We start from the raw sequence: 144,179 nt of genomic DNA on the forward strand, positions 1-144,179 counted from the left end.
AGCTAGTCTGTAATGGAGTCATTCTGCCTTAGTAGGGATCAGTGCTCACGATTATCTTAAATCCCACGTGCCTATGTTTTGGCTTAGAAGAATTATAAAGAGCCCAAGATGCAAACAAACTTCATTGAAAGAAGAAGAAAAAAGGCAATGGAGAAAACACTGAGTTTGATACCAGTGGCCAGGAGAATGGTAAAAAAAGACCGAGGTTCTGCAGATATAAAGATCCACAAATCCGATGTGATCAAGAGCATGCTGAAATGTAGTTCATCAGTTTCAGTGAGAGAGAGTGAGACAGATGTAGCTGGTCAAAAACAGCCATAAAATTCAGTCCAATGTACAGAAGAGCAATTGTGTGCTGATCACTGTTTATTATTATGAGCCTCTGTTTAATGAAGAACAGGGGATGTGATCTAATGATGATGTTAAATGGGGGCAGATAGCAGCCATCAGAGCAAACACCAGAGTAAAAATCTGTAGAAGGGTGCCAAGAACTTCTCTTATATACAGCCTTTTCAGCTCACCTTGCCAAAATTGACAGAGTTGGTCTAAAGAGCAAGAGGTAGGAAATGCTGGGGACAGGTGCACTTGGGAAACTGGCCCTGGGAAACTGACCTCTGATTTGCCCGCTGAGCAAGCACTCAGGAATAAGCTGGCAGGAAAGAAGCTGGAATCTACAGAATCGTCAAGAGGATTTTTAAAACAAAGAAAAAACCTGAAAGGCAGTGAGTGCTGTTCAAGGGACCAGACAAGATTCCCACTCTAACTGATGGTATCATTATCAGCACCTTTGTGGAGACCCTGAGGCCAGTGACGGTATCCTTCTGCCTATAATTGTTGCCATGTTTCCTACTCTATGTAGCACCTGCATGTTCTAAAATATCTTCTACCTACATTAAAGGAACTTGTATCCTTTACCAATACCTCTTGTTCATTCCCTAAGGCTGCCGTAACAAACTACCCCAAAGTGAGTGGCTTAAATCAGAAATTGACTGCTTCACAGTTCTGGAGGTTAAAAGTTCAAAATGAAGGTGTTGGCAGGGTTGGCTCCTTCTGGAGGCTCTGTGGGCGATCTGTTCTATGCTTCTCCCCTAGCTTCTGGTGACAGCCAGTGATCCTCGGCATGTTTTGTCTTGCGGCTGTATTACTTGAATTTCTCCTTCACGAGGCCGTCTTCCCTTTGTTTCTCTGTGTCTCTCTTCTCTTTTATAAGGACACCACTAATACTGGATTATTCCCACCTTATTCCCACCCTATCCCAGCACACAGTTGCCCTTCTGTACATTGGACTGAATTTAATGACTGTTATTGACCAGCTACATCTGTTAATCGATGAACTACATTTCAGCATGCTCTTGAAAACATTGGATTTGTGGATCTTTATATCTGCAGAACCTTGGTCTTTTTTATCATTCTCCTGGCCACTGGTATCAAACTCAGTGTTTTCTCCATTGCCTTTTTTCTTCTTCTTTCAGTGAAGTTTGTTTGCATCTTGGGCTCTTTATAATTCTTCTAAGCCAAAATGTAGGCACGTGGGATTTAAGATAATCGTGAGCACTGATCCCTACTAAGGCAGAATGACTCCATTACAGACTAGCTGCTGATCTTGACGGAAACCAATAAAGCTGGCTTGGTGTTTGTTGCAGGATCAGTATGGAGTATGGAAACAGCATTTGGATTTGACATTGAACATGCCTGGTGGATTATTCCCACCCTATTCCAGTATGATTATGTAAATGGAACTGATAACATCTTTGAAGACCCTAGTTCCAAACAATGTTACATCACAGGTTCCAGAAGTTAGGACTTCAACATATCTTTTTTGTGTGTCTGTGTGTGTGGGGGGGGGGGGCACAATTCAATCCATAATAGAATTTTTCCATGATCACAATCTTATTATGACAACAACATAGGAGAGGAAGACTGTAAAACCTCAAAGCCACACATTTATTAGGTTTTGACAAACAGTACTCACAGATATGTAAGCTTCTAGTGCTCCTCATCTATGTCACTTTATTAAAGCATCAAGTGTGTATTAGAAAAAAATAGCTATGATAAAACAGAAGGTTTTGGACCATTTATGGACCACCATCTGTGTCAATTCTAACCCCTACAGTAAATCATTTTATAGAGAACAAAACCATGTAATGGACTTTATATAAAGAACTTGGCGAGAAGTTGCTAGTTGCTTACCACAGCATCTATTCCCCGTTTTCCTCAAATGGATACTCAGTTTTCAGTGTTACCATGCAAGTGGTTAAAAGACTATATTTTGCAGCTAACTGTGGCCATAAGAATATATTCTAGCCAATGAGATATATACAGAACTGTTATATGGAACTTCTGGGAAGTCTCCTTAAAAGAGAGGAGTCATGCCATTCTTTGCTTCCTCCATTCTGTTAATGGATGTGATAGCTAGAATTCCAGCACCCACTTTGGATCATAAAGACAAAGACCAAACCATAGAATGTAAGAGCACAGAGCTGGTCCCTGTCCATACCATGAAGATTCTATACCGTACCTCTGGACTTCTCTTGTATGAGACAAAAAGCTATTTTTATACATTATTTAAGTCAGCATTGATTTCTGGCCTTGAATATACATAGCTGAACCTAATCCTAACTAACAAGAATGTACTCGTTATTCTAGTTTCACAGATCTAGTAAGTGGTAAAGCCATATTCAAACCTGCTCCAAACCCAGGTCTATATATGCCAAAGTCCAAGTACTCTTGAACAAATCTAGTGAAGAAACATGTTCTAGGCTTTACTGGGAAACAGACTCTGAGTTGGAAGGTAGGGATTTGCCTAGAAGAAATTCATTGAGGGATTCTCTCAGGAACAACATCCATGAGGACTGAGTACAGGGAGGAGTTGAATTGTGATTCAGTTGGAATAGAGGTCTCAGATGATCCCATAGGGAGCTTCAAACCTGAGACGGCCTTCCAGAGATGTCTTGAATTGAGATAAGGGACCAGGGTATTTGAACTCTACCTCAATAGCTCCTGGGAAAAGGTTCAACTGTGAGCCATCATCAGCCAATGCTTCCACCTGGAGGAATGAGTGCCTTGGTTCTGAAGGGGTCTCTAAGTAGCACCAAAGCCTCCACTGTTGTTGTTGTCAGGTGCAGCTGAGTCAGTTCCTACTCATAGTGACCTTATGTACCACAGAACGAAACACTGCCCAGTCCTGCATCATCCTTACAATTGTTGTTATGCTTGAGCCCATTGTTGCAGCCACTGTGTCAATCCATCTCATTTAGGGTCTTCCTCTTTTCTGTTGATCCTGTACTTTACCAAGCATGATGTCCTTCTCCAGGGACTGATCCCTCCTGACAACATGTCCAAAGTACATAAGATGCAGTTTCGACATCCTTGTTTCTAAGGAGCATTCCAGTTGTACTTCTTCCAACATAGATTTGTTCATTCTTTTGGCAGTCCACGGTATATTCAATATTCTTCACTAAGACCACAATTCAAAGGCATCAATTCTTCTTTGTCTTCCTTATTCAATGTCCAGCTTTCACATACATAGGATGCGATTGAAAATACCATGGCTTGGGTCAGGAGCACCTTAGTCTTCAAGGGGACATCTATTACAATGTGTTTATTATCAATAAGCTAGCAAAAGAACTTAAATCTGTTTCAAATATGATCTAAGATCATCTGTTCCCAAGTCATTCATTAACTTCAATGTGGCACATAAGTACCTTTTACTTGTAAGGAGCTATGGTAGACACCATGAGAGATCTGAAGATGATTTAGATAAACAACCTATTCTCAAGAAGACAAAGTGGAGATAACAACCACCTGTCAAACAAGGCTGTAATAACAGAAATAGATACATGTTCCAGGAATTCAGGGAAGGGAAATGTTCTCTCCATTTGGAAAGTTAGAAACATGTTCATGGAAATGGCAGCACCTGAGCTGGACTTTGCTAGCAGAGTAAGATTTGGACATTTAAGATAGGAAGAGGATGGAGAGGGAAGGGGGAGTGGCTTCCCAGATGAAATAATAAGGGCAAAGATAAGTTAGTAAAACAAGTTTCATTTTGGCTGAAGTATAAAAGTAATGATGAAAGGTAGTGAATCCTCACATGAAAAAGGTAGTTTGGGGGACATTTTGATAAGGGTTGCAAATGCTTAGAATTAATTCCATAAGCAGTAGGGACTTATTGAAGTACTTTGAGCTAGAGAATGACATACCAGGAGCTTTATATCAAGAAGATTAATCTGGATTACAAGAGAAACTAGATTAAAAAAAATTTGTTGTCATCTCCTTTTTAGGGTGGAGAAACATCACAACTGTCTCTGACGTGCAGTTACTTTATATGTTATACCAAATAAACAATGAATATATTCACTGGCATGGTTTTTCATCAGCTAATCAGTTTTCTTCACATTGTGTTACTATTTCAATCCTGGGTTTTAATCTTCCCTAACATAGGCATGTTAGAGAAGCGAGACATGTCATCAGGAAAAACCAATCACTAGAAAAGTATATTATAGTTGGTAGAGGACCGACATAGAGGGCCAATAAACATATGGAAAACCCTCAGTAAGATGGACTGACACGATAGCTTCAACCATGGACTCAAACAAAACAATGACCATAAGGATGGCACAGGACCACGGCAGCATTTAATTCTGTTATACAAAAAGTTGCCATGAGTCAGAGCCAACTTGATGGCAACTAACAACATAGGCATTATCTTTAATCAACCTGCCATTGGCAGTAATTGGCCTGAGCATACACTACGGAGAGCTCAGGGATCTCAGTCATTCACTCCAGCCTAAGATCTGAAAAGGGCCAAGGAAAAAACGTTGATCTCAAGGACACCCAGTAGAAACACAATTAGCATCACATGGGGTAAGAGAGGTGAGAGAAGAATGGATGAGGAAGACACGGACCTTGAGGGCTCCAAACTTCCTAGAGAAAGAGAAAAACATGCAGTGTTACAGATACGCTAGAACAAGAAATCAACTATGTTTTATTGATAAATATGTCACCATTCTATTATTTATCTAACAGGAGAAAATTTAAAAAAAAAGGACACTAGCCTAACCAGTGATGAGGGCACTTCAGTCTCCATGTGTACTGGTTGGAAGTGCAGATTCCAGAGTCAGAATCTGCCTCTGTGACTTACGACCTGTATTACTTGTTCAAAATGAGACCACTAATTGTATCTGCCTGAGGGGTGTTGTAAAGATTAAATGAGTTATTATACATAAGGCTCTTAGAACATTGCCTGGCACAGAGTAAGCACCCAATAAATGTCAATTTAATCATCATCGTCAAAATTAACATCATTGCCATAATCTTACTGATTCATGTCACCTACTTACACAAATTTTTGTCATGCAGACATATTTGCATAGCTTTACATAGCTTGGAATATGCATTTCTTATTATCAGTTACTCGATATTAATGTCTTGGTAAGCTGCATTTTCTTTCTTGGTATCAGATTATTTTTAAATATCCAAATGAAACTGTCTCTTTTTTAACCCTGAAAATCTTTCAGTAGTTGTACTTCTCTAACAGCAACTGTCTCTCCACTCTTTCAACTTTCTCCTTCCACCTCCCTTGCCCACACTTTGTTCAGAATTAATGGTTTAGATTATATGTAGACATCACCAAAGTCCTGAGATCTATGAGACAACTGTCTTAATGCACAATGATTGCTCAGGACCACAAACACTGACAGCACTACATGCCAACACAGCCCCGTCACATCACTCACTCACCTACGTCTGTATCATCATAATGGGAGTGGGCTAGTAGGAGGAGAAATGAAGTTTAGAGTCCTCTTCCTCTAAATGATTTTCTCTTTCCTTTGGCTTCCAACTAAAGTTATGGTTGTGGTACAAAGGCCAAGCACATTCGGAGACACCCATAGGAAAGGCATGAAGAGTCATGTGATTAAGAAGCAAGAGAAGTCCTTGATGCTGACAAGTTATCTGGCTGAATGCTCCAAATCTAGAGATTCACTTAATGGAAGAAGAGAGGGCTCTCACTCTCCACCAGTCAGCAAGGCCAAGCAAGACCTTCTCTTACATTCCCTTTTCTAGACCACCGTCCAGGTGCCTGGGACCCCAAAATTCCCTTCTCAAGTGGCCCAATCCTGCTTGCAGGGCCTGCTCAGGTCTCTTCCCCAGGTCTAGGGCAATAGTTTACGCAGTGTGGACAAAGTCTGGATGTGTGGACCTGGGCAGCCACACGAGCGAATGCAAAGCCTCTTGCAGTGCATGACAGAGCCAAAGACGTAAAAATAATGGAGCAGGCTGCCAATGATGACCAGGGGCCAGGGGTTAGCTTCCCCATGCTGCCACATTCCAGCACGGAGCTCTGAGGAACGCAACAATTATAAATTCAAACCTGGCCTACCCAGTCATTGTGAAAATAGGAAAAAGAACATATTTATTTAACACTTTGTTTGATTAGTAACATCTTAGTATTTACACATGGGGTCCCCATTTGTACTCTTGTCCATATCATAATAGCATGAGAATTTGCCTGGAGCATCCTCTATATCCGCTGTTCTTTAAGAACTGAGTGGGGCAATAATGATCAGCAGCCTAAAAGGATTTGAGATCTTGGATCTCAAATAAGGTTTATCCAAACTAACAATACTGGGACTAATAGAGTTAAGCACTTTAAAATGTCTAGATGATTCAGTCAAATACTTTGAAGATTAGCCTTAGCACAGTGACTAGCAAATATTTATTGAACAAAAAAAGAAGGAACGACTGAATCTAAAAACTTTCCCAAAGGCTTAGACTACTGGAGAAACTTAACGATAGCCTTCCATTTGGCAGCAGCATTACTGCTAATATATGCAGGAACCTTGTGCATGAGAAGCAATGAAGCTGATGAACAATAGCAATAGCTTTGAAATTTACATAAAATACATATAGAAGGAACTATTTTCTGCTTTTTAACAGCACATTGAGGTACCCACGTATGTAAACCAGGGATGCTACACTTGAAAATAAGTGCCACTTACGATGAGTTCCTTGACTACATATTCAAATAAATGTATACAGTTTTATTTGAATCTGCAGTCCTATGTGAATAGGAGAATTCAAACAAACTCATTTGGTCCACTCATTTAGATTTTTGATGGCTCATTTGAGTAAAATGTATGCACTTTTCTCATTTTTCTTTCTAAACCATTAAGTGGAAGAAACATAATTTAAAGCATTTTGTTAAAGTAGCATTAAGAATGGTGGGGTTTTTTTGGTTTGTTTTCTTTCCTTTCTTTCTGGTGCTCTTACACTGAACTGTGATGCACAGAAGTATATGAATCTCCATAAAAACGAATATACATTATGTATAACCTCAATAACATTATACTGAGTAAAATGTCCTCACCTATAGCAATAAATTATTTTATGTATAAAGAAAAAACAAACAGATTTCACAAGAACTAAAGGGATAAGTGATACATTCTTGCTTCCCCTGCTGCCTCAACTATTGTGGAAACCAGGAATGGAGGGGTGAAGACGGAAACTAGGCCCCTAACATTCTGTAAGGGGTTAGCATGTCAGAGGATAGATAAAGCACCATGAAATTAGAAAAATCCTTCTTTATGGGCCGTGATGGTTAAAGTTGTATGTCAACTTGTCTGGGCCATGATTCTCAGTGGTTTGTCAGTTATGTCATGATGTAATCATGTCCATGATGAGATCTGACATGATGTAATCACCTCCATGATGAGATCTGCTATGAGCAGCCAATCAATAGAAAGGGAGTTTCTTTGGGGGTGTGGCCTACATCCGATATGTGTGGACCTCCTGGCAAAACTTGCTGGCTTTTGCTCTGCTCTGGATCCTGCATTTGGCTTCTCATCATTTGACCTCTAGTTCTTGGCCAGCAGCCTCCATCTCACCTGCTGACCTTTCATCAGTCTACAAAGCCCATGAGCCAGCAGCCTACATTCTGACCTGCTGATCGTGGGTTCATCAGCCCCTGAAGTTAGGTGAGTCAGGGAAAGTCTCCAGCCTGACATCCGACTCTTGGATTTGGGACTTTCCAGCCTCTTCAACCATGTAAGCCATTTCCTTGATAGAAATTTCTCTCTCTCTCTACATATATATGGAGACTTTCTGGCAAAACTATATATACATACACACACACACACACACGCACATACATACACACTGTCAGCCTGTCGTACTGTGGTGGCTTGCGTGTTGCTGTGATGCTGGAAGCTATGCCACCAGTATTTCAAATACCAGCAGGGTCACCTTTGGTGGACATATTTCAGCTGAGCTTCCAGGCTAAGACAGACTAGGAAAAAAGACTTGGTAGTCTGCTTTTGAAAAATTAGCCAGTGCAAACCTTAAGTATAGTAGCAGAGCATTGTCTAATACAGTGCTAGAAGATGAGCCCCTCAGTTTGGAAGGCACTCAAAATACGAATGGGGAAGAGCTGCCTCCTCAAAGTGGAATCGACTTTAATCACCTGGATAGAGTCAAGCTTTCAGGACCTTCATTTGCGGATGTGGCACAACTCAAAATGAGAAGAAACAGCTGCAAACATCCATTAATAATAGCAACATGGAATGTACGAAGTATTAATCCAGGAAAATCAGAAATTGTCAAAAATGAAATGGAGCGCATAAACATCAATATTCTAGTTACTAGTGAGCTGAAATGGACTAGTATTGGCCATTTTGAATTGGACAATGGTATGGCCTACTATGCCAGGAATGACAAATTGAAGAGGAATGGCATGGCACTCCTGGTCAAAAAGAAAATTTCAAGATCTATCCTGAAGTAGAATGCTATCTGTGATAGGATGATATCCATAAGCGCACGAGGAAGATCAGTTAATACAATTATTATCCAAATTTATCCACCAACCACTAAGGTCAAAGAAACTGAAATTTTTACCAACTTCTGCAGTCTGAAATTGATCAAACATGCAATCAAGATGCATTGATAATTACTTAAAATTGGAATGTGAAAGCTGGAAACAAAGAAGGATTGGCAATTGGAAAATATGGAATTGGTGATAGAAATGACGCTGGAGATTCCATGATAGAATTTTGCGAGACCAACGACTTCTTCATTGCAAATACCTTTTTTCAACAACATAAACAGTGACTATACATGTGGATCTCACCAGATGGAATACACAGGAATCAAATTGACTACACCTGTGCAAAGAAACAAGGGAAAAGCTCAGTATCATCTGTCAGAACAAGGCCAGGGGCCGTTTGTGGAAAAAATCATCAGCTGTTCATATGAGAGTTCAAGTTGAAGTTGAAGAAAATTAGAACAAGTCCACAAGAGCCAAAGTACAACCTTGAATATATCCCACCTGAATTTAGAGACCATCTCAAGAATAGATTTGACGCACTGAACAATAATGACTGAAGACCAGATGATCTGTGGAATGACATCATACATGAAGAAAGCAAGGGGTCATTACAAAGACAGGAAAGAAAGAAAAGACCAAAATGGATGTCAGAAGAGACTCTGAAAGTTGCTCTTGAACATAGAGTAGCTAAAGCAAAAGGAAGAAATGATGAAGTAAAGAGCTGAACAGAAGATTTCAAAGGTCTGCTCGAGAAGAAAAAGTAAAGTATTATAATGAAATGTGCAAAGACCTGGAGACAGAAAACCAAAAGCAAAGAACACGCCAAGCATTTCTCAAGCTGAAAGAACTGAAGAAAAAAATCAAGCCTCAAGCTGCAATGTTGAGAGTTTCTATGAGGAAAATACCAAAGGAAGCAGGAAGCATCAAAAGATGGAAGGAATGTAAGAGTCACTGTACCAAAAAAATTGGTCAACATTTCACCATTTCAGGAGGTAGCATATGATTAAGGACCAGTGGTATTGAAGAAGTCGCAAGCTGCATTGAAGCCATTGGTGAAAAACAAATCTCCAGGAATTGACAGAATACCAGTTGATATGTTTCAACACACGATGCAGCACTGGAAGCGCTCGCCTGTCTATGCAAAGAAATTTGGAAGACAGCTACGTGGTCAACCAACTGGAAGAGATTCCGTATCTGTACTCATTCCAAAGAAAGGTAATCCAACAGAATGCAGAAATTATCAAAAAATATCATTATTATCACACACAAGTAAAATTTTACTGACGATCACTCAAAAGTGGTTGCAGCAGTACATCTACAGGGAACTTCCAGGAATTCTAGCAGGAGTCAGAAGAGGACGTAGAACAAGGAATATCACTGCTGATGTCTGATGGATTCTGGCTGAAAGCAGAGAATACTAGAAAGATGTTTACCTGTGTTTTATTGACTATGCAAAAGCATTGGACCATGTGGATCATGACAAATTATGGGAAGAATGGGAATTCCAGAACACTTAATTGTGCTCACGTGGAACCTGTACATAAGGACTAGGTTGTACCTGTACATAGACCAAGAGGCAGTCATTCGAACAGAACAAGGGTATATACTACGTGGTTTAAAGTCAAGAAAGGTATGTGTCATGGTTGTATACTTTCACAATATTTATTCAATCTGTATCATGAGCACATAATCTGAGAAACTGGACCATATGAAGAACAGGGCATCACGATTGGAGGAAGACTCATTAATAATCTGTCATATGCAGATGACACAACCTTGCTTGCTGAAAGTGAAGAGGACTTGAAGAACTTACTGATGATCAAAGACTAAAGCCTTCAGGATGGATTATGCCTCAACATAAAGAAAATAAAAATCCTCACAACTCGACCAATAAGCAACATCGTGATAAACAAAGAAAAGGTTGTTGTTGTCAAGGATTTCATTTTATTTGGATCCACAATCAATGCCCACTGAAGCAGCAGGCAAGAAATCTAAGGATGCATTGCACTGGGCAAATCTCCAAAAGACCTCTTTAATGTGTTAAAAAGCAAAGATGTCACTTTAAGGACTAAGTTGCGCCTGACCAAAGCCATGGTGTTTTCAATTGCCTCATATGCATGTAAACGCTGGAAAATGAATAAGGAAGACCAAAGAATAATTGGTGCCTTTGATTTACGGTGTTGATGAAGAATATTGAATATACCTTGGACTACCGCAAGAATAAATATGTGTCAGAAGTACAGCCAGAATGACCCTTGGAAGCAAGGATTGAGAGGCTTTGTCTCACATATTTTGGACATGTTGTCAGAAGAGATCAGTTCCTGGAAAAGGACATCATGTTTGGTAAAGTAGAGGGTCAGCAAAAAAGATGACCCTCAAAGAAATGGATCAACACAGTGGCTGCAATAACGGACTCAAGTGTAACACCAGTTATGAGGATGGCACAGGACCTGGCAGTATTTTGTTCTGTTGTACATTTTGTTTGCTCAACAGCACCTAAAAACAACAGCACACATATATATATGTATATACATACACACGTATGTATACATGCTTCATTGGTTTTTCTTCTCTAAATAACCCAGCCTAAGACATAGGGTATATGGGCTTTTCTTATAACCATACAGAAGAGCCACTGATATGGTGAGGGTTATGACTGGAGTCAAACTTCCAGAAGGTTAGTTTTGAGAACACTATATAAAAGGTAAAATGGAAGGAAGACTGGGAGGGAAGGGGCTCTGTCCTGTAATCGTCTAGTAACAGTAATATGGGCCTGAAATGGGGTCACAGTAATGGACAAAGAGAGATAGGATGTGGTCAGCAGGTATTGATTATGGAGGGAGGAACAATGGGATTGGCAATCAAGCAGGTATTAATGCCTACCCTCTCTCCTGAACCCCAGGCCACCATTTCAACACTCTAATGGATTTAACACACTGGATGTCTTTCAGAAACCTAAAAATCTTCACAATCAACTCAAAACTTACCATCCTTTCTTAGCTGCTTCCACACAATTTATGGATATATCACAAAATTCCCCGTTCTAATAAACATTCTGGTAACCTCTAGGTCTCTTTCTTCATTATCAAACTTTTTCTTCTTTTTCTCACGAGTGTTTAACCACACTTTCCCTCCTGCCTCATTCTTATATCCAGGAGATCATTTGGTGAAGAACAAAATGAATCTTTGAAAGGAAGGGTGACAGGATTATAAACATTTCTGCCTGTCTTTGGGGCTTTTATATTTTCTCTCTGGCTCTTTTCAGATGGTAAAATAACATATAACGTGATTATTTGGGAAGGACTTTTACTTCTGGGAAAACCCTGGTGATGCAGTGGTTAAGAGCTACAGCTATTAACCAAAAGGTTGACAGTTCAAATCCACCAGGAAAACACATGGGGCAGTTCCACTCTGTCCTACAGGATTGCTGTGAGCCAGAATAGACTTGATGGCAATGGGTGTTTTTTTTTTTTTTTTTTTACTTCTGGAGCCTGTGTGGAGCCAGGGTGGACCCAGGGGACCAGTTTGGGTCAGCTCAGGCCTCACCCGGGTCATTAGAATGAAAGAGAACATAAGATTTTGAACCAAAGCCCTCATCAAAAAGGAGTGTACATTTGACTAAAGCATCACTTCGTCTTATCACTGAGTAAACTCAACCTGACAAAGGTTGGGTCAGTCTAACACCTGGCAGACTTAGGAGAGAGCCCCACAGCTGGAAATCCCATTTATTTATTCCTTTATCAATGCATTCTAGCTTCTGTTCCCACTGCTTTAATGAAGCAACTTGAGAAGAATGGGTTCCTCGTCTTCAGTTCCCATGGCCTCTCCCCCTCTCATGTTGCCTGGCTCTCCCAAATAGCTCGTAGGCATTCTTGCTTCTTTGCTTGCTGGGTTGCATCTGGCTCCCCTCCAACTTCTCTCATTGCTTCTGTGCAGCCTGCACCTCAAGCTCTTCTTCCTCCTCCAAAATCTTACCCAGCTGATCTGCCTTTGTCCTTCTTTTCTGTGTATTTTCTCCATGAGAAAATTATCATGAGGCTTTAATATCCACATCCCCCCAGATGACTCACAAATCTCTGTAGTTCCAAATTTTCACCTAAGCTTCAGTCTCACATTTCCAGTTGCCTGCTAGGAATGTCCTGATATTTTGTTGACTTCTCCAAATCAGTGCACCCAAAATGAAACCCACCAGACTCTCTTCCAAAGCTGCTCATTCTACTAAATTTCCCCACAACACATTGCTCCTAGACCTGCATGCTCACAGTCTAATTATTATACATTCACTTACTGGAAGAAAAAAAAAAAATTAACTGAGTACCTGTTACATAACAGGCACTGTGTTGGGCACATTCTTGCCAGCCATAGATCCCTTAACTCCTCTTTTTTTTTTTTTTAAATCATCCAATCCATTGCTAAGTTCTAACAACTCTACCTTGATATAATCTTTCAAATCCATCCTGTTCTACCTATTCTAGCTTCTAATATTCAAAATCAGACCTCTGTAATATGAATGGATCACGGCCATATCCTCCAATCCATCACCAGATTAATCTTCTCGAAGCACAGTTCTGATTGTGTCACTGCCCTGCTCTGAAACTTTCAGCAGAAGCTAACAAAGAGACGTGGAAAGTCAGTCTCATCTTCGCTAGCTGTACAACTCTGGGCAAATCAATTACCTTTTCTGAGCCTGTTCCTGTAAAATAGAACTATGTAATGATACCTTCTTCATCAAGGATCTTGTCAGGATTAATGAAATAATATTATTCTAACCTCTGTACACATATTACTTCATTAAATCCTTGCAACAACATGAAGTATGTGCTATTATCCCCTTTTCATAGATAAGGACACTGAGACAAAGAGCAGGTAAGTAATCTGCCCCAAATCATATACCTAGGAGGTAGAAAGTCAGAATTGGAACCTAGGCAATCTGAACCTACAAATATAGGCTCTTGCCTGACACATAGTAGGTACAAAGCAAAACTTAGGTCTTGCCTACTTCCCAGATTTATAAGCTTATTTTTCCCTATATTGCATAAACTAAATAAACTTGGGTTTCTGACACTTGTGACAGAGTATTAGTTAATACATCTCCCTGTGGGGTGAGTTTTCCTTTGGTGAATATTAGGGAGGCATGAAAAGTTTTCTGCACACCAACAAATTAAACTCTTTATGCAAGGTATGTTGACTTATTATGTAAGCCATAAAACTCAGACAAATAGAAGAAGAACAGCAAAAGAAGCCCACAGACATGAGAAGAGAGGAAATAATAAAGATTAAACCCAAAAAACCCATTGCCGTCAAGGTGATTCTTGATTCTGACTTACAGTGACTCTACGAGACAGAGAAGAACTGCGCCGTAGGGTTTCCAAGGAATAGATAGTGGGTTCGAACTGCAACCAACTTTTTTTGGTTAGCAGCCAAGCACTTAACCACTGCATCACCAGGGCTAGAGCAGAAATAAATGAAAAAGAGAACAAAAGAAACAAATAGAAAGAATAAACAAGACCAAAAGTTGGTTCTTTGAAAAGATCAACCAAATCAAAAAACTGTTGGCCAAACTGACGAAAACCAAGAGAGGAAGCAAATATCCCAAACCAGAAATGAGATGGGGGACATTACAACAGACCCAATTGAAATAAAAAGGATCATAACAGAATACTATGAAAAATTGTACTCCAACAAATTTGAGAACCTAGAGGAAATGGACAGATTTCTAAACACACACTACCTACCTAAACTAACACAAACTGAAGATAGAAAATCTGAACAGATTCATAAACAGAGAAAAAATTGAAGAAGTAATAAACCTCTTCCGCCACCAAAAAAAAAAAAAAAAAAAAACGCTGGCCAGGATAGGTTCATGGGATCGTTCTACAAACATTCAGAGAAGAGTTCACACTCACACTACTCAAAACTATTTCAGAGCATAGAAAAGAAGGAATACTTCCAAATTCATGCTATAAAGCCAGCATACTCTTGATACAAAAGCCAGGCAAAAACATGAGAAAAAGAAAATTATAAACCAATAGCTCTCATGAATATAGATGCAAATATTCTAGCCAATATAATTCAGCATCATATCAAAAAAATAATACTCCAGGACCAAGTGGAATTCATACTAAGTATGCGAGGATAGTTCAGCATTAGAAAATCAATCAGTGTAATCAACTACATAAACAGAACAAAAGAAAAGAATCACATGATCATCTCAATCAAAGCAGAAAAGGCATTTGACAAAATCCAACATCTATTCCTGATTAAAAAAAAATTCTCAACAAAATATGAATAGAAGGGAAATTCCTCAACTATTATAATAAAGGGTATCTGTCCTATAGGGTTGCTATGAGTAGCAATCGACTCGACGGCAGTGGGCTTGGTTTGGTTTTTTGGTATACAAAAAAAACAGCCAACATCATTCTCAACAGAGACAGGCTTAAAGCATTTCTCCTAGAATGTGAACAAGACAAGGATGCCCTTTACCACTCCTCCTGTTTAATATTGTCCTGGAAGTTCTAGCTAGAGCGATAAAGCAAGAAAAAGAAATAAAGGGCATCCAAATTGGTAAGTAAGAAGTAAAACTATTTCTATTCACAGATGATATGATCCTATACATAAAAAAAATAGAGAACCCCAAATATTCCACAAGGAAACTACTGGAACTAATAAGAAAGATTTGTCAGAGTAGCAGGATACAAGATCAACATACAAAAATCAGTTGGATTCCTATATACCAATAAAGAGAACTTAGAAAAGGAATCAGGAAAACAATACCATTTATAATAGCCCCTAAAAAGATAAAATATTCAGGATTAAATCTAACCAGGGACATAAAAGAACTGCACACACACACACAAAAAAAAAAAACAAACTATAAAACACAACTGCAAGAAACCAAAAGAGATCTACATAATAGAAAAATATACTATGCTTATGGATAGGAAGACTCAACATCGTGAAAATGTCAACTCTATCCAACGCGATCTACAGATATAGATGCAATCCCGATCCTAATACCAACAGCATTCTTCAGTGAAATGGAAAAACTAATCATTAACTTTATATAGAAAGGAAATAGGACCCAGATAAGCAAAGCATTATTAAAGGAAAAAAAAAAAAAAAAGTAGGAGGCCTCACACTACTTGATCTCAGAACCGATTACATAGCCATGATAGTCAAAACAGCCTGGTGCTGGCACAATGACAGACACATAGACCAATGGAACAGAATCGAAAGCCCAGACATAAATCCATCCACCTATGGTCAGCTGATCTTTGACAAACGAACAAAGTCCACTAAAGGAGAAAAGACAATCTTTTTAACAAATGGTGCTGGCAAAACTGGATGCCCATCTGTTAAAAAATGAAACAGGACCCATACCTCACACTGTACATGAAAACTAACTCAAAATGGACCAAGACTTAAATTATAAAACCTAAACAATAAAGATCACAGAAGAAAAAACAGGGACATGCTCAGGGCCCTAATACATGACATAAATATAATACAAACCATAACCAACAATGTACAAACATCAGAAGATAAACCAGATAACTGGGAGCTCATAAAAAATAAACACTTATGTTCATTGAAAGAATTCATTAAAAGAGTAAAAAGAGAACCTACAGACTAGGGGAAAAAAGTTGGCTATGACATATCCGACGAGGGTCTAGTATCTAAAATCTATAAAATACTTCAACACCTCAACAACAAAAATACAAATACTCCAGTTAAAAAATGGGCAAAGGATCCCACTTTTGAAGAGTGGCGTCTGGGGTCTTAAACGCTAGCAAGCAGCCATCTAAGATGCATCAATTGGCCTCAACCCAGCTGGATCAAAGGACAATGAAGAACACCAAGGATGCAAGGCAGTTACGAGCCCAAGAGACAGAAAGCATCACATGAACCAGCGACTACATCATTCTGAGACCAGAAGAACTAGATGGTGCCTGGCTACAACCGATGACAGCCCTGACAGGGAACACAACAGAGAACCCCTGAGGGAGCAGGAGAGCAGTGGGATGCAAACTCCATATTCTCGTAAGACCAGACTTAATGGTCTGAGACTGGAAGGACCCCGGTGGTCATGGCCCCCAGATCTTCTGTTGGCCCAGGACAGGAACCATTCCTGAAGCCAACTCTTCAGACATGGATTGGACTGGACAATGGGTGGGAGAGGGATGCTGGTGAGGAGTGAGCTTCTTGGATCAGGTGGACGCTTGAGACTATGTTGGCATCTCCTGCCTGGAGGGGAGATGAGAGGGTGGAGGGGGTTAGTAGCTGGTGAAATGGACACAAAAAGAGAAAGTGGAGGCAGAGAGCGGGCTGTCTCATTAGGGGGAGAGTAATTGGGAGTGTGTAGCAAGGTGTATATGGGTTTTTGTGTGAGAGACTGACCTGATTTGTAAACTTTCACTTAAAGCACAATAAAAATCAGTAAAAAGAAAAAAAAAGGGCAAAGGATATGAGCAGACTTTACCAAAAAAGACATTCAGGCAGTTAAAAGACACATGACGAAATGCTCATGATCATTACCCATTAGAGAAATGCAAATTAAAACTACAATGAGATACCATCTTACATCAACATTAATGGCACGAATCAAAAAACAAAAGAAAATAACAATCGTTGGAGAGGTTGAGGGGAGATCAGAACTCCTGTGCATTGCTGGTGGGAATGTAAAATGGTATAACCACTATGGAAAATGATATGACGGCTCCTTAAAAAGCTAGAAATAGAAATGCCATATGATCCAGCAATCCCCCTCCTAGAAACATATCCTAGAGAAATAAGAGCCATTACACCCATGTTCACTGTAGTATTATGCAAAATAGTGAAAAGATGGAAACAACCAATATACCTGCCCTGGATTGAACTGTGTCCCCCAAAGATATGTGTCAGCTTGGCTAGGCCTTGATTCCTGGTTTTGCGTGATTGATTGTCCACCATTTTGTCATCCCATGTGGTTTTTCTATGTGTAAATCCCACCTCTATGATGTTAATGAGCCAGGATTAATAGCAGTTATGTTAATGAGGAAGGACTCAACCTACAAGGCTAAGTTCTGTTTTAAGCCAATCTCTTTTGAGATATAAAAGACAGAAGTGAGCAGAGAGACATGAGAACCTCATGCCATCAAGAAGGTAGTGGCAGAGCTATGGTAGAGAGACATGGGAACCTCATACCATCAAGAAAGTAGTGGCAGAGCTATGGTAGTCTAAGCAGCCTGGTACTGGTACAACAACAGATACAGTGACCAATGGAACAAATTGAGAATCCAGATGTAAATGCATCCACCTATGGTCACCTGATCTTCAACAAGGGCCCAAAGTCCATCAAATGGAGAAAAGTTTGTCTTTTGGACACACGGTGCTGGCAAAACTGGATGTCCATCTGCAAAACAATGAAACAGGACCCATACGTCACACCATACACAAAAACTAACTCAAAATGGACCAAAAATCTAAATATAAAACCAAAAACTATAAAGATCATAGAAGAAAAAACAGGATCAATGCTAGAGGCCCTAATACATGCTATTAACAGGATACAAACCATAACTAACACACAAACTCTAGAAGATAAGCTAGATAACTGAGATCTTCTAAAAATTAAACACTTATGCTCATCTAAGGACTTCACCAAAAGAGTAAAAAGAGAACCTACAGACTGGGAAAAAAAATTTGGTTATGACAAATCCAACAATGGCCTAATCTCTAAAATCTACAGGAAAATCCAACACCTCTACAACAAAAAGACAAATAATCCAATTAAATAATGGGCAAAGGAAATGAACAGACACGTCACCAAAGAAGACATTCAAGCAGCTAACAGACACATGATGAAATGCTCTCCATCACTGGCCATTAGAAAAATGCAAATCAAAACAACAATGAGATACCATCTCACCCTGGCATTACTGGCATAAAAAAAAAAAAAAACAGAAAATAAGAAATGCTGGAGAGGCTGCAGGGAGACTGGAAATTTTATGCACTGCTGGTGGAAATGAAAAATGATATAACCATTTTGGAAAACAATATGGTGCTTCCTTAGAAGGCTAGGAAGAGAAATACCATGTGATCCAGAATCCCACTCATAGAAATATATCCTAGAGAAATAAGAGCCGTCACACGGATAGACATGTGCACACCCATGTTCACTGCAGCATTGTTCACAATTGTAACAAGATGGAAACAATCTAGATGCCGATCAACAGGTGGATGGAAAAACAAACTATGGTACATGCACAACAATAAAGAACAACGATGAATCTGTGAAGCATCTCACAACATGAATGAATCTGGACAGCATTATGCTGAGTGAAATAAGTCAATCACAAAAGGATAAATATTGTATGAGACCACTACTGTAGAAATTCATGAAAAGGTTTACACACAAAAAGAAACAATCTTTCATGGTTACAAGGGGCGGGGGATGAAAAAACACTGCATAGACATTGGATGAGTGGTAACTTTGGTGAAGGGTAGGGCAGTGCACAGTACTGGGGAAGCCAGCACAACTTGTACAAGGCAAAGTCACTGAAGCTCCATAGACACATCCAAACTCCCTGAGCGACCCAATTTTGGGGCTGAGGGTTGTGGGGGCCATGGTTTTGGGGACCATCTAGCTCAATTGGCATAACATAGTTTACAAAGAAAATGTCTACATTCTACTTTGGTTAGTAGCGTCTGGGTCTTAAAAGTTTGTGAAGTGGCCATCTAAGATACTCCACTGGTCTCACCCCATAGGGAGAAAGGAAGAATGAAGAAAACTAAAGACACAAGGGAAAGACTGGTCCAAAGGACTGATGGACTGAAACTACCATAGCCTCCACCAGACTGAGTCCAGTACAACTAGATGGTGTCCGGCTGCCACCACCGACTGCTCTGACAGGATCACATTGGAGAATCTCGGACAGAGCTGGAAAAACCCGCAGAGTATGGCACCGGGACACCCTTTTAGCTCAAGTAATGAAGTCACTCCTGAGGTTCACCTTCAGCCAAAGATTAGACAGGTCCATAAAACAAAATGAGACTAAAGGGGCACATCAGCCCAGAGGTGGAGACTAGAAGGCAGGAGGACATTGGAAAGCTGGTAATAGGGAACCCAAGGTGGAGAGGCGAGAGTGTTGACATGTTGTGGGGTTGGTAACCAACGTTACAAAACAATATGTGTAGTACTAACTGTTTAATGAGAAGCTAGTTTGTTTTGTAAACCTTTATCTAACGTAAACCAACCACAATAAAAAAATAAATGAAACAGATAAATGGATAAAAAAAATTGGTATATACATACAATGGACTTTTACTCAGCCATAAAGAGAAATGAAGTCCTGATATTTTCTACCAGAGAGATGAACTTTGAAACATTACGCTAAATGAAATAAATCAGTCACAAAAGGGAAAATACTATATGATCCCACTTACATGAAATATCTAGAACAGGCAAGTGTGTAAGAGCAGTTTATTACTGGTTACCAAGGGCAGGCAGGAGGGAGGGGAAAGGGCGACTTATTGTTTACGGGACACTGAGCTTCTGTTAAGGGCAACAGAAAAATTTGGAAACAGATAATGGTGACGGTTGAACAACATGATAAACATAATGTCACTGGATTGTATATATAAAGAATGTTGAAATGGCAAATGTATTGTTACATACCTACTTAGCATATTCATACATATACGCTGTAAGAAACAGTGGAAGTTGTTGCAAACAAAAAGAAAGTAGTGCCAGGAAGAGAGCATGTCCTTTGGACCTGGGGTCCCTGAGCTGAGATGCTCCTAGTCCAGGGGACAATTGATGACAAGGACCTTCCTCCAGAGCCATCAGAGACAGAAAGCTTTCCCCTGGAGCTGGCACCTTGAATTCAGATTTCTAGCCTCCTAAACTGGGAGAAAATAAATTTCTTCCTTTGTTAAAGCCATCCACTTGTGGTATCTCTGTTACAGCAGTACTAGATGACTAAGACAGTGCCAATCAACAGATGAATAGATAAACAAATTATGGTGCATAAACACAAAGCAACCATAAAGAACAGTGATGAAAACATCTCACAACATGGATGAATCTGGAGGGCATTATGCTGAGTGAAATAAGTCAATACAAAAGGACAAATACTGTAAAAACCAAGAAAAGGTTTACACACAGAAAAAACAATCTTTGATAGTTACAAGGGAGAGGAATGGGGAGGTGAAATTACTAATTAGATAGTAGACATGTGATAACTTTGGTGAAGGTAAAGACAACACACAACATAGGGGAAGTTAGCACAGCTCGACTAAGGCAAAGTCACAGAAGCTTTCTAGATACATCTAAACACCTTGAGGGACCAAGTTACTGGGACTGAGGGCTGGGGACCATGGTCTCAAGGGACATCTAGGTCAACTGGCATAAAATAGTTCACAAAGAAAATGTTCCACATCCTATGTTGGTAAGTAGCGTTTGGGGTCTTAAAAGCTTGTGAGCAGCCATCTAAGATACATCTATTGGTCCATCTCATTCGGAGCAAAGGAGAATGAAGAAAACCAAAGATAGAAGAAAAATATTAGTCCAAAGGGCTAACGAGCCACATGAATCACAGCTTCCAGCCTGAGCCCAGAAGAACTAGATGGTGCCTGGCTACCACCGACTGCTCTGGCAAGGAACACAATAGAGGGTCCTGGAAGAACATGAGAAAAATGTAGAACGAAACTCAAATTCACACACAAAAAAGACCAGACTTTCTGGTCTGACAGAGACTGGAGGAACTCCGGAGACTGTGGCCCCCGGACATTCTGCTAACTCAGACTGAAGCCACCCTGGAAGTCTACCTTTCAGCCAAAGATGAGACAGCCCTATAAAACAAACAATAACACACATTAGGAACATGTGTCTTAGTTCCATCAAGTATACTAGACCAAATGGGTAACACCTGCCCAAAAGCAATGACAAGGCAGAAAGGGACAGGAAAACTGGATGAATGGACATGGGAACCTGAGATGGAAAAGGGAAGAGTGCTAACACGTTGCGTGGACTGCAATCAGTGTCACAATGTCACAAAACAATTTGTATACAAATTTTTGAATGAGAAACTAATTTGTGCTGTAAACCTTCACCTAAAGCACAATAAAATTAAAGAAAAAAAAGTATGTTAACTTGTTAATCATCTCTTTCAAATATATTCAAAGCATTTTGTTTAATGAAACAAAGTATAGAAAACTTGATAAAACCATATTTGTCAAGTATATTCTTCCAACAAACTCAGATGTTTACTGAAAACATACAAATAATTTTTAATGATCAGCTTTATAGTTTAGAATGTATAGTTTAAATTTTGCACTTCCTATCCTGATAATGGTAGTGTCTCATTTGAAGTGTTATCTGCCACTAAACTAATAAATTTGAAGTTTCCAGAAAAAAACCAAACCCATTGCCATCAAGTCGATTCCGACTTATACTGACCCTATAGACAGAGTAAAACTGCCACAAGCAGCAGCTGGTGGATTCAAACTGTCAACCTTTTGGTTAGCAGCTGGAGCTCTTAACCACTGCATCACCAGGGCTCCAAAAAATTTGAACTCTACAGGTAGCTAATTTGCACTTGTTCTTCCATTTCAGGCTGTTTATTTACTCATTTAATCATTAGTCAAATATCTGAACAAAGTTCTACATTAGATATTGTGTCAGATAATTTTGCTACTAGACAAAGAAGAGCTAATCACTCCATGGCTGATTTGCATTATCAAATAAATACTTCATTGAACAAGAGCTTTGTTTCTTACACTTTCTACCACCCTAAAGCCAGACCTGGACTTTTTGCTTCCCAAATCCTCTGCTCCCCAGCCGTAGAATGGATGGACTCAAGGCTCCTGGGCTAGGAGCACTCTCAGTGTGTTAATCTTTTCTGTGGTAGAACTTGACTGCTCAGGTTTATCTTTATCTTTGTATCCTCAGGCTTCCCACTGCATGCACAGAACTTCTTTTTGAAGCCTACAATTCATTAAGTGGTTTCAGCCATGCCTGGCATTGTAAGCAGGGAATCCAGCACGGGGGGCAATGCCTTCTGAATTGCTTCTTACAGAGTTTCTTCATGTAGAGATGACAAATGTTAGGCAAGCTTTACAAAAATTTTGTATAAAAAAAAAAATCAACCAACTAAATGAGCACACTACAGATCAAATGAAATAACAATACGCTTTGCTGTACCTCGTTATAGGCTTAATAATTTCTACTGAGTTTTCAATGCTCCGTAGACTAGATAAATAGCTTTACAGTTTGAGCACTAATGTATTACCAATGCCTTCCTGTATTTTTTGCTGCTACAAATAAAGAAGGCGTAACACTGAGCTGGATGCATTGTCAGAGTTTGAATTAATCTTTGGGCAGGCAGATGGCTTTTTATTTTCATATGTTTCACTGAATTTCCTCATCTCTGAAGTCAGCCCCGTTAAGATTTATAAGCTTTGTAAATACTTCCAAAGGTTTTTATTGAGCTACACAGGTGCCCTTTGGAACACTCAACCCCAGATTTGGGAAAAATTATAAACAGGTAGCTTATCGACATAACCTGAGGATGAGAGGTCGACCTATTACTGAAAAAGTCCATTCTCTTTTTTAGATAGCAGTTATTTTTTAGCTTATTTCTCTGCAGATGAAAAGTACATCTGTATTTAAGATTCCATTCAATATCCCTTTTTGAGGGGAGGCTCATAAGTAATGATGACAGCCCTTTGCTATCATCAAAGTAATCCACTGCTTAAAATCCCTCCAATGGCTTTCCATAATCTATTAAAAGAATTCAAATCCCTTAGCCTAAGAAATAATTGATGACCGGCACCTACTCACTATTCACTGCAGCTCTTCTTGTAGCCAACTGGTGAACCTCAGATGCTAACTATTCTTCTACCTAATCTACTCACACCCACACAGACAGCCAACGTTTTACATGCTTCCTTTGTTGCTGATTCACTCACTGTCTGTAAAACTTTCTCCCTCCCTTTTACCTAGCAAATACCAAACACTTTAAAGAATCAGGTCAGTCCTTTATGCAGCCTCCCTGGGATTCTCCTTCCACCCAAGGAGAGCTGATCTCCCCCTTCGTTTTCCAACCACACTGCATATATTCTTATAATATCAATAACACTTTATTACACTTATGTATATGCCTATTGCCTACCAAGAGATGATAAGTTCCTGGAGGACAGTAATTATTATTTTTATTCATCTTTACACCATTTTGTTGTTTTTAGGTGCCCTCGAGTCAGTTGACTCATAGCGACCCTATGTACAAAAGAATGAAACACTGCCCGGTCTGGAGCATTCCTCACACTCACTACTATGCTTGAGCCCATTGTTGCAGCCACTGTGTCAATCCATCTCAGTGAGGGTCTTCTCTTTCATTGTCACTCTGCTTTACCAAGCATGATGCCTTTCTCCAGGGAGTGGTCTCTCCTGATAACACGCCCAAAGTACATGAGATGAAGTCTTGCCATCCTGGTTTCCAAGGAGCACTCTGGCTGTATTTCTTCCAAGACAGATTCGTTCGTTTTTGAACCAGTTCATGGTATATTCAATATTCTTTGTCAACACTGTAATTTGTAGGCATCAATTCTTCTTCAGTCTTCCCTATTCACTGTCCAGCTTTCCCATGCATATGAAAAAAAAGATGAGGCAACTGAAAATAACATGGCTTGTGTCAGGCACACTTTAGTCCTCAAAGTGACATCTTTGCTTTTTAACAGATTAAAGAGGTCTTTTGCAGAAGATCTGCCCAACACAATACATCATCTGATTACTTCACTGCTGCTTTCATTCGGTGTTGACTGTGGATCCAAGTAAAATGAAATCCTTAACAACTTCACTCTTTTGACCATTTATCATGATGTTGCTTATTAGTCCATTTGTGAAGATTTTTGTTTTATGTTGAGGTGTAATCCATCCTGAAGGCTATAGTCTTTGATCTTCTTCAGTAAGTGCTTCAAGTCCTCTTCACTTTCAGCAAGCAAGGTTGTGTCATCTGCATAAGGCAGGCTGTCAGTCTTCCTCCAATTTTGAAGGCACATTTTTCTTCATATAATCCAGCTTCTCAGATTATTTGGTCAGCATACAGATTGAATACGTATGGTGAAAGGATACAACCCTTATGCACACCTTTCCTGATTTTAAACTACCAGTATCCACTTGCCCTGTTCAAATGATTGTCTCTTGATCTATGTACAGGTTCCTTATGAGCACAATTAACTGTTCTGGAACTCCAATTCTTTGCAATGTTATTCATAATTTTTATGATCCACCCAGTTGAATGCCTTTGTATCATCAATAAAGCATAGGTAAACAACTTTCTGGTATTCTCTGCTTTCAGTAACTTTTGAATTATCTTTAGCAGAATTTTTCTTTCGTGTGATATTAACGATATTTTTTGACAATTTCCACAATCTGTTGGATCACCTTTCTTTGGGATGGGCACAAATATGGATCTCTTCGAGGCAGTTGGCCTGGTAGCTGTTTTCCAAATTTCTTGGCATAGACAAGTGAGCACCTTGAGAGCTACACCCGTTTGTTGAGACATCTCAATTGGTATTCGTCAATTCTTGGAGCTTTGTTTTTTGACAATGCCTTCAGTGCAGCTTGGACTTCTTCCTTCAGTATCATCGGTTCTTGATCATATCCTATCTCCTGAAATTGTATACCATTAGTGATTAAAATACACCTTGGCACACATTAGATAATTTTGAATTAAAAATGAACAAATAAAAGAAACTTTGCATCTCTGAAAAAATTATAAATCAGAAGGAAAATCGAGGTATTTGATTTATATCAAACATCCTTTGAAAATTCTACATAAACAGACACCTAGGCGTAACTTAAAAAACCAGGCATCCTCTTGGGAAGACCAGCCCTTTATACAAACAACTGATCTGTTTTACAAGCAAAATAAATTCCTTATTGTTACAATTTTTTATTTATTGGAGTGCTTGTTAAAAACTTAAATTTCTAGACCCCATCACCAGCTTCACTAAATCTGAACCTCTGAGGGTCAGGACCACGAGGCTGCACCTTTTTTTTTTTTCATTGTGCTTCAGTTGGAAGTTTACAGCTGAACTTAATTTCTCATTCAAAAATTTATACACATATTGTTTCGTGACTTTACCTGCAATCCCTACAATATGACAGCACACTCCCCTTTTCCACCCTGGGTTCCCTGTGTCCATTCAACCAGTTCCTGTCCCTTCCTGCCTTCTCATCCTGCTTTTGGACAGGTTCTGCCCATTTGGTCTCGTGTATCTGACCAAACTAAGAAGCACATTCCTCCTGTGTATTATTTTTTTTTATTTATAATCCTGTCTAATCTTTGTCTAAAGACTGGGCTTTGGGAATGGTTTCAGTTCTGAGTTAACAGTGTGTCTGGGAGCCGTAGTTTTAGGGGTTCCTCCAGTCTCTGTTAGACCATTAAGTCTGGTTTTTCTCACGTGAATTTGAGTTCTGCTCTACGTTTTTCTCCTGCTCTATCTGGGACGCTCTGTTCTGTTCCCTGTCAGGGTGGTCATTGGTGGTAGCCAGGCATCATCTTGTTATTCCGGTCTCAGGTTGGTGGAGTCTCTGGTTCAATAGATCCTTTAGTCCTTCTGGCTAGTATTTTCCTTGTGTCTTTGGTTTTCTTCATTCTCCTTTGCTCTGAGTGCGATGGGACCAATTGGTGTTATTTTAGATGGCCGCTTGAAAGCTTTTAAAACCCCAGACACCATTCACCGAAGTGGGATGTAGAACATTTTCTTAATAAACTACGTTATACCAACTGACCTAGGTGTCCCCCAAAACTATGGTCCCCAGGCGAGGCTGTAGCTTTTGCAAGCTTGTCAGTTGTTTCCTAAAGTTTGACAACTGCTTCCCTGCAGCTGATGGACATTGACAGACAACAGTTTCTGCCAGGAATCCCTGGTGTGACAGGGGCTGGGATTGCTTTTCCCCCATTTCTTGACAGTTTTTAGAGCTGAAGCTTTTCTCCTCTGATGTAAACCTAACAGCTCAATTTTACATGACTTTCTGACCTCCAAATCTTATTATTGCAAAGCATAATTTCTTGAGGTTTACTTTGGAAATCACTTCAAAGCGACAGATAATCCATACATTCCTTATTTGATTAATACTCTAAATCCTACTGAGCACATGACACCTGTGCTGTGCAACTGATTTGCTGCAGGGCACAGATATATGGGGCTGAATCTGATGAATCATAATAAGTTTCAGAATATATAAATAATATACACATTTATTATTATAGTGTTATTAACACCAGCACATGAATCAATATTTCTATAATGGCAAATTATACAGTGTCTATTGGATTTATGGAGCCCTCATGGCACAGTGATTAAGAGTTGGGCTGCTAACCAAAAGGTCAGCAGTTCTAATCCACCATCTGTTCCTTGGAAACACTATGAGGCAGTTCTACTCTGTTCTACAGGGTCACTGTAAGTGGGAATCAACTCAACAGCAACGGATTTGGGGTTTTTATCAGACCTACAGAATTTTTCTTATCAATTAAAATACTATAAAGGTATTTATATGAATGAGGACGAATTTACTGGTGGTCATATACATGTCCCATTTACCAAGTGTTATTTTATTCTTTTAGCCATAAAGTCCTAAAGTGCTCCAGATCAGGCATCAAGTTATACTAATAATGACTTTCTTGGCTCCATGGAACTCTTTAAGCAATCAATGAAGTTTTCTGAAGGTGTTAGAATAGAGTTAGATCCATTTGAAGAATAGAAAGTACATGAGTTTTTATTTATATCTATAATAAGTCAAATGTTTAAGCAATGGCTTTTTCTGATTAATGCCACCACTGCAAAATAAACAATTTTGAATGGAGTCTAACAGGGATTATTTCTCATATTCTTCTTTTGTTACAGAAATGGGACTCCACTTTGTGGAGGCTGGGTGTTTTTGGGTTTTTCCAGTTTTTTCTTTCTTTTCTTTGCCTTTTCATTAATTTTTTTGGAAAATGGATATTTACTTCTATTAACAAATTCTTAAGGCTGTAGAATGTAAGAACAAGAAGGAACTTACCAGCCAACTTACTTGTACAGAGTTGGTGGCAAAAAAGGGACTAGAATCAGGTCTACTCTGTCTACAAATGGCTTTCTTCTATTCCATAAATTCAATTCAATGAATTTAATATACATGTATTAGATGTCACTTCGTATAAAGGAAGCATCATTTTAAACATAAGGTTAAAAAAAATGACTGACTCAAATTATCTTCCACGAAGTTTATCCTTCAACATAAGACACCATTTCTTGATAAAGTTTTTGTTAAAACTAGATGTATAGCCAGTAGCAGTAACATATTAATCTGAAAAGAGAAATTATTCCTCGTCCACTCATTTATCTATTCATTCATCAGTTATATATTCAGAAATCCTTCATGATAGACACAGTTAAGTCTGAGGATATACAAGTCAATAAAAATAGCTCCTGCTCTAATTTAGTCTAGTGGGGAGACAAACAGATGCCAACCAATAACCATATGAGTTACTGCTGGTGCAAGGAAATGCTGAAACAACGGATTAAAATTTGGCCTGAAGTCAGTTAAGAAGAATAACATTTGTGCTGAGTTTGAAGTATAACCTGATCATCTCTCTGAGTGCAATTAATGGGACCCTAGGGATCCCTGGCTGGTGCAAACAGTAAACAAGCTCAGCTGCTAGGCAAAAGGTTGGAGGTTTGAGTCTACCCAGAGATGCGTCAGAAGAAAGACCTGGAGATCTACCCTGAAAAATCAGCCACTGAAAACCCTATGGAGCAGTTTTACTGTGACATACACAGGGTCACCATGAGTAGGAATCAACTTGACAGCAACTGGTCAGTGCTATGCTTGGAGTTAACATCCACCAGGTGTAATGGATGTTCAGGCTGTCTCAATCTGAAGTGCTCGTCTTCTTTTATACATCAAGAATGTCAAGTCTGAGTGCTAGGGAAAGGAGTGAATTTTAGTTTTGCCCTAACCCAGTTTGCTAAACTAATCCACGGGCAGTTAAATGTCCACTTGACAGTCGAAACTGGGTTCAGCAGACTGTATAGGAAGCACAGTAGCTGGGGCTCTGCAGTTACCACAGGTAGCAAGGTGGCACTTCCCACAGCTGTAAAGATGTCTTCAAGTTGGAAGAACCTACTCCCCAGCATTATGTTCAGAGCAGAAACTAAAGCCCTGACAATCAATGTCCTGTCATTCTTTCCCCTATGCATATTCGCAGGGCACAAGGCTGCCTCAGAGCGGTGAGGTCAAGTTCCAGAGTGCCTATCACTTCAGGCTGTGGCGTTCTCAGCTTTGAGGTGAAGCTTTCTAGGAATAATGGCAAGAAATAAAGAGAAGAGCACAGGGAGGCAGCAACTTCTGTGGAGGAAGCTTTCTCCAAAAGCTTTCTGAGGGGAGTATAGTGTTCACCTGACGTGACTCCCTACCCTAACTGCAGAGAATTGACACTGTTTTTAAGCAGGATAATGGAAAGATTTAATTTGGCTTGCCGGAAAGACAATTCTGGAAGATATGAACAAGATGGACTGGAAGTCTGCTAGTGTATATATGTACTTTATGGTACGTAAAACTCCATGCAACCAGAAAATACAGTTCACTGTATAAAACTAAGCTGTTAAAATAAAAATTTTCCTAAAGAAATGTGGTTTAGAAATATGAACCCATCATGAGATCCCATTAAGCTTTTCACTCAGTGGCTTTCTTAACCTTCCTGAAACCAAACCACACCTGTTGCCATCAAGTTGATTCTGAGTCCTAGCAGCCCGATAGGACAGAGTAGAACTGCCCCGTGTGGACTCTGCTGTGCAACAAATCTGTTTGCTCTTGCTTTGTCTTGAGATCAGCAAGATAAAAATATTCTCCTACGGTAGGCTTGTTAAAAAGAAAAGGGAAAAAAATCCATTTGAAATAATCAATTCTTTATCATGATGGAAAATCTGCATGACTACTTTGGACATAATGTATTGCATTTGTTTCTGGCTGACTATTAGTTAAGTTTTTAAATGATCAAATACTACACATTTTCACATACACAGAAACAAAATAGTATGAGACGCAAATGACTGGGATATAACACAAATGAACAAGAACATGGAGGATTCATCTTCTTGACTTATAATTTATCAACTATTTTGAGAAATATGATTTTTAATGATAATTGTAGATACAACTGTGATTAAAATCCATGGAGAGGAAAATTTTTTTTTCCCCTTGAGTCAATCACACCCAAGGTAGGAAGACTACCTGTTTTGCAAAAGGCCAATTCCAGCAAATGACATATTTAACATTTGAACCGTGCCGTCTGTGAAAGCGGATGCAGTAAGGCTGTGTCCTCTTAACCCAAAATCACATGCCATTGTTTTGGAGCCTGAGAAACCATTTTTCACAAGAAGATTGTCATGAAAGAATTATATTTATTTACCTTCACCTTTTTTAAATACTGCAAATGAAATATTCTAGTTACTTTTATCAAGACTCCTAGATCTGACTTTTCTAGTCTAGCTCTGCTCTAAAACGGTTAAACTCATTTGCATCAAGATTATTTAGTTTACCTGATACCCAACTTGACACTAAAAAGGGGGCAAAATGAGCCAATCCCATCTTCTTTGTTAACTGCATGGTAAGGACCACCATGAATTCAAATCCCACCTGAAAATGGATCCAGTCTTTACCTTCTTACATTCTCATTATCTTTGTCGCCAGCCACAAACACAACACTTTCTCACCCTAGCTTCCTGGGGCCAGGTCCTCTTCATCCCTGGCCTGGTCAAAACACACAAGTTAGAAGAACTCTGTCCTTCAACTGCCAAATAGGGAGACGCTAGCTTCTGCTGGCCCTCACTGCCCCCTGTAGAATGGCTCACAAAATTTACAGACTACTCATACTTGCAGCTATTCATTTATTATAACCAGAAAAAGATACAAAGAGATACGACATGCAAGGTTTCATAGGTGTCCCAGCACCGTGCCTCCATTGTCCCTAGGAACATGCCACCCTCTCCATGCACAGATATTCTCACCAATGCAGGAAGCCCAACTACTTCTTTGTTCCGTCTAACAATGTATAGTCATGTCTGGGGTCTCCACGCATATACACGATTGAGGCCTCAATGCATACTCATAATCAATTGAATCAATGAATATGCATGATTGAATGCATCATGCCTATCTCACTTCCTGAGGTTAGTTGCCAGGTGTGGTCCTGGGGGCTCCCAAGTCCTTTGCACATGGTTAAGTGTTGCTTGGCTATTTTAGAAAAACAAAGACACCTTGACTGCTTGAGAAATTCCAAGGGCTACTGTGATGGTTAGTGTGTCAGCTTGGCTGGGTCATGATTCTCAGTGGTTTGGCAGTTACGATGTACCTTGACAGTTATACAATGATGTAGTCATCCCCTATTTTGTGATCTGCTGTGAGCAGTCAATCAGTTGAAAAGGGAGTTTCCTTGGGGTGTGGCCCGCATCCAGTATATATACAAATGTCTGGCAAAGTTCACTTAACTCTGGATCCTGTGTCCAGTTTATCATCTGGCCTCTGTTTCCTGGGACTTGAGCCAGTGGCCTGCCATTAAAAACAAAAAAAAAAAACCATTGCCATCGAGTCAATTCTGACTCATAGCAGCCTGCCATACTGCCTGCCAATCTTGGGCTTTTCAGCCCCTGCAGCTACATAAGTCAGAAGAAGCCTCCAGCCTGATGCCTGACCCATGGACTTGGGACTCGCCAGTCTCTACAACCACATGAGCTATTTCATTGAGATAAATCTCTCTCTCTCTCTGATTTTGCCTTTCTAGAGGAACTGCAGACAAATGCCAAATTGAGTTCTTTGTCCCACACCAACAAAACAGACCTCAAATTAATTCTCGATAATTTAAAAGAACAGAGGTTGCCCACATGATACAAACCAAATTTCACTACAGAATTTTCTTATCTCTTTCAAGTTACAAAAAAAATAATGCTGTCACTCTAATAACTAGTTGCACTCATTTACATAAAAGGGGTTTCTGGAAAACAACAGGAATTTATGCTTAAAGATTCAGGACATTTCTTTGTTTTAATTAACATTCATTGCAACTACTTCATTGTCTACAGATCTAGGATAAATTTTAAATCCTCAAATTAATATCAGATTTCAAATGCATTGATTACTGAAGTCTTTAGCTCATTCATAGTGTGCATTTACTTTGAACAAAATTACACTATTTGGATAAAATGGTCTAGCCTTTTATTTTTAGGAGCTACATATATCTAGAAATAGAAAACTAATAAACATTTTCATACACATTTTAAGAGGCAATGAAAGCACCATCTCTGCACCCCTACCTCCTGACATCAACTTAAAAATTACCATCAGTGGCTACTTGATAAATATTCACAAATTCAGCACAGTGGTTCGAAAATGCCAAATGAAAACCAGAGTTCAACAGTGATAGTAGTTGCACTGTGACCTACAGTCATTTCTATATGCACATCAAAATGAGAAGAACTGACACCTATATTACTGTCAATTTCATGATTTCCCTACTGGTATCCAGTGGAACTGAGTTGTTCAATGTAAACATGAAATATAATTTAAAGCTCAGTCTAAAACATAAAATCTATGGAGAAAAATTGAAAATCTATTTTAAATAATCAGCTACACCCAAAGGGAGAATGATAAATAGCTGGCTTTCAAAGCCCACCAATAAAGCCCTGGCATTTCATCAAGAACACGTTAAATTCTTACAGTAAATGCAATGACCTTTTCATCTGTATTTTAGAATCAGAATAGCCATTGCCTTGACATTATGAATTCATTGTATAATTCAGACACTTTAATAAGGAAATGACTTTCTAAATATTCTTAGTTATTATGTTTTGCCAATTGGAAGAATAAATTTTAACCGATCAAAGACAACAGAAGTTGCAGCGGTAAAAATACATAGATAACGACATTCAAATTGAACCTGTGGGTATAAGTTATTAGGGAATAAAGTCACTAATCCCATTTCCTGAAATGTGAGACTTGCTTCAAAGGTAGGCTCACTTACAAAATGTAAGGCAGAACTATGATTTTCCGTCATTCTTCTGGATGACAGTGTAGTACAGAATGGGCTTTTGAGTCAGTTGGAGGTAAATTAAAATCAGAATTCACGAAACTGAAACGCATGGCATGTTAGACAGTGGTTAAGTGCCAAAATGAAAAATAAACTACGGAAGGAAGATTAGAAGTGTTGAGGGTAGGAGAGGGTGCAACGTGCAATTTTAGACAGAGTAGCCAGGGAAGCCTCCATTAAAGAGGTGACATTTGAGTAAAGATATGATGGAAATAGGGAGTCATCTATGTGGACATCTGGGAGGCCATCCAGACACAGGAAAAGCAAATACGAAGACCTGAGGGAGAAGCGAGCCTGACATATTCCAGGAGCAGGGAAGAGGCCTGTAGAATGTAAGAACAAGAAGGAATTTACCAGCTGCAGTAGAAAGAATGGGGTCGGGGAGGTAACAGGGGCTGGGCTATGTAGGCCTTTATGGTCATTATGACTCTGGCTTTAACTGTGAATGAAATGGCTGCTTCATAGAGAATAGACTGGAGGGGAAGTGGTTAAAGTAGGGAGTCCAGTTAGAAATCCATGGCAATAATTCAAGCGACATAGTGGTGGCTTGAACCAGAATGGTAGCAGTGGGCAGATTCTGGACGTGATCTGAAGGCAGAGCCAACAGATGTGTTTGAGTCCTGTGTAGGAAGTGTTTGTGTGAGGAAGAAGTGCGTGCTAGATGTGAGAGAAAAGGGGATGATTTCCAGGTTTTGAGGCTGAGCTACTGAAGGATGGAGAAACCATATCCCAGATGGAGAAAACAGAGGCAAAAGCAGTCGCGGGAACAGTGGCCGAGGACTGGGGCTGGGCTGGGAGCGCTGCAGGGAAATGATTAAGAATTCAGTGGCAGACGTATTATGTGTAATATACAAATGGCATCAAGTGGACATGTTAAGTAAGCACCTGGATTTGTTTGAGTCTGGAGACAGATGAGAGGACTGGAGAAGTCCAGGCTGAAGATAAAAATCTGGGAGACATTAACGTATTGATAGTATTTGAAGCCTTAAGGCTGGATGAAATTACCAAGAGAGTAGGTGTAGACAGAAAAGGAATTGGGGAAGGATCCAGACCTGAGGTACTCTCGTTTGGGAACATGAGGAAGAACCAATACAGACTTATAAGAAGTGGTCAGAGTTCAAAGTAGGAACTGGGTAACACCGAGTGCCCTAGAAGCCAGGTGAAGAAAGGTATTTCACGAAAGTAACTGTGTCTGTCAAATAATCAATTAATTTGAAGCTTAAGAATTGACTATTAGTTTTAGCATGTGAATGTCATTAATAAGGGCCTTTTCTACCAACAGGTGTAAAAACAGACTCAGATTTAACAGAGAATGAGAGTAGAGTCATTAAGTATAAACAATAATGTAAAGAGAAAAAAAAGAAATACAGTGGAGCAGATGGAGGTTGATTAGGTACTTTTTAAGAGGGCAAAAATAACTGCAAGTTTGTATGCTGAAGAGAAGGATTCAGAGGAAAAAAATGGTGATACAGAAGAGAGAATTCCTGTAGCTGTGCTTTTGAGTAGTAAGTGGGGAAGGGAGCTGGTTCAGTGCTTTACTCAGAACGTGAATCACTGATGGTAACAGGAGAACAGCCACAGGTATGGGCACCAGTGTACGGAGGTGGGCAGATATAATGTTGCCGAGAGTTTGTAGAAGTTCTCTTTTGATGGCTTCAATTTTTGTTCAGTAAGCTAAAAAGTAATGCCATTGCTGAGAATAAATCTAGGACAAGAGTCAGGGTTTGAGAAAAATGAGAAAAGAACCTTGAAAAAGAACAAAGTTGAAGGACTCACATTTCCCTTTCCCTCATGTGTAACTGATGGGAATGTAAAATGGTGCTGCCACTATAGAAAAGTTTGGCAGTCTTTGAAAAAATTAAACACAGAATTACCATATGAGCCAGCAATTCCACTCCTAGGTATATACCCAAAAGTACCAAAATAGAAGAGGTAACTGTACCAGTGTTCATTGTAACATTCACACAAGTCAAAAGCTGCAAACAACCCGTGTCCACCAATAGATGAATAAAAAGTGGTATGCTCATGTTGTTGATGCTAGGTGCTATTAAGTTGGTTCCGACTCAGAGTGACCCTATGTACAACAGAAGCAAATAACGCCCAGTCCTGTGCCATCCTCACAATTGTTGTTATGCTTGAACCCACTGTCACAGCCATTGTGTCAATCCATCTCACAGAGGGTCTTCCTTTTTTCAAGTCTTTACTTTACCAAGCATGATGTCTTTCTCCAGGGACTGGTCCCTCCTGATAACGTGCCCAGAGTATGTGAGACAAAGTCTTGCCATCCTTGTTTCTAAGAAGCATTCTGTCTGTACTTCTTCCAAGACAGATTTGTTTCTTCTTTTGTCAGTCCACGGTATATTCTATATTTTTCACCAACACCATAATGCAAATACATCAATTTTTCTTCAGGCTTCTTTATTCATTTTCCAGCTCTCACATGCATATGAGGTGACTGAAAACACCACGGCTTGGGTAAGGCGCACCGTAGTCCTAAAAGTGACATCTTTGCTTTTTAACACCTTGAAGAGGTCTTTTGCAGACTTGCCAATGCAATACATCATGAGATTTTTTAAAATTGTGCTCTAGGTGAAATTTTACAGCTCACACAAAAATTTATACACATACTGTTATGTGAGCCTAGTTGCAATCCCTATAATGTGAAAGCACACTCCCCCTTTCCAACAGGGGTTTCCTGAGTCCATTCAACCACCTCCTATCCCCTTCTGCCTTCTCATTCCGCCTCTGGACAGGAAATGCTCATTTACTGTAGTGTATCTACTTGAACTAAGAAGCATGCTCTTCACGAGTATTATTTTGTTTTATAGTCCAGTCTAATCTTTGTCTGAAGAGCTGGCTTTGGGAATGGTTTTAGCCCTGGGTTAACAGAGAATCCGGGGGCCATGCCTTCCACGGTTCCTCTAGCCTCAGACAGACCATTAAGTCTGGTCTTTTAGTTCTGCACCACACTTTCCTCATGCTCTTTGCTGTGTTCCCTGTCAGTGCAGTCATTGGTGGTGACCATGCAGCATCTAGTTCTTCTGGTCTCAGGGTGATGGGTCATTTGATTTGACTGCTGCTTCCATGGGCATTGATTGTGCACCCCAGGAAAATGAAATCCTTGACAACTTCGATCTTTCCTCCGTTTATCATGATGCTGCTTATTGGTCCAGTTGTGAGGATTTTTGTCTCATTTATGTTAAGGTGTAATCCATACTGAAGGCTGTAGTCTTTGAACTTCATCGATAAGTGCTTCAAGTCCTCTTAGCTTTTAGGAAGAAAGGTTGTGGCATCTGCATATCACAGGTTGTTAATAAGTCTTCCTCTAATCCTGATGCCACACTCTTCATAGAGTTTGTTTCTCAGATTATTTGCTCAGTATACAGACTAATACAGACTAAGTATGGTAAAAGGATACAACCCTGATGCACATCTTTCCTGACTTTAAATAAACTGCGCAGTATTCCCTTGTTCTGTTAGAATGCCTGCCTCTTGGTCTACGCACAAGTTCTGCATGGACATAATTAACTGTTCTGAAATTCCCGTTCTTCACAATGTTATCCATAATTTGTTATGATCCACATAGTCAAACGCCTTTGCATAATCAATAAAACACAGGTAAACATCTTTCTGGTATTCTCTGCTTTCAGCCAAGATCCATCTGACACCAGCAATGATATTCTTCATTCCATATCCTCTTTTTCTTCATTCCATATCCTCTTTTGAACCCACCTTGAATTTCTGGCAGTTCCCTGTCAATGTACCGCTGCAACCACTTTTGAACGATCTTCAGCAAAATTTTGCTTGCAGGTGATATTAATGATATTATTCGATAACTTCTGCATTCTGTTGGATCACCTTTCTTTGGAATGGGCACAAATATGGATCTCTTCTAGTCACCTGGCCAGTGAGCTAGCTGACTTCCAAATTTCTTGGCAAAAATGAATGAGTGCCTCCAACACTGCATTCATTTGTTGAAACATCCTGGAGCCTTGTTTTTTGCCAATGCCTTTAGTGCAGCTTAGACTTCTTCCCTCAATACTTTGGATTCTTGATCATATGCTACCTCATGAAATGGCTGTACATCAACCAATTCTTTTTGGTACAGTGACTCTATGTATTTCTTCCATCTTCTTTAGATGTTTCCTGTGTCGTTTAATATTTTCCCTGTAGAATCCTTCATTACTGCAACTTGAATCTTGAATTTTCTCTTCAGTTCCTTCAGCTTGAGAAATGCTGAGGGTGTTCTAACCTTTTGGTTTTCCAACTCTAGGTCTTTGCACACATCATTGTAATACTTTGTCTTTCTGAGCCGTCCTCTGAAATCTTCTGTTCAGCTATTTTATTTCATAATTTTTTTCCTTTCGCTCTAGCTACTGTATGTTCATGAGTAAGTTTCAGAGTCTCTTCTGACATCCATTCTGGTCTTTTCTCTCTTTCCTGTCTTTTTAATGACCTCTTGCTTTCTTCATGTATGATGTTCTTGATGCCATCCCACACTCGTCTGGTCTTCTTTATTAGTGTTTGTCAAATCTATTCTTGAGATGGTCTCTAAATTCAGGTGGAATATACTCAAGGTCATACTTTGGCTCTCGTGGACTTGTTCTAATTTTATTCAGCTTCAGCTTGAACTTGCATATGAGCATCGATGGTCTGTTCCACAGTTCATCCTGACCTTGCTCTGACTGATGATACTGAGCTTTTCCATAGTCTCTTTCCACAGATGTAGTCAGTTTGATTTCTGTGTATTCCATCTGACGAGGTCCATGTGTACAGTAACCACTTATGTTGTTGAAAAAGTTTGCGCAATGAAGAAGTCATTGTTTTGGAAAATTCTGTAATTTATCTCCTGCGTCATTGCTATCACCAAGGCCATTTCTTCCAACTACCAATTCTTCTTCGTTTCCAACTTTCACATTCCAAACACCAGTAATTATCAGTGCACTTTGACCGCATGTTCGATCAATTTCAGACTGCAGAAGTTGGTAAAAATCTTCAATTTCATTTTTGGCTTCAATAGTTGGTTGTAAATTTGAGTAACAGTTGTATTAACTGGTCTTCCTTATAAACCAAAAACCAAACCCAGTGCCGTCGAGTTGATTCCGACTCATAGCAACCCTATAGGACAGAGTAGAACTGCCCCATAGAGTTTCCAAGGAGCATCTGGCAGATTCGAACTGCCGACCCTTTGGTTAGCAGCTGAAGCACTTAACCACTACTCCGCCAGAGTTCCCAGTCTTCCTTATAGGCATATGGATATTATTCTATCACTGACAGTGTTGTACTTCAGGATAGATCGTGAAATGTTCTTTTTGACAATGAATGTAATGCTATTTCTCTTCAATGTGTCATTTCTGGCATAGTATACCGTATGATTGTCCCACTCAAAATGGTCAATACCGGTCCATTTCAGCTTACTAACACCCAGGTTATCAATGTTTATGTGTCCCATTTCATTTTTGACATTTTGAAAATTTCCAGTTTTCCTAGATTCATACTTCATACATTCCACATTCCTATTAATGGATATTTGCAGCTGTTTCTTCTCGAGTCGTGCCACATCAGCAAATGAAGGTCCTGAAAGATTGACTCCATCCACATCATTAAAGGTTGACTCTACTTTCAAGAGGCAGCTCTTCTCCATTTGTCTTCTGAGTGCCTTCCAACCTGAAGGGCTTTTCTTCCAACACCATATCAGACAATGTTCTGCTGCTATTCCTAAGATTTTCATTGGCTAACTTTTTCAGAAGTAGACTGCTAGGTCCTTCTTAACCTGTCTTAGTCTGGAAGCTCTGCTGAAACCTGTCCACCATGGGTGACCCTGCTGGTATTTGAAATACCAGTGGCATAGCTTCCAGCATCACAGCAACATGCAAGCCACCACAGTAGGACAAACTGACAGATGTGGGGGAGGGGGCACACTTATACAATAGAATATTATGCAGCCATAAATAGGAATGAAGTTCTGATACATGCTACAACACAGGTGAACCTTGAAAACATTACTTTCAAACCTTTTGTCTTTGTACATAAAGTGATTCTCTTATGGACAGCATATAGATCATGGCTTTTTATCCATCCTGCCAATCTCTGTCTTTTAATTGGAGTTTAATACATTTAAAGTAATTACTGATAAAAAAGACTTACTCCTGCCATTTTGCTTTGTGTTTTCTGTATGTCTTAAGGTTTTGGTCCTCAATTTCCCTTTACTACCTTTTTTTGGTAGTTTGTTTTGGGATTTTTTATTTTGTATTTGTTTTGTATGTGTCATTTTGATTCCTTTTCCTTTTCTGTATACTTTCTTTCTTGGTAATCTTTGAGTTTACAATCAACATCTTAAGCTTATGACAACCTCGTTGAATAATACCAACTTCAACAGTATACAAACACTTTGCTCCTATACATCTTTGTTCCTGCCCCTTTACACTGTTACCTGTCACAGATCACACCTTTATATCTTAAAAAAAAAAAAAAAAAAAGTATAATTATTGCTTTATATCATGTGCCTTTAATATAATATACGGAAAAGGGAGGTTACAAACGAAAAGTACAATAGTACTTCCATATTTGCCTATGCATTAGCATCATTCAGAACCAGTATCTATCTAATAGCCTCAGAAGTTCTGAGTATTTCTCTTTTCCCACTGAACAGTCACCATAGTAAAAAGATGCAGGTCCCCCTGGAAAGGACTGTGGAAGAGAGTCATCGAATGTACTTGTCGTCATGTTGTAGGATTCTTTGTCAAATGGACCCAGCTACTCCTTCGATTAAGGGGTCCAAAGTCTATGAAAAAGGAGTGAATCACCATTACAGTGATTTCGGTGAGGTGTCTGTGCACCAGACCCAAGCTTTTCAGCTAAAGCATCAAACAGATCTTAGGCTGCCCATCTACTCCACTTCTAGGGATCCTAGAATCAATTAACCAACACCAAAAATTCCTGTGGCACAAAACCATGTAATTACTACTCTAGCACCACCACACTGTCTCAACCATTCTGGGACCCCATTATCCTTACTGAAAACGAGCAACCTAAATCCAGTGTAGCATCTCCCAATCATCTCTGGCCTGACAAAATTCTACCACAAAGCTTTTCAGGGTGTTGGTAATCATTCACTATTGGAAAAAAAAAAAAAAAAAAAAAACCCTTGGTGAAGGGACTGTCCTCTAAGCCCACTCCTCAAAAGACTGCACAGGTTTGCACAAAATAAATGCACATGCTATAAGGAAACCTAGTTGAGTATAGGTCACCGAGTCCAGGTTGCAATTAACCAACCTAATACACTGTTACTACCACTACCAGGTTTTCAAGCCAATACATCAAATCCCCTTTCCTACGTAAGTGTCCCCGTATCAATATATCTGACCTATCTCACGTCATTCTCTTTGGCCTATTACCCTTAGAATCCACTCCACGTTTGTTCCTCAGACTCGAACCAATGCAAAGTGGCAATATCCTGAAACTCTTCTGCAAAGGCACTGCCTCCTGGGTCAGATTGTGTACTTCTCTGTTTGAGGTATGCTGGTGTCTGAAATTATTTGCCAGGAAGGAAGTCAGCTTCCTGGGGTAGTAAGTAGAGGGAAGGATAGAGTGCATTTGCAGGAGAAAAGAATAACCGGTTCACCGCACTACTGGAAAGAGCACAGCGATGTTTAAAGGGTTATCAATAGAAAACATAGCCAAGATATTGTCAGGAGCACCAAAGTTCTAGGCTTCCATTTGCCTACTGCTGAAGGTTTCTAAGACACCCGAAAAATGGCTTTAAACCTAGCACATGGCATTCTCCTGAGCCCTGCTGCTGGTGACCTGCAAAGGGGTGTATTACACCAAGCATTAGGCTCTATTTTTGCTGAAGTACTCAATAATGCTAGTTTTCCTCCTCTTAATGTTGATTCCCTCCCAATTTTTTCACTGAAAAATGACCTTAAAAGAACAGTGAATTTACACCCCCATGCAGGATAATTTCTCTGAAGCTCCACCCCCTATTTGTCTTAAAATGTGGGCAAGTCTACATTCCACTTACCTGTATTGTTTTTATAAAAAAATTTTTTTCAATATTTCAAGGAGATATAACTCATCATTTATTAAATAAGTAAAATTATTTAAAAGAATTTATAATACTGACTTTACAATGTTATTTCTAAGTCAAGAGAAACAGAGATGGAAACTCTTAATTCCATATTCAAGAATAGAGTGAGTTGATCAATAGGTGGAAAGGTTTTAGGAGTTCCTAAATCAGACAGTTGGTTGAACCTCAGCTGTAGTATCCTAGACAGTTTTTTCATCCTAAAATTGAAGAAAACTAAGCACATTCAGAACTGTTGTGACAATTGTCTGTGTAAAAACTATAAGCTTTCAGGGAATAAGGTGGCCTTTAGCATAAAAATTTACTTCTTCCAGACCTTTGATTAAAATAGTAAAAGAATTTTTCCTTATAGCATTGCAGTGCAGTTGATTTTTTTGTGTGTGTGGCCTTTCTAGCCATGGTCCTGTAATTCCCACCCAGGTGACTGGAGAGGACTGTGTGATAGGGCAATTATGGTCCATCAAGTGGATCAGTCAGTTTTGCCTTAAAAAGAGCCAATTTCAGAGCAGAGAGGAGAAACCTACCACCATCATGGAAGAACAGCCAGAAGCAGAGAGAGCATCCTTTGGACCTAAGACTCCTGTGCTGAGAAGCTCTTGGAAGCAGGAGAACAAGAGCAAGCTGTAACCATGGAGACGCTAAGTAGCCTGGCAGGAGAGACCCAGCAGCAGACACTCGAAAGCAGGTGGGCTTCCCAGACAGAGAAAGCTGAGTGCCTTTGGGCAGAGGCCTAGGGCCAGAGAGAGAGAGGCGTGCCTGCGAGCACAGTTGGGAAGAGGCTGTCCTGAAGTGTAACTGTTAATTCCATAATAAACCCTACTATCGTGAGAATGGTCTGCAAGTTTTGTGTGGCCACTACAATGAGCTATTGAAACCAGCAAAGAAACAGAGTACTGTGTGAGGAAAGGTTGGTGTCAGAATTGGTAAAGACTGAAGAGAGAGGGGGTTTGTCTGGCCTCCGCTTCATGGAAGTCAGCCTCTTGCTACGCTGCTGAACTTGGTTTTCCTTCCCCCTTATGGGATTGGAGGAGGTCAGACACTACCCCCAAGCCATTTTCACAAGCATAAACCTTCAAGGACAAAGAGAATGGAAGTGGAGACAAAAGCCACAGATATTCAGAAGCTAAAAAGTAGATTAATGGTAACTATTGACCTGAAAAAGTTAGATCCTAAGGAAACTGAGAAAAACAGCACTAAGGTTCACCCCAGCACAGGACTCAGCAATTGCCAGCACCAAATACCTCAGAAAAGCAGGTGTAAAAGTAGAAATTAACAGAGTGGGCTTGCAGGTGGAGGAAAATATGCTTAAGAATCAGCTAGATCTCCATTTCACTCTGCGTAAGGGTACTAAAAACCAAAAAACCAAACCTAGTGCTGTCAATTCCAACTCATAGCGACCCTACAGGACAGAGTAGAACTGCCCCACACAGTTTCCAAGGAGCGCCTGGCAGATTCATACTGCCGACCCTTCGGTTAGTAGCCGTAGCACTTAACCACTAAGCCACCAGGGTTTCCATAAGGGTATTACTGGTCCTCAAAAAAGTTCTCAAAAAATATTATCTCCCATGCTCCCTTTTTTCTCAGTAAGCTAGTGAAGAATATTCTCCACAAAATGAAGGAGTAAATCTAAGAAAGACGTGAGACATAGGAAACAGGAACTTCAACACAGGAGAGAGGCAAGTAATCTCCAGAATGATGGTGAAAGCAGATTCTAGGATGACAGCTGTGCACAGCTACAGAAGGCAGAAAGTCCACACTGGACAATGCAGATTGCTCCATGAGTGATTTCTTCAAGAAGACAGATGAAAATGATAGAATAACTCATACGTCTGAACATCTGAAGAAGAGTCACACATCTGGTAGAGTCTGTGATTGAATTTGCAGTAAGTATACAGAAAACTAGGAAAACAAATTCAATTATTAACCCAAGAAAACAATAAACAAAAAAGTTATTCAGTCATGAAGAGCATTACATTATAACGAAAATATACTCTTTGCGTAATCCTAGTCTTCATAATGTAAACACTGAAATACAGTATAATTACACTGGGAAACGGGGAGCAAGAAAAGAATGAGTAACCGTTGGGAAGAAGAAGAGCTAAGTTCTTTGCTTTCATAGTAGGAGTCCAAGAAATTATGCCTAAAATTAAAGAGTCAGGTAAAAGCAGTATAAGCAAGTTATTTAGAGCTATGGTAATAACAAAACAATCAACTAAAAGAGTTGAAAGTGCTTCACCTGGGGACAGGAAATAGGTGAGGTGAAAGAAGTGATCATTTTCAATTAGAAAAAACAAAAAATCTTATAGATCTATATGACTCTTTAAACTGTGTGCATGTGTAATTTTGATTAAGAAACAAAAACCACAGAAAAACCAAAACAAAATCTAGCACATGGCGGTCTAGTTCATAAAAATTCCATAATAAATGTTAATAGTTTTATTAGTATAATGACAAGACAAATGGCTTTTCATATCACCATTACATTCATGCTAAGGATAACAATACTTCCTTTATTAGAAATGCAACTTGATTTTTTTAAAACAATTACTATGCCTAGAATATTTGGACATGCTTAATAATAAAAACTATAAAACATTCCAATTCTTTTTTACTAAGCAAAGTATCTACTTTTATACAACCTACACACAACTTTTAGTAAGAGAGACAATGAAATTATTTTACTTCTTGGCATTTAACAATAATAAGACTTTAATTTCCCAAGACATGCACTACAACCATAATAGAATTTGTCATCAATATGATGGTCCTGGCATCTTACATATTATGCACCAATTTTAAATTAAGTCCTATTTGCTAAAATAAAAATAGGCAGACTATGATTAGGCAGCTTATAAAAAAGGAATTACAAACAACCAATAACAACATCGACATCAACATCATTTATAAAGAAATACAAATTAAATAACATTTTTTCACTTATAATGGCAGATTAAATACAAAAAAAGATAATACTTACATTGACCAGGGAGTAAGTAGGTAGGAGTGGGCACTCATGTACTTCTAACCGGAAGTGTAAATTGTACACCCTTTGAGGAGAGTAACTGGCAGTACTTTATGAAAGCTAGTCCTTTGAACTAGCTATTACACTTCTAAAAATTTTAAGGATATAATTAAACAAGTACCCAAATTTGGTTACAAGGATATTCATTGCACCACTGCTCACAGTAATAAACTGCAGATAATCAAAATGTCTAACATGGGCGGAAAGAGTGAGTAAATTACGGCATACCTTCCCTATACTAGGCAGCACACTTTCCCTCAATGTCATTCTCCCACCCTTGAACCTGACCTTCTTCCTGACCAGCAGAGTTCATTTCCCACGCAGAGACTAATGATGTCAGATACTGGCTTTCTCAGTCAAGGGAAACTGAGGGGGGAAACTTCTAAGGGCTTTGGGCAAAGTCCTCCTCACTGATAAAACTGAGATGTGAGAGAAGAAATGTCCTTCCTGCCTTTTGGATATGAAGTTGGAAATTACAGCAACGGCCTCTGTGACCATGAGGGGAACAGGCCTAAAGCAAAACCAATAAACTGAGGATAGCAGAGCCAAAAAGCTATCCTTAATGATACCTCTGAGCTTTGTTTCATGTGATATAATAAACGTCCTTGGTTGTTTAGGCCAATTACATTTGGACATTGTTACCTCCAACCAAAAGCCATTCAATGGGACGCTTTACAGCCACTAAAAGAAGTTATGCCAGAGAAGTACATTTATTGATATTTACGAACAGTAGATGCACAGTTAAGTTAAAACAAAAAAACAACAAAAAAACACACAACAAAGAATGCTCCCTTTTAAAACAACTGTTTGGGAGAATTCATTTGCCAAGAAAAAGGTCTGAAAGGATACACAAGGTCATAAGAGTAGTTATCTCTGAAAGGTAGGATCCAAATGCTTCCACTTTGCATATTTGCATTTTCTACAATAGTATGTGTTTAAGACTCTTTCATCTTTTTCTACTTCTTCTGTCAATTTAACCTGATTTGAGGGAGAAAAAAGAGGTAAATGTGTTCTAGTGAGCGATCTTGAACTGGAAGTCAGCTTTTTTTACCAGGAACAAGTTTTATTTTAACTTGTTTTGTGAAACAACATTTGATATTATTAGGTATTTATTTTTCAGTGAATACAGAAAATTACAAAGTTTTCATTTTTCTTTGTTACTTAGGGAATCATATCATGACTTTGTACCATTTCGTATTGGAATTTCTTCTGTGAAGCAAAAACAGTCCCAAAATGAAGGATCTTCAGGTGTCATAGGAACGGCAGACGCTATTAAATCATTAAAGGTCAGAATCTTAAACTGCTTTTGGGTATGTTTAGAATCATCTTGAAATGGAACCTAAAAATAGGTAAAAAATACTGTTAAACTGCATATTAATTTTATGATCTATTGTATAATTATGAAAATAAATAATACCAAATTACATTTCAATAGTATTAAAACACGGTAGGATTTCTAGAAATCTTACTGCTTTTGTTTTTTATCTTAGTGTTGCGGATTAACAAACCAAGAAAAATATCAGATAGAAAACCTGATTCTTGAACTGCTATGTATATATATATGAAAGGACAAATAAACCTGTTTAAAATGCATATTTACTGAGCCTCACACATGGAAATTCTGATCCAGTAGATTTGAGCTAAATGGGACCTTGAAATCTGCAATTTTAACAAGCAGGTAGGTGATTCTGATAGAGGCGAACCATAAAGCAAACTTTTGAGAACTACTACTCTAGAAAGTAGATCTAATAAAACTCCCATACCTATACGGAGTTACAACACTTCCTTAGAAAATGATTTATTCATCACTAAATCTAGACTGCATCATACACGGACATACAGCCCTTGCTTACAACTCAACACAGTGTAGACCTTCTTTACTACTATAAACATTCTAGCATGGGTAATACTAGGGCTTTATATAATGCTCTACATTAACAAGGTTTGATACCCATTTTATATGATTTATTCTCACAGCTACCCTGTGACATGGTTAGTATCTAAACTTTATAGATGCATAAATTGAGGATGAGGAAGATCAAACTACTTGCCCAAGCTCAACAAAAATTAAACGGTAGACTCAGGGCTTAGAGCTTGCATCATTCTTTGTCCTCTTCCCACTAAGCCAGGGTTGCCTAAACAGGTTCTATCTAGTGAAATTAAAAGGAAGTATCACATATGTAAATGTTTCAAAAAACTGTAAAGCTCTACAGAAACATAAGGAATTACAGGGTATATAAGCTGGGACTTGAGGAGGTAGGGACAGGTAACTCGGGTTGGAACATATTCAGGAGACAGGTCTGTTTTACCGTGGCATTTCTCTTTAAGGAAGGTCACCTATGGGGAACTTTAATCCACTGATGGTACCAATAGATCACAGACATGGTCTACAGCCTGAGCTATTTTTCTATAGGTAGTGATGTATGCATATTTATCGTGCCACTTTCTTACACAGTTCCCTAAAAATAAGGGCCTGCATACAGTTTCAGTTATTTTAACATAACAGTATTCCTTAAATAAGCACTTCTGCAGACTCAAAACTGTATCTAGGCTAAGAGCCTTTGATCCTAAATCTGCCCCCGCCCCCCTTACCAGATATTGGAAGAAGAATGCATAAAGACACTGCGATTAGGGCAATTGAGACTTATGTAATATCACAATACAACACACAGTCTCTCACATGTTTAATACTACAGCTTCAGGAACAAATTAGGAGATGATTTTAAAAGGGGAGGGAGCTCATTTTACAAGATAATTCCATTATCCACCAGCTTTCAACTTCATATCCTTATCTTCAACACAGCTTCAACAAACTAAGAAATAAAACACTGTTAAGATGACTAAGATGGTGACTATCTTGAATTTCTAATGAAAATATTATTACTCTGACAATACTATCACCATTTCTTCATTGTAATACTTATGTGTTCTTGAATGTGAAGATATAGGTAACATGTTCTCTTAGTTTCTGAATAACCCCAGATGATCTTTAGGATCTGATAGTGAAAAAACATTTTTACATCTATAATCTTCTTAAACAAAAAAGAAAAAACAACTTTAGCCTGATATAAACCAAATGATTATTTCCATCAACTAACAACAAAATAAACACTGTTTCGTTCTTTTTAGAAAAAAAGTCAAGAGAAATACTAAAATCTTACATCCTGATGTTTAGATCCATCGGGTTTCCTAAGAGCTACTGCAACAAAATGGTGTTCATCTATTTTGCTTTCCTGGAGGGAAGAAAAAGGTAAGTAAATACTCATGACTAAATATTTAAGACCTGATATGCCTTTGTTTCCATTTTTTAAATCTCCATCTCTATATATGTATAGATTGTTTAGCATGCACACATACATACATACATGCACATACAGATACTGCCCTGTAAAATCATTTAACAATAAGTCACCTACATCCTGGGACTTTACTCCTGAATACTGCAACATGTATCTCCCATTAGCCATGATCTCTTAAATAACCTCACAAACCATCAAATTCAATAAATTCAACATTAATACTTCAATCTATTATCTGTATTCCAAATTTTATTAATTAATAATGTCTTTTATAGTATTTCCCCCTTCTAGTACAGGAGCCAGTCTAGGGTTAAGTATTTGGTTGCCATGTCTTGTTGTTACTGTTGTTAGGTGCCATCAAGTAGGTTTCAACTCACAGGGACCCCAGGTACAAAAGAATGAAACACTGTCCGGTCCTGTGCCTTCATCACAATCATTACTATATTTGAGCCCGCTGTTACAGCCACTGTTTCGATCCATTTCATTGAGGGTCTTCCTCTTTTCTGCTGACCCCCTACTTTACCAAGCATGATGTCTTCTCCAGGGACTACTTCTTCCTGATTACATCCAAAGCAAGTGGAATGAAGTCTCACCATACCTGCTTCAAAGGAGCACTCTCTGGCTGTACTTCTTGCAAGACAGATTTGTTCGTTCTTCTGACAGTCCATGGTATATTCAACATTCTTTGCCAACACCAACACCTTAGCCTCTAATCTGGAAATTTTACCAAAGATTTTGTCCTTTATGACATTACCATTTTTAAATACATGCTCCACCTCTTTTAAAAAATAGAACATTGCTCATTTTTTGTCTGCGTGAGTTTCTTAAGGATTAGATTAAGCATTCTCAATAGGAATAATACACAGGTGATGTATACTATCTAGAGGCACATGATGTCCACCTGCTGTAAGTGGTGATGCTAATTTTACATACACTTTTTTTTAAAAATAATTTTTATTGCGCTTAACTGAAGTTTACAAATCAAGTCAGTCTCTCACATATAAACTTATATACACCTTACTACATACTCCCATTTACTCTCCCCCTAACAAGTCAGCCCACTCTCCTTCCAGTCTCTCCTTTCGTGACCATTTTGCCAGTTTCCAACCTTCTCTACCCTCCCATCTCCCCTCCAGACAGGAGATGCCAACACAGTCTCAAGTGTCCACCTGATACAAGTAGCTCACTCCTCATCAGCATCTCTATCTAATCCATCGTCCAGTCCATTCCATGTCTGATGAGTTGTCTTTGGGAATGGTTCCTATCCTGGGCCAACAGCAGGTTTGGGGACCATGACCACTGGGATTATTCTAGTCTCAGTCAGACCATTAAGTCTGGCCTTTTTATGAGAATTTGGGGTCCGCACCCCACTGTTCTCCTGCTCCCTCAGGGGTTCTCTGCTGTGTTCCCTGTCAGGGCAGTCATGGGTTGTGGCCGGGCACCATCTAGTTCTTCTGGTATCAGGATGATGTAAGTCTCTAGTTCATGTGGCCCTTTCTGTCTCTTGGGCTCATAATTATCTTCTGACCTCATGCTCCTTTGATCCAGGTGGGCTGAGACCAATTGATGCACCTTAGATGGCCACTTGTTAGCATTTAAGACCCGAAACGCCACACTTCAAAGTGGAATGCAGAATGTTTTCTTAATAGAATTATTTTGCCAATTGACTTAGATGTCCCCTGAAGCCATAGTCCCCAAACCCCTGCCCTTACTCCGCTGACCTTTGAAGCAGTTTATCCCGGAAACTTCTTTGCTTTTGGTCCAGTCCAGTTGAGCTGACCTTCCCTGTATTGAGTATTGTCCTTCCCTTCACCTAAAGTAGTTCTTATCTACTATCTAATCAGTAAATAACCTTCTTCCACCCTCCCTCCCTCCCTCCCTCATAACAACAAAAGAATGTGTTCTTCTCGGTTTAAACTATTTCTCAAGATCTTACAATAGTGGTCTTATACAATATTTGTCCTTTTGCATCTAAATAATTTCAGTCAGCATTTCCGAGTCCCTCCATGTTATGAAATGTTTCACAGATTCCTCACTGTTCTTTATCGATGCGTAGTATTCGATTGTGTGAATATACCATAATTTATTTATCCATTCATCCGTTGATGGACACCTTGGTTGCTTCCAGCTTTCTGCAATTGTAAATACTGCTGCAATAAACATGGGTGTGCATATATCTGTTCGTGTAAAGGCTCTTTTTTCTCTAGGATATATTCCGAGGAGTGGGATTTCTGGGTTGTATTTCTAAATTTTTAAGGAAACGCCAGATTTCCAAAGTGGTTGTGCCATTTGACATTCCCACCAGCAGTGTGTAAGAGTTCCAATCTCTCCACAGCCTCTCCAAAATTTATTATTTTGTGTTTTTTGGATTAATGCCAGCCTTGTTGGAGTGAGATGGAATCTCATCGTAGTTTTGACTTCCATTTCTCTAATGGCTAATGATCGAGAGAGCGTCTTGTCATGTATCTGTTAGCCGCCTGAATATCTTCTTTAGTGAAGTGCGTGTTCAAATCCTTTGCCCAATTTTTAAATGGGCTGTTAGTCTTTTTGTGGTTGAGTTTTAACAAAATCATATAGATTTTAGAGATCAGGCGCTGGCTGGAGATGTCATAGCTGAAAATTTTTTCCCAATCTGTAGGTGGTCCTTTTACTCTTTTGGTGAAGTCTTTAGATGAGCATAAGTGTTTGATTTTTAGGAGCTCCCAGTTATCTGGTTTCTCTTCGTCATTTTTAGTAACATTTTGTATTTTGTTTATGCCTTGTATTAGGGCTCCTAACATTGTCCCTATTTTTTCTTCCATGATATTTATTGTTTTAGTCTTTATGTTTAGGTCATTGATCCACTTGGAGTTACTTTATGTGCATGGTGTGAGGTATGGGTCCTGTTTCATTTTTTTGCAAATGGATATCCAGTTATACCAGCACCATTTGTTAAAAAGACTGTTTTTCCCCAATTAACTGACATTGGGCCTTTGTCAAATATCAGCTGCTCATATGTGGTTGGATTTATTTCTGGGTTCTCAATTCTGTTCCATTGGTCTATGTGTCTGTTGTTGTACTGGTACCAGGCTGTTTTGACTACTGTGGCTGTAATAATAGGTTCTAAAATCAGGTAGAGTGAGGCCTCCCACTTTCTTCTTCTTTTTCAGTAATGCTTTACTTATCCGGGGCTTCTTTCCCTTCCATATGAAGTTGGTGATTTGTTTCTCCATCACATTAAAAAATGTCGGAATTTGGATCGGAAGTGCATTGGATATATAGATGGCTTTTGGAAGAAGAGACATTTTTACTCTGTTAAGTTTTCCTATCCATGAGCAAGGTATGTTTTTCCACTTATGTAGGTACTTTTAGTTTCTTGTAGTAGTACTTCGTAGTTTTCTTTGTATAGGTCTTTTACATCTTTGGTAAGATTTATTCCTAAGTATTTTTTCTTCTTAGGGGCTCCTGTGAATGGTATCAATTTGGTGATTTCCTCTTCAATGTTTTTTGCTGATGTAGAGGAATCCAACTGATTTTTGTATGTTTATGTGGTAACCTGAAACTCTGCCAAACTCTTCTATTAGTTTCAGTAGTTTTCCGGAGGGTTCCTTAGGGTTTTCTGTGTATAAGATCATGTCATCTGCAAATAGAGATAATTTTACTTCTTCCTTGCCAATCCGGATGGCCTTTATTTGTTTGTCTAGCCTAACTGCTCTGGCTAGGACCTCTAGCACAATGTTGAATAAGAGCGGTGATAAAGGGCATTCTTGTCTGGTTCCTGTTCTCAAGGGAAATGCTTTCAGGCTTTCTCAATTTAGAGTGATGTTGGCTGTTGGCTTTGTATAAAAAAAAAAAAAAAGATGCCCTTTATTATGCTGAGGAATTTTCCTTCAATTCCTATTTTGCTGGGAGTTTTTTTATCATGAATGGGTGTTGGACTTTGTCAAATGCCTTTTCTGCATCAATTGGTAAGAACGTGGTTTTTGTCTTTTGTTTTATTTATATGGTGGATTACATTAATGGTTTTTCTAATATTGAACCAACCCTGTATACCTGGTATGAATCCCACTTGGTCGTGGTGGATTATTTTTTTGATATGTTGTTGAATTCTATTGGCTAGAATTTTGTTGAGGATTTTTGCATCTATGTTCATGAGGGATAAAGGTCTGTAATATTCTTTTTTTGTGGTGTCTTTACCTGGTTTTGGTATCACGGATATGGTGGCTTCATCATTTTCTATGCTTTGAAATACCTTTAGTAGCAGTGGTGTTAACTCTTTTCTGAAAGTTTGGTAGAACTCTGCAGTAAAGCCACCCGGGCCAGGGCTTTTTTGTTGTTGAGAGTTTTTTGATTACCTTTTCAATCTCTTTTTTTGTTATGGGTCTATTTAGTTGTCCTACTTGATTGTGTTAGTTTAGGTAGTGTTTTTCTGGGAATTCATCCATTTCTCCTAGGCTTGCAAATTTGTTACAGTACAATTTTTCATAGTACTCTGATATGATTCTTTTAATTTCAGTTGGGTCCCTTGTGATATGGCCCATCTCATTTCTTATTCGGGTTATTTCCTTTCCTGTATTTCTTTAGTCAGTCTGGCCAATGGTTTATCAATTTTGTTAATCTTTTCAAAGAACCAGCTTTTGGCTTTGTTAATCATTTCAATTGTTTTTCTGTTCTCTAATTCATTTAGTTCAGCTCTAATTTTTATTATTTGTTTTCTTCTGGTGCCTGATGGATTCTCTTGTTGCTGGCCATTTGTTCAAGTTGTAGGGACAGTTCTCTGATTTTGGCTCTTTCTTCTTTATGTATGTGTGCATTTATTGATATAAATTGACCTCTGAGCGCTGCTTTTGCTGTGTCCCAGAGATTTTCATAGGAAGTGTTTTCATTCTCATTGCATTCTATGAATTTCTTTATTCCCTCCTTAATGTCTTCTATACCCCAGTCTTTTTTCAGCAGGGTATTGTTCACTTTCCAAGTATTTGATTTCTTTTCCCTGGTTTTTCTGTTATTGATTTCTACTTTTATGGCCTTGTGGTTTGAGAAGATGCTTTGCAATGTTTCGATGTTTTTGGTCCTGCAAAGGTTTGTTTTATGACCTAATATGTGATCTATTCTAGAGAATGTTCCATGTGCACTAGAAAAAAAAGTATACTTTGCAGCTGTTGGGTGGAGTGTTCTGTATAAGTCTATGATGTCAAGTTGGTTGATTGTAGCAGTTAGGTCTTCCGTGTCTCTATTGAGCTTCTTACTGGAAATCCTATCCTGCTCCGAAAGTGGTGTGTTGAAGCCTCCTACTATAATTGCGGAGGTGTCTATCTCACTTTTTAGTTCTGTTAAAGTTTATTTTATGTATCTTGCAGCCCTGTCATTGGGTGCATAAATATTTAATATGGTTATATCATTATGTAGTGTCCTTCTTTATCCTTTGTGGTGGATTTAACTTTAAATTCTATTTTGTCAGAAATTAATATTGCCACTCCTGCTCTTTTTTGATTGCCGTTCGCTTGATATTTTTTTTTTCCATTATTTGAGTTTTAGTTTTTTCTCTAAGTCTAAGGTGTATCTCTTGTAGGCACCATATAGACGGATCGTGTTTCTTTATCCAGTCTGACTCTCTCTCTCTGTATCGGTGCATTTAGTCCATTAACATTCAGCGTAATTATAGATAAGCATGAGTTTAGTGTTGTCATTCTGATGCCTTTTTGTGTGTGTTGTTGACAATTTCATTTTTCCACTTACTTTTTTTTGCTGAGACGTTTTTCTTTGTTAATTGTGTGTTCCTCATTTTCATAGCAGTTGAATTTATGTTTGGTGAGTCATTACGTTTTTCTTGGTTTTTATTTTGAATTATGGAACTGATAGACCTCTTTGTGGTTACCTTAATATTTACGCCTATTTTTCTAAGTAAAAACCTAAATTGTATCGTCCTATATCACCTTGTTTTCCTCTCCATATGGAACATCTCTGCCTCTTGTATTTAGTCCCTCTTTTTGATTATTGTGATCTTTTACATAATGACGCTTTTGAGCATTTTTTCTTTTTAAAATTAATCTTAATTTGTTTTTGTGATTTCCCTATTTGAACTGATATCAGGATGTTCTGTTCTATGACCTTGTGTTGTGCTGGTATCTGATATTATTGATTTTCTGACCAAACAATTTCCTTTAGTAATTCTTGTTGCTTTGGTTTGGTTTTTGCAAATTCTCTAAGCTTGTGTTTATCTGTAAATGTTTTAATTTCGCCTTCATATTTGAGAGAGAGTTTTGCTGGATAAATGATCCTTGGCTGGCAGTTTTTCTCCTTCAGTGCTCTCTATATATCATCCCATTGCCTTCTTGCCTGCATGGTTTCTGCTGAGTAGTCTGAACTTATTCTTATTGATTCTCCTTTGTAGGAGACTTTTGTCCCTGGCTGCTTTTAAAATTTTCTCTTTATCTTTGGTTTTGGCAAGTTTGGTGATAATATGCCTTGGTGATTTTCTTTTTGGATCAATCTTATATGGGGTTTGATGAGCATCTTGGGTAGATACCCTTTCGTCTTTCATGATGTCAGGGAAGTTTTCTGCCAAGAGATTTTCAACTATTCTCTCCGTATTTTCTGTTATCCCTCCCTGTTCCAGAACTCCAATCACACTCAAGTTATTCTTCTTGATAGAGTCCCACAGGATTCTTAGGGTTTCTTCATTTTTTAAAATTCTTTTATCTGATTTTTCTTCAGCTATATTGGTGTCAATTGCTTTATCCTCCAGCTCCCCCACTCTGCATTCCAATTGCTCGATTCTGCTCCTCTGACTTCCTATTTAGTTGTCTAATTCTGTAATTTTACTGTTAATCTTTTGGATTAACAGTAAAATGCTGAATGCTGTCTCTCTATGGATTCTTGCATCTTATTAATTTTTCCACTATGTTCTTAAATAATCTTTTTGATTTCTTCAACTGCTTTATGAGTGTGTTCCTTGGCTTTTTCTGTAGATTGTCTCATTTCATTTCTGAGGTCATCCCTGATGACTTGAAGCATTCTGTATATTAGTTTTTTTATATTCTACATCTGGCAATTCCAGGATTGTATCTTCATCTGGGAAAGATTTTGATTCTTTAGTTTGGGGAGTTGTAGAAGCAATCATGGTCTGCTTTTTATGTGGTCTGATATCAACTGCTGTCCCCGAGCCATCTATAAGATATTGTAATGATTTTATATTTCCTCACGGAGTCTTACCTTGTTTTGTTTTCTTTCAATATATGCAGATGGGCTACTAGACTGTGCTGTCTTGATTGCTGTAGCCTTTGAATCACTTATGTCCTATTACCAGCTGGTTTGGGCTGTTACCAGATATATAAGCCTAAGAGTCCATTCACTATTCTTGAATAGAATTAGCTTAGGTGTTCTGATTTTGGGTCACCACCTGTGTGGTGTAGACTGTCACCTATTAACTTAGAGTAGTGGTGACAGTTGTGTGCACCAGATTCTAGTAGCAGCAGGGTGACACACTCCGGGGGGGCAGGATGCTGACAGCCTTCCCCTACATGCCAGTGAGGTAGGTGTGTCTCTATTCCTAAAGCACTTTTGGTGGGTGGGCTCTGCAGCTGTACCTTAGGCACCCATTGCATGTACCTCTAAGAATTGGTAGGTGTCAGTATCGCCAGACCCCTTTGGCAGGTGGTTAGGTGGTTTGGGTGGAGCTTCAGCCCTCAGTTTCCCCTTGTGGATCAGTGAGGGCTATGATTAATAGGCAGAGATATCACACCTAGAAAACTTTTCTTTCCAGTGATCAGCTAAAATAATTACAGTCAGATCTCTATCAGAATTGCCTTGCATTATAATAGCCACCTTGTTCCCTGTAGGGATGAAAGCCAAAGTCTGTGGACCTCATATGCTTGGCTGGAGCTGGTTCTGTATTTTTATTTCAGTTTAGGGAGGTCAGGGTAGGATTTTTCGTCCCTGGGTTTTTAGTAGCTGCTTTTCTCAGGCCAGGAGAATGGGTTAGGAAAAAAAAACGCCAGCAGAGCACTTCACTCTCTGGCTCAGGAAATTCCAATGTTAATGAAGCTGCCTAGGGCAGGGAGGGGAGGGATCAGATAGATAGGAGAGAGTAGCACCCAGCAATATAGACAGAGTTACTTATCTTGCTTGGTGATCACTGTTTTATCTGAGATTCCGGAGGGGCTGTGTGTACGCTGGGCTGGCTAGGTGGTGGTTGCCCAGGAGGGTCAGGCCCTAGTTCGTGCTTGTGCTGTCTCAGAAGCTGTGGTCAGCTCCTCGGCTCCCAGTCCAAAGCCCAGCGCCAAGGTTCCCTGGCTGGGATGCCGCACTCCAGGCTCCAAAGCCAGTTGCTGCCTTCCGGTGACTTCTCCTCCTGTCAGCCGTGTCATTGCGCTGCCTGCATGCACTGGCCAGGCTTCCCCCAAGGTCACTTCCGGGGGCTAGGGCTGTGTCCCGTGTTTGCGCTGTCTCAGGAAGCCATACTCGCGCCGTCTAGGAAGCCGTGCTCAGCTCCCCTGTGCCCAGTCCAAAGCCCGGCGCCAAGGTTTTCTGACTGGGACACTGGCTCCAGGCTCCGAAAACAGTCGCTCCTTCCCCATGGTTGATCGTTCTGTCATTAGCCGCGTCAGTGTGCAGTCTGCTTTGCTGGCTGAGTCTCTACCGAGGTTACCCCAGGGGGTTAGGGGTTAGGGCTGTGTCCCGTGCCTGTCCCACCTCAGCAAGCCGCAGTTAGCCCTGCCACTCGGCACCAGGGAGCCACAAAGGCTCAAGACTGTGGAGTGGGACACCGGTTCCAGAGGCAGTTGCTGCTTCAGGGCACAGCTTTTTGTTCCCCTGTCACTCAGGTCAACTCTTTAGATCTGTGTTTGACGGTCAGGGTTCGTAGACTGTCATGTACGTGATCGATTCACTTGTTTTTCCGAGTCTTTGTTGCAAGAGGGATCCGAGGTAGCTTCTACCTAGTCAGCCATCTTGGCCCCGCCTCCATACACTTATTTTTAAAGCACACATTTAAAAAAAATCAGATTGTAACATTGGTTTGTAAGCATTTCGTCAGCCACCTACTCTGGCCTATGGAAATCATAGTAGAAATTTATAGGTAAAACTTAAACCAAAAAAAAACTCATTGCCATCAAGTCAATTCCAACTCATAGAGACGTTCTCCTATTTATGAGACAGAGGCAAAGGTGGCTTTAAAATGTAATGGATAATGAGGCAAAAGCCATTTCACTAAAACATTCTTCCAAAAGACAGCAGTTTAAATAGAAAACTATAGTCAGAAATAATTTTACTTAGGGATCTTTCACCCTTTATCCTCTTCTTTACACCGCCACACCTTAAGACAGATACCCAAAGTAGCAAAAAATGAAATTGAGTCTGTTAAAGACAATGTTTAAAGAGAAGAAAAAAAAAAAAAGTGACTAAGAATGAGAACAAGGTAATTTCAATGCATTGGTTAAAAAGATAACTTTTCAAAAATTTGCCAAGGTAAGGCATAGTTCTTATTATATGTATTGAAAGCAAAAACCGTACTTCATGTTTAATTATAGTACAATAATGTATGACTGATAACTCAACACTAAAGAATGTTACTAATGAATATACTGTTTCGAGCATGTCTGTAAGTATTAGATACTAACAACTGTCATTTATTACCATATCTCAAAACAAAGAAATATATTTTTCCTTGAACTAAAAACAAGCTCAAAATACTTATTATTATAAATAAAATTACTTGCTTCAGTACAAAATTAGTAGTGTGCGAGAAAAAGGAAAGGTCTTCCTCCCATACCTTACACTGAATATACTGATAATAAGAACATTAAAACACGCATTGATATCTTGGCTATGATTACTTTTGGAAAACCACCGGAATTAGCAGTTCTTTAGTGTCTGTATCTGAGGTGATTATCAGAGAAAACTGTGGGAAATAACCAGTTTCCATTCAGCCTATCAACTAAAACACTTCAACTTATCCACTGATCTTGTCAAAAGCCAAGCTTTAATGAAAGTGACTTCAAAATAAAGCTTCATCATATTTACAAAAGACCTTATCGGCATCATGTGAATATGAAATTTACCATAACAGAACTGGAGAAGCTATTTTACAATAAGTCAGTTATTAACTGTGCCATGTACTTCATTGTTATAAGCTGCATTTTGACAACATTAATTATTAATACCCAATGTCCTAACAGAATGAAAATTCTAAGAGGTCAGGGACTTTGTTGTGAATCCTTTTTTGCCTAGGATGAAGTCTATAACAAATATTAGTTAAAGGAATGAAACAAGCAAGCTGGCTATCTAGTTAGCTGCCTCATTCAATGCTACTGAACTTACAACTTATGTTTAAAGCCTTTAGGTTCATATTTCAAGACTTTTCTAAGCTTGCTATTTTTTATACATAAAAACATTGTATGTACAAAAATTTCTCTATGGTCTTCACTAAACTCAGAGAGAACAATAATATTTTGTCTTTTCAGGAGATATTTTAACATTAAATTAAAGATAATCTGCTTCAGTAGAACTGCATGTTATTTCAGTAATGCACAGACTATTTTTTAAAGAAAGTAATACAGTTACCAGATAGGTGAAAAAATAATGTTTAGGGACCAAAGCAAAGTTTAAGCTATAACATTCAAATTTGACTATTTTTTCCAATGGTAGTATTGAAATGGAGTAGAACTGCCGCATAGGGTTTCCAAAGAGCAGCTGGTGGATCCAAACTGCTGATCTTTTGGCTAGCAGCCTACCATGGACTGAATTATATTCTCCCCAAAACATCTGTCAATTTGGCTAGGTCATGATTCCCAGTATTGTATGACTGTCTATCATTTTGTCATCTAATGTGATTTCCCAATGTGTTGTAAATCCTATCACTATGATGTTAATGAGATGGATCAGTGCCAGTTGTATTGATGAGGTCTACATGATTAGACAGTGTCTTAAGCCAATCTCTTTTGAGATATAAAAGAGAGAAGCAAGCAGAGAGATATGAGAACCTCATACCACCAAAAAAGCAGTGCCGGGAGCAGAGCACATCCTTTGGACCTGAGGTTCCTGCACTGAGATGCTTCCAGACCAAGGGAAGACTGATGACAAGGACACTTCTCCAGAGCCGACAGAAAGAGAAAGTCTTCCCCTGGAGCTGGCGCCCTGAATTTGGACTTCTAGCCTACTGGACTATGAGACAATAAAATTCTCTTTCTTAAAGCCATCCACTTGTGGTATTTCTGTTACAGCAGCACTAAATGACCAAGATACAGCTGTAGCTCTTAACCATTACTCCACCAGGGCTACACTGAAAAGTGTATTTGTCACAAATTTTAATATTTCCAATTCACAAATTCTAATAATTCTTAATATTTAAGCCCTTTCCTTTGAAAAGCAAAGGCTATTTCATCTAATGGCATCATCTGAAACTTTTTGGTGGTAATTTTTCCTAACAAAAAAACTGGTTATGAAACTTGAGAGCCTATGAAAATGAGATTTCCCCCTTGGCTAAAGAGTTCATATTTTTTTCTTGCATATTATCTTTTTTTTTGGTGTGACAACCAATATTCAAGTAAGTGGAAAATCCTTTGGATTTGCTGCAATAAATAAGGGACTCTTGATTATGTCCAAGCTAGTGTTTTAGAAGTCTATAAGTCTAGAAATAACCCCTTCCTTAACGGAACACTAGGGAAGTAAAACAAGTAGATAAATACAGAAAATAGGAGGCAAAACATGGTATGTCATAAGAAGAAAAAGGCTGGTCTTAGAGGAAATAAAGATAAGGCATTAGGGTTGAGCTTAAATTGTTAGAGAAGGCAGGAAGGAGACTGGAGGAGTCATGGAACCATTAGTACAAGTGAATACAAACAGGGAAGGGTTGGCGATGTTCAAGAAAGAGCAGTTTGCAATGTAGAGTATTCATAGGGAAATGATGGCTAAAAACCAAAGAAGGCAGAAATGACATAATGGAATAAAAGGCCAGTCAGGATGCTAATGCAACAGTCCAAGTCAGATATAAATGGGGTCCACACAACAGAAATGCCAGAAGCCAGGTAAGTTTTCAAAGGGAAGCATGTTACAGTAGCCACACTGTATGACAACAGAGGAGCCGTAGGGTGAGAGGAGGAGGAAACAAAAATGGGTCTGGGCTTTTCATCTTGGATGACTAAATGGTGATATCATTAAAAGAAAGGTGAAGTTAAACAACTTGAAGGGCAGTTATGATTTTGACCTATCTGTAGAATTTGAGATGTCTGTGGAATTTTCAGATAGAAACATATAACAATCAGAAACAGGAGTCTGAAGAATAGAAGAAACTGAGTTAAAAGATTTGGTAGCAATACACAGGAAGGTGGAGTGCTTGAGGCTGCTAATATTGAGGGCTTATCCAGGAGAAGAAGGGATAAAGACAGGTGTTTTGGAACTCTTATTTAGAAGGTAGCAAAAAAACTTTTTTTTTTAAATGAAGTGTGGATACAGCCTTCAGTATGGATTACACCTCAACATAAATAAAAAAAAAAGTTCTTACAACTAGACCAATAAGGAACAGCATAAATGGAGAAAAAGACTGAAGTTGTCAAGGAATTCATTTTACTTGGATCCACAATCAACACCCATGGAAGCAGCAGTCAAGAAATCAGATGATGTGCTGTGCTGGGCAAATCTGCTACAAAGGACCTCTTTAAAGTGTTAAAAAGCAAAGATGTCACTTTGGGGACTAAGATGCTCCCGACCCAAGCCTTGGTATTTTCAATCATCTCACATGCATACAAAAGCTGGACAATGAATAAGGAAGACCAAAGAATCGATGCCTTTGAATTACAGTATTGGCAAAAAACACTGAATATACCATGGACTGCCAGAAGAACAAACAAATCTGTCTTGGAAGAAGTACAGCCAGGATGCTCCTTAAAAGCAAGGATGGCAAGACTCCATCTCACTTACTTTGGGCGTGTGATCAGGAGGGAGAAGTCCCTGAAGGAAGACACCATGCCTGGTAGAGGGTCAGAAAAAAAAGAGGAAGACCCTCAACAAAATGGAGTGACACAGTGGCTACAACAATGGGCTCAAACATAGCAATGACTGTGATGTTTGTCCAGGACCGGGCTGTGTTTCCTTCTGTTGTACACAGGGTTGCTGTGAGTCCAAACTGACTCGGCAGTACCTAACAACTGCAATGAAGTGTACTTCTTATATATATCTGTCCCAGGATTAAGTTCTTTGTCCTCTTTTCTATACACTATTCTTGATGACCTCACAGACTATTTACCTTCCACTAACAGCTCTCTTTTAGTGACGGTCCTGTTTTTGTCTTAAGACTCTCAGCTTCCTCTTCATAGATACAATCTCATATTGAATGTTCATCGAAGATATCAAGGAGGTTGTTTTATTTTTAACCCTCCTCATTTTCTTAATTTTTATATTCATATTCTTCGTTTGAATCTTCAAGGAAATAACTGCTCTTTTTTCTTTTGGGGTGCACAATTTTACTATATGGCCTATGATGACACTGTCCTCTGTTTTTTGCTGGAATAAGGACAGTATACCTGAGCCTTCTGTATCATTCATTTGGTGCTAGGAGATACCCCTTCCCAGATCCAGACCAGGAGCTGGTTGTTATATGCGGCCTCAACTCTGTTTCCAATTCCTTGCAGACACTCTTTTAACGCTGCCTGCCAGAACGAGACTTTTTCTTTTCAGCTTACTCATCAAATCTTACACTATAAAAAGGAGAATGCATCAGAGTCTGAGGCAGTTCACAGCTTTTGTTGACTACTTACATTAATTAATACATGTACTGCTTGCCAGGGATTTTTCCTGTCTCCAACCCAGGTAACAGTACTTTCTTTGCTGGTCTGTATACTTAGACTCCAAAGAGATACGAGAAAAAACCTTAACCGGAAAGGGTGTGTGGATATGACTGGTTGTTTCAGTAAGTAGTATCTACAGAGTAGGAAAAGGGGAGGGGAGCAGAGTGCTGCCAAACTGTCCTGTGCAGATTGTTCATTTAGGCATAAAAGAGGGGAGGAGCTAAACCCTCTTCCTACTTTGTTTTCAGCTTAGTAAAGGAGTTAAGACTCCAGAAGGTGGGAATAGAAGGAAACTTCATTCTGTTTCCTGATTTCCCTTTAAACAAGAGCCGATAGCTCATTTTTCCCTTTCCCTGGATAAAATTCTCAACAGATCTCTATATGACATTTCTGGTCACTTTCAAGTACTAAATTTTCTCTGAATCAAGATGCTTTGTCCAGTCTGATCCAATTATAATCTTTATCTCATCTGACAGAGCATCTTCTTCCCACCTACCCTAGCTCAAACTTAACTCAGGGCTAGCAATGTCCATTAAGGAAAGAGAGCATCCTAACTCCATAGCCTCCCCCATTCACTATGCTGTCTCTGTTTCTCTAGGGTGGGAAATTTTAGTATGTAACAGTGGAAGGGGGTGGGGGAAAGGAAAAGAGCAAAAAAGATCACTCTTGACAGCTACAGCTGTACACTGTAACTGTAGCCCTTTCTCAGGGACAAGCCTAAAGGCTGGTTCTTTAACTTGTGAGGCACTTCAGAGATGCCCTGACACGGACCTCCTCTGTATTGTTCCTTAATTCCAAGGATGCTCGTCTGGCTTATGCTTTTCACTCTCCCATCAGCCTTTGGTCTCTGGCTGTCCATACCACCATACTCACTGTGTTAGGTTCACTTTCTCCTCCTGTTTATAGTTCATACGATAAACACCCACACTTAAAATATATGTACTGGTATACATTTTGTAAAAGTAATCACTCATATTTTTGTAACTGGTACACTGAGTGGGCAACACTAAGGTGTATTCAGTCAAGAACTTAATTATTATTCAATGGCTGCCTTCAAATATGCCCTCTCCAGCTCCTGGACAAGACCTTAGGCAAAGCCCATAGTTCATTATTCACTTTTAGCTATAATAATCCTATTTCAATCATAAAACAAATTTGTATTCTTTCCGTTGGCGTCACCTTGCTCTTCCACTCCTCCTCTTCGACTGTGGTTTCTCTAGGGTGGGGAGTGAGAGGCAGAGAGGAAATGAGACTAGAAGAAAGGGGCAAAGAAATGATGGGCGTTCCTGAAATCCAGTTCATGGAGCCCTGTGTTATAGCAAATATCCAAATGGTGGGATGTATCTGGAATTTTCAGAGAACCACTTCCAGTTCCTCAGCTCTGCACCATTCCCCTTGTGCTACAAGTGCATTTTACAGCTGACTTGTAATTCTTGTTTTCAGCAACTAATATATAATAGAATGCTCACTCTCTTTCTTTTGGGGATCCTCTTGGCTGAGAACCTTTCAAGACACTTCGAGCCCAGTAGCTACCATGTTTCACAGCACATACTTGGCCCATTGGAATTCAGACATCTTTGCTCCCAAAAAGATGAAGTGCAGCTGGCCCAGTTGGTGACTCTTCCCACCCTTCCGGCATGCAAGAGCCATCCAACCAGGATCCTGCCTTCAAACTTCATACAAGTACCAGAGTCTATCTTCACACATACCTCTAAACTCCTGAGAACAGGAAGTTTTCCTACAAATTTGACTCTACTTCAGAGAACACGCCAAAACAGGATTCCTAGTGTTTCCTAATGTTAGCAAGACCACCCCTTTACTCCTATGTAAACACACTTTTCATATATAGGTTGGCTTGAGTGGGTCACTGGGCTACTTTTTCTATCCCAGTAAGTACTGCATGGATATGTCTAGCACTTCTATTTATAGCAAAAGGAGAAATTTCATTCAAAATTTACATTTACATTTTAAAGACAATCTGTTAATGTGACACTCTTTAAATAAATACAATGTAAATAGTTGTTTGGGTAATGGCTGCCCACTTCCTAACAGCCTCTGTCCTAGGCCCTTCTCTCTTCTCACTTTATGTACTTTCCACAGGGAATCTGACAGCTTCAACTCAGAGCTCTCCTTAGGTAATCTGATAGCTTCAACTGCAAATTCCATGGCTTCAACTATTATCCACATGCTAATAATTAGGATTTTCCCCTCTCCAGTCCAGCCCTCTATTTGATTACTTGACATCTTCACTCGAGTTTTTCTAAGGCATCTCAAACTCAACAACCCACTTGTTCTACAGTGTTCTGTATCTCAACAGATGGCCGTATAAATCACAGCTCACAACTGCTCTGACATCTCACTCCCTTAATCTCCACTTACATCTTAGACAAAAGAGTTGGTGGTCTTCTAAAAATTCAAATCTGATCTTATTACTCCCTACTTAACACCTGTTAAGTTCTCTGGATAAAATTAGTGAACGCTTCCTGTTTCACCCACTCATCACTAATTCCTTCTTCAGGGAACTGCCTTTCTCTGCATATTACTTAGGAGATTACAGCAAGACCAACCACATTATAACCTATTCACTGGGCTCTGGACATCTGACTGAAGCTGAGCCAGTCACAGCAGACTAATCCTGTAGCTACAAGACTGGTCTGGAGATAAGTCTCTGACCCACCTAGGCCAATGAGTCCCTTATCCAGAGCTTTTGGGCTGGAAACAGAAAGGCAATTCACCAATATCTTTGTGTTTTTAAACTACTGTTATATGCAAGAGTGATAGGCAGTACATTTCCTGTCACACTGACCAGAGAAGTTCAGAAAGCTGGTGTGTAGAAGGAGAAACAAGGATGGGAGAAAACTGAAGCCAGGACATACAGAAAGGCAAAAGAAAGAAATAAAGTTTTGAATGTACCAGTGCCAATTCTAGCTAATGTGAGACCGAGTTATATGAACCACTCCAGTAGCCTATAATTTTTTTGGCTTAATGAGTTTGTCTTGGATTACTCTAATAACCAAGAATTTTTAGTGACAAAAATCAAATACAGAAAGAGACTAAAATCTTCAATTCCACCAAAAACGCCTTGAGTGATTTTTACCAGCCTAATCTGGAACCTCTATCAAATCTCATCATCAGGGTCCAGTCAAAGTGGCCTCCTTTGGTTCTTCATAAACACAAAACTATTTCCATTTCAGGGTTTTTCCAGAGCTGTTCTCTATGCCTAGGCCCCTCTTCCCTTCCACTTTTACTTAACTCACTATGACTCATCTTTCAAGTCCCAACTTAAACATTATATGCCTTCACAGTATCCCTGACTTTACCTTCACAGCACCAGGACTGGATTCCAGTTGTATCTAGCCTACCAGTACCAACAGCCATCAAGTTGATTCTGACTCATAGTGACCCCATGTGTGTCAGGGAAGAACTGTGCTCCACGGGGTTTTTAATGGCTGATTTTTCAGAAGTAGATTGCCAAAACCTTTCTTCTAAGCCACCTCTGGATGGGTTCAAGCCTCCAGTCTTTCAGATGGCAGCCCAGCGCAATAACCATTTGCACCACCCAGGGACTACTGTGTCTATCCTTGCATATCAACACTGCATACACAATAAAGATATGGAAATTCTTAGGGTTATAACAATTTTGACACATTTCTTACCTCAAATATCCATTCTTTTTCTTCCTCCCCATCCAGGAATAAACGAGTTTCTTTATAAACTTGACCTATATCCAGATTTAATGGTGATATATCAAATTCAAGTCGTTGTAATTCAAATCCTAATCCAACACCAATGGCTTTTATGAAGCTTTCTTTCAGTGCCTAAGATGTAAAGAGACAGATTTTCCTTTAGACCATTTAGTAGATAAATTTTTCATAAAATCTACAGGCCCCAACACATCTGGATTTTTTTACACTACACTACATTACAGTTATAAGCTATTTTTTTCAACCCTTAGTAGCATGAGGACAAACCAGTGTTGCCAATCATTTAAGCTCTCTGTGCCTCCATTCCCTTATCTGTAAAATGGGACAACACTAACACCTTACTCATAGGTTGGCTGTGAGAATTAACTAACTTATGAAGTACTTAACGTCTCTGGCATTTAGTAAATGCCACCTAAATGTGTGTTAAGTCAGACTTCAAGGGTAAGAGTTCCTTTAAGAGAAAAAGCAATGTTTATAAACGGTGATAAACACAAAGCCTGGTTTCAGCTTTATCGATAAGTACCTTCTATTTGAGCATTAATTACAGGTTAAATTTTCTTAAAACAAACGTTATTATAATGTAATATAGTATGCACAAAAATCACGATGTTTCCAAATAACGACCCACTTATTTCAATCATTATATGAACTACTGGGTAACTGAAGTACTTTTCCTCAAAGATTTTAGAATCATTATGGACTTTTATTCTCAAATTAGAAAGAAATTATACCCAATTCCTGTAAAACATATCCAGCTGAATCCATTCGTCCTTAAAGCTTCTGATTGTTTCCCACTCTTTGTTGGTAAACTTTCTCTTCATAATATGAAAGAACTCTGAAATTGAACCGCGACCTGTCAATTGAGAAAATAACAGAATAATAGCTGTTTTATTACCAAAACTGTTGAAGACAGCACAAAAAGCTACAGATTAATTTTATTTTTTAATATAGTCAAAATAAGCTACATAAAATACCAATAAATCGAAGTGGAAATTACAACAGTAACATATCACAGCAAGAAGGATTTAGTTCAGAGACAGAAAGGTGGTTTAATATTAATCAGTAAAGTTAAATTGAATTATTAGATTTAATTTAATTAAGAAGAAAAATAGCATCTTTTTATTAATAAGTGTGATAAAATTTAGCAGCCATAAATAACCAGAATAAGAGGAAATTTTCGATGGATGGTAGGATATTTATCAGAAACCCACAGCAAACACTGATAAAATAGAGTTACACTACTTTGGAGTTTAAATGTTTACTTCACTATGTAACAGACAGAAAAAAGGAAACAATGCCTTTATTGTAATTGGGGGGCAGGGAGGAGTAGCAGAAAGCTAAAAGTCATTCTTTTATTCTAAGTTATCACTGTGTCTGGAAAAGTAATATACGCTTATTTCTTTCAAATTAACTGTTTTTCAGTATGTTTTCTAACATGACTTTTCCAAATAAAAACTGCGTATTTTAATTCTTAAGTCTTTTCTGGGATGTGGCTGTAAAATAGTCATTTTTTTTATCTGAAGCATCTCCTTAGCATCACTGGTCAATAAACAAAACATCCCAGAACATTCTAAAAATAAATGACCAATGTCTAACCCTCCTGAAATGGTGGCTTAACTTTTAAATTCTACTTAAATAATACAAAAATTATCTCAGTATTCATTAATCCAACAAATATTTACTGAGTGCCTAGGTAACAGGTGCCATACGAGGTGCTAGAGATAATTCAGGAAGACAGACAATGTTCCTAGATTCAGGGAACCCAGCCGCTACAATGCTATGCACTGGGAGCCCTGTGTTATAGAATAAAGGATCCCTTCCTTGTGACAAGATCCACCACCATGGAGAGTAAGTAACCTTGGGAGTCTTCACAGGGTCACATCCTTAGGAGCTGGCTCAATTTTAAGAAACAACAGAGGCAACAATGGAAAAGAATCAAACATTTCCTTTTTAGTATATTTTTGTTTCACGAAGATGAATGCATTCACTACATTTGAGACTAGTTAGACCAAAATAATGAACACGTTACACTAAGAAGACAAGTGAAAACATTAAAAAAAAAGATCTTTTAACAACCTTCTCTGGGAAAACCAAAAATATGTAAGAGCAAAATACCTACTTATTCTAGTATGTCTTGTTTTTCAGTGGGCCAGAGCACTTCGCTACAATAAACAGAGTAAGTTCTGCAATAAAATGTAAGATACAAACCATATAAATGTTTTATTTGCAGTGCCCATTTTTTTTGGTCATATGGAATTCTCATAGTATTTTTATGGAAATAATATTTTGGAAGTGATGAAACATTCTACTGAATCACTTTTTTAAAATAGAGTATTTTATTGAATTTTTTTTAAAAAAAGAATTTGTTTACACAGAACAAATTCTAACACAGACTTATAGCTTTAAAAATCAACTCTCAGTTACAAAACACATACAAAAACCCCCTCTAAATCTGTCTTTGCTGAGAAAACTAATGAATCAGAATTCTCAATTATATTTTTTAAAGAGATTAGAATTCTAAAGAAACTTTAAACATAAAATAAAATCAATGTCTTACTTTTAAACGTTCCAAATTTACAGTGGGGTAAAGTTATCTGACTACTAAAAACATCAAGAAGCATTTATTTTTCATTTAAGAATTTGGTGTTTGTGAACTAAAATCTTTTTAAATGTAAATGTTGGATATGAATGGCACAATTTCCATCCCAAACCCCAGAACTCTTATCAGGAGTTCTAATCATTTTGCTAACCCCATTATCACCAGTGGAGAGAGGGTCTCTCCTATGCACAAGTAGGTGGAGGGAGCTATGCAGCTGTCCTACTGCATTCCTCTATATAGGTCTTCCCTGTCCTCACCTCCAAAAACAAAGAACTAAACCATTCCTATCTATGACAGAAACATTTCATGCAATTCACCAAACATCTGTATTTCTATAATGAAGTAAAAAATGAATTTTCAATTTTGCAATTTGAAAAATGGGTCATAAACTGATACACATTTGTGGATCAAGAGACTTTTAGTTGCTGTATTTTTCTTATGGGATAAACAAATTCAATTAAAATCATCAAATATTTTTGGAGGGCATACTATACGCAAGTTACTATTTCAGATTTTTTGAAGCAGGGCTGTCCAACAAAACCTTCTGTGAGAGGAATGCTCTATATCTGCTCTAATATGGCAGGCACTAGCCACATATGGCAACAGAGCACTTGAAATGTGATTAATGTAACCAAGGAAATGAAATTTTGATTATATTTAAATTTAATTAGCTTAAATTTGTATTTGCATAGCCACATGTGGCCACCCATAGCTGTAGAGTCCATTCCAACTCACAGTGACCCTATAGGCCAGAGCAGAACTGCCTCATACGGTTTATAAGGAGCAGCTGATGGATTCGAACTGCAGCCATAGCTCTTTAACCACTGCACCACCAGCGGCTAGTGGCTATCATATTACACAGTACAATTTCAGAAGATACAAAAATTAGTTAGCAGCATCCTTCCATCTTCAGGGATTTAGTCACAGAATTTTAGTGTGCATTTGAGATTGTAATTGAATGCCCTTATTTACAAATGAGAAAACTGAACTCTAACAAAGTTAGAAAAAGTTGAAGACAGACAGAACTCAAGGGATATGATGTAAAGGCATAAGTATAAATGAAAATACAAGATATAACTCTCTATTGTATTTTCTAAAATATTACAATTTTGTTTCTCTAAACATGAACTCCCATTTCTAAAATACCCAACTCCAAAACCTGAGATTCCCAAATAGTTAACTACAACTCTTAAAGCTGGTATCAATTATTTATCCAATTCATATTAGCAGATTGACTACTTTGTTGATGTCTGTTGCTATTAATTCTTACTCAAGGAGAACCCATGTGTGTCAGAGTAGAACCCATGTGGTCCATACAGTTTTCAAGGCTCTGACCTTTCAGAGGCAGGCTGCCAGGTCTGTCTCCTGAGAATTCTCTGGGTGGGTCTGAATTGCCAACCTTTAGGCTAGTAGTCTAGTACTTAACCATTTGCACCACCCAGAGGCTCCTTGAACTCTCACTAATGGCACTATATTCTCGGTGGGCATTTCTTATGGGGAGAAGTATATCTGGAAAAAAGTAGATGTCAACTTCCCCTACTTAATACTTTACTAGCATTTAATCACAAACTTATTCCATGAAAACTCAACGAACCACTAGAACTCCTATTACAATCATTCATTCTAAAAACTAACAAGTGCTACATGCCAGGAACATCACGATGAGCAAAAAAGACAAGGTTTCTACCTTTATAAAGAGTTTATAGTGTCTTTCCTAGAGGTATCTCAAAGGCTGAAAGTACTAAATATTAAAAGTCAGTTTTCCCACAAAATGATTTATAATTCCCCTATCATCCCCATTTCAAAATACCCAAAATGTTCTCCTCTTGTCCTTCAGATCAATACAAACTTCACTCATCTGCAAGTCCATCAGGCTCATTTAACTCTTCTACTCCTTAACCCTCTATTCTAATCCACATTAGAAATGAATTGATGTCTACTGTTTGTATGTGTTCATATTAATGTTAAAAGACTGTTATTTCCTAAAAGTACACCAGCAAAGCTACAAAATCATTTCGTGTTAACAGAACTGAAATATTAAACTGTTATCTTAGGAGCCCCAGGACAGAAGATTCTTAACCTTTTTGGACCACGGACCCTTTGATAGTCTGGTGCATATCCCCGAGCATTTTATTAACTGGAAACACCTTACTAAAAACTCTTCAGTTAAAATGCATGACTAGTACATACTGTCTTGGCAAATTACACCTTAAATAACACCTTACAGAAAGTAATGTAGCTTACAATAGTGACAAAAGTAAAATTAGAGATTCTAAATCCCGGGAGCAGAAGACCCGCATGAGTTCAGTTTCCTCTTGAATGGATTCTGGTACAAACTGTATAAATAACAGCAACGAGAGTAACGGCTAGCTTGGACTGGAAGAGACCATTATATACATACTTTCAGTAACAGTGCAGCTTTAATGGATTAATACCCAAAAGCCTGAAATTTTTAAAAGCTATGCCTGTTACCATCTACGGTGTCATCTGGTTTGCTGGTTTTTTTCAAGTTATAATTTTATAAGCTTTAAGAAGCCCTTTGATTTTTAACTAAATACGATGATGGGGTAATCAAGGAAAAAACTTTAAACCTGCATGCTAATAAAAACTGATTAACATAAAAAGCAATCTAGCACAATCAATGGAAAGCAATCATAAAACTGATTATGTACAACTAAAAAAGTGTCTGATAAGAGCACGTCTTCATATACCTTTGAAAGCATTTTTTCTATTGCACAAAATAGAGATTTGACAGCAACAGAAATAGGTGGTTTTTGTAAATATTCAGCCAAAGCGCAACAGCACCACACTGTGGCATTTTGCTGCAAATACACAGTGAGTGAATATTCTGTTAACAAGAACACAGTTGACCTAGGAATCAGGAATTTTTAAAATTGCTCAGGAAATAGCAGTAAAACAGTAACTGCGTCCCTTAAACTACCTGAAGACAGTATAATTATTAAACTATAAAGATGACATATCCTTCTAATACCATCACACATTCACAACTACCATGATACTCCATTTAATCATTCTATTGCACATTTATGAACTTAACAAGCAGCAAACACACTAGAAAAAATATGACTAAAAAACTTACACAGAAAACAATGTTAGACATTAACCACTATGTGTTCTGCAATAATCGAGACCACACAGTAACTAACAAGTTTATTAAACAGGCAACAGTAACCTACCACAAAAAAATATAGAGCCAATACCCTTAGCTGCTTCTGCAGACCTATAAAAAAGTCCTCCCACTAGTACCACAGCCTCAAAGCCCATCTACATCAATTCCTCTCCAAAAAATGTGTATATAAAACAGTATCTCAGATAAAGTAAAAAATTCACCACTCTTCTCAAGAAAATGGGACAGAGTTATTTATAAGGAATTGAGTAATGTCCATCTGTGTATTTCAAGGCAGCTCTCCAAATATTGAGCTGCCAAAATAGGCTTCACAAACCACATGATCAAAACCTCTTGTATGTTACTGACAAGGGGCAGCAACATCCTTCTTTCTCTCTAAAGGTGAAGTATAGCAGAAAAAGATCACTCAGCAGCACAAACGGTTTGCCCTCACCTGCTAATCTAAAGTTGGCAGTTTCAACAAATACAAGAGCATCCGGGAAGAAAGGCCTGGCAATCTGCTTTGATTCAGGTGACAGCCCTGAAAACTCCAGGGAGCAGTTCTACTCTGTAACACATGGGGCTGCTGTGAGTTAGAATCGACTCAATGGCAATGGGTTTTGTATTTTTTTAAAGCACATTCTGTGAAATGCACATCCAGAGGAATGTAGCACAGCCTAGACAGAAATGATAGTGGAATAGATTGCAGCAGCAATCAAGTTGAAAAGAGAATCTCAAAGGGATAGAAATGAAAGCAAGCAGCTAGGATGAAAAATGAAGGGGTGAGGAAGAAGACTCAAAAAAGAACTATTTTTAATCCTAAACTCACTGATGAGAACAGCTCATATTCTAACTAGAATCTGTTATGAATATAGGTTTTCATTGTGGCTACAAACCCATTTTTTCTTTGCAACAAATTTGAGGAATATTTTTAAAGGAATTGAGGGAAAAGGTCCCTTGACCTCCTATCATTTATACATTCAACAAATATTTACTGAGTACCTGCTATGTGCTACACACTCTGGTAGGTAGGTACTGAGTATACTGTGAACAGAAGAAGCACGGTTCCTACAGTCATCTAATGAGGGAGGCAGATAATCAAATAACTCATAACTACAAACAAGGGCCACAAAACAAAAGAACAGGAGGATGCTCTGGGAGATCAGGTGGTCAGTAAAGTCCATTTCTGAGGTATTTGCTGCTACTCATTCTTCAGGGCTCAGGTAATCAAGAAAAGAGAACAGCAGGCAGATGAATCAGTTTTTTTTTTCAATGACCTTGAATAGGCAAAAATTTGCCACGTCAAACATATTAAAAAAACAGTATGGACAGAAAATATAAGCAAAGAGGAGAGCAGCTAGAGATGAGAATGGAGACATAGTGAACAAGAAAACAGGGTCACGTTAAGGGGCTTAAATATTATTCTATGTGCAATGGGAACCAACATAAGAGTTTTAAGAAAACTGCTGTATTTTAAAAGACCACTCTGTACAGAGAAAGCACTGATTGGGTGAGGTGAAAAGTGACAAGGGGAAGCTAATTTGGAGACTATTAAAATAGTCCAGGAGAGATAGTATGGTGGAAGGAGACAAGAAATAGGCTCTACCACCTTCCTAGCTATCAAATGATACTACTTAATTTATACTTACTGTGCTAGAGCCCTGGTTGCTCGGCGGTTAAGAGCTCAGCTGCTAACCATAAGGTCAGCAGCCTGAATCCACAAGTCGTTCCCTGGAAGCTCTATGGGGCAATTCTACCCTGTCTTATAGGGTCACTATGAGTCAGAATCAACTCAACAATGATTTTTTTTGGGGGGGGGGGTTGGTACTTCAGCTAATAAATAATGGTTATTCTAGAGCATTTTTGTGATAGTCATTTCAAACCTAGGAAATTGGTATTATATTAAAAACATACTTATGGGTCATTTTATATTGTCAATTAATATCCAGCAGTTTATTATAAAAATATAAACGTGAAAATGAAAAACCATGGAAAAAAAATATTTGTCTTTTCCCAAATTTAGGTCATAGTTTCTGAACTCTGTCTTGCCTATCTTATCTTACCGTACTTTGTAAATATGAGACTAGAACTGAACAAGTCATAAGACTATCCTTTCTTTATAAGCACAAGAAGCATTTAATGGTAGATAAAAATTAGAAAATGAAGGAAAAAACAACCAGAATTTCCCAGTTGCAGGCAGCAAATTATAATCACCTGAAAGACAGCATCCTGCAGGGTTAGAAATGTACTGCACTGGCATTATACATATACTTGGGCCCACAGTGTCATATAATCCCTCTACACTGGTCATTCTGTGAACAAGTATTTTGTGAGCGCCTACTATGTACCTTGTATAAGGTTCCTCTCTCCATTAAGCAGAGCATAAAGTGGTAGCTGCAATAATCACTTTAATAGTGGGCATGCAGCCAAAAGGAACCCCAAAGCTTCCTAGGTCCATCAACATATTGTCTCCTACACAGCCACAGCAGCAATGGGAGAAGTGGGAGGGGAAAGGAAGTGAGCTACACCTAGTAGAAAAGGGGGAAGAAAATGCCCCAAGTTCTTATGGGATGCTGACCCCCAGAGACAAGTTGGAGTAATGGAATTGAGTCTCTCAATATACTAATGATGCCCCAAAGCCTGACTCTATCTTGAAAGTTCAAGATCCAGTAACAGTACAAAGTACAGACACTACACAGTAACAGTATAAATTATAGTATTTCCCTTATTGCTGTCCTTTCTAAGTTCTACCCTCCATCAGTCAGCAATGACTTCCCTTTGCTCAATTTCCTTAGTTACTCTGATAAGTAAAGCAATTCAAATGACTCTCTAAAGAAGCAAACCAGTGCCTACTTTCCACCCTCACCGAGAAATCATGGTGTGTCCATGCATAATAACAATACTTGTGACAAATGGAAAATATTTCTTCCCGTTACTGAGAATATTAAAAGCTTTTTGCCAATCAAACAGTTAAATAAGAAAAAACCTAGGTATTGTTGATCACTCAAGTAAGAGTACTCAATTAGTCAATCAAAAATACTGGGGAGAAAAAAGTAAAAAAAACAAGGTCTAATAGTACATAATGAGCAAGAAATGGAATCTTTAATTTTTGCTCAACTACTTTTCTATCATTTATGAAAAGTTGCAATTAGTAATATACTTGGTTATCCAATACTAATCATAAGCCAACATTGCCCACCATGCCAACTGGCAATAAAATCTGTTCGTCGCAGGCATAATTTCCAGGCAGGTATCAGTTTGTTGGACAAGCACTACTGTGCAGTTGTGCTGACTGTATTCTAAGGAGTAATGGCTTCTCCAACAATTTCTGCTTTTGGGAAAACAAAGTTCATGAAAGGACAGCAGAAAGCTATAAAAGCATATGGGCTCATTCCCATCTGAATCCTTTATAGCAGTGATTCTTTTAGACTAAGCCCTCTTTGGCACTCAAGAAAACCAGATCCTCCCCCCAGGAAAATGCACAAGTGCACATTCATACAAAATGTAGCAAACAATTTCAGGAACTTAAAAAAAAAATCCCTTAAAGCTCACCCATGGACTCAAGATCAAGAAAAACTGTTACAACGTTTCCAAAATCACTCCCAGACCCTCCTATTGAGCAACACTGAGAACACAGTTGTAAGAGAAAAAGCTTTATGAGCAGGTGAGAGAAAAAGTAGCTAGTGGGAAAATGCAAGGCAAAGACAATGAAAGCAGAAGTGAGAGTAGAGATTCACAGACATATTCTGAAGCCTGTATTGTTAGCACAGAAGGTTTATACAGTCATTTGACATTTATTGAACGTTACACAGTTGACAATGGACTGCTAACCTAAAGGTTGGAAGTTCAAACCCACCCAGTAGTACCATGAAGAAAAGTCCTGGTAATATGCTTCAATTAAGATTACAGCCATTGAAAACCTTATGGAGCACAGTTCTACTCTGCAACACATGGACTCCTCTTGAGTCGGAGTTGATTTGAGGGCAACCAATAGCAACATGCAGAAATGTGGGTGGACTTTATCTTAATGAAAGCCTTCCAGACGGAGGGAACCACGTAAGTGAAGACCCTGTGAGGCAGGCACCATGGAGATCAAGCAATTGCACTATGAAATTAGGGTGATGTTGGTTCTCTTATTAACAGCTCTTTCTTCTTAGACTGTTACTTATCCTCTGATTAAAGACAACAGTACATTCATCAGAGGGTGGCTGGGATAAGCAAATGAAAAAAAAAAAAGCCAAACCCATTGCAGTCGAGTCGGTTCGATTCGGTTCCAACTCATAGCAACCCTACAGGACAGAATAGAACTGCCTTATATGGTTTCCAAGCAGCACCTGGTGGATTCAAACTGCCGACCTTTTGGTTAGCAGCTGTCAGTAGCCACAGTTCTTAACCACTACACCACCAAAGTTTCCCCAAAAAATCAGAGAATATAAAAAAAAGCATTGCTGGCACAGTAAATGCACACTAAATGTTAGCTATGATAGTAGTGATGATGATGAGAGTAGTTGAGAAAGTCTGTACCCCAGTAAAATTGTCTGGGTACACTGAACTCCTCAGTATACAGTAGCAGCTTCTAAAACTACCGCTTACAAATTTCTAAAGCAATATATAAGCAACTTAAATATTTTAACAAGTGCTTTTCATTTTTACTTATATAAATGGACTACAAAAAGCTGCATTTAGATACAGCACAAAGACAAGTTATCTCTAAGGACAACAACATACTTCACTTTCGAGGTTTCTTTTTTACTCTAACAACTTACTGAAAGAAATAAAATAGCATTCTTACACCATAATTACTGTTTTTGAATAGTGTGCTATATAAAAATGATGATTTGTTAGGTTCAATTCAATGTGTCATCTATTATTTAAATATAAGACTTACACTGAGCTATTGAAAAACTGTTCTTTACAAAATTTAGGAGTCCTTGAAAATGGTTTTGAATTTAATCTTACATAATAAGCTGAAGTATGATTCAAAAAGAAAATCTTTATATTTTCAATTTACCTCTAGGCAGCCCATTACATAGATTCTCCCATAATGGAGAATCCAGCCTTTATGCAGAAGTGTGATAACATTCAAAGAAATATGGTATTTTTAGAAATACACTCTCTCATATACATGACCTTTGGGTATTGAGATTTTTCCTAAACTTAAACATCTATAATAAACATCCTGGCCTGACATTACTCAATAAGTAAGAACTGAGACATCAAGACACTTATAATTTCTGTGCCACAAAAATGCAACATTACCTGGAAAGCTAGTCTTCATTATATCGATTCCAACTTGCAGCTCAGGTTCAGAGGCAAGCACTGCATAGTCCCCTTGATGAGAGATGTTGAAGTTGAAATTGGGATAAGGATTCAATGAGTCCTTTGCAAGGACTGGTTTTCCTTTTGCAGTTCTCTGCAAACGAATATTGTTCCAAGGGATGTTCAATTTCTCTGCAACCAATTTCCTTATCATCAGACGACCAGCCTGTTAAGTATATAAAATATTAAGTATATATCAATGTCTACTAGAGATTTAGGTACTCTGCCTATATCAAAGTACATTTTTGCGGTATCTAATCTAAAATATTGACCTTTAAAAGTTTTTAAAATAGCAATTATTATAGCATTGCTAAGATTTAGGCAAAAAAAAAATTTTTTTTCTTTTTTTAAGTACACAGAGGAAAAAGTCAGTCTCCTTAGCAAATCCCTCCCTTGCTAACAGGATGATAAAAGTTAGCAGGGATCCTTCCAGTCCTTTAAGTGTTTAAAAGTGTGTTTGTATGTTTCTGTTATATATATAAATGAGATCATACTATATGAAGCATTCTGCCATGTACTGGACATCATCCCACATATGTATGTATCAGTCTGGTCCGTGCACTCTTTTTAACAGTAGCATATTTCATAGCATCAATGTACCATAACTTGTTGACTATTCCCCTATTACTGGACATTCAGGCTGGTTCTAGTTTTGCTGTTATATTAAAAAAAAGAAAATCCCCAGTGAGCAGCCCTGTTGGACCTGGATCTTTGGGCATATGTAAGAGCATTCTGGATGCTATATACCCATCATTTAACTTCAACAACTAGCAGTTCATGACTTGTTTCATCTATACTCCATACAATTTCTCCCACTCTCATTAATTATTGAGAAACAAACGACCACAAACACACAAAAGAAACCAAAGATATAAGATGACAAAGCGTAACACAATATTTTGTAAAATATTCAGGTCTTTTATTTTCCTTCAGTTTTAACACCAACTTCTATATATTGCAGGGCTTTGAAATTTGCTCATTTTGCTATATCTTACTAAAAAAAAAAAAGTGTAGAAAAATTTACCAATACGCCTTCAAAAAACCATCAGTTAGCCCACATTTCAAACAGATAGTGTTTTGAAATAGGGACATTCCCAAGAAATCACTGTCTTTGCAGCAATGGTATTTAGAGGTTGTTTCAAACCACTGTACTAGAGGTATTTATTTTGTAAGCAATCTTCACAGTTGTTACTAAAAAATTAAATAAATGATTCTATTCAAAATACTGTTTCCCAAACTATCTAGTCAGGAAGGTATGCCTGGGTCTGCATTCTCCCTGCAGTTCAGTCTCCTTGGTAAATGGAGGCTAGCTCAGGCCTCGTTCAGTTCCACGGGGTGCAAAGCTAAACGAATTCAATTATTTTCTAAGGCCCATCACGTGCATGGTGCCTGGGGACTGTTGGGATATTTAATAGCCAGATAAAGCATATGGTACGGACCCAAGCCAAGGAAAAAATAGAATTTGGAAACATTTTAAAAATACAAATATAAAAACATTATTACGGAAAAAAAATGCTACTTCGTAAGCCTTCATCACTTATGTTATGGTGTAGTAGGGTCTCTATTTTCAAATAAACGGGGGAGGAGCTAATTTTTTCAGCAATTGAGGCCTCCGGGACGACTACAAAGACCGTCGAGACAAGGCCGTACGCGCACGGGACACACTGCAGCGCCGACGAGGTCTCGCTCCGGGCCGGCCCACGCGGGCCACCGCGCGGGCGTCGACCCTAAGGCAGGAAGGTGGGTCTCCGCAGCCCGGCCCACCTCCCCCAGCATCTGCTTCCTTGACTGTAAATACCAAAGACCGGTAGTACCATGGCTGCCTTAGCATCCCGGGCAAAGACGAACTGGCCAATGCGCTCCTTCTCCTCGGGCTGGATCGATCGCACCGCCAGCAGCCACTCGGCTCTGCTCGGCAGCCAAGTGCCGCAGGAAAAGGCCCAGCGCACGCCCTCCATTGCTGGCACCAAGCAGAAGCGCTTGGCAGGGCAAACCATACACCGAGAGCCGGCCTCGCCGCCACTGCCGGGCTGAGATGGCGCGGACGCTAACGTGGCCCCACCCCCTTCTTCTCGGCGTGCGTGCGGAGGGGGCGGGGCTTCGCGCCAAGGCCCTGGGCACGTTGTGTACCAAGAGCCCTCACTTCCCTGCACTCAGCCCGGCCGCCCCTCTCGGAGAAAGTGGACGGGGGCGGGGGATCCAGAGACTCCCCCCCTCCGCGCTCTGCGGCAACGTGTGACGTCACGGGGGCGGAGCTTCAGAGGTGAACGAAGGGAGGGACCAAGGCCAAGAGCGAGACAGTTACGCCACTCAACACTTCGGGAAGAGCTAACGGGACAGCGGTGCAAGCCAATCGCAATCAGTGCTCTGGAGGCAGGGAGACTTGGGGTGGAGACTTCGGAGACTGCAGTTGCTGATGGGTGAGCTCCGCGGTCTGAGGGAAGGGATGGGATGGTAGCGCATTATTCCCGGTAACCGAGGTTACCCCCTGCGACCCACAGATTAGGGGATTGGGGGCCTCAGTTCCCTCTGCCGCGCCTTCGTGGTCGGGGGCGGGAGAGGTTTCCGCAGCTAGGAGGGGACTGCCATTCTACGACGTGAATACTGTCCCCTAGAGTTGTGTGACGCGGCAGCCCTAAATTGGCCCTGAGCCTCTTCAGCCAAGGACGCTGCCCCCGCCCCAGTACTTCCAACCCGTAGCATTCGCCCACCCTGAAACCCTCTGTGGCGCAGTGGTTGAAGCGCTCGGCTGCTAATTGAAAGGTCGGTGGTTTGAACCCACCGGCTGCGCGGGAGAAAGATGTGGCATTCTGCTTGCCTAAAGATTTACAGCCTTGGAAAACCCTGTGGGGCAGCTCTACTCTATCCTGTAGAGTCGCTATGCGTCGGAATGACTCGATGGAAGTGGATTAAGACTGAATCTGAGGCTGCCAGCGAGTGGTTGGACTTATGCTGACCCTATACTGCAGCGATAAAGTGACCCAGGTGCTGATTTCAGATTGCCAAGCTCTGGCACTGAGGTTTCTACTGCTGTGAGAAATCAGTGGTGAACCAAGTACATGACTTCAGTGGCCCTTCAGGTTTACTCTGCCTTTCCTCGGTTATTATTTCCTCAGACTTTAAAAAGCACTATCTTGACGTTTCATAGTTGTTCGCGTAGACTGTAGGTGACTCTTACATGACGGCCCACGGGATCAAAGTGCCCTGCCAGTTTTGGTTCAAGGAAAAGTTCGTCTCTGCAAAAAAAAAAAAAAAAAAAAAGAGACAAATGTAAATGCCTAACTTTGTGGTAGAGTAAGTACCATGCTGTAGGATTCTGCTGGTTGCCTTCTTTTGACTGCCAGGGAACGTCATCCAGAGGCCAGCCGTAGTAATTAACAAGTTACCTGCCGGTTATTTCTACCCGGTTTAAAGTGGGTTCTATTCTCTTTTTATCTATAGTCTTGATGTCAGGAAGCCCCTCAAATCCTTTGCAAGTAAATGAAATTTTGAACACACACAAATACACAAACCCTCAAAGTGCTGTAAAATGGATTAACTGATTTGATACATCTATTAACCAAAAAAAAACCTTGCCATCGAGTTGATTATTTTTTTTTTCATACTAGAACAGAGTAGAACTGCCACACAGGGTTTCCAAGGAGTGGCTGGCCAATCCCACCTGCTGACCTTTTGTTGAGCAGCCCAGATCTTAACCACAGCACCACCAGGGCTCTTTGATCCTTGATAGCTCAGCTAATATTTACTAAAAGCCTGTGAAGTGCCGTGTTTAAGATCTGCTTCCCATCCACAGGGAGCTTACAGTCTGGCAAGACAGATAAAACATGTACATAAAAAGCTATAAGAGAAAATGTAAATCATATGTACAGTACAAATCGATATCCATATCAACAATGATCATAACTCAGTTCTCCATTTTTTTACTTTATGTACCTAAACATCATATTATAAATTTGCCATTCTTGTGTTTTTGAACTGATTTTTTTAACTTAGTATAGTACTTTTCTGTTCATAAGACATGTCAATGTACATTATCTTACATGTTCTTCTATATAGTAGTTAAACCCAGCCAACATTTATTTAAAAAAAAAAAAAATTGCTGTCAAGTGGATTCTGACTCATGGCGACACTGTAAGACATAGTAGAACTGCCCCATAGGGTTTCCAAGGAGTGGCTGGTGAATTCAAACTGCTGACCTTTTGGTTAGCAGCTGTAGGTCTTAATCACTGCACCACCAGGGCTCCAGACAACCAAACCCGTTGCTTTCAAGTCGATTCCAACTCATAATGACCCTATATTATCACTAATGGAGAAGTTGAGTTCAGAAAGAAAACTTGTGGAATTATGAAATTTAGATTTAGGAATTCAGGTCCCATTCATTTTCTGTTCATGTTAGATCTGTGGCTCCTAGTATACAGGCAATTAATGTAGTGGTTATTTGTCCTTGTTCTAGAATATTCTCCGCTCCTCCCATTATCACATTAGTCCTTCCTCTGTATCATTCAGGACATGCCAGAGATAGTGTATACCTTACCTTTTATAGATAGTATACAATCAGTGGGATTCCAGGGGTATGCAAATGGTTAACAAACTCAGTTGCTAACCAAAACGTTAGAGGTTCGAGTCTACCCAGAGGTTCCGCAGAAGAAAGGTGTGGTGATCTGCTTCCAAAAAATCAGCCACTGAAAACCGTATGGACCAGTTCTATGCTGACATACTTGGGGTTGCTATGAATTGGAGCCAACTCCAGGGCAACTGGCTTAATATAATCAGTAAATATTTTTGATTGACTTTTATAGTAGGTTTTACTCTTTTCACAAGGTAATACTGATTTTAAAATTGAGTCAGAATCAACAGCAACGGGTTTATTTTGGTTTTGGTTTTTGTCCACCTTTACAGTATTTATAACAATTTAAAACTGTGTGACATAGGCTTATTGTCAGGCTTTCCTAGTAGATGCTGAACACCAAGAAGGCAAGGGCCATGTTTATCCCCAGTGCCTAATACAGTGCCTGACATATAGTTAGCACTCTATAAAAAAATATTAAATAGAATAGGCAAGAAATCATGCTTTGTATGGAAAGATCAGTGACCAAACTAATATCACCAGAGGACTTGATAAACTCAAAGCCTAGATTAGCCAGAGCACAGCATTAGTTTAATATTCCACTTCTATGGAGTGGCATATGCTTTTTTTTTTTTTATCATTACTTTAAATCAAAGGCTTTATTCTTAGGATTGGTTATTGTCCTTTTATTGATTCCATTATTTAAATCAAATTTTAGTGGAAGACATTAATAGAAAGAATGAGACTAACAGCTGTGAAAATTGATTCAGTGTTTTCTTGAGTAGTGTTTCACTGAAGCTAAGATGCAATTTTATTAAAATACAAATATTATGTTATGTTATATTAAAATATACCATTATATTATGTACTACTAAGAAAGAAAAAATTCCAGCTTAACTATGGGATGGCTCTTTATTGCTTGGTACTTTTATAGTTATTGAAGAGCTCTTTTATTTAGACTTTTTAAAAAAAATCATGTATTACCCCTGTACATACCCCAAAAAATACAACCAAAATTAATTGGCTGAGGTGCTCCAAAAACTTCACATTCAGAATCCAACACTTCTGACTTACTTTTCAATTCAGAGTCTCAGTGTCCATGTTTTGCTACATCATATTATTCTCTGTTAAGAACATTAGCACTGTAGTCTTTCTTAAAAGATTGCCCATTATTAGCTCTAGGGTTTTCTTCCAAGACACCGATACCTATTCTTAAAATTTTGATACCCACTCATATGTGATTACAAGTATGTAATGACTACATCTCACCGAAATCAATTATGAGATACAAGTCAATTTCAGATATGCCATTGTTGTTAGGTGCCATCAAGCAGGTTCCAACTCATAGCGATACTGTGCACAGCAGAACGAAACACTGCCCGATCCTGCACCATCCTCACAATTGGTGCTATGCTTGAGCCCATTGTTGCAACCACTGTGTCAGTCCATCTCGTTGAGGGTCTTCCCTAAACTGATCTTCTACCAAGCACGATGTCCTTCTCCAGGGACTGAGTCCTCCTGACAACATGCCCAAAGTATATGAGATGCAGCCTCGCCATCCTTGCTTCCATGGAGCATTTGGGTTGTACTTTTTCCAAGAAAGATTTGTTCATTCTTTTGGCAGTCCATGGTATATTCAATATTCTTTGCCAACACCACAATTCAAAGGTGTCGATTCTTCGGTCTTATATTGTCCAGTTTTCACATGCATATGAGGCAATAGTCCTCAAGGTGACATCTTTGCTCTTCAACACTTTGAAGAGATCTCTTGCAGCCAATTTGCCTAATGCAATGCTTCTTTTGATTTCTTGACTGCTGCTTCCATGGCTGTTGACTGTGGATCCAAGGAAAATGAAATCCTTGACAACTTCAATCTTTTCTCCGTTTATCATGATGTTGCTCATTGGTCCAGTTGTGAGGATTTTTGTTTACTTTATGTTGAGGCATAATCCATACTGAAGGCTATGATCTTTGATCTTCATTAGTAAGTGGTTCAAGTCCTCTTCACTTTTAGCAAGCACAGTTGTGTCATCTGCATAATATAGGTTGTTCATGATTCTCCCTCCCATTCTGATTCTCTGTTCTTTTTCACATAGTCCAGCTTCTGGGATTATTTGCCCAGCATAAAAATGGTAAAAGGATACAACCTTGACACCCACCTTTCCTGACTTTAAACCATGCAGTATCCCGTTGTTCTGTTTCAACGACAGCCTCTTGATCTATGTACAGATTCCTCATGAGCACAATTAAGTTGTTCTGAAATTCTCATTCTTTGCAATGTTATCCATAATTTGTTACGATCCACACAGTTGAATGCCTTAGCATAGTCAATAAAGCACAGGTAAGCATCTTTCTGGTATTCTCTGCTTTCAGCCAGGATCTATCTGACATCAGCAATGATGTCCCTTGTTCCACATCCTCTTCTAAATCTGGCTTGAATTTCTGGCAGTTCCCTGTTGATACACTGCTATAGCTGCTTTTGAATGATCTTCAGCAAAATTTTGCTTGCATGTGATATTGATGATATTGTTCAATAATTTCTGCATTCGATTAGATCACCTTTCTTGGGAATAGACGTAAATATGGATCTCTTGCAGTCAGTTGGCCAGGAAGACTTGACATGGACAAGTGAGCACTTCCAGCACTGCATCGGTTTGTTAAAACATCTCAATGAGTATTCTGTCTGTTCCCAGAGCCTTGTTTTTCGCCAATGCCTTTAGTGCAGCTTGGACTTCTTTCTTCAGTACTACCGGTTCCTGATCATATGTTACTTCTTGAAATGGCTGAACGTTGACCAATTCTTTTTGGTATAGTGACTCTCTGTTCCTTCCATCTTCTTTTGTTGCTTCATGTGTCGTTTAAAATTTTCGCCGTAGAATCCTTCAGTATTGCAACTTGAGGCTTGAATTCTTTCTTCTGTACTTTCAGCTTGAGAAATGCTGAGCGTGTCCTTCCCTTTTGGTTTTGTATCTCCAGGTCTTTGCACATGTCATGATAATACTTTGTCTTCTCGAGCCGCCCTTTGAAATCTTCTGTTCAGCTCTTTTATTTCATCATTTTTTCCTTTTGCTTTAGCTACTTGATGTTCAAGAGCAAGTTTCAGAGTCTCTTCTGACATCTGTTTAGGTCTTTTCCATCCTATCTTTTTAATGACCTCTTGCTTTCTTCATGTATGATGTCATTCCACAGCTTGTCTGGTCCAGTCTCCAGTGTTCAACATGTCACATCTGTACTTGAGATGGTGTCAAAATTCAGATAGGATATATTTAAAGTCGCACTTTGGCTTTCGTGGACTTGTTTTACTTTTCTTTAGCTTCAACTTGAACTTCCAAATGACCAATGTATGGTTGGATCCACAGTCAGCCTGTGGCCTTGTTCTGACTGATGATGTTGTCTCGTTCCACAGATGTAGTGGATTTGATTCCTGTGTATTCCATCTGGTGAGGTCCATGTATATAGTTGTCTTTTATGTTGGCGCAAAAAGGTTTTTGCAATGAAGAAGTCATTGGTCTCGCAAAAGTCTATCATGTGATCTCTGGCATTGTTTCTATCACCAAGGCCATATTTTCCAACTACTGATCCTTCTTCTTTGTTTCCAACTTGCTCATTCCCGTCACCAGTAATTATCAGTGTATCCTGATTGCATGTTCGATCAATTTCAGACTGCAGAAGTTGGTAAAAATCTTCAGTTTCTTCATCTTTAGCCTTAGTGGTTGGTGCATAATTTTGAGCAGTAGTCGTATTAACTGGTCTTCCTTGTACACGTACGGATTTTATCCTGTCACTGACCAAGTTGTACTTCAGGGTAGATCTTGAAATGTTCTTTTTGACGATGAATGCAACGCCATTCCTCTTTAAGTTGTCATTCCTGGCGTAGTAGACCATATGATTGTCTGATTCAGAATGACCAATACCAGTCCATTTCAGCTCATGAATGCCTAGGATATCAATCTTTATGCATTCCATTTCATTTTTGATGATTTCAAATTTTCTTAGTTTCATACTTCGTACATTCCAGGTTCCAGTTATTTATGGATGTTTGCTGCTGTTTCTTCTCATTTTGAGTGGAGCCACATCAGCAAATGAAGGTCCCAAAGGCTTAACTCTACCCACATCTTTAAGGTCCACTCTGCTTTGAGGAGCAGCTCTTCCCCAGTTGTATTTTGAGTGCCTTCCAACCTGAGAGGCTCATCTTCCGGCACTGTATTAGTCAGTGTTCCGCTAGTATTCATAAGGTTCTCACTGGCTTATTCTTTACTGAAGTACACTGCTGGGTCCTTCTTCCTAGTCTGTCTTAGTCTGGAAGCTTAGCTGAAACCTGTCCTCTATGGGTGACCCTGCTGGTATTTGAATATCAGTGGCATAGCCTCCAGCATCACAGCAACACACAAGCCCTCACAGTACGACAAACTGACAGATCTGTGGGGGTCAGATATGTTAAGTGTGAAAAATGTGTTTCTTCAAATCAATGAAATAAGACCTTGAGATTGCAAAACATTTGGAGAAAAATAATTGCCTTAGCAAATCTTATACCAAGAATTAAGAATTGTCTAACAATGATATTTCTAGATAAGTGTATAAATTATTGACTTTAATCATTAATACTTACATACCACTTGACAACACTCACTTGATATTCATGATAATCTTTTAAGCTTCGCAACAGTCTAGAGTGGTAGATAACCCCACTTCTCTGATGAGGAAGCCAAAGCCTCAGAAAGTCTAAGTAAGGGTCACAAGTAAGTCACAGGTCCAAGTCCCATGTTCTTTGTTATTTTCAAAATACAGTAATACAGGTAGAGATTTACTCAAACCAATTGAAGAAATGGAAAATTTCGGTTTCTTGAATTTGTCATTGTATATGGAGTATATAGGGCAAAATTTATATTTTAACTACTTTTCAAAGTGAATAGCTTAGATATGATGCTAATATATTATTTTAGGATACTTGAAAATTTCTAGTAAAGTTTATTTTTTGTTACTTTTTGTAGAAATAAAAATTACCTGTATATCATCGAGTTCAGTTCTTATTTATGAGCCATGAGATTTACCACCTTAATCCAACCATGCTCCACATGTTTTTAATGATAGTCAAATTAAAAAGTGTTTATGGTTTGGATTTTTTACATTGATATTCTCAAGTCCACCAGCCAGAAGTATAGTTTTTATTATTTGAAAGTCTGTAGTTTCAGTGCTGTTTTGCTGTTTTGTTTGATTTACAACTACTTTAAAAAAATACTGGGAATCAACTCAAACCAGAAATGAATTTTCTTTCTTTCTTTCTTTTTTTTTTTTTTGCACTTTCTAAGTTTTGAAGAAGAAGAAAACTGGAATATCAAAATAGTTTCCAAATTGAATTGATATTTTGTTGTCCTCTTCTTTTAATTCTTATTTTGAACTAATTATAGATACATACGAAATGACAAAGACACCGTAGTACAAGAGGTCCTATATACCTTGCATCCAGTTTCCCCCAATAGTTACTTTAAAAAATTTGTCATCAAGCTGATTTCGACTCATGGCGACCCTGTGCTCCTTAAGGTTTTCAGTGGCTGGTTTTTCGGAAGTAGATCACCAGGCCTTCTGAGTTACCTCTGGGTAGACTCGAATTTCCAGCCTTTTGGTTAGCAACCTAACACTTAACTGTTTGTTCCACCCAGGGACTGCAATGTTTATATCTTACATAATTATAGTATAAAATCAAAACCAGGAATTTGACATTGGTATAATGTGTGTATATCAGATCTATATCATTTTATAACATGTAGATTCCTGTAACCACCACCACCATGATCAAGGTAGAGATCAGTGTAGGTGACTACAAAGATACCCCTCATGCGATATAGCCACACACCTCCCTCTTCCTAGCCTTCCCCAAGTCCTGGCAACTAATAACATGTTTTCTGTCTCCCCTGGTATTAGTTTGGTCATTGATGTTTCAATATTGATCACGATTTCTGGCCCATTCTGTTTAATAAAATTTATTATTGAGTGTTAATTTTGTTATTTCAAGAATGTTATGTAAATGGAATCATATAGTCTGTGACCTTTTGTGATTGACACGCCTCATAATAACTTTGAAATCCATCTAAGTTCTTACGTGTATCAATGGTTTGCTCTTTTCTTTTGTTGAGTAGTATTCCATGGTATGGATGCACCATATATTGTTTACTCATTCGTCTACTAAGAGAGATTTTGGTTGTTTCCAGTTTTTGACTGTAAAGTAAAGCTGCTATGAGAAATCACGTACAGGTTTTTGTATGCACATAAATTTTCATTTCTCTGGAATAAATGCCCAGGAGTGTGATTGCTGGGTCCTATGGTAAGTGTATGTTTTGGTTTTTTAGGAAACTGCCGAACCGTTTCCACTAGCCATTTTCTACCATTTTCTGTGTGAGTGATCAAGTTTCTGCACGTCCCGCGAGCACTTGGTTTTGTCACTCATTGTTATTTTCGCCATTCTGAAGATTTGTAGTGGTATCACTTTGGAGTCTTGATCTGGGTGTCCCCGATGACTAATGGCATTGAATATCTTTCCATGCGCTTATTTGCCATCAGATATCCTCTTCAGTGAAATGTCTCTTCATGTCTTTTGCCCATTTTCTAATTAGATTGTGGGTTTTTAGTATTAAGTTTTGAGAATTCTTTATATATTCTAGGTATGAGTCCTTTGTCTGATATGTGGTTTGCAAATATTTTCTCCCAGGCTGTAGCTTGTCTTTTCACACTCTTAACAGAGTCTTTTGCAGGATTTTAATTTTTATAAAATCCAATCTGTATTTTTCTTTACTAGATCATGCTTTTGCTGTCACATCTAAGAACTCATTGATTAACCCCCGGTCATTTCTCCTATCTTTTATTTATTAGTTAAACATTTTATAGTTTTATGTTTTATATTTAAATCTATTTTGAGGTGATTTTTTAATAAAGTATGAAATTTAGATTGAGGTTCATATTTTTGCCTATGGATATCCAGTTCCTCCAACACCATTTGTTCAAGAGAATATCCTTCCTCCATTGAATTGATTTACACCTTTGTTAAAAATCAATTAGCGGTAGTCACGTGGGCTATTTCTGCTTTCTCTATTCCATCCCATTGATCTATGTGTCTATTCCTTTTCCAATACCACACAGTCTTGATTACTGTAACTATTATGAACTATATAATAAGTCTTGAAATTGGGTAGACTGATCTTCCCACTTTATTCTTCTTTTTCAGAATTGTTTTAGCTATGCTAGTTCCTTTGTCTTCCCATGTAAATTTTAGAATAACTTTGTCTACGTCTACTAAAAGCCTTACAAGGATTTTGACAGGAATTGTTAAACCTGTATATCAGTGTTGCGAAAATTGGCATCTTCACTATGCCAAGGCTTCCAATCCATGAAGATGTATGTCTTTCCATTTATTTTTGTAGTTTTCAGGATTCAAATCCTGTACATGTTTTGTTAAATCTACACCTAAGCATTCCTTTTTTTTTTTTGGAGCAGCTGTAAATGGCCTTGTATTTTTATTTTGGTTTCCGTTTTTTCATTGTTAGCATATAGAAATACAGTTGATTTTTGCATGTTGGTCTCGTATCCTGTGACCTTACTGAACTCGCTTATTAGTTCTACGAGGTTGTTCTTTAGTTTTGTTTTAGTTTTTTTTTGATAGATTCCTTAGGATATTCTATAAAGATCATGTTATGTGTAAAGACAGACAGTTTTATCTCTTTCTTTCCAGTGGGTACGCCTTCTGTTTTCATTTCTTGCCTTACTTGCTGGCTAGAGCTTCCAGCAGTAAGATGAATAGCACTGGTAAAACTGGAAATTCTGGCCTTGTTGGTGATACTAGGGAGAAGCTATTCAGTCTTTTGTCATTAAATATGGTGTTAGCCCTTGCATTTTTGTAGATATTCTCTGTCAACTATAAAGCAGACTTTCTTTTAGTCTTTTCAGTACTGTCAGTTTTTGCTTCAAGTATCTTGCAGCTCTGGAAACCCTGGTAGCATAGTGGTTAAGAGCTATGGCTGCTAACCAAAAGGCTGGCAGCTCGAATCCACCAGGCGCTCCTTGGAAAACATATGAGGCAGTTCTACTCTGTCCTATAGGGTCCCTATGAGTCGGAATTGACTCGACGGCAGCAGGTTTATGAGTATTTTGCAGCTTTATCGTCTGGTGTATACACATTTGGGATTGCTGTGTCTTCCTGGTGGACGGACATTATGTAATTTATTTCGCTTTTCTTCCTACTGCTGTCGAGTCAATTCCAACTCATACCACACCTATAGGACAGAGTAGAACTGCCCTATAGGGTTTCCAAGGCTGTAAATCTTTACAGAAGCTGACTGCCACATCTTTCTCCAACAGAGTGGCTGGTGGTTTCAAAACACCAACCCTTCAGTAGCAGCTGAGCATTTTAATGGCTGTGCCACCAGGGCTCCTTTGTCTTTCTTAACATGTGATAATTTTTTTCTAAAGTCTACTTTATCTGATATTAATAAAGCACACTTTCTTTTAATAAATATTTGCATAATGTATCTTTTTCCATCCCTTCAACCTACTTATATTTTATACGAAGTGAGTTTTCTTGTAGGCAGCATACTTTTTAATTCATTCTGCTCATTTCTTAATTTGGTATATATAGACCATTTACAATCGATGTAATCATTGATATATTAGTGCTTAAATCTGCAATTGTTTTATTTTCTATTTATTCCTCTTCTTCATCTCTCTGTTTTTCTTTTTTCTGCCTGACTTCCTGTGGGTTATTTGAAATTTTAGACTTTGATTGGTGGCATAGTGGTTAAGAGCTCAGCTGCTAATCAAAAGGTCAGGAGTTTGAATCCACCACCCAGTCCTTGGAAACCCTGTGGGGCAGTTCTACTCTGTCCCATAGGGTTGCTATGAGTCGGAATCAACTTGATGGCAACAGGTTTTATAGTTTGTTTTTTTTTTTGTATCTCTACATGTAGATGTTTTTGGTGGTGGTTCTAGTTACTAAAGGTGACTGTGTGTGTATATATATCTTATGACTATCTATGATGTCAACATTTTACCTGTTGAGTAAAGTGGAGTAACTTTACCCCCTTTTACATCACTTTACCATCCCTCATATATAATTGTTTTAAATGTTTCCTTTACATACGTTAGGAGCCACATTAAACCACGTTACAATTTTTGCTTCGCTTATTAAACAATACAGTAAAAGCAAGATAAGATGGAAAGTCTATTGTATTCACCCATATTAGTTATTTTTGGCTTTAAATTTTTCTTTTAACTTATTACATTAATCATATTGTGCAGCCATCACCTGTATCCACTGCTAAATTTTCCATCACCATTAACAGATACTCAGTGCTTCCTAAACAATGACTCTCCCTTTCTCCTCCTTCCCGTTAATAAACTTTTGGTCATGGACTATAGATGGACCATAGATGCGTGGATTTAGACTCTCAAGTCTATTCCATTGGTCTAGGTGTCTATTATTATACCAGTATCAGACTGTTTTGATTACTGTAGCTTTATATTATGTTTTGAAATTGGAAAGTGTGAGTGCTTTGTTCTTCTTTAAGATTGCTTTGTCTATTCAGGGCCTCTTGAAATTCCATCTAAATTTGAGGACTGGCTTTTCCATATCTGTATTTATGCATATTATTTTTCTTACTGTATCCAGTTTCCTTCCTGATGTTCCAGGATTCTTTCACGATTTCCTTTCTGTTTAGAGAACTTCCTTTAGCCATTCTTTTAGAGTAGATCTGCTGATGATATATTGTCTTAGTTTTCCTTCATCAAGGAACGTCTTGATTGCCCCTTATTTCTGAAGGTTATTTTTGGTGGATGTAGAATTCAGGGCTGTCGGTTCTTTTCTTTCAGCGTGTGAAGGACATTGTGCCACTTCCTTCCTTCATAGCTGCTAGTGAGAGATGTACTGTCATTCAAATTAATTTTCCCCTATAGGTGAAGTGTTGGCTTTTATCTCACTGATTATAAGGTTTTTCTTTGTCTCTAGTTCCATGCATTTCCACTCCTTGTTTTTGCTGGCCTCCTGTTTTCGTTGAGTTAGTTTTGATCTCCTCCTTCCAGTTTCTCGAGGTGGACCTATGCTGCGTTTTTAGACCTTCAGTCTTTCCTGCCGTGAGCACTTAGTGCTGTAAATTTTTCTCTCAGCCTTGCTTTATATGCATCCCGGAAATTTTGTATGTTTTCATTTTTATTCAGTTTAACGTATTTTTTTTCCCTTGAGATTTTATCTTTAACTAATGGATTATTTAGAAGCGTGCTGTTTACTTTCCAAGTGCTTGGGGATTTTATATATATATTAACTTTTTGTTACTGATTTCTAGTTTTATTCCATGTGGTCAGATAATATAATCTGTATGATTTCAATTCTTTTAAATTATTTGAGGTTTATTTTGTGGTCTAGGATATGGTCAATCTTGGTGTGTGTTACACAGGGAGTTGAAAAAAAATGTGTATTCTGCCGTTGTTTTCACTGCTGTTGTCCTAGCAGAGTGATCTTTGTTAAATGTAAATCCAGTTGTATGATGTCTCCCCTGCTTAAAATACTTCTAACACTCATTATCTACTTATAGAATGAAATCAAGCCCCCCAGCATAATATGGGAAACGCTGGTGGCGTAGTGGTTAAGTGCTGTGGCTGCGAACCACAGGGTCGACAGATCGAATCCGCCGGGTGCTCCTTGGAAACTCTATAGGGGCAGTTCTACTGTGTCCTGTAGGGTCGCTATGAGTCGGAATTGACTCGACGGCAATGGGTCGGCCATATATGATCTGGTTACTTCAGCTTTATCCACCCTGCCCCCTCGGTCCCCAACTTTGTGTTTCCCACAATAGGCCAGGATAACTCTTGTATCCATGCCTTTGCACTTACAGTTTTCTGTACCTGAAATGTCTTTCTCACCTTTGTTTTGGTAACCATTTTCTATTTTTCTGTACTTAAGTACCATACTCACAGAATGCTTTTCTCAATTCTCTCTTCCCCTTCCTTTTTGGCCTCCCCATCCCTAAAAGCAGGTAAGAGTCTTGACCTTCCTTTGTGCTTCCATAACACTGTGTGCCTTTCTATTATGACCTTTACCACAGTGTTTACTTATTTCTCACCCCACTTATTTAATTTTATATCCCCAATACATGGACAGGTCTGAAACCAGTAGAATAAGGAGGATAACTCTAGAAGCTATTGCAACAATCCAAGTGACAATGATGAAGACTTAAAGTAAGATAGCAGTAGATAGAAAGAAAGTGGCAGTTTTAAAATAAATACGGTGGGTAAAGGATGACTTCCAGCTGTCTGGGTTGGTGGATATAGAGGCCATTCACCTAGATGGGAATATAAAAAGAGCAGGGTCATGGGGGAAGATAAATTCACATGATATTACTTAAACTTGGGTAGTTTCCAGTGATAACTATGGCCATACTAAAAAGAGATAGAAAATAAATTCTTAAATGCCCAATAAATAAAAATATATAATAAAATTAAAATCAGTAATGAAAGTAAATAAGATAATGTAAAATATAATCAAATAATAAAATGAAATTATAATTGTGTATATGTATATATGTGTACATGTATGTGTGTGTGTGTAGTCTATCACATACAGAAAGAAACTGTTTTGAAATAAATGTTTAGTGTCTACCTCTACCATTTCCCCACCCCTCCCCCACTAAGTGGCCTGCAGGTCAGGCTATTGCTGCTTTAGGATGTCCCATGTAGATCATGTATCCTTGCTAACACCTGTGATCGTAAACTTTCAAAAGATTTTTAGAGACCTCAGAGGAGTCGAAGGTTATACGAGAAAAATTTATCTTTATGTATTCAACATAGAGGAAGTTAAATATGTGTCTTTGAATGAATGAGAGTATAGAGGAGTTCCAAGCAGTTCTAAGATTCTGGACTGAATCTGCAAACCATTTCTGTGGTTCTCTGGGGTAGGCCATGAAAAGACTGTCCATTGCTATTATAGGTTACTTATGTTTCAGCCCAAGAATAGACTGGAGAAAAATAAAGAGGCCAGGAGTAAGGCCTGGCTGTATCATGCCATTGAGATGCCTTGATCCCTTGTCACAACATTAATTTATGTCTATCCGTCGTAAACTAAAGAAGCCCTGGTGGCACAGTGGTTAAGTGCTAGGCTGCTAGCCGGAGGGTCGGTGGTTAGAACCCACCAGCCACTCTTTGGGAGAAAAGACCTGATGATCTCCCATAAAGATCACAGCCTTGAAAACCCTACGGGGCAGTTCTACTCTGTCCTCTGAAGTCATTGTAAGTCAGAATTGACTTGATGGCACACAGCACCAACAGGGTAGACTAATCATGGTCATAGTACCTGTTTACCTGCTGACTGACTCAAAAAAAAAAAATTTTACTCAAGCCTCCCACCAATTCTCTTTCTGTTTTCCAGTGATTGTGGGACTCCAGATAACACCACTTTACAACGATAGTGCTTACGTTCAACTTTGCTTTTAAGCCCTAGAAATTTTTAGAGAGCTTTGCTGTCCCCCCACCCACCACCACCTTGTAAATGTAAGCCTCCTGATTAATGTAATTTAAGTGGTTTGCTTATCTTTTATGTTAAATTTATAATAGAAAATAAACATTTCCACTTATTTAGCACATATTATGTGATAGATTACATATTGTTTTTAATCTTCTCAACTATGCAGCTAGATAGGTGTAATTTATGTTGATTTTACAGATCAAGAAAATAAGAATCAAAGATTAGAAGTTATTTCCCTCAAATTATGCTGCAAGTAAATTTCTGAACGAACATTTGAACTCATGTCTGTCTAGCTGTAAACCCTGTTCTTTCTACCATTCACATTCTTTCATACCTTGGGGAAGATATGTGATTTTTTTTAAATAAACAAGACAGCATTTCAAATCTATGTATTTTGTAGTTATCAGAAAATGATGGAAAAATGCATAATTTTTGAAACCAAGTATTAAAAGTGACTCAAGAAGTACACCTTGTAGATCAAGGAATGACTCTTGGCACATTAGCCATAAATATCTTTACAGCCCACTCTAACTTAAGATATTCTTTTTCCATGCTAGATCATGATTTATAAACATCGTAGGTAAAGATTTGAACTTTTTTCTTTAGAACTGCCCAGTCTTTTCCTCATCCCTCTCATTTTCTGTATGTCTCCCCACTCACAGCTACTTGGAACACTACTCATACAATTACTACTACAAGTAACTTATTTTTCCAGTAATACTGCCAATTACATCCTACTATTATTTTTTTTTTATTACCACCTTCTACACACACACACACACACTCACACACACAGAGACACACAGTTCTTTACACAGTAGATTATCCAAAGGAACTTTCTGCACTGATGGAAATGTTCTATATCTGCTCTTTCCAGTATGATAGCTATTAGCTAGATGTAGCTACTGAGCAATTAAAATATGGCTACAACAACCATGGATCTGAATTTTTAATTTTTTTTGAATTAAGTGATTTAAAGTTAAATAGCTTTTTTTTTTTAGCCACACATGACTAGTGGTTACAGTGTTGGACAGTGCAGCGGTAGATTGTCTTAGTCTTAAAATGGAGTTTTGATCAATGCTGAAGTACCATTCAGACTACTGGAGTGTCCAACTTGGGCCTGAATAACAAATCTACCGTGTAGCACTCTACAGCAGTAGAAGTTTGGTTATGGGTTCTAGTTGGGAAGCAGATTCATACAACAAAAATAATCTTATAATCTCATTACTGTGTTTAAGCACTCAGTTGTTAACTGAAAGGTTTGCAGTTCTAGCTCACCCAGCAGCTTCATGGGAGAAACCTGGAGATCTGTTTCCATAAAGACTACAGCTGTCTTAGCTATCTAGTGCTGCTATGACAGAAATACCACAAGTGGATGACTTTAACAAACAGAAACTTATTCTCACAGTCTAAGAGGTTAGAAGTCCAAGTCCAGGTCATTAGCTCCAGGGGAGGGCTTTTCTCTCACCTCTGGGGGAAGGTCCTTGTCATCAGTCTTCCCCTGGTCTAGGAGTTTCTCAGTGCATGGACTTCGGGTCCAAAGGATACATTCCGCTCCTGGTGCTTCTTTCTTGTGGCATGAGGTCCCTCTCCTCATGCTTCTCTCTTTTATATCTCAAAAGAGATTGACTCAAGATACAACCTAATCCTGTAGATTGGGTCCTGCCTCATTAACATAACTGCCTCCAATCCTGCCTCATTAACATCTTAGAAGTTAGGATTTATAACACATAGGATAATCACATCAGATCACAAAATGGTGGACAACCACACGATACTGGGACTCATGGCATAGCCAAGTTGACACACAGTTTAATCCATCACAACAGCCAAGAAAACCCTATGGGGCAGTTCTACCCTGTCACATGGAGTCGCTAGGAGTCAAAAATTGACTCGACAGCATCCATCAACAATAACAACTATTACTTAGCTTTATAGAAAGATACAAGGCAGGAGATACAAGACTATAGCATTTTTATCCTGTCGGGAGGCCTGGTAGCTACTCAAAGTATAAAGTACATAGCTTCTTTTGCCTCCTTACCCATACAGGGTATGCCATAGATGAGAGATAAAATGTTTTTGGATCACTCTGACATATAAATGGCACAACTCTTTTTTTTTTCCCACCAATTGTTCTACATATCTTTTAAATCATTCTAATGCAAGCCCAGGAGTCCTTGGGTGGTGCAAACAGTTAAGTGCTTGACTATTAGCCAAAAGTTTGGTGGTTGGAACCCACCCAAGGTACCTCAGAAGACAGGCCTGTCAGTCTGCTTCCAAAAGGTCACAACCTTGAAAACCCTATGGAGCCCAGTTCTATTTTGACACACACAGGGTTGCCATGAATCAGAACTGACTCAACCAAAACTAACAACAACAATGCAAGGCCAAGCCTATGCTAACTTGTAGCTCCACCAACCCAGGTGCAGTGCCACACAATTACTGATGCAAATATAACACTCCCCATTTAACTTAACTCCGCTGTTACTGAGGAAACAGTGCTATGGGACATCAAGGTTACTTTGAGGCAAGCCTGCATAGCCCAGACCTGAAGTTAACCCTTTATTCACAAGCCATAGGAGGGGAAGAGCCTTGGTGGTACAGTGGTTAAGAGCTTGACTGTTAACCAAAAGGTCAACAGTTCAAATCCACCAGCAGCTCCTTAGAAAACCTATGGGGCAGAGTCAGAATTGACTCTATGGCAACAGTTTGGTTTGGCTTTTGGTAGGACAGGATCAACCATGTCTTTCCTAAGAGAACCATAGGATTGGATCATTTGGAAGCTCAGGTCAAATCACTCTGAAATTTAATGATTTCATGAAGATTTTGGCTTTTTAGACTTTATATTATAACCTGTACGAGCTGGAGAAGACAAAGTAAAGTATTATAATGAAATATGCGAAGACCTGGAGTTAGAAAACCAAAAGGGAAGAACACGCTCAGCATTTCTCAAGCTGAAAGAACTGAAGAAAAAATTCAAGCCTCAAGTTTAAATACTGAAGGATTCTATGGGGAAAATATTGAACAAAACAGGAAGCAGCATCAAAAGAAGATGGAGGAATGCACAGTAATTGTACCAGAAAGAATTGGGGGGCGTTCAACCATTTCAGGAACTACCATATGATCAAGAACTGATGGTATTGAAGGATAAGTCCAAGCTGTGCTGAAGGCATTGGTGAAAAACAAGGCTTCAGGAATTGATGGAATACCAATTGAGATGTTTCAACCAGCGTTTCACAGCGTTTATTTTCCGATGGACCCCCTAATGAGAATTTACATTTCCACCCCAGATTTACTGAATCAGAATCTACAGTTTAACAAGATCCATAGGTGCTTCTTATGTATACATAAGATTTTATGTATACATAATTTTAACAAGATCTTTTTAGATTTTAACCAGATCTCCCAGGTGTTTAAATTTTACCAAGATCCCAGATGATTAAATTTTAACTAGATCCCCAGGTGATTTTTATGTGTACATAAGCTCTCATTAAAATGTAGATTCTGATTCAGTAAATATGCAGTGGAAACGCAAATTCTCAGCGGGGGTGGGGGGGTGGGGGGGAACTGAAAATAACCAGTTCAAAACCCTGGTTTCAACAACTGGAAGTGCTCATTCCTCTATGCCAAAAAATTTGGAAGACAACTACCTGGCAAACCAACTGAAAGAGATCCATATTTGTGCCCATTCCAAAGAAAAGTGATCCAACAGAATGCAGAAACTATTGAATAATATTAATATCCCATTCAAGTAAAATTTTGCTGAAGATAATTCAAAAATGGTTGCAGCAGTTCATCGACAGGGAACTGCCAGAACTTCAATCCAAATTCAGAGGAGGACAAGGAATAAGGGATGTCATTGCACATGTCAGATGGATCTTAGCTGAAAGCAGAGAATACCAGAAAGATGTTTACCTGTGTTTGATTGACTATGCAAAGGCATTGGACTGTGTGCATCATAAAAATTATGGATAACATTGCAAAGAATGGGAATTCCAGAACACTTATTTGTGCTCATGTGGAACTTGTACATAGGCCAAGAGGCAGTCATTCCAACAGAACAAGGGAATATTGTGTGGTTTAAAATCAGGAAAGGTGTGTGTAAGGGCTGTATCCTTTCGCCATACTTATTCAATCTGTATGCTGAGCAAATAATATGAGCAGCTGGACTATATGAAGACAGCGCAGCATCAGGATTAGAGGAAGACTCGTTAACTACCTGCAATGTGCAGATGACACAATCTTGCTTGTAGGAAGCAAAGAGGATTTGAAGCACTTACTGATGAAGGTCAAAGACTATAGCCTTCAGTGTGGATTATACCTCAACATAAAGAAAACAAAAATCCTCACAACTGGAGCAATAAGTAACATCATGATAAACAGAAAAAATTTTGAAGTTGTTAAGGATTTCGTTTTACTTGTATCCACAATCAGTGCCCATGGGAGCAGCAGTCAAGAAACAAAATGACATATTCCATTGGGCAGATCTGCTGCAAAAGGCTTCTTTAATATGTTAAAAAGCAAAGATGTCACTTTTAGAACTAAGGTATGCCTGACCCAAGCCATGGTATTTTCAGTCACCTCATGTGCATGTGAGGGCTGGAAAATGAATAAAGAAGACCAAAGAGGAACTGATGCCTTTGAATTATGATATTGAGAAAGAATATTGATTATACCTGGGACTGCCAGAAGAACAAACAAATCTGTCTTGGAAGAAGTACAGCCAGAATGCTCCTTAAAAGCAAGGGTGGCGAGACTTCATCTCATCTACTTTGGACATGTTATCAGAAGGGACCAGTCCCTGGAGAAGGACATCATGCTTGGTAAAGTAGAGAGTCAGCAAAAAATAAGAAGACCCTCAGTGAGATGGATTGACGCAGTGGCCACAGCAATGACCTCAAACATAGCAACGATTGTGAGGATGGCGCAGGACTGGGCAGTGTTTCATTCTGTTGTCCATAGTGTTGTTGCGAGTTGGAACCAACTTGACAGCATCTAACAAAAACAACAAGTTAAACATTTTCTTTTAAAACTTGTTTTTCATGGAAGGAATTCATATGAATAATAATGTTTTCACTTTAAATGTATTGTTTTCTTTTTGCATTCTGCATTTGTAGCCCAGGATTATAAGATAAACATCAAAATAAGTAAAGCCTTCTTCCATCCACCTAAATGGGATTTGTTGACTTTGTAACATGATTGAAATATTTAACCTTTTAATGTATAAAAATAGCTTATGTCTTTCAAAGATTGGGTAAGAAAAAGTACTTTTTACATATAAACTCCAAAACCCATTGCCGCCCAGTCATTTCTGACTCATAGTGACCCTGTAGGACAGAGTAGAACTGCCCCATAGGATTTCCAGGGTTGTGAATCTTTACAGAAGCAGACTGTCACATCTTTCTTCCATGGAGCAACTGGTGGGTTTGAACAGCCAACCACTTAACTGTTGTGCCACCAGGGCTCCTTTCTTTCTTTTTTTTTTTTTTTTTTTTACATATAATGAATATAATATTGTATAATGTATAGTAATAGCATTATGCAAAAAGCATTATAAATTACTAAATAGGATGTGAGAAGAAAATATTTTAATTATATTAATTTAGATTTATAAGTATGAAACTTGGTAATGGATTATATTTTATTTTAATGGTCCATCTTGGTTTGTAAGAAGTCCACGATAGAGTACAAAGCTTACATACTTTGCAAAGACTAAAGCAGTTTCCATTAGCCAAATGCATATATATTTTTAAGCTCTCAAAAGAGATACCTTTTTATTAGACAAGACTGTCTAGATGGAACAGAAACCCAGCTCAAACTAAACAAAAAGGAAATTTATTGGCTCATGTAGTTGAGAAGTTGTGGTAGCTAATCTCCAAAGTTCCCTAGGAGCCATTCCTTCTAGTATTCATGCCCTTGTATAGTCCCCTCCCCTTCAGTTAGGACTGACTCTTTATCAGTGGAATGTGACAGAAGTTGTGTGACTTCTGAGGTTAAGCCCAAAGAAGACTTGCAGCTTCAACATGGGCCTCTTGGAATGCTCGTTCTGAGAGAAGCAAGTTACCATGAAAGAAGTCCACCTACCCTGAGACTGCCATCCTCTGAGGAAGCCCAAGCTAGCCTTATGGAGAGAATGTATGAAGAGTGAGAGCGAGCCCTCCACTGTTCTAACCTTCCCAGCTAAAGCATCGGAAATGTGCATGAAGAAACCATATTGGACATCTCACCCAGTCAGGCCTTCAGATGTCAGGTGACCCCAACCACAGCCACTACCTAACTATAGCCACATGAAAGACCCTAAGCAGAAACCTCCAGCTGAGCCCACAGAACCATGACAGATAATAAATTGTTTTAAACCATGAAGTTTGGGGGTGGTTTATAAAGCAATAGATAACCAGAACAGAAATATACTAAAAAAACCAAACCAAACCCAGTGCCCTCGGGTCGATTCTGACACATAGTGACCCTATAGCGACCCTATAGGACAGAGTAGAACTGCCCCATAGAGTTTCCAAGGAGCACCTGGCGGGTTCGAACTGCCGACCCTTTGGTTAGCAGCCGTAGCACTTAACCACTACACCACCAGGGTTTCCAGAAAGACACTAGGGACTAGGAAATCAAGTAATCTTATTTGTCTGGCTCCCCTAATTCCCAGGCTTCTTTTCCTTTCTATTTACCACCTTTTTGCTTTTAGTGGTATAAATGTTTATGCTTAGAGCTGAATTTGCAGTTTGGTGAAGTCACAATTATCAATACCTTCAACTAATTTTGGATTGCTGACCTCGTGTTTAAAAGGCCTTTTAATAAACCTATGTACTGTTTTCTTTCTGCTTTCAAATAGGCTGACTTGGACCAATGCTTGCCTTTGTCTTGCTTGCTAAAGGGTATAATAAGTAGGTAATATCATCTAACACTCTGATCTTTTCATCCGATTGTCTTTTAAAAGTCTAAACTAAGAAGGCATATAGTTGGTGCTCCAAAATCAACATTTTAACATTTAACATTTTGCTGCCAGAAGAAGATGGTTGGAGGAAAGAGTGTCTTTGTGTTGGATACCCAGATGATAACTACCACAGAAATGATGCCTCATGTATATAACATTAAGACTAGACGTGTAATAAGTTCCTATATCAGCTATTTAGTTTTTATATAATTTGTTCAACTTATACCTTTTGCTATTTAGCACTATATATCCTTAAATACTATCTCTTAATATACCTTTTATCCCAAATCATTTAACAGTAATTCAAAATGAATTTACTGTTAAATGTCGTTAAAAGAAATATGTTAGGATAAGGTTTACTATTTCATGGTACTTGTTATGGACATTTTTATATAATTGATACTCAGGGAAAATTGTGGAGTCTGGAAACCTCATTAGGACTCTACTACATTAGTGATTTTTTTTTTTTTTTTATTCCAGTTCTAAGAACCGGTGGAATTGGCTATGGATAATTCATATAATTCCAATCAACAAACTTCATGTAATGGAATTTCATCTGAGAAGAAAAACAGCTTCCTTGTGTCAGAAGATCATGGGCAGAAAATCTTAAGTATACTACAAAATTTTAGAGAACAGAATGTCTTTTATGATTTCAAAATAATCATGAAAGATGAAATAATCCCATGCCATCGTTGTGTGCTAGCAGCATGCAGTGACTTTTTCAGGTAGTTTTATCTTGTCTCTTTATGCCTCAGATTTTATAATATGGATAGTGAAATTATTATTTTTTACCTACATTCAGTTCCTTTTCTATAGGAGCATGCAGCAGTATTTTTTGTTTCTTAAGAAAGCTAGTTAAGAACAAGATTAACTAGTGAGTTTTGAGTATCAAAATTAACGCTCAGGTCTTCCTAGGCCAGCACTCTCCAAAATGTTGTGGGACATTAGTAAACATGTTATTTCATTAATAATAATCAGCACAAAGCTGGTTCCTATGAGGCAGAGGATAAACATGTCCCAGATTTCCAACTTCTCCAAACTGCTGTACCAGTCCATCATCTCTACCATTGACCCCTCTCCCTCCCCTCAGCTGTCTTCTCTCTGTCTTAGGTTCAGTAATTTGTTGCAGTGTCTCACAGAACTGACAAGCTGTACTTACAGTTATTTGGTTTATTAGGGAAGTAAACAGGCTACAATTTGGGATCAGGATCAACTTGGAAGTAACAGAACAGGATCAACTTGGGAGTAACAGGCTGCAACCAGGATCAGTGTCAGGAAGCACACAGGCAAGGTCTGGAAGGCTCCCCCAAAGTGAAGAGCGTATCCTTCCCCTCTTCAGTGTAGGACAGCCCTCTTAGCTCCTCTTGGCCTTGCTCACCCATTCTCTGTTGTGCACACCCCCTCAGGACAGGCCTCCTCTTGGCCATGCACTTCCCCTCTTAGCCCTGCATGCTCTGTCTGGTGTGCGCCCTTCTCAGTGGTGCACCACACCGGGCTGTCTGTGTGGCCTCTAGCCATCTTCAGTGTTACAGCCCTTGACCCATATTACAGCACTTTTAGCTCCACTGGCAATCATTCTAAGGAGCCCTGGTGGTGCAGTGGTTAAGTGCTCGGCTGCTAACCAGTAGGTCAGCGGACCTGCCAGCCGCTCCATGGGAAAAAGGTGTGGCAGTATGCTTCTGTAAAGATTACAGCCTTGGAAACTCTAGGGCAGTTCTACTCTGTCCTATAGTGTTGCTATGAGTCGGAATCGGCCTTATGACAACAGGTTTATTTGGCAAGCCTTTTACCCAAAGGCACTCCACTCTCTCTGCTTCTTTCTTCTCTTCTCTCCTTGTCCTTGACCATCTCCATAGGATTGGTTCCTTATATAGGCAAGTGGCTTAGTCTGTGGGGTGGATTTTCAAGCCACTATATTTGCATAGTAACTGACCAATCCCTTGGCTGGTCTAAACTGACCAATCCCTTCCCTAGACCACAGATGGCTCCATCTGTTTGCATAATAACTGACATTTTCTGCCTGCAGAGACTGGCTTCCTCCCTGGGCAAAAGTAAGGAGCTTCTCCAAAGAGTTGGGACAACTGTAACAACTCAGGGTTTAGGGGAAATATCTCCCAGACTTTTTGTTTGTTTTCTTTCACAGCACTATGGCAAAAGGCCACATAAAGGAACTCATTTTACCACAATTAGTATATTGAAATGCTCGGGGAAAAAAATAATCTCAGATCAACTTTGTTTGAGAGATTCCTATACTGAAGCAGTTAGAAAAAGAAAGACTTGATTTAAAAAAAAATGGAACTAAAGTTGAAAAAAAGAGGAATCTGAGAGGAAAATGAATTGCAGCCATGTCTATCCATCCAGGGGAGAGGGGGTCTTACGCAAAAGGATTTAAAGATTTCTCGTCCCTTTGGCAAAGATATTTCAGTAGTTGAGGAAAGTCCCTCTTAGCTAAGAGGCATTTCTCAAGATCACCCAACTACTTGCCTTGTTCTGATTCTAAGCAACCTGCTGAATATAATTTGGTTTCCCATATAGGTCACTCCGCAGGGAATGTCCTAGTCATCACGTGGTAAGAATCCCCTGTAATAACAGCAGATCCCTGACTCTGCAAGGTTAAGAGTCAGACACAACCTCTGTGCTGTGGTAACTGTATCAACCCTGTGAGGCCTCTTGGTCAAAACACAGGCAAGCCTCTCAGTGACACTCTAGCTTTTACCCCTCCTCGTCATACCAAAGTAAGCTTAAATCCTTATTGCAGTATTTTGCATTATGTTCAATTTTGGAAGCAATTTTAATTCAAAGTAGGCAGGATATAGGTACAAGTCCCCAGTAAATAAACTTAATAAATATAGAGTAAGATTTGAGAAATAGAAACACCTAGCTATAATTTATACTGTTTTTAATCCTTTCACCCTGGTTTTGCTGCCAAAGTCTAATTATACCTCACATTTATTGTCTTACAGAGAAAATCTTATAGGCTGCACTTGATTCAGCAGACATTTATTGATATCTACTACTTGCTAAACACTCACTCCTACAGGGTTTCATGCTTTGAGTTTGGGAGCAACGGTTCAGTGCTACAGTAAAGTTCCCTACATGAGGTGGGAAGGCTGCAAAGGTCTCTAACTAGCTAAGCAGACTATATATCTTCATCTCTTCTTTTCTCTTTCCTCTCTCGAGTAACCTTCTTCAAACTCTACTAATACCCTACTTCCTCTTGTGTTCTGATACTCCCAGGTTCCACAGTTCCTTCCCATCTCTCTTCTAACCCAGTTTTTCTTCCATGTGATTCTTCTCTGCTCTCCTACCCTTCACTTTACCCCTTCACCACAGGAAGTGTAGTGGTTAAGTACTTGGCCTCTTAATACAGATGCCCTAATCTAATCAACTCGATGGTACTGGGTATCTGGGTTAAATCTAAATCCCACCTTCAACACTTGTTAACCATGTGACCTTAGGCAAGTTACTTAACTTCTCCAGGCCTCAGCTTTCTCATTTTAAAGAATTAGGATAATAAAAATAGCACCTAACTCATAAGGCCATGATAAGGATTAAGTGAAATAATGTATAAGTAATTCTTAACACAGATCCTTTACATTCAATTAATATTAGCTGCTATTATTATTATTTTTGTTATTATTATTATTTCTAAACCTAGCAAAAAAGTGGAAGAAATCTGGTGTGAACACACTTGACTTCCCCATAATGTTTTCATGCTAAAAAATAAGAGGTTCCTGTAAGCACTTGAATTTGCAGTCCTCTACTGTCTTTGTTGAAGTTATTTATTAATTGAATATGTCAGCACATCATTGTCCATAGTACCTTCCTCAGCTTATTCCTAGCTTTTAATGGGTCTGCTTTGAATTTTTTTTTAAAATTACTGTTAAACAAAACAGCAATATCCTTTTAGAATTTTCTACGCATTTTGAAGCAACACAAATGACAGTCTTACAATTACCTACGTCCTTAATTATATATAGTATTTTGCTAAATTAGTACACAATTTACATAAAAGTATGCGCAAATGTATACAGAAGTTCTATAATTTACACTCTTGTAAGGCCACTAATTCATTATATTCATATTATGATCAAGCTCATTGGAATATGGGGAGGAAGATATAAAATAAAAATGGCGAGAAAGTGCACAATGCATGATAAATACCCTTTGCAATGTGTTTGCAAAATGAAAATTATAATCGAGATGTCAAGTCATTGGAGACAAGAAATTGATTTGGAATCAAATATTATAATCACTTTATGATAACATGATAAATTTGAGATAGATAGTAACTGGATAATTTAAAGATGGGTAGGATGAAGTATAGAAATACAAGCTTGCATGTGTTGGTATGTAGAGTGTCTTCTCAAAGAAATGTGGAAGTTTAAAAATATATAGAATTTGATAGAAAACATTTGATTTCTTAAAATAACGATAACAATAATAGCTAAAACTTTACATTTATTAATTCATTTAATTCTTTCAACAACCCAATGAAATAGGCGCTATTTCAAATGAAGAATTTGAAGCATCATGAAGTTAAGTAAACTCCTCAAGGTCACACAACTAATAAGTGGCAGAGCCTAAATACCAATCTGGGCAGCTGGGTCTAGTTTATTATTCTAATCTGACTAGAGATATTTTAAAGATCTAATATAATTGCTATCACAGACTAATATTTCTAAATTGATATGCATGTTATTGAAACACCCTATAATGTGTAACAATATAATTTTTATATTTATATAGGTATTAAGGTGTATTGGAATTAGTGGGGACATATTTTGTCATCCTTCCCTTTCCTAAGGAATATTCTTTATATGGAAGACCCTCATGTTTTTCAGTTGCGTGTAGTTCCTCTTTAATATCCTTAGTTACCTTCTAAGACTCCAGCAAATAAATTGGGTTTTTCCCTCTAGTATTTCAGCACCTACAGGCAATGGTCACAAGAGTAGCCTGGACAGTATTGGCCCAAATACAAACAAGTATTAAACCAGAACTAAAGCCAGTCAGTCTTAAATTTCAATGAATGATCAGCTTCTGTCCTTGGTTCTAAGTGTAAAAATGAACAGCTCTGGATATGAAGTTAAGAGTGGATGGCAATATCGTTCTTATCAAAACCATTAGAAAAATGCATATAGTTTCCTGCCTGAACATTTCCAAATAATTTATATTTTTGCTTAAATTGAACCAAAGAAGTTCCCAATTACTTAGATTCTATCAAATTTACCAGTAAATCAGAACTTGTTATGACGGGCTGTCAAGCTAGTCTAGTTATTCAAATGGAGACCCATCTCCATCACTCAGTGACTGTTATCATAAAGACTGATTTTCAGCCTTTTTGGCATGATACTATACTGTTATTGTTTAGTTTTATCAAATCATGTTCCTCTTTCCCTAAAGTGCTGGGTAAAATGGATGTTTTTAGACATAGATTTAGGTTTATTTTACTTGGCGAGTTTCCCCTCAAAAATGGATTCATTGGCGGCATCTAGTATCTATCTCACTGTTCTCCATCTTTCACGTCTCACTACTGTGAAATTGAAGATTAGTTCAAAAGACATTTTTAAATCCCAAACCCAGAAGTATTATATATAATTGCATATTTTAAGTCATTTTAGTTATCACCAGCACAGTTGATACTAATTAACCTATAAATAAATTCTGGTATTAGTCAAGGCAAGGTCATGGAGCTCTATAGATACATCCAAACTCCCTGAGGGACCGAATTGCTGGGCTGAGGGCTGTGGGGACGGTGGTCTCAGGGAACATCGAGCTCAATTGGCATAACATAGTTTATAAAGAAAATGTTCTACTTTCTACTGTGGTAAGTAGTGTCTGAGGTCTTAAAAGCCTGTGAGCAGCCATCTAGGATATTCCACTGGTCTCACCCCTTCAGGAACAGGGAAGAATGAAGAAAACTAAAGACACAAGGGAAAGATTAGTCCAAAGGACTAATGGACCACATCTACCATGGCCTTCGCCAGACTGAGTCCAGTACGATTAGATGGTGCCAGCTACCACCACTGGCTGCTCTGACAGGGATCACAATAGAGGGTCCTGGACAGAGCTGGAGAAAAATATAGAACAAAATTCTAACTCAAAAAGAAAGACCAGACTTACTGGCCTGACAGAGACTGCAGAAACCCTGAGAGTATGGCCCCTGTACACCTTATCACCTCAGTAATGAAGTCGCTCCTGAGGTTCACGCTTTAGCCAAATATTGGACAGGACTGTAAAACAAAATGAGACTAAAGATGGCGCATCAGCCCTGGGGCCGGGACTAGAGGGCAGGAGGGGACAGGAAAGCTGGTAATAGGGAACCCCGGGTTGAGAAGGGAGAGTGTTGACATGTTGTGGGGTTGTTAGCCAATGTCATAAAATAATATCTGTGCTAACTCTTTAATGCGAAACTAGTTTGTTTTGTAAGCCTTCATCTAAAATACAATAAAAATAATAAAAAGTAAATTCTGGCGTTAGAGAGATTTTGCTTTAATTTTATGAATAATATATAAGAATATCAAATCAATATATAAAATTTAAATCTTTTTATAGTCTATTTTTAGAGTTTGGATAACTGTAGCTAAGCTATTACATATATGTATATATTTATTTTTTCCTCCAATATGAGAGTTATATAATACATGTTTGCTGATATTTGATAAATAATATGATTTATAATTATTTTCAATATTAAAATAATAGGATATTTTTAAAAATATGTTTATAAAATTTTAATTTTAAATCAACTTTAGGATAAAGGAAGTATCTTTAGTTAATAATGAAAATAATTATGGAATAAAATGTTCCTCTTTACTTGTTCTTCTGTATTCTTTATTTTTACAGGGCTATGTTTGAAGTAAACATGAAAGAAAGAGATGGTGGAAGTGTTACCATTACTAATTTGTCCTCCAAAGCAGTAAAAGCATTTCTTGATTATGCCTATACTGGGAAAACAAAGATAACAGATGATAATGTAGAAATGTTCTTTCAGTTATCATCATTTCTTCAAGTTTCCTTCCTATCCAAAGCTTGCAGTGACTTTTTAATAAAGAGTATTGATCTTGTCAATTGTTTACAGTTATTATCAATGTCAGATAGCTATGGCTCTACCCGTTTGTTTGATCATGCATTATACTTTGTACAACATCACTTTTCTTTGTTATTTAAATCCAGTGATTTCTTAGAGATGAATTTTGGAGTATTACAAAAATGTCTGGAATCGGATGAATTAAATGTTCCCGAAGAAGAAACCGTATTGAAAGTGGTCCTCAGTTGGACTAAACATAACTTAGAATCAAGGCAAGAGCATCTGCCTCACTTGATTAAAAAAGTGAGATTACATCAATTATCTGAGGAAACACTCCAAGACTGTCTGCTCAATGAAGAGTGTTTACTCAAAAGCACAAACTGCTTTGATATAATCATGGATGCAATTAAGTGTGTGCAAGGTTCTGGTGGACTTTTCCCTGATGCTCGACCATCCACAACTGAAAAATATATATTTGTTCACAAAACTGAGGAAAATGGAGAAAATCAATATACATTTTGCTATAATATTAAAACTGACTCATGGAAAATCCTGCCACAGTCACACCTGATTGATTTGCCAGGATCCAGTCTGTCTAGTTACGGAGAGAAAATATTCTTGACAGGCGGTTGCAAAGGGAAGTGCTATAGAACAGTTCGACTTCATATTGCTGAGTCATACCACGATGCCACTGATCAAACCTGGTGCTACTGTCCAGTCAAAAATGATTTCTTCTTGGCATCAACTATGAAAACACCAAGAACCATGCATACATCAATTATGGCTCTCAATAGATTATTTGTCATAGGTGGAAAGACTAGAGGATCTCGGGACATTAGAAGCCTCTTAGATGTTGAATCTTACAATCCTCTTTCCAAAGAATGGGTGTCTGTGAGCCCACTGCCCAGAGGCATATACTATCCAGAAGCAAGTGCATGCCAAAATGTAATCTATGTTCTTGGATCAGAGGTAGAGATTACTGATGCCTTTAACCCATCTCTTGATTGCTTTTTTAAATACAATGCTACAACTGATCAGTGGTCTGAACTAGTAGCAGAGTTTGGGCAATTTTTTCATGCAACACTAATTAAAGCAGTCCCCGTAAATTACACACTGTATATATGTGACCTTTCCACCTATAAGGTGTATAGTTTTTGTCCAGATACTTGTGTTTGGAAGGGTGAAGGATCTTTTGAATGTGCAGGGTTTAATGCAGGTGCAATTGGAATTGAAGATAAAATTTATATATTAGGTGGTGATTATGCACCAGATGAAATCACAGATGAAGTGCAGGTCTACCACAGCAGCAGGTCCGAGTGGGAAGAAGTTTCACCAATGCCAAGAGCCTTAACTGAATTTTACTGCCAGGTGGTTCAGTTTAATAAATACAGGGACCCTTGGTTTTCTAATCATTTCTAAAAGTAATATTTGCTTGGACGTTCTCAAACTATTGCAGTCCTAAAAACATACAGTAAACTTGTTAACCATAATGATTGGGGGAAAAGTCTTTATATCTTAATAAAATGTCCCTGCTATTAGAGAATTACTATGTATACACACCATATATGTATTAACAGTTCCAAGAAACTTAAAATAAGTACATTTTACCAAAAATTTTATTGAATATAATTTAATCCTTGAGAATACAGGAGTCTCTTTGATGCTTTTAGAGTAGTGAGAATCGACTCGACGGCACCGGGTTTGGTTTTTTGGAGGATTATCCATGAAAGGCTAGTAAAAACATCAAAGTTCACAGATTTCTACTCTCTAGATGGGAGAAGCCTCTTTAGGTAATAGAAATGTGTTATTAAACTATCTCATGAAGTAAAAAGTAAGTTAGAAAGAGGTGAGAATCCTGCCCCGTTGTACAGGTATAAGAGTTCTTGAGTTGCTACCCTTTCTGATAATTAGTTAACTCCTTTTAAGCACTTTTTAAAACATTTTTTTGGTCAGAAATTTTTCTAAAATGTAATATATTTTCTGAGCCTTCTGAATAGTATGCTAAACACAGTTTATTTTTTTTTCATGATTCAGCCCTTCATTCAGAGCATAATTTACCATGTTATAATACTGTAATGTCACTTGTAGTTACTGAAGTGCTTTTATAATTGCTGCATCTATAAGTCTCAGTGTCAGTTGCTTCCAGTTTCTGGCAGTATCATACTTCTCTTATTATTTTCTGGCCCAAGCTTAGTAAACTAACATTCTTAATTTAATCAGAAGTTCTAAGTTAAACCTGACCATGTATTCCATTGAGTGACATTTTTGGAATATGGGATGATAGTCCTAAAATACAATTTCTTTATCATTGTAAGGTTCCAGTGTAATTGAAGATGTAGAAAATATGACCTCTAGATAAATTATATTTCTTAAAGTTTTAAATGTGCAAATTTGAGTTGTAATAAGACATTCAGGATTTAAATTAGTACCATACCAATTTTCTGCAATGATATATACTAACTGTAAAGTACCATGTTGGTTTATTACTTCACTAAATTATTCATAGTGACTTTCCGTATTTAAAAAATGACTGGGGCTTTTGGTATTGATAGTAATATTTGCAACACACATCTGTTTAGATGTTAAAGCACCTGTACCCAAACAATGCAAGAGTATTAGTCATCCTTGTTCTCAGCTGGATGATTCTACCTTGCAAGGGGATGTCTTTCTTTAAGGCCCCTGATTTAAGTCTCAGGAAATGTATTAGTTGGATTTCTCTGTAACCAAATGTAGTTGCCTATAGCTGAAAAGCTAAGACCTTCTATGAGATGGATTGGCACAGTGGCTGCAACAGTGGGCTCAAACATAGCAATGTTTGTGAGGATGGGTCAGGACTGGGCCATCACAATAACAACAGCAACAACACTTTGTAGAGGGAGCCCTGGTAGCACAATGGTTAAGTGTGGCTGTTAACTGAAAAGTCGGCAGTTTGAACACACCAGCTGCTCCATGGGAGAAGAGACCTGGTGATCTGCTCCTGTAAAGATTATAGCCCAGGAAACACTATAGGAAAGTTCTACTCTGTCACAGGATCACTATGAGTCAGAAATGACTCGAGAGCCCACAACAACAGCAACGACAATGTATTTTGTAATAATGTTAATCTCTTAAAAAAAAAAGTACGTATTCCTTAGAAATGTGTTCCCAAGTGGGAATACACTGAAATGAAGGTCTTTATTTTACCATATAAACTTTTGCAATCATAAGTTCCAAACGTATTTTTCAAAATGAAACAAAATATTAAACTGCATTATCATGCAATTCTAAAATCAGGATTGTCCCTGATCAGATGACAGTTGCATAAAAAGTATTCTGTAGAATTGGTGGCCTTCCTCCCTCTATCAGCACATGGTTGGTTGGTTCTGCCCTTTTCTGTGTGCACCTTAAAAAGAAAAGAAAATCCAGTGGAGGTGTGTGTGTGGCTTTGAAAACAAATTGTTTGAGAAGTACCATAAACACAATGGGTGACCTACATGTGTATTCACTGAACTGTTAATTTAAGCATATATAAATCATTGAGTTCATTTAAAATCAATATGAGTTGCTGACTCCAGGAATTACTGATCTTTTCTAGAAAAGGGAAGCTAAAGCAAAATCTAATCCCTTCCTCATCTTGTTTCATTATTGTGTCACCTTGATTTTCATTATTCTTCTCATTGGCCATTGACTTCTGGTAAAGTGTCTAGAAATATCCTTGTTATCAAGATCTGTTTGGCTCCCTCTGCATTTGATTAGGAAACCCTGGTGGCGTAGTGGTTAAGTGATACGGCTGCTAACCAAACGGTCGGCAGTTCAAATCCACCAGGCGCTCCTTGGAAACTCTATGGGGCAGTTCTACCCTGTCCTATAGGGTCGCTATGAGTCGGAATCAACTCGATGGCACTGGGCTTGGCTTGGGCTGGCTTTGATTAAATTCATTTTCTAATGTACAAGATTTTTTGCCTTAGGGTCTACAACTGCTGCAGGTTACTTATTAATCATTTTAACTTACTGTCATCTCTTTATATTTGCACCTTTGTCCTCTTCATGTTATGACTGGGAGAAAAGTGCTCTGTCTAGTCATAAACACCTCTATCTCTGTTCTTTTTCCTTGGCACTATGGCAATCTTTGCTGGACTTGACCCCATTAATAAGTGATTTCTTTCTCTCTGATTTTGCATCTGTTCATAGTGCTAGCACTTTCATCTGATCTATCTGCCTTACAGAAAATGGCTCTGTTTCTTCATAATCCTCAAGGTACCCAACTATGTAATCACAGGGTCAGTCACTAAACTGATTGTGTCTTTCTGGTCTTGCCAATCACTGTGGTTTCACCATACAAGAACCATGTATGTCATCTGGCCTCACCTTCGTTCTATATTTCTGACATGCACATCTGAGTGATCCCTTCCCTTGAATCTATCTCAGTACCCCCAGAAGGAGCTTTTTTTCCTGTCTATAAAGTTAAGTAAGAGGAAATAACCTCCCTTTCTCTATGGCCTGTTCCCTTAGTCTTATTTATTTCTAATATTGTAATGTCTTCCAAAGCAGAAAGTAAGTATATGGCATTATTAAATATAAATATATAAATTTATATGAGGTAAATTCTAAGTTAATGGGTATTCCTAGGGTGATCTTCAAACCTGAGTTAAAACGTGAAGCATCTTTTGTTCATCTACAGCCTTTGACACTAAGTAGTATGAAGAATATTTGCACAATAAAAAAAAAAAACTACATTCCCCTAAGGCTCAGCTTTGGTATTGGGAGAGAAAGAGAAGGTCTTTATTATAGCACTGTTCATTACTGCTGCCTTTGAAAGCTAGAATACTATTTTTTGAGAGAGACCACCTGCTATGATACGATTCCATTTTTCCCAGCACCAAGAAGAGCAATTGAATATGGGTTCAATGTGCTTTGCTCAAGGTATACCGTTTGAAAATCAGTTATATAGAGAGGGAAGCATCTGTTTACATTTTGAGATTTGGAAGCAATAAATATAATGATTAAATATACAGTCCAATACATATAGTGTTACTTGTATATTATTATTCTCAGTCTAATTGTCTCCAGTGTTCTGGAAAGTCTTATATTTAGAACTGAAAGTGGAAAACCCAAATATCTTCCAGGGGGTAGCTCTAGAATCAAGGGCTGAAATTTACAAGAAAGTAGATTTCTGTTCAATGTAAAGAACAATGTTACTCAATGTAAGGAAAAATGTTACTTCACTTTATAAAGCTATACTTCAAAGTGGGACTAGTTATCAAAGACTGTGGCAGATTATTAGCCTAATAAGATCCTACATAGGAGTTCAGGGCCAAAGATTTCTACATTGTATTTAGACATTTTGATCTCAATAGTTATCTGATATATGACTAATTGTTTCCTCCTTCAATTTAGTCAACATTTGGGATATTCTGACTTCAATGGTTCTGCATACCCCAGACTTCAGTAGGACTTGAATCTCAAAACTACACCATTTTAGGAGCATTTTCATTGAAGCAAATTTTTCCCTTTTTTTTTTTTTTTTTTTTATTACTCAGGCCAAAGTCTATACATGGTGCTGACATTTATAGTGAGTTGCTAATCAGGACTTTTCCTTCTATCGTAGGTGCACGTTGATTTTGTAATTAGTAGAAACTTAAAGGCCGGTACCTAAGATTTTCTCCTGAATGATTGTTCTTATTTCCTTTTAATGTATTTATACAGCTAAATGTGGTGATTCTGGTGGAAGATTATATAATTTGAAAAAGTATCTTTATATATTAAAAATCTAAATGTGTTAAAAAATTATATTTGATGACACCATGATGCTTAATCAAACTTAATATCTAAATAAGGGATCTAATCACAGGATGATACTGTTATATACTTAGCAGAAGATATCTCTTCTAAATCATAGATTCATATTCAAACTTGAAAAGAACCTTAGAATTTAATATAGCTTCCAACCTGGTATAGAACCAAAACCAAACCCATTGCCATCAAGTTGATTCTGACTCATAACCCTGTAGGACAGAGTAGAACTGCCCCACAGGGCTTCCTAGACTGAAATCTTTTCAGAAGCAGACTGCTGCATCTTTCTCCTGCAGCACAGCTGGTGGGTTCGAGCCACTGACGTTTTGGTTAGCAGCTGAACATTTTAACCACTGCACCACCAGGGCTCCTTCTGGTATAGAAAGTCCCTCTAAATTCTAAAACATCCTTGATTCATGTCTTATCAGTCTCTAATTAAATGTTTTCAGTGGTAAATGGATCACTACCTCCATTTTTGAACAGTTCTGTTAGAAAGTTCTTCCTAACATTGAAAACCACTTTGCCTCCCTGTAATAATTTCCAGCCCTTGGTCTATGCCATGAGTCCAGTTAGATTTAGCATGATGTCTTCATAAAACAAGGCCCTAATTGAATAGCTTTGTTCATTTCATTAACTTTGATGACACCACCAACCATAAGGGTCCAACTAGTTCAACAAATTATTCTGTTGTCCCAAGGGTAATAAGGTTGCTGAGATAACTCAGAGTACAGTTCTCTGCTAGTAGAGTATCACATTGTAGTGTAAGTTTTTCTTTACATGTCTGTCTTCCTCATTTAACTGGAAGTTCTTAGAGATAGGAACATAACTTTATGATTTCTAGACCCAGCAACTAGCACAGTGCCTGTCATATAATAATACAACCAATAAATAAATACTATTGAGATAACTATGTGAAACAAAATATATTTATTATAGTTGTTACTGAATGAGTTTAATATATCTGTACATTTTGTAACTTATTTTCATGTGCAAAGGAACTTATTTTGATTTATGTTAGAATTTTACATTTTAGAATGCTACCACATTGTAATTTAGCTGTTAATTTATGTGGTAATTATTTTTGTCATACTTGATATCTTGCTCATGTTCAAAGTCTCTGAAGAAAATTGGTTTAGGTAGTTTATACAACCTCAGTTATGTTTATGTTTTAGTATATGGAAAAGTTAATCATGAAGCACTTTTCTATTTAAGAGAGTGAAATTGAATTATACAGTGTACTGCCTGCCTTTGGAGATCATATATAGCTGATTGTACGGTTGTATAGTGTATGTATAGTTGGTTCCTGAAAGTGAAATTACAATATAAATCCAAAGTGTTTTATCCTTCTAATGGTTTAGTGCTTGGGGATTATTTGTTCTTAGTGAGTTTTAATTATACTATCTAATTCTGTGTTTCCTTTCAAAGGCAATAATGGATAAGACAATGACTGCAAGTTTCATTAGTAAACACACAACACTATTTCTCCTACAGGATCATAATAGCTTCAGTGATCTTTTTCCCCACTTAGGGGGATAGTGCCCAAAGCTACTTTCATTGTATACACAGGTAATTTACTTCATCTCTCTATTTATGGAATGCGGGTTTGGCCATATGCTATGAGAAATAAAATTAGCACTTTTGCCTGTCCATATTAATCACATTAATGTGTAGTAAACATTTTAATCTTATAAAATAGCTATTTATTAAAATATATTTCAGAAAAAATGACATATTCCATCTGTATTTATTGTTGTTAGAAATAAATGAGGTAAATGTGAGAGTGCTGCTGACACACTGTGAGGGCTGTAACCAATGTTATGGAACAATCTGTGTATGAATTTTTGAATGGGAATCTAATTTGCTGTGTAAACTTTAACCTAAGACACAATAAAATATTAAAAAAAAATAAAAGAGGTAGATGAAGGTGGATGCCAGAACTCTCATTTTTTGTCACCCCCTCCCTTTCTCTAATTTCCTGGGTTCCTAAGTGGTTCTGATGGGACACAGAACTATCGACAGTGTGGTAATGGAAGTGGGGAGAGCATCAGAAGGGGCTCCAGTAGCTGGGATGACATGTCCTGCAGTATAGACTTAGAGGAGGAAATCCTGGTCTGAAATGATGGGGTAACAGCCAGGCTGCAGGTGAATTTCAGGTGGGGAGCGACCTCTAGGCTCTGACTGAGCTAAGAAAGAACAGACCAAATGTTCATGATCATGAGCGACAGACGACAGCAGCAGAAGCTAGCTTCATGCACAAGGCTAGGAACTGACCAGCTGTACCTCAGTGGACACCAGGTATACAAGCACCATCCTGTTACCAGGGTCTAAGCCTTCCCTACCTGATACATCCAGATGCTTATGGGGTAGAGCAGGTGAAGGGGTCCAAAATCATAGAGACTAAGTGGTAACCTGAAAAGACTGTTTAAATGTTTGCATTGGACCCAAAACCAAACCCACTGCCGTCGAGTCGATTCCGACTCATAGCGACACTATAAGACAGAATAGAACTTCCCTGTAGAGTTTCCAAGGAGCGCCTGGTGGATTTGAACTGCCAGCCTTTTGTTTAGCAGCCGTAGCACTTAACCACTATGCCACCAGGGGTTTACATTGGACAGATGCTCTCTTAATTCCAGTTCCTATAATTTTCCTCCTTTTTTGGAAAGGTCCACTGTCTATAATATTTTTGGTTTTCCTATATGATGAGCTGGGATTTACTAAGTGACTAATTTACTCCCAAGTCCCTCTTCCAGACTACTGCCTAGGTTGAAACAGAGTTCCTCCCTGGAGACCCAGCCGTTGAAAAATAAATTCTGTCCCCCTCTCACATGATTTCAGAGGCCCGTGCTCTTCTCCAAATCTGTAAGGATCTCTGGTTCTCACTCGTCAGTCCTTGCTCCTAACTTAGTGCTCCAGATTTCTTGCCTTATTACCTCCAATTCTCCACTTTGCCGCCATCTGTCTACAGTTTAATTCTCCTTAATCTCCCTAGGCAGAAGCCTTTAACAAAGTTTATTAAAACTTAAGGATATCATACTGTCTTAGTTATCTAGTGCTGCTATAACAGAAATACCACAAGTGGATGGCTTTAACAAACAGAAGTTTATTCTCTCACAGTTTAGAAGGCTAGAAATCCAAATTCAGGGCACCAGCACCAGCAAAAGCCTTTCTCTCTCTGTTAGTTCTGAGGGAAGGTCCTCGCCTTCAATCTTCCCTTGGTCTAGGAGCTTCTCAGAGCAGGGACCCCAGGTCCAAAGGATACACTCTGCTCTTGGCACTTCTATCTTGGTGGCATGAGGTCTGTCTTCTCTGCTTGCTTCTCTCTTTTATACCTCAAAAGAGATTAGCTCAAGATACAACCTGATCCTGTAGGTTGAGCCCTGCCTCATTAACATAACTGCCTCTAATCCTGCCTCATTAACATAACACACAGCTCACTCCCAAACAGAATCACAACCATAGGCATAGAGGGTAGGATTTACAACACATAGGATAACTACATCACCACAAAAAGGAGGACAACCGCATAATACTGGGAATCGTGACCCAGCCAGATTAACACACATTTCTGGGGGACGCAATTCAGTCCATAACATTCCACCTTTGGTTCCCCAAAATTTATGTCCTCCCCACACACAAAACACATTCACCCCATCACATCATCGCGGAAGTCTTACATCAACTCCCAGTCCAAAATCTCATCTTCTGAATCATCTAAATCAAATATGAGTGAGATTTTAGGCACATTCCATCCTGGGGCAAAATTCTCCTTCATCTGTGAACTTGTGAAATCAAGATTACAAGTTGTCTGTTTCCGAAGTACAATGGTGGAGCAGGCACAAGGTAGACATTTCTATTACAAATGGGAGAAACTGGAGGGAAAGAAGTGATAACAGGCGCCAAGCAAGTCCAAAACCCAGCAGAACAAGTTACATTCGCTCTCAAGTCTTGGAAATAGCCCTCTGTTCTTTGGGATCGTCTGGGCAATGGTCTTGCCTGGGTGTTGGCCATGCCATCTGGAGTCTTGGTGGAAGCTCCTCCACCCTGGGCTTCAGCTCTGATTTCTAGGCCCACTGGGACAGAAATTCTGCTCCCTTGGTGTTCAGCAAGCCCATTCTCCTAGTCCATTTGAGTGATGACCCCACTCTCTCAGTCTCAGCAAACCCCGTTTTCTGCTTCTTGGGCGTGGCAGCTGTCTTAGGCTGGGCTCTCTAGAGAAGTAAAACCAGTGACGCATAGATAGATAGAAGATAGATAGATTTAGAAATAGCTCATGGGATTATAGAGGCTGGCAAGTCCCAGGGCCATGGGTCAGGCATCCAGCTAGAGGCTTCTCCAGGGACTGACGAACCCCAGATCCACAGGTCAGATGGCAGGCTGCTGACTCACAGCTGCAAAGGCTGATGAATTCAAGATCGACAGGTAAGATGGCAGGCTGCTGGCCCAAGTTCCAAACTGGAGGTCAGATGCTGACGAGCCAAATGCAGGATCCAGAGCAGAGCAAAAGCTTTGCCAGAAAGTCCACGTATATTGGATGCATCACCCCCCACCCACCTCCCCAGGAAATTCCCTTTCAAATGATGGCTACTCACAGCAGATCCTATCATGGAGGGTGATCATATTATATCAGATCTCATCATGCAAGTGATTAAATCATTATACAACTGCCAAACTACATCATAACTGCCAAACCACTGAGAATCATGGCTCAGCCAAGTTGACACACAACCTTAACAACCACACATAGGAAACTGGCCTGCTGGACAATGCTACCCTCAAAACAGAACTCTCCTCTCTCAGTTAGCATTTTAGTACTCTCGGGCCTCTGGTGAAGTTTTCCTCTTAAGCCATTAATCAGAATGGTTAACCATCTTAGTCTGATGCATTGGCATTTAAAGTACCCAACAAATACGTGAATTAGACTCTTTGCTCACTCACCTTCCACACAGAGGACCTGGTTCAATTCCTAGCCAATGCACCTCGTGCGTACCACCACTTGTCTGTCAGTGCAGACTTGTGTATTGCTGTGATTCTGAACAGGTTTCAGCAAAATTTACAGACTAAAATGGACTAGGAAGAAAGGCCTGGTGATCTACTTCCAAAAATTAGCCAATGAAAACCCTATGGACCACAATGGTCTGATCTCCAGCCAGTTGTGGGGATGGCACAGGACCAGACAGAAGACCAGGCAGCATTTCATTCTGCTGTGCATGAGGTAACCATGAGTCAGGGGCCAACTCGGTGTCAGCTCACAACAACCACCAACAACCACCTCCTACTACAGAGGAAAGAAGAGAAGTTTCTTAATGACAGATTTCAATCTCCATACTTACAGGAAATTGCAAAGAGCATTTAAAATAGCAGTTGTCCCCTTTTCCAGTCCTAAGAATTACAAAATATTTGGCAAGAAGCCCTATACATTTACAAAATATGTTTTGTCAAAAACTATTAATAGCAGTTTAGCCAGTACACAGATTTTAATTGGTTTATATTTTTTCCGGAGAAAATACTAATCTTGAAAAAGTAAAACTCTTTTACTATGAATCTAAAATTTTTCAAAATGCTTAGAAAGTGTTGTGAGGTGTTTGAAATGAATACAAAATATTGCAATTTTAGGCAATGTGGCACTAAAGCAGTCTACAGAAGGAAGAATAATTAATTAGAACTATTTTTTTTTATAGACTATATTATTAAATGCTTTTTGTAAACCCTGTTTTTCCAGGACAAGTCCCTTCATACTTATTAAATTTTGCAATTTTTAAAGACTTTCATAAAGCTTAATGAACCTAAACCTAAGGTAACCAATGTAATAATATTCGTGAAGAACTTAAGAAGAAATCTGTGTGAGATATCTTTAAATAGAATTTAGGCATACATATTAAAAAGATCATCCTAGAATTTATAGTCAAAGGTTTCACTGCACCTGATAAATATTTTGCATTTCTTCCAAGTTCAGGGCTTGTTTAACCTGATTTTGCTCTGCTGATAATTAGTGAATCTTCCATGTGAAGTTAATTACCCTTCCCTAACCCTGGCCAAAATGTATGCTATAAAAAGAGTTTAATTTTTTTAATCAAGAAAAGCCTTTCCCTGTGGGCTTTTCAGATTTAAAAATCCAATTAGCCTTAATGTTTTCCTTTTAAAGATTAACCACCCTTTTATATTATGAAACGTTAATTGGAATTCAAACTATTTATAGGACTTTTTCAAACAACCTTTTTAAAAAACACAGTAAATTTTATGTTTCCTTTACAAATAGTATTCACCTTGTATCTATTCCTGAAGGGGTATTAACACAGAATTCTTTCATTTAGATATAGTTTCCATTTCTCATACAAGAACAAGTATCTACTCTTGTTTCTAAGAATTTATTTAAAAAAAAAACTATTCAACAGATTAAAATATAAGGATCTAAGTTTCTTTCATTTATAAATGCAATATTGAAGCTCCAACCAATATTTTTTATAATGGAATGTCTACCAGGAATGAATAAACAGCGTCAGGCAGTGTTCTTCAAACTTGCTTCAAAAAACAAACCACCTGGGGTGCCTGTTAAAAATACTGAATCCAGGGCTTCATTGTTGTAGATTCTTATTTACTGAATTCTAGAGTTGTGTCCTGGGAACCACTATTTTTAACAAGCACTCCAAGTAATTCTTCTCAATGTCAGGTTTGGGAACACACTAGGGTAGAGGTGTTGAGATCTGGTTGAGAACCCAGACGGGAAGTCAGACAAGCCTGGGTTTGAATGTCATTGCAGTTATAGAGTGGTTTGTAAGCTGTACAAGCTTGGGCAAGTTACTTACACAGTCTGTTTACTGATAAAATCAGGATAATAATATTGCCTCCCACAAAAGGTTGTTGTGAGAATTAGACAGTGTAGGTAACTGCTTGTCACAGTGTCTGGCAAATAGAAAATGCTCAACAAATACCCATCTCCACCCTTTTTCTTTTTTCTCATTTTAATTCAGCAGAAGCCGTCTTCCTTTAACTCTCCAAAATGCTACCACACTCTTTTCATTCCACAATTAGAGATAAAATTTTATATCTAAATTTTAAATCTAAAAAGTTGGCGGTTCCAAGTCAACAGGCATTCCATGAAAGAAAGATGTGGTAGTCTTTTCCATAAGGATTACCAAAAACCAAACCAAACCCACTGCCATGGAGTAGATTCCGACTCATAGCGCCCCCATAGGGTTTCTGAGGCACATTGGGCTTAAACACAACAACAATTACCAGGATGACACAGGACTTGGCAGTGTTTGTTATATTGTACATAGGGGTCGCTATGAGTCAGAACTCAACAGCCACCTGACAACAATGACAGAAGAGGATGAAGCCCTGATCTCCAGCTCACCCATGAACAGAGGGATCAGACAGCCAGTTCACAGAAGCTATACCAAAACAAACCAAACCCACTGCCTTCCAGTGAAATTGAACTACCCCATGGGGTTTCCAAAGCTGCAAATCTTTAAGGAAGTAGAATGCCACATCTTTCTCCTGCAGGGCAGCTAGTGGGTTTGAACCGACGAACTTTCAAGTGCTTTAACCACTGCACCAGGAGGACTCCTTACATAACCTGCTAATAACTGCCCCATGGAGTTTCCAAAGACCACCTGGTGGATTCAAACGGCCGACGGCAGCCATAGCTCTTCACCTCTATGCCACTAGGGCCTCCTTTTAGAATCTATAGCGTTATAAAATGGGTGACAAAATCTTCCCAGTCTACATGGAATTTAAACTATATTAATTTTTTAATTATTTTAACTTCACAAATTGTGACGCAGAAAAAAGTGAACATTTTTAACTAAACAAAATTAAATTTTTTTTCCCAGTAATCTTCCACCCTGGTACATGTAATCATCCCTATATAACATGTCATGTTGGCAAACTCTCATATATTATGCAGAGTACTGCTTTAATTTTTTTTTAACCTGGTAAATTGAATGAAGATATCATTGATTATCTGCCCCCTAATTATACATCCCCACCAAAATAACATCAAATACAGGTCACCATATTGATATGTGGAAATAAGGGATAAGGGTAGCCAGTCATGAAAAAACCCATTTACGTATAATGATCCCTCTTGTTAATAATTTAAGAGCCCTCCTTGATCCTGAAAATGTAATTAATGCAGCATCAGGAGAATAAAAGAAAACAAAGGCAACTAGTATAAATTACATGTGACAGGAAATATAGAGGGAATTTATACAAAGCAGAGTCATGATGTGGGGGAGGGCAGGGCAGAAGGATAAAAACCAGTGATTCTGTCAAAGAAATTATACCAGCAGCTGCGGGAGACTGCCATTCCTCAGCCCAGCTCTGCCCAGTCAACATCTCTGGCCTTAAGTGGGCTTCACTGGCATATACCAGGAGTTATGACAATCTGTGTCTTTGTGAAAAAAATAGGGGAGAGTAGAGGAATCTGGACTTACAGATTCTGTTGCATCCAAAGAGGCACAGGTTGCTGTGACCCAGGCTTCTTTGTCTTAAACTTCCATCGTCATAAGAAATCTCTCTTTGAGTAGGGTTGAGGGGCCTGCACAAGAAGGCCCTGATGCTTAATAAATAAAAAAGCGTTTGATTTTTTATACATCTCATTCCATGCACTTTAATTTCCTAAGCAGGGACCTCGGCACAGGCAACATTTCTGTACAATAACAATACCATAGTTTGAACAGAATGGCAATAACGTGTTATCTGGGAAAGGCCAGCTGATCACCCATGGAAGATCCTCCCTCACAGGATGGCAGGACCTTTTTGCAGTCATCATGTCTATGTTAGTTATCTGCTGTTGCATAAGGAATTTCCTCAGATTTAATGGCTTAAAACCATCTTCTTATTGCTCATACTTCTATGGGTCAGGAAATTGGGCAAGGTTCAGTGGGAACAGCTTATCTTTGCTCCACATGGTATTGGCTGGAGTTAATCATCTGGAGGCCTCATTCACGCATCCAGTGCCTTGGTGCTGGTAGTCAGCTGGGACACCTCAGCTCTCTATGTGGCCTCTATCTTCATGTGATCTTTTTTCCAATACGGTTGTGATGTCCAATATGGTATTAGCACATGTGGTTGTTTACCTTTATAAGTATATTAATTAAAATTAATTTTTTTTTAACTGATAAAATTAAGTTTCTTAAAGACAGGAGACACACTGGAAGTGCTCAATAATCCCATGTGGCTAATGGCTGCCATACTGGACAACACAGGGTATTTCCATCATCACAGAAAGTTCTGTTATAAAGCACTGTTCTAGGGCCTCTCTCTCTCTCTCTCTGGATGGTCTCTCTCTCCAGCAGGATAGCCTGGACGTGGACTTCTTTCCATGTTGGCTAAGTTCACTCTCAATGAGGCCTGAGCTCAGAAGTCACAGACATCACTTCCATTGCATTTTTTTGGGGCAAAGCAGGTCATATGACAGCAGTGACTCAAGGGGTGATTAATTAGACTCCACAGTAAATACCAAAGACATATTGTAAAGGGGCACAGAAACAGACAAGCATGACTCATTTGGGTGACTTTTTTTTTTTTAATCATTTTTATTATGCTTTAAGTGGAAGTTTACAAACCAAGCCAGTCTCTCATACAAAAACCCATATACACCCCACTACACACTCCCAATTACTCTCCCCCTAATGAGACAGCCCGCTCTCTCCCTCCACTCTCTCTTTTTGTTTCCATTTTCCCAGCTTCTAACCCCCTCCACCCTCTCATCTCCCCTCCAGGCAGGAGATGCCAACATAGTCTCAAGTGTCCACTTGATCCAAGAAGCTCACTCCTCACCAGCATCCATCTCCAACCCATTGTCCAGTCCAATCCATGTCTGAAGAGTTGGCTTCAGGAATGGCTCCTTTCCTGGGCCAATAGATGGTCTGGGGGCCATGACCACTGGGATCCTTCTAGTCCCAATCAGACCATTAAGTCTGGTCTTATGAGAATTTGGGGTCTACATCCCACTGCTCTCCTGCTCCCTCAGGAGTTCTCTGTTGTGTTCCCTGTCAGGGCAGTCATCGGTTGTAGCTGGGCACCAACCAGTTCTTCTGGTCTCAGGATGATGTAGTTGCTGGTTCATGTGGCCCTTTCTGTCTCTTGGGCTCGTAATCGCCTTGTGTCCTTGGTGTTCTTCATTCTCCTTTGATCCAGGTGGGCTGAGACCAATTGATGCATCTTAGATGGCTACTTGCTAGCGTTTAAGACCCCCCAGATGCCACTCTTCAAAGTGGGATGCAGAACGTTTTCTTAATAGATTTTATTATGCCAATTGACTTAGATGTCCCCTGAAATCATGGTCCCTGGACCCCTGCCCTTGCTACGCTGGCCTTCGAAGCATTCAGTTTATTCAGGAAACTTCTTTGCTTTTGATTTAGTCCAATTGTGCTGACCTCGCCTATATTGTGTGCTGTCTTTCCCTTCACCTAAAGTAGTTCTTATCTACTATCTAATTAGTGAATGCCCCTCTCCCACTTTCCTCCCTCCCCCCTCCCTTAACCATGAAAGAATGTTTTCTTCTCAGTTTAAACTATTTCTCAAGTTCTTATAATAGTGGTCTTCTACAATATTTGTCCTTTTGCAACTGACTAATTTCACTCAGCATAATGCCTTCCAGGTTTCTCCATGTTATGAGATGTTTCACAGATTCATCACGGTTCTTTAGTGATGCATGGTATTCCATCCTTTGAACATACCATAATTTATTTATCCATTCTTCTGTTGATGGGCACTTTGGTTGCTTCCAGCTTTTTGCTATTCTAAACAGTTCTGCAATAAACATGGGTGTGCACATATCTGTTCCTGTAAAGGCTCTTATTTCTCTAGGATATATTCCAAGGAGTGGGATTGCTGGATCATATCGTAGTTCTATTTCTAGCTTTTTAAGGAAGCACCAAATTGATTTCCAAAGTGTTTCTACCATTTGACACTCCCACCATTAGTGTATAAGTGTTCCAATCTCTCCACAGCCTCTCCAACATTTATTATTTTGTGTTTTTTGGATTAATGCCAGCCTTGTTGGAGTGAGATGAAATCTCATTGTAGTTTTAATCTGCATTTCTCCAATGGCTAATGATCGTGAACATTTCCTTATATATCTGTTAGCTACCTGAATGTCTTCTTTAGTGAAATGTCTATTCATATCTTCTGCCTATTTTTTGATTGGGTTATTTGTCTTTTTGCAGTTGAGTTTTTGCAGTACCATGTAGATTTTAGAGATCAGGCACTGATCGGAAATGTCATAGCTAAAAACTTTTTCCCAGTCTGGAGGTAGTCTTTTTACTCTTTTGGTGAAGTCTTTGGATGAGCATAGGTGTTTGATTTTTCAGAGCTCCCAGTTATCTACTTTTTCTCCTGCATTCTTAATAATGTTTTGTATACTGTTAATGCCAAGTATTAGGGCTCCTAACGTTGTCCCTATTTTTTCCTCCATGATCTTTATTGTTTTAGATTTTATATTTAGGTCTTTGATCCATTTTGAGTTTGTTTTTGTGCATAGGGTGAGGCATGGTCTTGTTTCATTTATTTGCTGATGGATATCCAGTGATGCCAGCACCGTTTGTTAAAAAGACTGTCTTTTCCCCCATTTAACTGTTTCGGGGCCTTTGTCAAATATCAACTGCTCGTATATGGATGGATTTATGTCTGGTTTCTCAATTCTGTTCCATTGGTCCATGTATCTGTTGTTGTACCAGTACCAGGCTGTTTTGACTACTGTGGCGGTATGATAGGTTCTAAAATCAGGTAAAGTAAAGCCCCCCACTTTGTTCTTCTTTTTCAGTAATGCCTTATTTAGCCGGGGCCTCTTTCCCTTGCATATGAAATTGGTGATTTGTTTCTCCATCTCATTAAAGAATGTCCTTGGGATTTGGATTGGAATTGCATTAAATGTATAGATCGCTTTTGGTGGAATAGACATTTTTATAATGTTAAGTCTTCCAATCTACGAGCAAGGTATAATCTTGCATTTATGTAAGTCTCTTTTGGTTTCTTGCAGGAGTGTACTGTAGTTTTCTTTGTATAAGTCTTTTACATCTCTGGTAAGATTTATTCCTGAGTATTTTATCTTCTTGGGGGTTACTGTAAATGGCATTGATTTGGTGATTTCCTCTTTGATATTCTTTTTTGTTGGTGTAGAGGAATCCAACTGATTTTTGTATGTTTATCTTGTTTTTATCTTGTATCCCGTTACTCTGCTGAACTCTTCTATTAGTTTCAGTAGTTTTCTGGAGGATTCCTTAGGGTTTTCTATGTATAAGATCATGTCATCTGCAAATAGAGATACTTTTACTTCTTCCTTGCCTATCCGGATGCCCTTTATTTCTTTATCTAGCCTAATTGCTCTGGCTAGGACTTTCCAGCACAATATCGACTAAGAGTGGTGATAAAGGGCCTCCTTGTCTGGTTCCCGCTCTCAATGGGAATGTTTTCAGGCTCTCTCCATTCAGGGTGATGTTGGCTGTTGGCTTTGTATAAATGCCCTTTATTATGTTGAGGAATTTTCCTTCTATTCCTATTTTGCTGAGAGTTTTTATCATGACTGAGTATTGAACTTTGTCAAATGCCTTTTCTGCATCAACTAATAAAATCAGGTGATTCTTGTCTTTTTTTTTTTTTATTTATGTGGTGGATTACATTAATTGTTTTTCTAATGTGGAACCATCCCTGCATACCTGGTATGAATCCCACTTGGTCATGATGAATTATTTTTTTTGATATGTTGTTGAATTCTATTGGCTAGAATTTAGTTGAGGATTTTTGCACCTACATTCATGAGGGATATAGGTCTATAATTTTCTTTTCTTGTGGTGTCTTTACCTGGTTTTGCTATCAGGGATATGGTGGCTTCATAGAGTGAGTTTGGTAGTATTCCGTTCTTTTCTGTGCTCTGAAATACCTTTAGTTAGAAGTGATGTTAACTCTTCTCTGAAAGTTTGGTAGAACTCTGCAGTGAAGTAGTCAGGACCAGGGCTTTTTTTTGTTGGGAGTTTTTTGATTACCTTTTCAATCTCTTGTTTTGTTATTCGTTGATTTAGTTGTTCTACCTCTGTTTGTGTTAGTTTAGGTAGGTAGTGTGTTTCTAGGAATTCATCCATTTCTTCTAGGTTTTCAAATTTGTTTGAGTATAGTTTTTCATAGTAATCTGATATGATTCTTTTAATTTCAGTTGGGTCTGTTGTAATATCACCCATCTCATTTCTTATTCAGGTTATTTGCTTCCTCTCCTGTTTTTCTTTTGTCAGTTTGGCCTGTGGTTTATCAATTTTGTTGATTTTTTCAAAGAACCAGCTTTTGGTCTTGTTAATTCTTCCACTTGTTTTTCTGTTTTCTATTTCATTTAGTTCAGCTCTAATTTTTATTATTTGTTTTCTTCTGGTGCCTGTGGGTTTCTTTTGTTGCTCTCTATTTGTTCAAGTTGTAGGGATAATTCTTTGATTTTGGCCCTTTCTTCTTTTTGGATGTGTGGATTTATTGATATAAATTGGCTTCTGAGCACCGCTTTTGCTGTGTCCCAGAGGATCTGATAAGAGGTGTTTTCATTCTCGTTGGATCATGTGAATTTCTTTATTCCATCCTTAATGTCTTCTGTAATCCAGTCTTTTTTGAGCTGGGTATTGTTCGGTTTCCAAGTGTTTGATTTCTTTTCCCTGCTTTTCCTGTTATTGATTTCCACTTTTATGGTCTTATGGTCAGAGAAGATGGTTTGTAATATTTCAATGTTTGGATTCTGCTAAGGCTTGCTTTATGACCTAATATGTGGTCTATTCTAGAGAATGTTCCATGTGCACAAGAAAAGAAAGTATACTTGGTTGCTGTTGGGTCGAGTGTTCTGTATATGTCTACGAGGTCAAGTTGGTTGGTTGTGGCATTTAGATCTTCCGTGTCTTTATAGAGCTTCTTTCTGGATGTCCTGTCTTTCACCGAAAGTGGTGTGTTGAAGTCTCCTATTATTATTGTGGAGCTGTCTACCTCACTTTTCAGTGCTGATAGAGTTTGTTTTATGTACCTTGCAGCCCTGTCATTGGGTGCATAAATATTTAATATGATTATATCTTCTTGGTGTATTGTGCCTTTAATCATTATATAGTGTCCTTCCTTATCTTTTCTGATGGATTTAACTTTAAAGTCTATTTTGTCAGAAACTAATATTGCCACTCTTGCTCTTTTTGATTGTTGTTTGCTTGACATATTTTTTTCCATCCTTTGAGTTTTAGTCTGTTTGTGTCTCTAAGTCTAAGGTGTGTCTTTTGTAAGTAGCATATAGAGGGATCATGTTTTTTCCTCTATTCTGCCACTCTCTGTCCCTTTATTGGTGCATTTAGTCCATTTACATTCAGGGTAATTATGGATAGGTTTTTTTATGAATTTAGTGCTATCATTTTGATGTCTATTTTTGTGTGTTGACAGTTTCTTTTTCCCCACTTGATTTTATGTGCTGAGTAGATTGTCTTTATATATTGTCCTTTCCTCATATTTGTTGTTGTTGATTTTGTTTCTGCTGAGTCTGTATTTTTCCCTTGTATTTTATTGTGATGAGTAGGATAGTTTGTGTCCTTTGTGGTTACCTTTTTATTTACACCTATTTTTCTAAATTTAAAACTTTTATTTTCTTTGTGTCGCCGTATCTTCCTCTCCACATGGAAGTTTTGTGATTACATTTCTTAGTACCTCTTTATTATTTTAATGTGGTCTTCTTTCATATAATCACGTAATGGTTACCCTGTGTTGGGCTTTTTTTTTTTTTTAATGTTGCTTTGTTTTTTTGGATTTCCCTGTCTGGGTTGACTTCTGGTTGCTCTGCCCAGCGTTCTAGTCTTGGGTTGATTAAAAAAATATTATTGATTTTCTAACCAAAGAACTCCCTTTAGTATTTCTTGTAGTTTCGGTTTGGCTTTTATGAATTCCCTCAAATTGTGTTTATCTGGAAATGTCTTAATTTCACCTTCATATTTAAGAGGCAGTTTTAATGGATATATGATTCTCAGCAGGCAATTTTTTTCCTTCAATTTTTTAAATATATCATCCCATTGCCTTCCTGCCTGCATGGTTTCTGCCGAGGAGTCCAAGCTTACTCTTACTGGCTCTCCTTTGTAGGTGACTTTTCTTTTACCCTTTGCTGCTCTTATAATTGTCTCTTTATCTTTGGTTTTGGCAAGCTTTATTATAATATGCCTTGATGACTTTCTTTTAAGATCTACCTTATGCGGAGTTCGATGAGCATATGGATAGATATCTTCTCATCTTTCACAATATCAGGAAAGTTTTCTGCCAACAAATCCTCAACAATCATCTCTGTATTTTCAGTTATCCCTCCATGTTCTGGTACTCCAGTCACTCATAGGTTCTTTCTCTTGATAGAGTCCCACATGATTCTTAAGCTTTCTTCATTCTTTTTAATTCTTCTATCTGATTTTTCTTCAAATATATTAGTGCCAAGTGATTTATCTTCGAGTTCAGAAATTCTAGCTTCTACTTGCTCAATTCTGCTCCTCTGACTTTCTATTGAGTTATCTAATTCTGTAATTTTATTGTTAATCTTCTGAATTTCTGATTGCTGTCTGTCTATGGAGTTTTCCAGTTTATTAAACTTTTCATTATTTTCCTAAATAATCTTTCTAATTTCTTCAGTTGCTTTGTCTGTGTGTTCCTTGGCTTGTTCTGCATATATTGCCTCATTTCCTTCCTGATGTCTTGAAGGGTTCTGTATATTAAACTTTTGTATTCTGCATCTGGTAATTTCAGGAACGCACTTCCGTCTAGAAGATCCCTGGATTCTTTGTTTTGAGAGCCTGTTGAGGTGATCATGGCCTGTTTCTTTATGTGACTTGATATTGACTGTTGTCTCCGAGCCATCTCTAAGTTATTGTATTAGTTTATGCTTGCTTACCGTGTCATAGCTGCTTGCTTTGTTTTGTTTTGGTATACCCCTGTGGGTTGCTTGAGTGAGCTAGCTTGATTATTTTCCCCTTTGGAGCTCTGGTGTCCTGTCCCCAGCTGGCTAGAGCTGTTATCAGGTATATCGGTCTAGGAGTCGATTCAGTTTTCTTGTATGAATTCAGCTCAGGTTTCCAGGTAGCTGATATCAAGTGTGTGGTACAGACTCTGTCCTATAGTCTTAGAGGGGCAGGGGTGATTGGCGTATATTCTGGTATCTGATTGCAGCAGGGGGTCATGCTCTAAACAAGGCAAGGGGCTGAGAACTGACCCCCAAGCATCTCTGAGGAAAACGCATCTCTGTTCCCTAGAGTGTGCTGGTGGGTGGGTTCTGCAGAGGGACCATGGGTATCCAAAGTTTTGGTTGTAAGGACTGGGAGGTACCAGTTATCTTTGGACCCCTGTCGCAGTTGGCTTGGTGACCTGAGTGGAGCTACCAGTCCTTAGGTCCCTTTTGTGGGTAGGCGAGGACCTTGTTTAATAGGCAAAGCAATGTCAAACATCATACACCCACCTCTACACCGCACAGCTGAAATGGTTGAAGTTTGCTATTAAGGGCCTATTCTTCCGAAATAGGCCTGCACAGGTCCATGCAGAAGGGAAAGGTACTCAAGGTCCACGGCTGGTTTATGCCTGGACAGAAGCTGCTTCAGTCCTGAGCTCGCCAGGTTAATGGAGCTAGCAAATTGTCTTTTCCCCCCAGTTGCAAATTTTTTCCTTCCCCAAGGCTGGGAGGATGACTCTATGTGCTCACCAGGGTCTATCTCAGGCCCAGGGATTCAGCCACTGAAGCCGGCTTGGGGGTGGGGGGTTGAGGGCACGGTAAAATATATGCAATTACTTAGCTTTTGCTGAGAGTGCCCTTCTCCTCAGGTTCCAGAGGTGTGAGTGTGCTGTGTGGCTGACTGCTTCTCCCTGAGCAAACTGCAGCTGAATGCAAGTATCAGCCTGCTGCCCCCGCCCCCGCAGCTCTGGGAATGGTGCCTGAGGGCTCACCCCGACTCAGGTCCGGTCACTCCTCTCCACTTCTGAAGGGCCTCATCATCCCTGCCCCTGTGTTTGTTGTCTAAGCTTGCCTTTGATGCTCAGGGCTCCCGGCTTGTCACAAATATACTCTTTTCACTTGTTTTTTTGGGCCTTTGTTGTAACGAGGGCTCAACGGAAGCGTCTGTCTATTCCGCCATCTTGGCTCTGCCCTTGGGTGACATTTTTAACAGTATATCCCAACATCAACTTCATTTGTGAGTTCACTCCAGGAAGTAAGATTCTGGGGGCCCACTCACACTTCAGAATCTTGCCTTTTTTCAGTCTCATTTCTCTTCACTATCTTACATTCTATGCTCTATCCTTATTTGGCAGCCATCTTTCTTCCCCACCTCTGCCTCTACATCTTTTCCCTCCCATATCAAAACAAAACCAAACCCATTGCCATAGAAGTGATTCAGACTCATAGCAACCCTATAGGATAGAGTAGAACTGCCCCATAGGGTTTCCAAGGAGCAGCTGGTGGATTTGAACTGTCAACCTTTCCACTAGTAGCTGAGCTCTTAACCACTCCTGCCAGGGCTCCTTCCCTCCCTTACCAAGTTTAAACTCTATTGTCAAAGGTTATGATTACTCCTTTGCTTACTTGCTCAGATTTTGCCCCTCTCTTGTTTTGTCATATTTACTTAGCAAAATAAAAAATGAGGTAATCGGATGAGAACTTATATAAATTCTCGCCACCAACCAGCATCTGCCTTCCCCCTTTTTACTATAGCTGAAATATCTTTCCCATTTACATCTGCCCCTGAATTGTGAATAGATACTACCTTTCTCCCTTTAGCAATTCTTTCTTGAGCTTCTTCTTTAGCATTTGTTTCCCCATCTTTCTGGATCATTCCCATCAGCATACAAAGTTGTTGACTTGATGTGGGCCAGGGCACAGAAACAAAGCCATTCCCCAGAACAATGGGGCAGGGTAACAGAAAATAGCCTGCAAACTTCTTTAAAGTTGTCTTTCAGAAGCAGCTGGAGAAAACCAGCCCCAGGGACATGTACAGAACATCCACCTGTGACCACTTTGTGACCTTTGACCAGGGGCAGTGAGGGGCTGCAGCCCAGCTGGGGAATGGAACCTGGGGAGCGAGAGTGCACAGCCGCAACACCCCATAATAAGTCCTGCTAGAAATCCCAGGGGCCTCCAGGACAGGAGCCATCTTAGAAAGCTGCTGCGCATGCACCATAGTTAACAGATCCCCGCCTGTACCTATGAATAAACATGAATCTTTTCCCGCCTAAGAACTTTTAAAAACCCAGGCAAGTCTTTTATTCTGTGAGACAGGGGTAAGCGTTGCTTTAGGCCCTCCTCGTCTCCACTTGCAAGCCTCTCTAATGAAGCTTTGCTTGTGTAGAAAACTCTACATGCCTTACCAGCTCATTCTTGACCAGTGACAGGCAAGAACCTTATTCGATTCCAGTAACAAATTCTCTGTCCTTCTCTTTCCTAGTTTATCATGCCCTTCTCCTTAATATACTTTCCTCATATGGCTCCAGAACATCACTCTCCTTTGATTTTCCTTCTGCCTCAGTCCATCTCGTTCTCCTATGCTGGTGGCTTCTCTTCTTCCTGATCCCTTAATGTCAAAGTGCCCCAAGGATCCACTCTTAGACTTGTCATCTTCTCCAACTATACTAACTCCTTGAGGGATTATTTCATCCAGTCTCAAGGCCTTAAATATATCTATTTGTTGATAGCTTCCAAATGTATAGTTCTAACCCACACTTCTCCTGAAGTTTGGATATAAAAATTCCCACTCTTTATCTCCTGTTGGATGTCTAATACTCAACTAAAATTTAAGATTTCCAAAGCTAAACTCCTAATCTAGCCCCTATCCCCCAGATACTCAGTAATGACATTTCTATCCTTTCAGTTCCTCAGGGCAAAAGTCTTGTAGATATCTTTTAACATTTCATGTTCACGTCCTACATTCAATCCATCAGGAATTCCTGTGGGTCCCTTCTTCAGAAAATAACCAGATAACCATTTGCTCTACCTCTACTGTTTTCACTATCATCTCTGTCTGAATTATTGTAATAGTCTCCTGACTAGCCTCCCTGCTTCCACTCTTACTCCTGTACAGTTTATGCTCAATACAATGGCGAGAGTAATGTCATTAAGATATGTAAACCATTTCACTTGACACCACAGTTCTTCCAGAAAACCAGGGTCCATGCAGTAGACACACTCCATCTTCTCTCTCTGACCTTTTCTCTTACTGCTTTCCCCTTTACTCACTCATTATAGATAGTTCTCCCTCAGGGATTTTGCATCGGCTGTCCCCTTTGCTTGAAATGGTCTTCTCCCAGGTATCTGCATGGCTAAATCCCTCACCTCCTTCAAAGCTCTGCTTAAGTGTCACCTCCTGCCTATTGTTGTTGTTAGGTGCCATCGAGTTGATTCATAGTGACCCTACATACAACACAGCGAAATACCACCATGCTCACGGTTGTTGCTATGTTTGAGTCCACTGTTGCAGACACTGTGTCAGTCTATCTTGTTGAGGGTCTTCCTCTTCTTCACTGACCCCTACTTTACCAAGCATGATGTCCATCTCCAGGGATGGGTTCCTCCTAAAAACATGTCCAAAGTGCCTGAGACAAAGTCTCGCTATACTTGCTTCTAAGGAGCATTCTGGCTGTACTTCTTCCAAGATAGATTTGTTTGTTCTTCTGGCAGTCCATGGTATATTTAATATTCTTCACCAACACCATTACTCAAAGGCATCAATTCTTTTTTGGTCTTCCTTATTCATTGTCCAGCTTTCTCATGCGTATGAGGCAATTAATAATACCACGGCTTGGGTCAGGTTCACCTTAGTCCTCAAAGTAACGTCTGCTTTTCAACACTTTAAAAGAGGTCTTTTGCAGCAGATTTGCCACATACAATATATCATTTGATTTCTAGACTGCCATTTCCATGGACATTGATTGTGGATCCAAGTAAAATGAAATTTTTGACTTCAATGTTTTCTTTCTTTGTCGCTATGTTGTTTATTGGTCCAGTTGTGAGGACTTTGGTTTTCTTTATGTTGAGGTCCAATCCATACTGAAGGCTATAGTCTTTGATCTTCATCAGTAAGCACTTCAAGTCCTCTTCACTTTCAGCAAGCAAGGCTGTGTCATCTGCATATCACAGGTTGTTAATGAGTCTTTCTCCAATCCTGAGTTCGACTTCTGAGATTATTTGTTCAGCATAGAGATTGAAAAAGTAAGGTGAAAATATTACAACCCTGATGCAAGCTGTTCCAATTTTAAACCACAGAGTATCCCTTGTTCTGTTCAAACAACTGCCTCTTGGTCTATGTACAGCTTCTGCATAAGCACAGTGAAGTGACTGAAGACAAGCTATGCTGTGAGATGACATCAAGGACATCATACGTGAAGAAAGGAAAAGGTCATTAAAGAGACAGAAAAAAAAAATAAATAAAACCAAAATGGATGTCAGAAAAGTCTCTAAAATTTGCCCTTGAAAGTAGAGTACCTAAAGCAAAAGGAAGAAATGATTAAGTAAAAGAGCTTAAAAGATTTCAAAAACATGAAATAAAGTATTATAATGAAATGTGCAAAGACCTGGAGATGGAAAACTAAAAGGGAAGAACATGCTCGGCATTTCTCAGGCTGGAAGAACTGAAGAAAATATTCAAGCCTCAAGTTGCAATATTGAAGAATTCTATGGGCAAAACATGAATGATGCAGGAAGCATCAAAAGAAGGTGGAAAGAATACAGCCACTGTACCAAAAAGAACTTGTTGGCATTCAACCATTTGAGGGGCTAGCATATGATCAAGAACCAATGGTACTGAAGGAAGGAGTCCAAGCTACACTGAAGGCATTGGCAAAAAACAGGGCTCCAGGAATTGATGAAATACCAGTTGAGATGTTTCAACAAATGGAGCATGCAGCTATGCAAGTGCTCACTTGTCTATGCCAAGAAATTTGGAAGACAACTATCTAGCCAACCCACTGGAAGAGATCTATATACTGCCTATTCCAAAGAAAGGTGATCCAGCAAAATGAGGAAATTATAAAAAATATCACCTGCAAGTAAAATTGTGCTCAAAATTATTCAAAAGTTGTTGTGGCGGTACAATGACAGGGAACTGCCAGAAACTGGATTCAGAAGAGGACATGGAATGACTACTATCACTGCTGATGTCAGATGGATCTTGGCTAAAAGCAGACAATACCAGAAAGATGTTTACCTGTGTTTTATTGAGTACACAATGTTTGGCTGTGTGGATCCTTCTACTTTAATCATCCTGTATAAAACTACAATCAGTCTTCTACACCCAGAACTCCCATCCCTTCACTCTTTCTTCCTCATTTCTTATCCCATTGCACTGGTCATCTAACCTACTGTGTGTTATGTCTCGTTCATTGTCCTGATAGACTTTAAGCTTCCTAAGAGCAGGGATATTTTTTATTTTGTTTCACCATTATATCCCAAACACTAGTGCCTGGGATATCATAGGTGCCTAATAAATATTTTGAGGAGCCCTAGTGACGCAGTGGTTAAAGCACTCAGCTGCTAAGTGAAAGGTCAGGGGTTCGAACCCACTAACTGCTCCGTAGGAGAAAGATGTGGCAGTCTGCTTCCGTAAAGATTTACAGCCTTGGAAACCCTATGGGGCAGTTCTACTCTGTCCTATAGGGTCACTATGAGTCGGAATTGACTCGACAGCAGTGAATGAGTATTAAATATTTCTTGAAAAAAATGAATGAGACTTTAGAAACTTGCATGTTTTACCTGTACAAATATCAGGGCCAATCCCAAATCCAATTTAAATATATTGTAGTCTGGTAGACAACATTATTTCAGGTGATGAAATTATATTGTCTCTGGTAGCCTCAAGGTAAATTATGTCTTGTTTTAGACCAGTTCCTGGCCAAATTGTCAAGAAAGTGAAATTGGCCTTTGGAGGCTTTTTATTTAAAACCCCTTTTCCCTCTGTTAACTTCCCTTCTTATCTTATTTTTCTTATCTACATCCCATTTCAAAAGAAATCTGCCACATAAACTAATTCCTGCTAATGTGTTCATCCATAATGACTTACACTATGGATTTCATCAGGAAAATGCCTATAGGAAAAATTTTATTTTCAAGACTCATAATTCTCTTAACTAGTGCTTTTTGTCCTACACATTTAGTTTTACTGTATTTGTAAGTATTTAAGATACTTAAAAATCAATTTTGCAATGTAAAATTATTTTTATTGGAACAAGTCATTCCTTTTTTAGTCTTCATTCCCTCTGGCAGGAATTTGGCATAGGGAGCCAGAGGACTCTTACCACTAACATATTTAGCCTCTTTACATGTACAGAGCCTTTCAAATAGTACCAATGCCATAATAACAATGTATAAGGGTTAGTTTCTATTATTGATTCTCCTCTTAATTTCGACATTTTAAATTATATATTTGTTTTCAAATATAATTCCACAGTTTTTTAACTTAGGATGCAGATTAAAAGATATAGAGAACAATGTGAACACAATTTTTAAACTGTAGTTTTGCTCAGTGATCTAACATAAATACTTTTTTCTTTAAATGAAATGTTAAATGAATCAATGCATTTGTAGTATACCTAATGCTTTACCTGCTTCTTTTTTCATTCAAAACTTTCTGAGGGCAAGGAGTACTCTAAGTAAAATTACAGTGTTCCTGATGTTCCTAATAGAGTCCATCCTGTGGATATTCAGTGAATATTTAATAATGGTATTTCAGCATTTTTGAAATGAATATTTAATGTTTTATTCTGGTATCTTTGGTAGAATAAATTGCATTTCTGACAATCATTTTCTTTTAGCACAACGGGCTGAAAATACACATGATGTTTGCAAAGTTAAATCTATTTAAAACCAAGGACCCATTTAGCCTTTCCTCTGAACATTTTATCCCTTGACAATTAAATGCATTCACTAAAGACGACATAGATTTGCAGCTCTGCTGTTTCATAGCTTAATAGATTTTTGTTTGATTACTGTATTGATTCAATTTTTTAAAGATGCAAATATGTGTGGCCTACTTGCTGAATTGTTTTTACTTAAATGGGATAAAATTCAGGGCATTCTTTCTGCTCTTTATTTCCCTTTTTTTCTCCTGGTTCCTTTAAACACTTTGGAAATGCAAATCAAAGAAGAAACATTTTCTACCCAGGCTGGGTCTGCATAGCCATATGATACTCTTATACTAAGCCAAGCCACAGATACTGCCTTTGATTGCATATGGGAGGTGACTTCATAGTCAGAGATTAGAAGGTACTAAAAGAGGGACTGCCATATGGACAATCTTCCAGAAGGAATCCAGGATCTTTAGACGAGATGTTTTAAGGGATTTGGGGAGATTAGCATCTACTGGAAATCTGGCATAAGGAGGGGTAAGTCACCAGGAGTTCTGTTCACCTTGGGACTATCAAACAAGCGATGCTAGAATTAAAATTCTCAGAGAATTATGTTGTGTTTGTTGAGTGGGTTAGAGGGAAGCACCAATGGCTGCCTTGTCCTCTGGAATCTCTCTGGCACTTCGACCTATTATAGCCAGGTATGTGGGAGGGAGTGGTTTTGGGGATAAGACTCAAGTTTATACTAACCAAGTTCAAGGGAAGATTGTCTTGGGGGACTATAACGAAACTTAAAATATGAGATTATTCTTTCAGGAGTCTTATTTTTTCAGTGGTTATAGGAGCAACGAGATGGATATCAGCAACATAGGCAGCAAAATGGCCAGTCCTACCTCCAAGATATATATCAAAGCAACAAATTCAAATTAAAGTTCTGAGACATAAAGCATACGGACAGGCACTTTATGTACTTTGTCTTATTTAGCCATCATAACCCTAATCAAGTAGGTACCATAATCTCCATGTTACAAATTCAGAGATTTAAATCATTGTATATTTTGCCAGAGGACTCACAGCTAGTTAAAAGATGAACTGAGAATAGAACTTAGAACTATTTTGTTGAAATCACACTATGAAAACTTTTTAATTAACCTGATTATTAAATTGACTAAAACATTCAATTCCAAGAAACTATTGTTGTAAGTGCCACAATTTTGAAACCTTATTTGATCAATGTTTTTTATCTTATTACCAGAATAAATACACATTTAGCCTTTGTTCAACATTATAAGGTTATTATCCCATGGGAATTATTATTGAAAAGTGAACACTTCCTTCATTAACTAGAATGCTTCAAAGTTCTGAGAGTAATTGAACTGCATTGTCAACCAATTCTGCAGATTAAGAATCTTCCTGGTGGACTGTAAATTAAAATATGCTTGCCCTATAGAAATGAAAACAAATAGCCAATACAATTTTACCACCTTTTTTTTATTTCTCCTTTGGTCTTCTATTATTTAGAGACAGTACAACTGAATTTTATTTTTTCTTTCAAACTACCTTAGTCAAGAAACAATGAGTCATAGAATTCCTTTAATGCTTTGTGATTTATTCAAATGATCGGAAAATCATTTTGATAATTCAAAAATGTAAGAATGCTTTTTAATCCTATTGGACTGAAATGTAAAATATATGTGGAAGGAAAAATGCCAGAATTTATTAAAATATTTTTTATTACAAGAGCAAAATAGGGTAATCTCTAAATTCAGTAACAGATATTCCATCTAAATTGAAAGTTACCTCAAAGGCTTCAAAGAGAATACAGTGACCTAATCTCCAATATCCAAGCTTACAATTGGAAGGAATGACCATGAAGTAACAAAAAGATACATACACAGGCACAAGCAAATCAATTTTATAGACTCACAGACATTTTCAAAGAGCAATAATAACACCTTGTCTCCACAACATATTTTGCAAAGCCCTTTCACTAGTTTATCTCATTTCAGCGTCACAGCAATTATATAATGCAGATAGGTGAGGATCAGTATCCCTACTTTATAGAGGTGAAGAACTTCTTTAGTCACTGGATTACTAAGTGGCAGAAATGGGACAAGAAGCCTGTTTTAGTGATCTATTGCTGTGTAGGAAACCCTGGTGGTACAGTGGTTAAGAGCTACATTGCTAACCAAGAGGCTGGTAGTTCGAATCCACGAGGCACTCCTTGGAAACCCCATGTGGCAGTTCTGCTCTGTCCTGTAGGGCTGCTATGAGTGGGAATCAACTCGATGGCAACGGGTTTTGGTATTGCTATATAACAAACCACCCCCAAAGGTAGTGGTTTAGAACCACCATTGCCTGTCCCCACCCTCACCACCACCACCAACACCACCACCACTCTTTTTGTATATCAGGGATTCCAGAAGGGTTTGGCTTGTTTCTGATCCATGAAGTGTCAGCTGAGGCAGATGGTGAGCAACTTCCAAGATGGTTTCTTCACTTATATGTCTGCCACCTCAGTGCTTCTTGGCTTCTTTTCTTCTCCATATTGCATCTTATCCTCCAGGATCTCTCCACACCAAATGGGCTGCTCACAGCATGGTCGAATCAGGGTGGCCACTCTTCTTATATGGTGGCTGCCTTCCAAGAGGCAGAAGTGGAAGCTGCCAAGCCAGTTAAGGACTATGTCTGGAACTGGCACACCATTACTTCTGCTGTACGTATGTATGTATGTATGTATGTATGTATGTATGTATGTATGTCACAGGGTCACAGGACCTGCTCAGGTTCAAGGCGAAGGGCAGGTGACATTGCAGAAGCATGTGGGGGATGGGAGATACGAGTGTGGTCATTTCTGGAAAATATAACCTTCCACCAATTCAGATCTCTTTTAATCTATATCCAGTGATGTTTTCACTATGCCACACTGCTTCATACGAATGACAACAAAGAATCAATGGTCAGCGCATATGATTTTAAATTTGCATATTAATGGATAAAGCATACTCATCTGGTTAAACGTATAATTCCAGTCACGGTTTGTGGGGTATTTTGTACTACTGTTCCTAGCCAAGTTAATTTAATTATGCTTAAAAAAATGGCTCAAACCCACTTTTTGCAAAGCCTCTACTATGAATTCTTGTGGTGCTGGGATCCTGACACTTACGTGCCTAACCAATCCCAGTTTACTACTTCATCAGACCTCTAACTCTGCCTGTTCTTCCTCACCACTTCTCATTTACTGCACCTGCTATAATGTTCCTCAGTTCTCTTACTTGACAGGCAGCCTCAACTGTTCTGTCTACTCCTCACTTCTCTTCTCACCAACTTCCAGCACTTGCCCAAGATATTGTAACTCGCTTGCTTGTCAAGGAGGTAGAAACCCACCCAGTCATTAGAATGTGGTCCAGCCTGAAAACTCATGCAAACCCCTCCTTTCTCTCTCCTTCCTTTCCCCCCAAGCAAAAAATACAGACAAGAATCCCCACCCGAATAAAATCCCAGATAAAAGTCATAGGCAGGAGATAAGGAGCTCAGTTGGTAATAAGAAAACAAAGTAGAAATTATCTTAGAAAGACCCAGAAGTTGAAAATGAGATGGAGTATGGAATAGAACAATAGAAGGCAGGATAAAAGTTCTTGAGGATTAGAGTGACAAGGTCAGATTTGTGCTTCAAAAAAATAATCTCGACAGCAGGGAATAAGATGGATTGGAGCATGGCAAGAAAGGAGGCAGTGAGATTATTTGGGGGACCATTCCTCACTGAAAACCCTGGTGGCTTAGTGGTTAAGAGTTACAGCTGCTAACCAAAAGTTCGGCAGTTTGAATTCACCAGGCACTTCATGGAAACTCTGTGGGGCAGTTCTACTCTGTCCTATAGGGTAGCTGTGAGTCAGAATTGACTTGATGGCAATGGATTTGGTTTTTGGTTTTTTATTCCTTCATAGGCAAAAGAAGATGAGAACCTGAACTAAAGTATAAAGGAGATGAAATGGAACTGTTTTAAAAAAAACACTGAAGAAGAAAAATCAAAAAGTAATTTGCAGGTGCGGAAGAAATAGAGTAGTTATATTAGGGTGCTGAACAGGGTTCTTGCTTTTGTTAGCTGTGAGAAACTTCCTATGGGTTACTTTATGTTGAATCAAATGACCTTAGGTGTCATTTCCCACTAAAAGTAGTGCTTCATGCTTTTGAAAAGTGCCCTGAAATAACAGTTATTACTTTAGTCAGTGATGCTGCAAAACCATTTTGTTTTTTGCATAAAACAAAAATCATGCTTGGCTTTCTTCATGGTATAATTTAAAATAATGTTCAAAGTCAGCATGCACAAATGGAAACAAGGGTAATCAAATGGCCAGGGTAGGGAAGGCCAAGTGAAGTGCTTCTTAATAATTGCCCTCAGTAGTGCACTACTGTTGTTTTGGCAATTAACTACAAAGTAATGTTTGGCTAAAGAGCCCTGGTAGCACAATGGTTAAGCCCTTCGCTGCTAACTAAAAGGTCAATGGTCTGAACCCACCAGCCGCTCCGAGGAAGAAAGATGTGGCAATCTGCTTCTGTAAAGATCACAACAACCTTGGAAACCCTATAGGACAGTTCTGTTCTGTCCTATAGGGTCGCTATGAGTTGGAATCGACTCAATGGCAATGGGTTTTGTTTGGTTTTAGAATGTTTGGGCTCCCGCATTTGTGCATAATTTCTTCTTTTCATCATGCTCTTATTTGTTGTTTTGTTTTGGTTGCTGTTGTTATTGTTGATTTGTTTTCTAAGCTACCTCACTATAGTACTGCTCATTTTTATTTGATGTTATAGATTTCAGGAAGGAAAGGAAATCAGGTAGTAGATAATTTTGAGTTAAGTGACAGCAAATATATAAAGTGGGTAAAAATGTTTTCATTAAAAGATCCTTACTGTGAAATAATGGCAACTCTTACACATGGTAAACTAAAAAATTTTAAATTCTTTCAGAACAGAGAGGAAGCAGAGAGACAGCAAGTGAATGAGCAGTGGTTTGTAGGGGTCATGAAGCTGCCAGGAACCTGGCTTAGAAGTAGATTTTTAAGATAAATTTAGGACTTATACATGTATAAGTTAATGATATAGGACAATGAATAAACTCCACGAGAGTAGGTATTTTTGTCTGTTTTGTTCACATAGTAGGTCCTCATTAAATTTTTGTCAAATGAATAAATGCAGCAGTCAAAAGAGATAGACAGATCAAAGTTACCTTAACTGCATTAACACAAATAGATAAAATAAAGAAAATGATGGTTTGATTATTTTGCCCTAGAAGGATCCCCTCTAGAATATTGCATTCCTATCTAGAATATTAAATATTGTATTTTAAAAGGGATAGAACACTAGAACATGAGATGTATCCTATAGAACCAAGGTGTCATGTGTCTTGGAATTGTGTTTAGGGATTTTACTAAAGGAAGGAGGAAATTTAGCTAGAAAATTCTTAGGTGGTATTGGGGAGAGGAAGGGCAATAGCTGTTTTCAAGTGATTGAGGGCCAATTATTTGAAATAACGATTAGATTGAATGTGTGAAGCTCTAAGAGAATGTAACTACAGTCAATGAGAGACAGATTTCAGGAACAGCTTTTTAGTACGCATGGCAGAGAAACAAGAAGACAGAGAGAGACCCAGCTCAACTAGGTCACTTAACCAGGACTGGTTACATAATTTGTGGGGCCCAGTGCTAAATGAAATCTTAGGGTTCTTGTTCAAAAACTATTAATTTCAAGGAGGCGACAGCTAAGTATTAAACCAGTGCAGGGCCATTCTAAGAGCAGGGCCCTATGCAACAGCACAGGACACATGCCCATGAAGTCGACCCTGAACCTAACTGTGGTTTCAACTCACTGACTTTTAGTGTTTCTATGTCCAAAATGGGAATACTAATAATAATGACCTTGTAAGACTGTTGTGAGATTCTAATGAGATGATGTAATATTAAGTGATGTTAATATTACTAATATTCAATTAGAGAAAGAGTGCCTTTAGGTGATAAGTATCCCATCGTGGTTGGAGTACAAGCAAGCCCGGATAAGCGCTTAGTTAGCATTCTGTGAAGGGATTCGAATATTATTTGAACTAGAACACCTGTAAAAACCCCTTCACTCCCAGGATTTAATGATTACTATCTAAATCTTTGAAACATCTGTTATCACTTTTCTATGGAGTTTTTGGAAAACACAGTGCATGTAACTCAAAGCTAAGTGGGCCAAGTCAAAAGCATTTCACAACCACTGCTCTTGAATGTTCATTTCCCTTAGGTATATGTGGAAATTGTATTAGATTCCTACTGCTGCTGTAACAAACTGACACCAACTTGGTGGCTTTAAGCAACACAAATTTGTTATCTTACAGTTCTGGAGAAATTGGAATCACTGGGTTAAATCCACTTCCTTACTTTTTCCAGCTTCTAGAAAACCAAAAAACCTACTGCCATCAAGTTGACTGATTCTGACTCACAGCAGCATTACCGGACAGAAAAGAACTGCCCCATAGGGTTTCCAAGGCTGGTGGGTTCCAACTGCTGACATTTCCGTTAGCAGCTAAGCACTTAACCACTGTACCACCATGACTCCAGCTTTCAGAGGCTGTCCATATTCCTTGGCTTATGGCCCTCTTCCTCCCTCATCAAAGTCCATAAAGACTGGTAGAGTCTTTCTCATGCTGCAGTACTCTGACAATCATTTTCCTGCCTCCCTCTGTCACTTACAAAAATGTTTGTGATTACATTGGGCCCATCAAAAAATAAAGCCAAACCTGCTTCAATCGAGTCAATCCTGACTCATAGTGACCTTATAGGACAGAGCAGAACTGCCCCATGCTGTTTCCAAGGGGAGGCTGGTGGACTCGAACTGCCGACTTTTTGGTTAGTAGCCATAGCTCTTAACCATTTTGCCACCAGGGCCCACCACGTAAACCAAAATAAATTCCCCATCTCAAGAGTCTTAAATTTTAGGCCTTGCCCATCTGCAAAATCTTTTTGCCACATAAGGTAACATACACACAGGTAGCAGGAATTAGGACATGGACAAATTTGAGGGACTGTTATTCTGCCTACTACAGAAGTATGGTTAGCCAGCACACTACTGGTATCCAGGAATGTTTCCTCTTGCCAGAAAGACCACCATTATTAGTTAGAGCTGCTGAGCTCCTGACAACTTGAGTTGGAAATGTAAATTAATCTTGAACAAGTGGAACAATTTTATGAATCTTTCTGAGTGTTGTGGAAGTGCTACTATTATTTTTACAGCTCAGGCACAGTCTGCAGTACATTTATTTTGCTAGCAACTCTGAAACCTAACTATCATTTAACACATTGTTCTGTAGAATAAATGCATCTTGACTTCCCAAAAACCACCTCCCAAATGAACCTATAAAATACCAGACATCTCTAAAGTAGACTGTGTATCTGTTTATTATTAGAGAAAGTGACCCAAGAGTCCGTTGCTGTCTATTTACATACTACCTTGAATTTAGTGCTTCAGCCATTCGGTAGAATCTCAGAGACTGAAACAAAGGATGTGGTTTGATAGAAGCTCATTCATTCAACTAATTTTTATTTTGACTTACCACTGGTGGCTCAGTGGTTAAGTGCTTGACTGCTAACCAGAAGGTCAGTCGTTTGAATCCACCAGCTCCTCTGTGGAAGAAATATGTGGTAGACTGGTTCGGTAAAGATATATAGCCTTGGAAGCCCTATGAAATAGTCCTACTCTGTCCTGTAGGGTCACTATGAGTCGGAATCAACTTGACGGCAATGGGGTTTTACTATGAGCCAGGCACTGTGGTAGGAAGTGCATTTTCACAGGTAAAAGTGAGCAACCCTAGCTCTACCCTCCCTTGGTTTATGGTCTAGTGGAAACAATTATGGAAAGAGAAAAAGAGAGGTAGAAATCAAGGTCACTAGTAAATTGTGGGACTGAGAGGAGGGCCTGATAAGATAACATAATGAGAACCCTTTGTCAGCAAGGAGAGGAGGCTGCTGAAAGGAAAAGGAAGACAACCAAAGAAAGGGGCTAGAATCAACTAGTGCCTGCTTTAATGATTTTGTCTAGGGCCACAGGGCCAGCACAGCAGTCTGGCAGGCATGTGCCCTCAGGAACTATTGCTTAAAAAGAAAGTTTTCCATTTTAGTATGGCAGATTTCCCTATTTTCAAAAGCTCACAGAAAACGGTTTGAAATAGTATGAAATGACAATACAGACATGCCTTAAACTCCATGCTTCAATTTCCCTGACTGCAAATAGGAAGAATTGTTATTTGAACATAAATGAGAATTTCTACTTCCCTTTTATATCATCTTTGTAGACTCTGTGGGTTTCTTATTAAATAATGGACAGTGAAACAAATTGCTTTCATCTCTTAAAGGGCTTCTTTTTTTCTTAAATCATTTTGAACTTTTTCTCCCCTTTTTTGAGCATTCATACAAATGCCAATTTTGTTTTAAACTGACCAGAGCAGAATAGCAAACATATTTGGTAAAGCAACTGATTGTCACTATGGCAACAATGAATGCATCTGACATTTAGACTTTCTATTATTCTCTGTTGCTGTAGTAATGAAACCCTGAATTCTGATACCATTTCCAAATTCTATTAGAATAAAGCCCTTCTCACCTCTCAAATGAAGGGAGGACAGTACTAGTAAAACACAAGATTTATTAGGATGCATTCTAGCACTAGGACAGTGGTGACATGAGA

The 144,179-nt window shown here is 38.7% G+C and overlaps 2 protein-coding genes across 3 annotated transcripts; one reads left to right on the forward strand and one right to left on the reverse strand.

Moving 5' to 3' along the window:
• Nucleotides 1-43,462: 43,462 nt before the first annotated feature.
• On the reverse strand, nt 43,463-78,030 carry AASDHPPT (aminoadipate-semialdehyde dehydrogenase-phosphopantetheinyl transferase). Of its 2 annotated transcripts, XM_049889445.1 has the most exons (7): nt 77,662-78,030; nt 75,788-76,013; nt 65,534-65,655; nt 64,755-64,916; nt 47,198-47,269; nt 45,225-45,375; nt 43,463-45,014 (listed from the first exon to the last, which is right to left on the reverse strand). In XM_049889445.1, the coding sequence occupies exons 1-7, from the start codon at nt 77,842-77,844 to the stop codon at nt 45,010-45,012; spliced, it is 921 nt and encodes a 306-aa protein (XP_049745402.1). In that variant the 5' UTR covers nt 77,845-78,030; the 3' UTR covers nt 43,463-45,009. The 2 variants fall into 2 exon arrangements, with proteins under 2 accessions (XP_049745402.1, XP_049745401.1); XM_049889444.1 differs by having other exon boundaries at nt 43,463-45,375; nt 77,662-78,029.
• On the forward strand, nt 77,994-114,577 carry KBTBD3 (kelch repeat and BTB domain containing 3). Its single transcript, XM_049889440.1, has 3 exons — nt 77,994-78,267; nt 100,337-100,581; nt 106,703-114,577. Exons 2-3 carry the CDS (start codon nt 100,361-100,363, stop codon nt 108,303-108,305), a joined length of 1,824 nt encoding a protein of 607 aa, XP_049745397.1. The 5' UTR covers nt 77,994-78,267; nt 100,337-100,360; the 3' UTR covers nt 108,306-114,577.
• Nucleotides 114,578-144,179: the final 29,602 nt, after the last annotated feature.

Source organism: Elephas maximus, chromosome 7 (assembly GCF_024166365.1).
Source record: "Elephas maximus indicus isolate mEleMax1 chromosome 7, mEleMax1 primary haplotype, whole genome shotgun sequence".
NCBI classification, from domain to species: Eukaryota; Metazoa; Chordata; class Mammalia; order Proboscidea; family Elephantidae; genus Elephas; species Elephas maximus.

Coding starts and splice junctions, on each gene's coding strand:
- KBTBD3 (XM_049889440.1), top strand. CDS start 100,361: ATGGATAATTCATATAATTCCAATCAACAAACTTCATGTAATGGAATT. Junction 100,582..106,702: donor GCATGCAGTGACTTTTTCAG/GTAGTTTTATCT, acceptor TTATTTTTACAG/GGCTATGTTTGAAGTAAACA.
- AASDHPPT (XM_049889444.1), bottom strand. CDS start 77,844: ATGGTTTGCCCTGCCAAGCGCTTCTGCTTGGTGCCAGCAATGGAGGGC. Junction 64,917..65,533: donor ATATGTTTTACAGGAATTGG/GTATAATTTCTT, acceptor TTTACATCTTAG/GCACTGAAAGAAAGCTTCAT. Junction 45,376..47,197: donor ATGGATCTAAACATCAGGAT/GTAAGATTTTAG, acceptor ACCTATTTTTAG/GTTCCATTTCAAGATGATTC.